Source organism: Ochotona princeps, chromosome 23 (genome assembly GCF_030435755.1).
Source record: "Ochotona princeps isolate mOchPri1 chromosome 23, mOchPri1.hap1, whole genome shotgun sequence".
Lineage (NCBI taxonomy): Eukaryota > Metazoa > Chordata > Mammalia > Lagomorpha > Ochotonidae > Ochotona > Ochotona princeps.
Window position 1 is genome coordinate 12,822,911 of NC_080854.1, and position 144,179 is coordinate 12,967,089.

General features: G+C 43.0%; 1 pseudogene; it reads left to right on the forward strand.

The window, feature by feature from the left end:
• The first annotated feature begins 37,155 nt into the window (after positions 1-37,155).
• Positions 37,156-77,779, forward strand: LOC118758212 (chondroitin sulfate proteoglycan 4-like; annotated as a pseudogene).
• The last annotated feature ends 66,400 nt before the right edge of the window (positions 77,780-144,179 follow it).

Sequence of the window (144,179 nt, forward strand, 5' to 3'; positions counted from 1 at the left end):
GGGTCTTCAGGAGAAGCCTCTAGGGGCCGACTTGTCTGTGACTGAGCTGTGGGCAGGGCACTGTCCTCATACGCGACCCCCATGCACATGGGTGCTCTTGCAGGGGGCCCCGCTGTTGGCGTGGGTGCCAGCACTCTGAAGGCCAGGCTGTGGCCCAGCCAGCCAGCCTTGGACTCCTGGGCTCTCAGTTGATGTTCTTTGGCTCATTTTTTTGTTCATTTTTACTGTATATTTATAGTAATAAAACCATACAGCAATACCACCTGCTGCTTCTTTGAAACTCAGAAAAATAAAAGAAACTGGACTGATTATCATCAATTTATATGGAAATTGACTACCAATAAGACTTTTCTAGTGAGATAAACTATCATTCAAAGTAACCACCAATTATTGCCGCTTGAAGACATGCAAGCCTAATAGTTTCTTAGCACAAGAACGGTTATTGTATCTACTTCAATAAAAGGGAAAGCCAAAGAAGATGCATGGAATTAAAGACACAGCTGGAAAGATATGACATAATATTTAAAATTTTGATAAACTTGGTAAAAATGGTATGTATATGCAGCAATATTACAGGAGATGAATTTTTTTCAAAGATTTGTTTATTTTTATTGGAAAGGTGGATATACAGAGAGGAGGAGAGACAGAGAGGAAGATGTTCCATCCGATGGTTCACTCTCCAAGTGGCTGCAATGGTTGGAGCTGAGCCAATCCGAAGCCTGGATCCCGGAGCTTCTTGTGGGTCTCCCATGTGGGTGCAGGGTCCCAAGGCTTTGGGCTGTCCTCGACTGCTTTCCCAGGCCACCAGCAGGGAGCTGGATGGGAAGCAGGGCTGCCGGGATTAGAACTGGCGCCCATATGGGATCCCGGGCGTGCAAGGCGAGTACTTTAACCATTACACTATCGCGCCTGGCCCAGGAGATGAATTTTAAAGAGTGAAGTACGTTCAGATCTTCCATTGGTTCAGAAGAGTAGACTTAGCCTTCTTAAGAATAACTTACTGGGCCCGGCACAGTAGCCTAGTGGCTAACGTCCTTGCCTTGCATGCACCAGGATGTCACCAGTTCATATCCTGCCTGCTCCATTTCCCACCCAGCTCTCTGCTTGAGGCTAGAAAAGCAGTAGAGGATGGGCTAAAACCTTGAATTCCTGCAGCTATGTGGCAGATGCAGAACAAACTCCTGGCTTCTGACTTCAGATTGACTCAGCTCTGGCAATTGTGGCCACTGAGGGAGTGAACCAGCAGATGGAAAATCTTCCTTTCTCCTTTCTGTAAATTTGACTTTCCAATAAAAATAGACAAGTCTTTAAAAAGAATAACTTATTAAGCAAAATAGAGAATAAGATAAACTTTTATCACTTTTTATTATTTTGTATTTTCTGAGTAGAATTTACAAAAAAGATGATAATGGGATAAAAAATTCACATATGTCAGTCATTATATAAATGTAAATGGATTTCTCTTTCCATTAAAAAAAAAAAAAGGTTGTCATATTGGAAGAAAACAAAACAAATCTGTTTCCAAAGATCATATCCTAAAACAAAATAATATAAAAGGGGTTGAGAAGAAAAAGAAAAAGAAAAAGATACCTTAGGCAAATTTGGAAAGTAATCCTTGCATATTCATATCCTTTAGGATTATTTTACATATGTATTGTGAAAATGAAAGTACTGCTGTAATGCCCTGTCTCCACACCACTGACAATAGTGTTATCAATAAGACAATATGTTCTTCAGTTCACAGAAAAATAAAGAGCAAACAATTCATGAACATAGGAGCAGAAATGCAGTTTGTTCCTATTGTTTCTGAATCATGCCTTTTAATCGACCATTCTCAGCAGCTTAGATTTTGTAGGCTAAGTTGGCAGCAGTAATGAGCATTGATTCCTAAGAATAAACAGAGTGCTACCATATGCCCAATCATTGAGGATAACAGCTTGTATATTAAATCTTAATCGTAGGGAAGGTAAAATTCTCATCCTCAAACAATGAGAATTGAATATAGTGTTTTGCCTTATAATCGATGTTGCAGCCTGCATCCTTCCTTCTCACCCTCACTCTCCCCACCAGAGTCTGAGATAAACTCTCACATGCAAGGATTTACTTGGAAGGTGATGCCACAGAATAGGAGGAAAATGAGCAGGAAAAAACAGGCAAACAGGAAACGCAATATTGAAGCATGTCATCAGATCAGCGACAGGTTGGGACGCCTGGTGCTCCATTCCATGGACTTCATAGAAGCCTCAGGAACTGTATCTCATGAACTGTTTTTCAGAACAGTACTTTTGCAAGGTTTCTTTGCTTGTTTCTTTGTACCTTCAACTTCACAGCGAAGGAGAAAGCCCATCATGTAAGTTAAAAGTCTTTGAACAACTCGTGTGGCTAGATATTGCAAAATTGTATTAAAATTGATTTAAGAACACTCACTTGTTGATTTTAGCACTTAATTTCCCAAAAGAGGATTTGATGGTTGCTATAGCTTGAATCTAGTGTCTCCCCAAATTTTTATATACTGGAACTCAAGCCTCACTGCGATAATGTTAAGATATGTGTGTGGGGAGCAACAGGGGGCGGGTTTTATGAAGTGGTTAAGTTATGAACAACCTGACTGTTGTGAACACTTTGGGGGTAAAAAAAGCAGATGGAGGATCTCTCTGTGTGTCTTACCCTCTTTCAAATAAGATGAGGATAAATAAGCAATATTTTAGATTACTTAGTCTCTGATATTTCATGATAGCACAAACATGTTTGGGCAGTGTGCTGCCTTTTGCTATGGGAGTTCCCAATGCCCAGAGCTCGTGCATGTCACAGCCCAGAAAACTGGCTTCCCCTCCAGCCCATGCCATCCACACTTGCTTTCTGTTAACACAGAATCTGGCCCCTTGCCAAACTAACCATGGTAACAGTAATGAGCTTAGCTTCACTCAATGTGAATGGTAAAAGTTACAGCAACTTGGGCAGATAAATGCTGTTTGGAGTCTCTCTTAAACAGACAGTATAGCAGACTGGTAAAAAGGCTTATGATTTTTCTGGTATGTTCTGAGTGTAATTTAATTGCCTGCACTGGAGGATTATCCCATCTTCTCTGTTCTATCAGATTTGATATAAACCTGACATTCATTACAAAGTGGCAAGAGGCAGAAATGGTATAGAACAAAATGTAACCCTTTAACGTATGTCTGACACCAGGATTTCTCTTTGGGAAGAGTCACTTAGTGCAGAAAGTTGGAACCCTTGTAACCTGAAATTGCTGAAATAGGCTTCAGGGAAGAGAGAGGAATTTCTCTGCCTGAGGAAGGAAAGGGATTTATTTCTCTAAGGGAGAGAGTGGAGGTCACTTGATCTCATCCAAGTGATGTTGAGTGACCTTTCCAGTTGTCTGTGAAGTCAGCTGCTTTCCACCTGCTATTCTTCAAACACACAGTCCCTACTTGCATTATTTCCTCAAGGCAGCAATGACCAAGTTGAAGAGAGGCTGGGTCCAGGCAAAGTGAACCACATGCAGCTCCACCTACTCTCTGCTGGGTTAGCTGGGGGCGTGTCACATGATGGCTATGATTTAATTTGCAGTCATTTTTGCTTCTTCATGGTAAATGGCACTCTTGCTCACCTTCAAACAAGATCAAAACTTTCAACCAAGTCTACCTAACTCTCAGACTCCTAGAGCCAATAATGTCTGAGTGAATTCAGTGCAACCAGAAGCAATAGCCCCCAAAGCACTGGACACCATGCAAACATAAGCTACTTGCAAAATCACAGACAACTGAGAAATGGAAGGATTTTTGCCACCTCTGCATTTTCACAATCTGGAGGAGTCCTCTTTAGCTGGTGGAAATGTTGGCTTCATGTTATTCTATCTTGCCACTCTCTTTGTGCTGGTTCCAGTCTCCAGCTCTCTTCCCTCATTCCCAGGTGACTTGGACTCTTGGTTCACAGACTTCCTGTTAAGTTCTTCCTTATTAGTCATGTGCACAGGCACTCAACAGCAAGGCCTCTTATCTCTGTCCCCTTATCATCTGTGATGCCTTCTTTTCCTTCTCTTTACTTGGTATGTCCAGTCTATCTTGGACCATAAGTCCTCCTGACTGTGCTACCTCATAAGTCACTTACTTAGATACTTTCTTCTCTGACTTTAGCCTGCTCTCCTTCCAAGGTTCCCCCAGTGACTCACTCTAGCAACACTCTAGAGTCGTTTTGTGAACTCCAGTCCCAAATCCACCAGCTTTTCAAGGTCTTCCTTCGTTAAGTCTCATGGTACAAATTTAAAAAACAATAAGAGAGAATGATTCTTGCTGACCCCCACACTTGTCTGTATCTATGACTTTTTGCTTCATTCATCTGACAAAATTATAACAGAGCAAATACCTAAATTGTCTGTCCCTCCAAACCATCAATGGTGGAACAAACTCCTACTGGAGAGCTTTGTGTGCAAAGACTTAGGTGTCATTGGTTTCAACTGATACAGTGTTGAGGACAATTTCTGCAACTCATGGGATCTAAGCATCCCCAAGATAATAATACCTGAGCCAGTCTTTTTATTTTTTTTCGTTTATTGTTTAAAAGTAACCTATTTTGAAGCTTTATTTGTTTATTTATTTTGGGGAAGTCAGATTTACAGAGAGGAGAGAAGGAGGGAAAGATCTTCTCTCTGCTGATTCACTCCCCAAGTGATGGTCACAACAACTGGAATGAGCCAATCTTCTAATGTCTCTTTCCACACAGTCATCTTATATTCTTTGCCACCTCTCCTACTTTTTCACATTTCTCTTTCTCCCTCTATCCACATTAAATTGGTTAGCCAATCTTGTTGATTCTAAGTCTAAAATCACTCTCTACTTGTGCCCTTCTTACCACCTCCCTCACTTCCCCACCAGCTTTCACCACGGCTCATCTGCCTTCCTTGACATGGATCGTGGAAATATCTCTCAAATGCCTTGGGTTCCTGCACTCTCATGGCAGACTTGGAGGAAGTTCCTGGCTCCTGGCTTCAGATTGGCACAGCACCGGCCATTGTGGTCACTTGGGGAGTGAATCATCAGATGGGAGATCTTCCTGTCTCTCCTCATCTCTGCATATCTGACTTTGCAATAAGAAAAATATAAATCTTTAAAAAATAAATATAAATCTTTTAAAAAAAGAAAGATAATGATTCTCTTGACCTTTAGAAAGAGACAGCTCCAGGTTATGGGCTGTGGCCAGAAGTCCTCTCAGCCATGTACCCCATAGACTGCTTAAACATGCCTATTTCTGCGTGCTATTAGAGACAAAAGGTAGAGAAGCTGTGGACCTAGTTAGAAATCTACTGACTTTGTACTGACTTCTAGTCTGACCACTCACACACACCCTTGTGCACCGCCCTTGTCCGAGCTCTAGAACCATCCCCTATTTCCCAAAATCCTTCACTTTGACATTACATGGTATTGTTCTTTCTACTTCATCCACTTAGATGACCCTTCTTTCTCATGTGCATCCTGATATCTTACGAGTTTTTAAATGATAGAATCAGGCAGCATTTGATGCATCAGTTAAGATGCTGCTTGGGATGCCTGAATCCCATATCAGAACGCCTTGGTTCAAGTCCAGCTCTGCTTCTGATTCAAGCTTATGTATATCCTGGAAGACAGCAAGTGATAATTCAAGTGCTTGGGTTCCTGATAACTATTTGGGACACCTAAATTGAGTTCCAGGCTTCTGACATCAGTTTGGCTCAGTTCTGTCTATTATGGGTATTTGGAGAATATTTTTGTCTGTTTTGTGTCTCTCTGACTCTCAAGTAAAAACTCAATAAATTGATTAATTAGATGATAGAACCAGGATCGTTGTCATGGCATGGTGGGTAAAACCACCTCTTGGGATGCTGGCTGCTCTACTTCTGATCAAGTTCCCTGGTAATGTATCTGGAAAAATCAGTGGAAAATTATCCAAATTTTTGGGCCCTTACCACCCACATAAGAGACTTGGGTGAAGCTACTGGCTCCTGGTTTCAGCCTGGTCCAGTCCTGGTCTTTGCGGCCATATGGGGAGTGAAAGAGCAAATGGAAGATCTCTTTCCCTGTATTTTCCTGTGTCTCTTCCTCTAAGTAACTTCACCTTTTGAATAAATGAGTAAATCTGAAAACAACAACAACAACAACAACAAAACTAATGCCAACTTCTCCATGAAATTTTCAGATATCACCCCAGCCCCGGGCACGTTCCCCTCACTCTGTGCTTTCATTGAGCTTTGATTTGTTATCCTCTGAGGCACTTATTGCATTCTGTCTGGGTTTACAACTATTTGTGTGTCTATAATAGCTCAAAAGTAGAGGCCTTTTTAGTGATGATCATTGCCCTCTCGGAACTAGCTCAGTCTTGCACATTGAATAAGTGTATGTTATACCTAATTGACTATGCAAATAAAGAGAGAAATGAAGGCCTGCTTGTTGTATTCATTGAATATCTACCATATGCCAGACACTGTGACTGCATGTCAAAATGGATCATGTATGCTGCCTTCACAGTGTCCCTTTTAAGAAAGGCAGTTTGTAGGTGACAAAGCAGGAATGGCAAAGTCATTAGCTCCACACGATAAAATTTACATTGCAAGAGAGAAACTGCCATGGCTAGACATCCAGCAGAGACCTTGGCTGGGCAAAGGCGTCAGGGTTTAAACACCATCTTGACATGTAAATGTCCAAAAGGTGGGAAAAAACCATAGGGGCTTCCTGGAGCAGTGAGTGCTTCCCTGGCTGGTAGAGTCCTGGCAAGAGGTCCATTTCATAAACATGAAAATAAATTATTCTTTCATTAACAGGGAACAAAATTGGAGGTGGTGAGATGCAAAAGGGATAGGAGAAAGTTATTTTTCTCTTTTCTTGGCAAAGAATCTTCCAGTGAGGCTTGAGCGTAGACAGAACAAATGTCTATAAATCATAAATAGTCCATGTGGATAAATGTGTTCCTACCATTCTTTCTTGATTTTGTTTACTCTGTTATATTTACATTTATATTGCTTCTTCCTGAAAAGAGTTTTGAAAACAATACCCAGATCAGATGACTTAGATTACATTCGTTTCTTAATAGGGAACTTCAATGTGCAGTGTTCAGTGGACGTGTGGCTTCTACAAGTATTTTCTTTTTAGTTTGAGAGGGAGAGGGAAGGAGACAGAGTGAAAGAGAAGACGGAAGAGTGAGAGAGAGGGAGAGGAAGGGAGAGAGTGCTCCCATCTACCAAATAACTCCCCGGCTTTACAAATAACTCCCCGGCTTTTGGCTAGAGCAAAGTTGGAACCAGGGCCACAATGCAGGTCTTCCACGTGGTGGCAGGAATCCAAGTGCTTGAAGGGTCATTCCCCTTACCTCCCAGGGTATATGTGGGCAGAATACTGGATGCAAGTACTCATTTTTTTTTTTTTTCATTTCCCAAACAAGGTGGAAATGCTAACAGAGCGTCCACAAGTTGTTGATGAACAGACAATTTTGTTTTTCCTTGGGTTTTTCACACATTGTGAAGATCAATGATCCACTGTCTTGAGCCATGTGATTCCCAGGTAAAATGGCCCTCAGAGATCTGTATGTAGCACCCAACATAGAGTAAGTTAATGAGGGTTGCTAGCCACCTGTGTTTGTGTCATCGTCTACAACTTACATCATTTAGTGATAGCCATCACTCTATTTGGTCCTCACCTTGAGAACAAGATATTCTTATGTTTTGTAGGAGAGCTTGTTGCTCAAAAAGATGAAGTAGCTTGGTGGTGAGTGGCAGATTTCTAACGCACAACCTGTGCTGGGGAATGTTTCCCAGTCCTTTGGGAAGGAAGGTAATAAACGGTAAGAAATACAGAAGGAAGAGGCTTGATGACAAAGGAAAACATCATACAGGGAGTTTTCAAGCAACTGACTGCTCACATCCTTACATGTTATTATGTCCACCTAATCCTGCTCTTGTTTGATATTTGAAATGGCAACGAATAATGAATAAGAATCAAGTGAATCATTAAATGGCCACAGGGAGCACTGTGCCTGCAAAATGCATTCTGACTTCATAGAAAATTTTGACATTCCTTTTGACATCCAGGCAGCTCCACTTCCCATCCAGCTCCCGGCTTGTGGCCTGGGAAAGCAGTAGAGAATGACCTAAAAAGCCTTGGGACCCTACACCTGCATGGGAGACCCAGAAGAAGCTCCTGGCTCCTGGCTCCTGGCTCCTGGCTTTGGATCAGCTCAGCTCTGGTCATTGCAGTCATTTGGGGAGTGAACCAACAGATGAGAGATCTTTTTCTGTATCTCTTTTTTCTCTGTAAATCTACCTTTCCAAAAATAAATAAATAAATTAGTAAATAAGAGAAGATTTGTAAAAACAGCTAAGTTTTCCAGAGTGTCTTTGTGCTTAAGTATTTTTATTTTTCAGTTAAAAGCAGATATTGAAAGTCACAATGAACGTGTATTGAGTCATGCTAAAAACTGAACAGCTCAGAGACATTTCATATCTTTAGAAATTTTATAGTCTCTCAATTTGGTAACTGAGTAATACAGTTTTCTTCCTTAGTTGGCACGCATTAAACTCATGAGAGATCTAATCAATATAGTTATTTGTCAGAAAAATGAATCAACTCTTGCATCCTGTATCTCAAAGCTTTAAAAAAAAAAAGCCATGTCTTGTTGACAAATCCTTTGTATTTGTTTTCTTGTTTTTCTATTTTAAGATAAGTTTTTTGAGACTGAAATTTCTCCTACCGAATACAATACACATTCACTGTGACAGCTATGGGAGACACGTGGGGAAATGCAGTGAACACATGAATGATAACCAATTGTCTGTCTATACAATTCCCCAGGGTTTGTCCTTGCCACCGGGCTCTGTCCTGATGAAAACATATTTGTGAGGTCCCCTGATGAGATCTCATGACTGTGGTCATTGTCACGTGCCTGTATATTTTTCCCTTGAGAAACTGAATGAGTGAGAAAAAAAAAAGATCACCACTAAACAAAAGCATATCAGTAACAGGAAACTGGTGGTGAGAAATACCCTGATGTTCCTGTAAATTCACGTCACCAGATTCCCTAGGGACAAAGGTGCATGAACTGCATGGGTAAATAATTATGATTTAATACAGAGACCTTGCAATGCTGTTTACAGTAAAGCAACAAAAACGAATTGTTTCTGGGGGCACAAATAAGCAAATAATAGAAACACATATCAATATAATCAGGAAGTGGTGATGTTATGTCTAGGTCAGCTACCAAAAACAAGTTGTAATCTATCAGAGTGTCTCCCTTGCAGTGCAAGTAGTTCAGCGGTGTGACCCCAGAAGGAAGAGAATCTTCCAGTCACGGGGTGATGAGCAGTGATGGAGAATGGGATATTCATCCTGGAGCATATCTGAAAAGGTTCTGCATCATAACACCTGTTGGTTTACACAGTTTTATTCCTGTGGATGATGAAAAGAACAGGTTTCTCCTTTCTTCTTTCAAAGGATTTCCAACAGAAAGATGATCAGTATCAGCCTTGGGACTCTACCTAATCTCCCACCCCCTGCCCCACCACCACCACTCAAAAACAAATTGCTGTGATTCAGCATATTTAAGGATTTTCTTTCCTCTCGTTATAAATGATTTTCTTGTATACGAGTGGGAACCCAGGGCTTTCTGTGTTTTTTTTTCTCCCAGAACCCTCTTACTGTGAAGAGCATGAAGGCTTTTGTTATATAGGGTACAGGGATTGCTAACACTCTATAGGTGTGGAACTCGGGTGGGAGGATTTGGAGATGGGAAGTGAGGTGGCAGTGAGAGTCAACACGGACTTCTTTCTTTTAAATAGTAAATTCATTATTTTTAAATTTTATGATACAGTTCCATAGACTCTGGGATTTCCCTTACCTCCCCTCCCCACCGACTGACTTCCCTTATATCATTACAATAGTATTGTCCTTCATAACCAGTTGTGAGTCTGTCAGTCTGCTATTTAAGTGTATCATGACATTGTAGGTATGGGCAATGGCAGAAAGTCCAGCATCCTATTGTCAAGATATATTTAACAGTTTCATTGGGAGTCCATCTTTGATCTGGGAGTCTAGATGCATACTGCGTTGTATCTTCACATCTGGATATTATAGTCTCTATTACACAGTTACTATACATCCCCTTAAATAAAAAGCCATAAACAAAATCAACAACAGGAAGAAAAACAGAAAACTAACAACAAGTTACATAAATGTTATTTAAGTGAAGTTAAATAACATACTACTGACTGACCAATGTGTTGCTGGAAAAATGAAAAGCAAAAACCTTCTTTAAGCAAACAATGCTACTGTGTGATCTATGAGCCAGTGAGGAAATTAATACAAAGAAAAAACTTTTTGAATGAATGAAAATAAAAAGAAAAATATCAAAGCCTTGAGATGTAGCAGAAACAGTATTGAAAGGGCTTTTGATCTTGTATTTTGCATGAAGATTGCCTTGTATCAGAGAGAACATATGATATTTGTCCTTTTGGGATTGACTTATTTCACTGAGCATAATGATTTCTAGTTGGGACCATTTGGTTGCAAATAGTAGAATTTGATTCTTTTTTATGGCTGAGTAGTATTCCATGAAGTAGACAAACCACAGTTTCTTTATCCACTCCTGTTTTGATGGGTATCTGGGTTGTGTCCATGTCTTTGCTATTGTAGATTGTGTTGCTGTGAATATAGGACCATAGATCTCATTTTCACATGCAGGTTTTATCTTCTTCGGATGTATTGCCAGAGGTAGGTTAGTTGGGTCATATGGAAGATCAATTTTCAGTTCTCTTAGTATTCTCCATAATGACTTCCATAGTGATTGTACTAGCCTACACTTCCACCAACAGTGAAGGAAGGTACCTTTCTCCCCACATCCATGCTAGCAGGTGTTGTTGGTAGATTTCTGAATGTCGGCCAATCTCACCAACACAGGTTTCTTGTCAGAAATCTTGGTTGTTGATTTTTCCAAGTGTTGAGATGAAACTCTGGAAGCCCAGCTCTCAGTCTAAGTTGTTGTTGAAACTTCCCCAGTAATGCAGCCACAGATGCTCTGTCTTGGATTGTTCTTAACACCATTTCCCTAGTTCTAAAGAGATCCCATGAACAGTGGACTTGCAATATGCAAGCACCCTAATCCTGGCAGCCTGTGCATGTTACCCTACATGACAAGCGGGTTTTTTTCAGAGGCAATTAAATTAAGGACTTCAGCAGGAGCAATTAGCTTATTATAGCCCAATGTCATTGCAAAGATTCTGATGAAGGTCTCAGAATGAAATAAGAAAACGGAAGCAAAGAGAAAAGAAGTGTGAAGCTGCTATGCTACTGACTTTGGTAACCTTGAGCCAAGGAATACAGGTGACCAGATTCTCCTTGTCCCAAGCAGGATGTTAGTCTAGAAAAATCTACTTCAGACCTGTGATATACTGAACTGTAAAATCCATATGTGTTGTTGTTCTTAAAGATTTATTCTAAAGCAAATAATAAGAGAGAGAGATGGAGAGAGAGAATCTTTTAGCCATTGGTTTATTCCCCAAATGGTCAGGACTAGGACAGGCTGAAGCCAGAAGCCTAGATCTCCATCTGGGTCTCCTGTGTAAGTGTCAAGCATCCAAGTGCTTGGGTCGTCATCAGCTGCTGCTTTCCAAGATGCACTGATAGGGAGCTACACTGGAAGCAGAGCAGCCAGGGCTCAAACCAGTGCTCTGATACAGGATGCCAGCATCATGCTGCTGTGCTGCAACCCTGACCCCACATGTGTTGTTTTAAGTGACTAAATTTACAATAATTTGTTATGGTGGCAAGGGAAAGTAATACAAGAGACATTCAAAAACTTTGTGGAAAGTGGAATTAGAAGAGTATATTTTGGTGCAAGGAAAATCAGAAATTCATGCATAATATGCACTTTCCAAAAACTTTTGGCAAAGTGCTCATATGCATAGCAAATTTTTTTTACATCGAAATAGACTCTTCTTTTAGTTTTATTTTACACGCATTTTTGGAAGCTCCCTGATATAGATTCGAAATGTTCATTTGTGTAAATGGCAAGGTCAGGTCCATAAAATTACTTGTCAATTTTGTAGCCTTAATTTTAGACTATTAGGGTGGATGGTAGTGTTGGCTGAAGGTTTGTGAGGCCAGGGTTGCATCTCCAGTGATTTAGAGTTAATAAGTCTGAGGTGGAGGCAGTGGGCTGGTGGCTTACACAGCTGCCAGCTGTGTTCAGCTGGGCATGGGAACCTCCTAGTTAGGGAACTAAATCCGCTTCTCACTGTCTTCATTGTTTAATATCAGAGAGTATGGCTTAGACCAATGTGAATGAAAGGGACATTTCCCCATTGCCAGGGTCAATCTGAAAGTGTAGTCTCACTGCTTTGGCATTTCACCTTGCAACAGATTTTTGTCTCCATCTGAACAGAGTCCATTTCCTCGGAGTTGAAACCTGGCAAACAAAGCCTTTTGTGTTCACTTCTCCTATGCAGCCAAGAATGACTCTTCCAGCTGGAAGCCATGCAACAGCAGACTGACACTCATGTAAAAGGAGCATTGAGTTATATCCAGTACTCAGCAGGGATGGCATCTGGGGATCAAGGCATTGATGTACAAAAAACACCCCCAGGGTCCCTTGAGCCTGTGTAGTCATCAAGAGAAGGATGAAATCCCTGCTTCTGTATTTCTGCTGGCCCTGTTTCTAATGAATACTACAGCAACAAGAGACTTGAACTTAGTGCAGAGTGAACTGTTCCAATTCTGGTTCTGCCAGTTATTTGAATAATAACTGCTTCTCTTCATTGTCTGTAAGCAACAGGTTGAATATTTCATATCTAATGGTCTCATTTACCATGGGGAAAGGGTACCATTACTAACTTCATACTGATGCATTTTAGATTTTACCGATGCAAAAACTGATGTCCAATGACTGCCAGTTCATGTCCCAGCTTTTCCATTTCTGATCCAGCTCCCTGCTTATGGCCTGGGAAACCAGCAGAGGATAGCCCAAAGCTTTAGGATCCTGCACTAGTGTGGAACACCCAGAAGATGCTCCTGATTTAAATTAGTTTAGCTCTGGCCATTGTGGCTATTTGTGGAGTGAACCAACAGATGGAAGATCTTCTTTTCTGTTTTTCCTCTACTCTGTAAATCTGCTTTTCTAATAAAAATAAATAAATCTTTAAAAAAGAAAGCCCTGAAGGCCAGAAAGGCGAAGGAACTTAACTCAAGGCAACACAACTAGAAGATGGTGAAGCCAATGGTTGAATCTTTTTTTGTTCTTTCATCTAATTTTTAATTTTATGGTACAATTCCATATGCATAAGCCAATAGAAGCGATAGACTGTGTTGGACCCTGTACTGGTATGCACACAGAAGAATCAGGTCTGGGATCACCTCAGAGGAAGTTTCTTTGGGGAGCCCTCCAACTGAACTGCTGATCTCAGAACCTCAACCATGAAGAGAATTGCAGGTTTCATGGCCTGACCATGGAGTGCATGTGTCAAAGCTGAGCCTCCTAAGAGGCTCAGATGGAGCAGTGGAGAGCATATCCAGGTGCACATGGAGGATATGGCAGTCCATCAGAACCTGCAGAGGACATTGGCACCACAACAGAGGACAGAGGAAAGAACAAATCAATTAGCTATCCCAGCCACGTGTTGGCAGTGAAAATCTGGGCAAATGGAGACTCTAAGGTGGACTATGTCAGCCGCCCAATGAAATTGTGGTTTTTCATTTAAGGGGATGTATAGTAACTATAATGGAGGCTATCATATCTAGTAACATGTTAATTAACTTCATGGTGTTGTAAATTTATATTTTTCTTCCTGTTGTTGATTTTAAATTGTGGCTTTTCATTTAAAGGGATGTATGGTAACTGTGTAATGGAGACTATCATGTCCAGATGTGAGGATACAATGCAGTATGCATGTCTTTTTCCAGACAAAGATGGACTCCCAATGAAACTGTTAACTGTATCTTGACAATAGAATGTTGGACTTTCTGCCATTTATGCCGGCAGTGATGAACATATGATCTTTTATGAAGAACCATACTATCGTAATAATATAGGGGAACTCAGTGGTGGGGGAGAAGGAACTTATGGAGGTGGGAAGGGAAATCCAAGGGCCTATTGAACTGTATCATAAGATGAAAACAATAATAGTAATAAAAAAGAATGTCAAAGCAATTGATACATTCCTTTCAAATAATATCTCCTACTTTTATAACTTCTCTCCCTATATTTGATCAGTTCAGAGTCTCTAATCATAGACACAACTGGTCTCTAGGACTTCCCCAGAAGCTCTTTTCTTTTTTTAAAGATTTATTTATTTTTATTAATAAGTCAGATATACAGAGAGGAAGACTTCCATCCAACAATTCATGCCCCAAGTGACTGTAATGGAGCTGAGGTCAATCTGAAGCTAGGAGCTTCTTCTGGATCTCCCATGTGGTACAGGGTCCCAAGGCTTTGGGCTTTCTTCAATTGCTTCCCCAGGCCATAGACAGAAAACTGGATGGGAAGCAGGACTGCCGGGGATCCAGAGTGGGCAATGTGAGGACTTTAGCCACCAGGCCACCGCACCAGGCCGACAGTTCTTGTTATGGATAGAATTCAAGAAATGCATGTTAAAAACAAAAATAAGAACAAAAAAATCACTGCGTGTTGAACTCCCACAACAGTGCCATTTCCTCTGCTCAGCCATGTTCTGAATCCTACACCAACCACCCCTGACTCAATCATTGATTTCCCTCTGTTCTTATGTATGTTTGGGTATATGTCCTGACTCACTGGGGAGGAGGAGCTGAAGAAGCTGGCCTATGGCCCATTTTCTCTTCCCATTCCTGGGGGCTCCTCCCAAGAAAAAGAGAAGGCAGAGTACTAGGTTGAATTTCCATGTCAACTTGATGCCTAGATCTGGAAATAGACCAATGATGTTTCTTAGGAGGAGAGTAAATTTTTGTGCCCCTTTACTAGAAAACTATTTGTTTGCTTAGGGAAACACACCTAAGATCTGTGGTTGGGAAAACTTAGTTGCCTGGAGAATGCCCTGTGACGTGGGGCTGTAGCCTAACTTCTGTGCTTTCTGCTGTCAGGTCGCCTGAGACACACACCAGTCCAACCCTACTGCATCAGGCTGGAAAGCAAGAAGGACATGGAGAGTCACCCAGGATGACCTAAGCTTTCTTCTACTTTGTTTGTGCTTCCTGCATGTTTGTATCCTGGAATCATTACAACAGCTTGATGTTAAATAAGATCTCTTATCCATTTGAGTTTGGTTTGAAAAAGTAGTCTTTATATGATTAGCTCACTATCCTATGAGATCATAGATTCCCAGACAGATAAAACCCTACACAATTTATCTCTGCTCTCAGTGGGATTGGCACTGTGACTATTATGGGATAGCTGCTCAATAAATAAACACAACACAAACATTAAAGGACTGATGGAATAAAAGAAGTCCATAGATGGATCACTGATGGAAAGTGTAGAAAAACAAATTCATGCAAAGAGAAGCAATGTACTTGCTAATATTCTGACCATTTCTCTAATGATTCACCTACTCTAGAAATAATGCATTTCAAGTATTAGTGTGGTTTATCTGCACATTAAGTTTGACATTTCTTTATATGTGAGCAATGAAAACTCAAAATGGTTTTGGCTTTTAAAAGTTTTCCATCTTAAATTTAATTACAAGGCTCATAGACACATTTTGAATACTGCTTAACTAATTTAATTCACAGCAGACCATCAATCAATGGATGTATCTAATAGTGCCAATTTTGATTTTCCCCAGCCTTTACTGCATTCTCACTTGAAGTTCAAATTGATCTTCATGGAGAAAAGGAGGCTTGTGCTTCCCCTGATGAACAAAGCAGCTTTCCAGGCATGGAAACTCAATTTCAACTTGTTCCATTGTGGTCATTAGTCTAAATATGGTAAGCTATTTTCCAAAATTTACACAGAGCAAAACCCCATAGGTATGACTATAGGTGGTGTGTTTTAGGGTTATTTATAGGTGTTGTGTGTCACAAAATATCTACTCTATTGGTCTAAAATGGTGTCCCAAATCACCAACTGAGGGGATACAAGGAAAGATACCACATCCAGCCTCCCAACCACCTCAGTACCTAGGGATGGGGAATGGCCATCTGATGTCATCCCAGAATCCCTATTGTGGATGGAGCCTGTTGTGAGTGTTCTGCTTAAATTGTTTCGATAGTTCTGAGATGCTGTTGATATCACCATTCTAAGGATGAGGAAATCCTTCCAAGGTCAATTGGTTGACACAGTCCACCTCAGAGTCTCCATTCTCCATTTGCCCCGAAGTTGCTGTCAAGCTTCACTAGTATAGTTGATCAATTTGTTCTGCCTTTTCTCCTCTACAAACGAATGGATGCTGTGGTCCAGCCCAGCCCACCACTCAGTTGGCCCTCACATATAATAGGGGGAGCTGCAGCCAGTCAGTAACCCCCACTGAACTGGCCCTCAGCTCTGGTTCCTGTGCCTGCCAGCATGCGCAGTGGACTGATCCAGTCTCTCAATTTATATCTCTCTCTCAAAAACAAAAAAATTATTTGTATCATATACTAGCAGGACAACGAGATACACAGTTGAGCAGGAGTTAGGGCATACAAAGAGCTGGATGGCAAGATCCTTTAGGAGCTTAATGCATTACATGAATAGCTGACATGAGTGGGTTGCAGAATGGACATGCTGGAGTCTCATGGTAGTCCAAAAGTGGGAGGTAATATTCACACCCAGCTGCACATAACTATCAGCGATCACTGGCTAAAGAATGGTTGGCTGAACTTAAGAGCAAGGAAAGAGCTGCAGAGGAGTTAGATATCTGCTGTGCAATGATAGGGTGGTGGAGAACTATGAGTCTTCATTCTGGATTCTCTCCTCCACACTTGTCTTCTTTTTAACTAATACACATCAGAACTAAACCTGGAAATGCCAGGTTACATGTCCCAATAGCAAGCCATCCAAGCTTTTCAATATCTAGAAAATGAGAAGCAGGATATGGAGCTATTTAGAAATGAGCTGTTTAGTTAAGGTCACTGGTATGTTGGTGAGATTGTAAACTCCTGCAACCATTAGGGAAGACAGCATAGATTCCTCAGAAATCTGAAAATTGATCTACCATAGGATTCAGCCATTCCATTGCTGGAAATTTGTACGAAGAAAATTAAATAAACAGATGGAAGTGGTAATTGATCTGTTTCCTCATGTTTATAGCAACTCAATTCAGAGTAGCAAAAATAAGAAATCAATATAGACATCCATTTACTGCTGACTGGATTAAGAAAATATGGTATATATGCAGGCTGAAATACCACTTACACATAAAAAAGAGAAATTCTGTCTTTTCCAACAAAATGGACATATGATTGGAGACCATTGTTCATCATGAAATACACCTCAGAAGGGAATATCATGTTTTCTCTGATTAGTGGTAGCAAACATATGGAGCACAAAAATTATAATGTATATGAATGAAGTTCATATTGTGGGATTATTGCAGTAACCCTTGTCTATACTCCTAAGGGACAATGGTCTTTCTATTACTTGTTGAATTCTTCACTTAGTGATGGATGAAACTGGTGATTTATAAAGGCAATTGAAGGTATGTTATCACAAAAAAATAAAAGAAAAGTAAGAAAGGAAGGTGGATGGGAGAGGGTGAAAATATTATAAGATATTTAAAATGGTATATACAAACTAGCTTAAATCTGTTCTATTTCAATAAATAATACATTACTGTGAAAAATACTGCTGTGAGAGCCAAGAATGAACTTATTTGGACTGTTTGCCATAATAAGTAGACTCAATCTCTTTGAGATCAGAGCGATCAAATATAGACTCTATCACATACCCAAGAAGATGAATCTGTAAGTCACACATCTGATCTTGAGATTCAGTTGTGTCATTTATAAACTGGAAAAAGGAATAGCTTCCCATCCAAAGGTTGGTGGAAGATAAACTGGTTGATACTCAGGAGAATACTATTCAAATGCAGAGCTTATTGTTCTTCCTAGTTAGAGGTTCCAGAGTAGTCTGTGTCAGACACCAGCGTGAATCATGATATTGAAAGGCTTAAACCAACAGCTGGTTTAAGCTGGTTTCTGTGAGTGCCAGCCTCAACCTTAGCCAGTGGTTGTGACTTAGGAAGTGAGCATCTAATGACAGGGGTTACTGGACAGGGTCCCTGCTTAGCAGTTGGGACAGTGGGTACCCAGACCGTGGGAGGTTAAGGAGCACTTTTTGTTTCTGAGGATGCTGATGAAGGTGGTGAAGATGAGGATGGTCTTCAAGGGTTCTCTGTTTCATCAGGATCAGCTGTTGAAGATCACAAGGCTTTGGTAATTTTCCTAATGATGCTCTAAGGAGGTTTGGCTTTGCTGAAAAGTGAGCAGTTATTTTCCACTGATCTGGCTGTCCTCTATGACTTTCCAATTGATTGCCTGACTGCAGAGCTGATCAGCAGATAATCTCACTGGCTGGCTGAACACTGTGTGGAGAGTATCATAGGTCATTAACCACCAGTCTCTCTTTCAATGAACTAGTTTTCCAGGAACTCAATGACAGGCTGATATCTTGTGAAATGCTCTTGTGGGTTTGGCCAGAAGACAATGGACCACATTTCGTGACTCCAGACACATGGCCACCTTGAGTGCAAAGTCGAATTTCCAGGCAAAGAACCAGATTCGTCTTAGGGAAAATCCAGGTGAAACAGGATAGTCACTGCATCATCAAGCAATATCAACTTGTGGTCTGCTAGACATCCTTGATGACAGCAGACGTTTTGGGAGAAGGCATTCTTGGATTTTCTGCTGCCAAAATGTAACTTCATAAATTATTAGCATGTTCCCATAAATTAACCAATGTTCTGATTGCAATTCACAGGGGGACAACAGTTTGCTCCTTGCCTTATTTTAAAGTAGCCTTTGTTTGCTTAGGAAATATAACAGGGTTACAATAGAGATTAAATAACAATCTCCTTAGCAATGTCTATTGCTACAGACTGAAAAACTATGCTCTACTTTTTCTCAAAGCCATCAAGGGCCTCCCATGGCTCCACTGGTGGTTAAGGCTGTTCTCTCCTGCCTCCACCGCCAAGCTTGGGCTCCCAGGTCTAGCAGATGAGACCATTTCATGTCTTGACCAAACACTGGCTGAAGACTCAGAGGATGGTTTTATCTTCACTTAGCTATGTGACCCTGGGTGAAATACTCACACAGTTTCTGTCTGCCTAAGAAGAGGTTCATGGTCCCTTTTTCTTTAGTTTACATTCTTGCCCTTGACTATTTAGCAGCCATGGCTGTTAGTCTGCATAAGTGAAAGAATGCGTTCAGCAAGTGTTTGCTAACTGTCTGCAATGTGCTAGGCACCATTTGTGATATTTTCTGAAACACACACAGGTACACAAATACTCCTGTCTTCATGCAGCTTCTGTTGACAGAAGGTGGACTGTATACAATTAAAAAAAAAAAAGAAGCATGTCAAATGGTGCTAAGGGTGGGAAGAAAAATAAATCAGAGGAAAGACAGTGAGGGTTGAGGTCATTGTCATTAAAAAAAGATTTTATTTTTGCTTGTTTATATTTATGTATGTATGTATTTGAAAAGTAGAGCTATGGGGGCATGGGAGAGACACAGAGCAAGCAATACCTTCCATTTGTTGGTTTACTTCCCAAATGGTAATAATGGCCAGGGATGGGTCAGTGTGAAACCAAGATCAGGATCCAAGAACTTCTTCCAGGTCTCCCACATGGGTGTAGGAGCCCAAGCACTTGGGGCGTCTTCTGCTATTTTCCCAGGTGCATTAACAGGGAGCTGGATGGGAAGTGGTGCATCCAGGATTCAAGCCTTCACCTATTTGGGATGCCAGCATCACTGATTCTGGCTTTACCCACAAGGCCATACCACCAGCCACCACTGTCATTTTAGAGAGAGACATTAAAGAAAACTCCAAGGAGAAAATAGCATTAAGCGTTGTCACAAAGGGAGGAGAGGAGAGGGGAGGACTCCTTGACAGAGGACACAAGCAGGGTAAGGTGAGGCACAGCCAGGAGGCTGAAGTTAGTGGAGGTGAGTGGGCAGGGTAGAGGGCGGCAGATGAGGGTGGCATAGAGGTGGGGCTGCTGCCCACCAAGCAAGGCCACACAGCTTTTGTTGGAGATGTTGCCTTTCACTGGGAGTGAGAAGGGAGGCCAGCACAGGGTTTCAGCTATAGATTTTTAGAGTATTCCAAATTTGTCAATGCCCTGGTCCTCATTCCAAGACCCCACTCCCAAACATAGTAAACTACATTTTGGTGTGAGGAATATAATGTGTATGTATTAATAAACTTTAATGCAGTTAAAAACCAAATTTTAATATCATCAGGTCTTTTACTAATATAAATCATCTTTTCCTTTTTAAAGACAAAAAGAAAAAAACAGAAAAAAAGCAAAGAGAGAGAGAGAGATGAATTTTCTACTTTCTTATCTCTCTTTAGATAAAACAGACTTGGAAAGTCTTTGCATTGTACCTGATATGTCCCTAGCCAGGGCCACAGGGGATAATATTGCAAGTCTTATGGTTGAATGGAGAAGGCAGGATTCACACATGAAATTATAAGGCAATATAACAAGAGAAACTCTAAATAGTGAAATGATCATTGGGAAAACAAAAAAGGTGTAATGGAAACCACAAACCTCCCAGTGAGGAGCAACAAGCCGATATAGACAGATGCAGGAGAAGCTGGAAGAGGGAATTCCCTTTGGGATCCCTGGTGCTCTATCCTGTTCTCTAACTCACTGTCAGTCTTTCCCTTAAACTCTGCGACTGCTTCCCTGCTCAATAGCTCATTCAGCAAATTTTGCATCACTGCCCAGGAAGGCCTTGCTTTCTCCCTCAATCATAGAGTTACAAAATTCACTCTAGGGCTTCCACAAACCCCGTTCCACAGCAGCCCTCTGTAGTAGTTGGGGATTTCAACCCTCCCTGTCATTATCTGCTCTCTCTTGCTGAAAGCAGGAGTTGTGTTGAACCAAACAAAGTCCGATACGGAAACTGAGGTCGAATTTCAACCTTTCTTTTGCTGTGGACTTTCAAACACCCAACTAAAGCAAAAGTTTCCCCACAGGACCCAGACAGCTTAAATTTCCAGTTTTAAGTTGGAAGGTTCCTATTATGCAATTTGTTCCCACTGTTTTTCTCATTTCACACTGGAATGTTGATCTTAAGCAACTGTCTCTTCTACAAAAACACACAGAGCATCTTTTCACACAATATCCCTTTTTATTTCGTTTGGCTAGGGAAAGGCAGCTGTGTCAACGGAATCTTGTTAATCTCACTTGAACTTAAAGAGCCTAGAGTCCCGTTTTGCTTCCTTTTCCTAGAAGTGTGTTCTACGTGGTTTTATTTCCTGGCGCTTCTTGGACATAGGACTGGGACCAGCCCTGCCAAGTTAGTAACTGGAAGCTATTTTCTTAAACCTAATGGCGCCCTCAAGTGGCAAAAGTCTGAATTTCATGACAGTCCTTTCAGGAACTTGGTTTCTTGGAAGTGGGAGAAATTTGTTTTTTGAATAAGAGCTATCAGTTGAGTCCATTTGTTTGTAGTATGATTATGTAAACTACCTGCCTTGTAGCCTCTGGCTCTTGGAGCACTTGAACTTTTTCTTGCTATCTGGTGACATGAGAACAAAACTTTGGAGTTCTGATGCTACAGATCATGGCACCTGGACAATTCCAAAAAAGTACTTTTTGTGGCAAGGGATGAGGCCGTGCATAGAATCAATGACTCCTGCTGAGCTGATGTTTGAGCAAGAGAGGGGATCTGAGAAAGTGGGGAAATACTTTGAAACTAAACACATCTGGCCTTCCTGCTCCCACACAGGCACTTTACAAGCAGGCTACTGGGATTTATACATAACAAGGTAGTAAACTGTGGAATTCTCTAGTTGCTCCTGAAGTATCAGAGGTCAAGTTATGGGTGGGATCTTGATCCACTTGGGTTTTATTTTTCAAGGCTGACTACAAATGCTTCAAAATCCTTGAAGCATTCCAAGTAGTTGGATTCAGAGCTGCCCACAGGCTGGTAAAGCAGCTACCAGACCCCCTCCTGTTCCCTTGTACAGCAGTAGTTAGTGGCTGAAGTGAGAGATGGGCTCACTGTGGCTAGGTAATCCAGAGTCTGTTGCATGGGTGTTTTAGTTGCGGAAGAATCAGCTTTCCCAAGAGGCTAGGAGGCATTGCAACTCCTTTCTTTAACTCGGCTGAGTGATCTGATTAAAATCTAGTGTTGGTAGAACCCTAGAACCTACGTCTGTTGGCTCAATGCATAGCAAGTCAATCAATGACACTGGGGCGGCAGAGAAATGGGAGCATTTCTTGCAAAGTATTGAGCAAGGAGTTGGGTCTTTGTGGGGGGGTTAAGGGTGGGAAATGTTGTAGATTGAAGTTGAGGTTGAAAGGTCAACGCTCAGCTGTTAAGTAAGTGTCTGTTTGATGTGCGGTGTTCCTGGGTCTGCTTTAATTGGTCAGCAATATCACGTGCTTTGGGGAAGCTTGATGATGGCAAAGTGGGCTCTAGTCAGTCAGATGACAGATACTTCTGTGAACCTGAGGTTCCTGCAAAGATCATTAAGACGAGCCCAAGCCTCCAGAGGTGATACACAACGTACTGAATTCTATCGGGATGCTATGGAGTTGGCTGCACACCCCCCTACTTTGCTGAGTAAATTGATTAGTTAAAGACACTTGAAGTGCAGGCACAGTGTGGATATCTAGGGTCTGATAGGATCTAGCATCTCTTTCTAAGATGCTGAAGAGAGACTCAGTTTCATCTGCAATGTTCTAACTTGGCAAATGCAGGCACTTTCTGGGGTCTGGGTGGGCTTCACATCATATCAGTCAGGGGAGGAAGCAGGAATGGATTTCTTGCTTGCATTTTTCCATTAATCCTGGTATCTTAGCAGATTCCACAGAAGATCAAAGCATTTAAGCAAAGATGTTAAAAACTCCAAACAATGCGAAGGAAAAGTTTTAGTGAAATGTCTCTTCATTATTTAAGTAATAGGGGATGAGTTTCAGTGGGGTGTGATGGAGACATCTGCCTAAGGAAGGAGACGCACTGCCTGGGCAGAGATCAGGAAGATTTTGCTGTGGTTTTAAGCTCACCAATATTCCCAAGAGAGTGATGAAGACACACTCCTCTGCTGGCTATGGCTATGCAAATGGCTTCACTGACTTGGAAGAGAAAAGGAAACGGAAAGATTCAAGAATGAGAAAGTACAAAAATCATGTGTACTTAAGAGAAAGACACTAGAGAGAAGGACTTCCTTGATTTTTGTATTCCTATCTCAGGGAAGGAAGCTATGCACCTTGACTTTATAAAGTCGAAATGAACTAGAAGGTGGAAGGATTCATCATGCAGGCTCCAGGCTTTCATCGTTATGTTGTGTTGGGAGTGAAAGAAGAGGGTACCATCTGGTGAAGAAGACACCTCTGCTAACTTTTCCCTGGAATGCTGTGCAGACAGTGTGGATACAGGCTGAGAAACTAATCAGGAGAGTCCCATCAGCCACTGGAGTGCCCCTGAAAGCAGACATTGCTGCCTGGAAGCCCATACTAATGCCAGTCAAACAGATAGAACTTTGCAGGGCTTTGCGTGGACAGCATTGCAGGGTTTCTTTAATGGCAGCATGGCTGGATATTTTTAGGATAGATTATCTTTGTGCACAGGGCACTGCCCTGTGGACAGTGTTCAGCAGCATTATCGGGCCCCTAACCCGATAATAATCATAAATATCTCAGCATTGCTAAGTGCCCTCTGAGCAAAGGGAGAAAAATAAAATCATTTTTAATTGGCAAGCGCTGTGAATTGCATGTCATATATTGGATCAAGGCATCGGTCAGTCCATCACTCTAATGGTCAGATGCCAAGTCCCTGAAGACTCTTTTAGGGCCCAGAGTGACAGCTCATTGGCTAAATACATGCATTGTGTGTGCTGGGATTCCATATAGGTGCTGGTTTGTGTCCCGGATGCTCCACCTCCCTTCTAGCTCCCTGCTGTTGCCTGGGAAAGCAGTGGAAGACGGACCAAAGCCTTGGAATCCTGCAGCTATGTGAGAGACCTAGAAGAAGCTCCTGGCTTCTGGCTTCGGATTGGCTCAGCTCTGGCTGTTGTGGCTTCTTAGGGAGTGAAGTACAGAGAAAAGATCTTTCTCTCTGTAAATCTGCTTTTCCAATAAAAATAAATGGATCTTTAAAAAACAACAGCAACTAATAAGGATTCTTGTAAAGCTCAGGGTAGTTATACTAACAAAACACCAGAGTCCCTCTGATTGGTGGACTTCAGTTACTTTGCAGTAAAATCTGAGATCCAGAGTGCTGGTTGAAGTGGCTTTGATCAAGCTAGTCTGATAAAATGTATCGGGTTTATCTGTTACCTGAATTACTGCAGTGCATCATTGTGCGGGGGAGACACATGTTTGATAGGAGAGACTGTCCAGAAGTAGCATGGTGTGCAAGCCTCTTGAATGAATCTCTAAGAGCAGAACTCTGGCACTAGGAAGTCTGTGAAATGGAGTGGAGGGTGATCATGGTGCTCACCTCTTAAAGTTAGTATGTGGGTACAATGAGTAATTGTACTTACAGTCAGGCACTTACAACAGGGCCTGCAAAAGAACAAACACTCTTGAAATGGTACAATCCTGTTCTTGTTATCCTTATAACTATTATTTTTCCTTGTCTAAGAATCATATTTGGGAAGAAGTAGGATAGCTTTATAGGCCTGAAGCAATTTCCCCTAGAGCCTTCCATGTCCAGGGACCTGAAAGAAAAGCACTTGCTGAGCAGCGCTCAGTGCCACCAGCAACAAGTCACCTTGAAATCCACCCCTTTGAATATTCTAACAACATTGAGTGAGTAGAATGGAACCAATATTTTCTAAGCATCTACATTATTCAAGGTGCCACCAGGCTATCCATACATCACTAGGCATGAATCTATCATCAACAAAATGCAGGCATTCAAATTGCCAGGATGCCCAGCAGGGTGTGCAGAGAGGAGAGAGCAGGGGAGGGAAGGAGAGGAGGGAAGGAAGGGCAGAGATGGAAAGAGGAGAGGAGGGAAGTGGAGCAGAGGGAAAGAGGGGGAAGAAAGGAAGCCTGGGGAGGCGAGGCTGGGGGAGCACAGGAGGGCAAGGAGGGCGAGGTTTGTGACACAGCAGTGTGATGGGAGGGCACAGGGCAGTGGAGGGGTGGGGCCGTGTATCCCGAGCCTTTCTCTGGGACCCTTGAGTTTTGCTGCATTACCAGGAAGCAGCTGCTCCTCAATTACAGAGACCAGACTCAGTGAGGTGTCAATTTCCCCTGTGCCATCTTGAGGGTCTGCAACCACAAGCTGCTATAGCCACAGTGGCGCACTTGCTGTGTCTCCCAGTCACGCTTCCTGCATTCACGCCCTGAGTGATTTCTGAGAAATGCTCCACCGACAGCAGATGAAATAAACCCCAAGTTTGCTGGAGCCACGGAAGCGGGAGCCCTCTGGAAAGTGCACAGCTGTTGCCTAATTTCTCAGTCCATTTCAATTTAAACAGATGAGTGCATTGAAAATCTGTGTGTGTGTGTGTGTGTACGCACATGTGCACACACATTGATCCCTACCTTTTGCTGTGCCTTTTACATAAGTAAATTTATTTTTTTTAAATCAGGATATAGTTATTCTCATAGAATATCTCCCTATTTGATCATGAAGACTCATCAAAATTCCACAAGAGCAGATACTGAATTAGTATTCTCACTCACTCATCCAACAACTAGTACTTAAAAATCCCTTCGAGCTCAGGCACTGGGATGCCTGCAGTGATCAATCCAACTGCCTGCCATCTGGAATTCGTCTTGCAGTGCAAGAAGGTGGACAATACGTAAGTTTTAGGTCTACCACGTGGTGATAGGATTCCATACAGGTGAAGCTGGAGAAAGGAGTCAATTTCTACAGGTGGCTCACCAGTAGGAGTGCATGTCAGCAGAGACCGGAGGGCAGAAAAGAAGGAGCCACCGGAGTGTGGGGGGTCTGCTAGGCAAGGGCAGGGCCAGTGTAGAGGCAATGTATGGTGGTCATTGTCTTGTGCAGAGCTGACTCTTACTCTGCCCTCCGCCCCCATGCGCTTATCATCATACTGTTCCTCAAAGCTTCCATCCTCACAAAACAGTAGGTAGAGAGAAGAATCAAACTCTAGGAAAATGGCAGGTTGCTAATGTTTGACTAGCAAAAGTCACTCCTATGTTACCCTTTGAAGTGTGCTAATCTAGGATGACAATATTCCCCATCTTCTGGCGGTTTCTCTACTCCTCCTTTCCTGACTACCACGCTGCTCTCCACCTCCACCTGTGCATTGCAAAAGTCCTACATCCTGCTTGACACAGAAGGCAGTTCTCAGGCAGTGGAGGAGAGAGGTGTCTCAGATAGGATGGCATGTAAAGGAAAATCTGCAGGGAGGCAACTTGTGGTGCAAGAGTGAAGAGGCCACTTGAGATGTTAACATCCTATAATAGGGTGCCTGGTTCAAGTCCCAGATCCTCCGTTTAGAATCTGGCATTCTTTGAAAGTGTACCCTAGGAGACAGGAGATGATGCCTCGACTCCTTGGGCCCCTACTATCCCTGTGGGGTTCCTGAGTTGCCAAATGCCTGACTCATTTCCCCCTCCTCGCCTGTTCAGGGCAAACTTCCATTTCCATCCAAACCCCAGACCCTTTTACTTCTCTGAGGACCCACTGCTAGCACCTCCTCTCTCCTGTCATCTTCAATGTTTCTTTTTCTATTTTTCCCAAGCTAGAAGCAAGTACTAATCCAGAAATCCTTTTCTGATTGTATGATCCCCTCACTGTTTAGCCCAACTCCACCCCTACTCACGTATCCCAAGCTCCTTGAAGCAACATCTGGGCAATGTCTCCTCTTCTTTGCATCCTATCATTCCGAGCAATAGAATTTCTATCTCCTGCTGAACCAGTTAAGCTGCCATTATCGAGGTTAGTTCTAGTCTCCAAATGGTCAAAACCACTGGACAATTTGGGGCTTTTTTTGTTTGACTTCTCCGGAGGCCTTAAGCATTGCCAAATATTCCTAGCCAGCACCTTTGGGCTCCTCATCCTCTGTGGAACCAGTCTTCCCAGTTCTCCCAGTGCCACTTTGAGGCAACACACCTGTCATTTTCACCACCATCCCTTACTGCTGATAATTTTCCTGGAACATGTGCTATTTCTGCTTCCTGCAGATGGCACTAGAGATACATGAGAGCCTCTGCAGGTGGGCAGAGAAGTGCTGTGGAAAAGCCAGGGTTGCTTTCTTTCTGACTTTGATCCTGAGCAGCCATGTGGCCGCTGGATCTTTTGTGCACCCATTTCTTTTCAAGTCTCACGCAGTTGTGGAGTGAAGATAGAGGCTGAGTCGTATGCGTAAATTGCATAGGGGACGGGGGAGTTGGCAAATAGCAGTAAATGGTTCTTTGGAAAGCAGAGTTCAACAATTTTGAATCAATTTTCTAGTGCTCAGATCGCCAAAAATAGTTTTGTGCGGCTTCTGCTGTGCCTTAACCAGGGTTGCCAGAAAGCAGCTCTGCGCTAGATGTGTAAGATCAGCAGAAACAGCTCTTTCCCTGATGAAGCCCTGTTGGGTTTATCTTTGACCCCTGAGGGCTGCTCCGTGTGGGAGGGTGGCTGTCCTGGTTGCTGTCAAGTTCACATTTCAATGGCCATAAATGACCCTGGTGCTCTGGGACTCAGTAGAAGACATCTCTGTGGACCCTGACTCTGTACCGACCCCACTGGTGGGTTTGTGGGGAGCATCTAGCCACACAGAGCTGGCTGTGTGGACTTTCTTGTCACTCAGTGGGTGGCTTCACATCACAGTCTGGGGCTTGTTGGAGACTTGATTTTGAACAAAGCTAAGCGTGAACCGGGGCAGTCGGAGTGGAGCCTTCGCCAGCTGTGGGAAGGCTGTGGGACAAAAGCCCTCCTTGTGTGCTTTGCCTTCTGGAAAGGGAGGGCTCAGGGCAAGTTCACTGCCCATGATCCCCGGGTAACAAGGCGCCACCCTGGAGCTTAGAGTCCCACTAGCCCAGTCTTGGCATTTTTGCTGAATAAAACTCTCAAAATACACATGGTAGTGTTTGACCCCACCCTCGCGTCAAGTCATCTGAAATCAAAATGCCTTTCATTCCTTAGATGTGAAGAGATCACCAGGTGAAACAGGAAGGTTACTAAGTTAAATTTCTCAAATGTGTAACATACCACTGGCACCTGGACCTCTCTACTCCCTTATCAGCCCATTGCCACATGAGTGATGCCCTCCAGGCGTTATCGGAGGCCACTGCACTAGGTTCTGCCCCCAGATCATCTAGGAGCAGTCTTCTCTTTAACATTCCAGGCTCTGCTCCTTCCAGGCTTCTCCTCCTGCCTTTGACTGCAAGATAGCTACCTGCCAAGTATAGGTTCCAAGAACCAGTCCCTGGAGAGGCAGATAGCAAAGTTCAGGATTCTTGTAAATGGGCATGCTTTGGGCTGGCACAGTGGCACAGCAAGCTAATCCTCCACTCGCAAGTGCCCACTTCCCTTACGGTTCCTATTGGTTCATGTCCCAGCTAGTCTACTTCCAATATAGCTCTCTGCTTATGGTCTGAGAAAACAGTGAAGAATGGTCCAAGTCTTTGAGCTCCTGCACCTGCATGGGAGACCTGGAAGAGATTCCTGGGTCCTGGCTCCAGATTGGCTCAACTCCAGCTGTTGTTTGGGAAGTAAGCCAGAGAATAGAAGATCTATTCTCTCTGTGTTTCTGCTTTACTCTGTAAATCTGCCTTTCAAGTAAAAATAAAATCGTTTTTAAAAAATAAATAGATGTGCATGTTTTAGCTCAGGATTCAAAGAATGAAGAGAGGAGGGGCCAGTCAGCTTTCTCTGCAGTATTGTTCTGAGTCCAGAAGGGGCCTGAAATAATGCCTTGAGACACTAGTTTGCAGTTGCGCTCTTTGTGAGAGCCCTTTCAGTCACCATTCCAACAGATGGTTATCTTACTGCCGATGAATCCCCTTCCCATGAGGGATTGGGTACTTGGAGCACAAAAGCTACAATCATTCGGAGACTTGGTCTGCATTCTCCTCTGTCAGACAAAGATTCAAGCAGTCAAAAGGCAGAGGGAGCAAGTGAATTGCTCTCAACATTAAAAGAGGTTATTCTGCACTAGGGACGGAGCAGGGGAGGAGGACACAATGAAAGATGCCAATTCCCCCAAGAGCTGACCCTGAGAAAGCTGGCCAAGACAGAAAGACTCTGCTGCCAGCTATAGTAGGCATGGCCAAAGAGGAAGAAGCTGCCTGGACCCCATCAGAGGGAAGGCACCTGTACCTGAGCACTGGGATGAAGCTCACCCTTCCTTCAGTTGGTGTCAAGGGGAGGACTCCTGCTGCAGAATCACCAGAGTCGATGAATCAAGGGTCTGGTCTGGCCCAGAGCTCCGTTCGTTTCCATGTGGATATCAAGCTCAGGAAAAAGTGGAGAACTTAGGAGGGTGACGCTGATGGTGGCGAGGCCACTACGTGTGTATTTGATGGGGCTGAATTAGACAAAGCTGAGACATCACAGCTCCCGACACCCCAGGGTGCTGTCCTTCTCACAGTGGGAGGAGCTAGATGGGCAAATAGGCAGTTATGTCAGGTCTCAGTTGCAATGAGAAAGGGGTGAGTCTCACTAACAATGGGTGAAGTGCTTGCTTCTCCCCAGAAGCTGCCCTTCAGCAAGATGAAAATGTTGATCCCACTCATATAATAGAAAATAGCAAGGGAGTAGTGATCCCACCCTCCTGAGTTGCTGGTTTCATGGTGAATCTAGAAAGAGAGGTTGCCTACCCATCCTTCTGATCGGTTTTTGGTTTATCATGAATAGGCCAGGCAGGATTACAGCTCCAGCCCTCTGATGGGTTTTGGCCCCACCCTTGGTATTGATTGTCAGCTGTTCGCCTTCTCCCTACCTTGACAAGTTTCTTGCGGTTTCTTCTCTCAGCCCTCCCCTCCTGATTCGGGGGCAGGAGACTTCTGACTTAAAGAACAGCAGAACCAGAATTATTTCTGGGACCAATGGACAAGAATGGCCAAGAGTCAGTTCCATGGCCTCCTGCTCCTAGCCCCTCTCCCACCCTCTGCACTGACCTACCCTCCAGTCCCCTCCTCCTGTTTGCTCATCATTTATGGTCTTCAGTTCTGGTGTATGCCCTTGGGATGAGATTCTTGTCCTTACAACCAAACCAGTGTGGTGTGTTGGGATTTTTAAAGTAAATTAAGTCTTGCCTCTTCCTAACTCCTCTTCTTTTGTGCTTGACCGTTGCAGGTTTTTGAACAGGATTCTGAACAAAAGGAATTTTGTGCTTTGCTTAAAGGCAGCAGACTAATAGAAGTCAAACTTCTGTGACCACCATGGGTTGGGCATGTTATGGGAGCAGCCTGCTCCTGTAGCAGGAGTTACAGAGCCTTCCTAAAGAACTGCTTCCCTAAATAATAGAGCTTTTAGCCAGCTGCTCTTTTGTTACATTGGTTCCCTCCTCCTTGTGTTTATTAGACTTGACCTTAGGGGGCTTTCTGGCCTTGAAGGAGACTAGGGAGTTGAATGAGTCAGATGGTCCCCTCTCTGGTCCTCCATCAGATTTGCCTTAGCTTCCACACTGCTAGCTCTGGGTTCTTATTGGGGAAAGAGTCTCCAGTAAAGTGTTTATCTTTCTACAAACTGAGAAAGAGTGTGACACATTTCCACTGTCCATTTGGAGGGCCTTTCTCTTTGTTTCTACTCAGAGCACATATCTTTGTGCAAGGTGTTAAATGGACTAATGGGCACAAAGGGCCAGGTCCCTGGTAGAATGAGAATGAGGCTGAGTATGCAAGATGCTTGCTTCTGCTCAGAAGGTACTTTCACAGGATCCGAGTGACATTCTACCCTTCAGAGTTTCTAGTTTTATCATAAGAAGTTACCAGTCACATCCCACCCTTATGATGACTTTGTTTAATCAGGATCTCATGGGCTCTGCCCCCACCCTCTTGAGGATTGCTAGTTACTCTGCTCGCCCTCATTGTGCTCAAAGGGCATCACTTGCACGACTCCTAAGGTTTTTCTGTCTTGGAGCACCCTGTCTCGGTCCAGTCTTCTGATGCTGTGACAGGAGACTTCTGACTTCAAACAAATCTTGGCTTTTGCTCACTGCATTGTCAGAGTGAAAGTTCCTCTTTCATGTGGGACAAGAAGCGGAGTTGCCTCCGAGCTTTGTGCTGACTTTCCTGCTAACGTTTGGATTCCCCTGGGGGCTGCACAGAGCTTTCTTTCCAGGCTAGAAATTCCTGCATGGGGTTCAGGCACAGAGTTTATGTCCCATGAAGGTACTGTTTGGGCTCTGCAGGCTGATAAGGGGCCCCCTGTCATGACTTAGCTGGAATTGCTTTGTGCTTTGGTAAATCCAGATCCTAGATACAGGCCCTGCAGAAATCCTTGCCTGACCGTAGACAGCTTCCCTAGAACCCAGAAATTTAATCTCTGCAGTGAACTCTAAGAGAATTTCGTAGGCCACACACATACCCCTCCCCACCTTTTTTTCTTTTCCCCTTCTGTTCATTTCTCAGGATAGTGAAGGTATCCACCGGTACTCTTTCAAAGCCTGGTATTTCTGAAACAAGCAATGAATTCTGGAAATCCACCCCACTCACATATCAGTGCTTATCAAGGACACGGCCGTTGCCTCAAGGAAACTGGCTTAAACTCAAATATTTGTTAACCAGTCTGGGAGTCGAGTCACTTCCATGGGAATTTTTAGGATTCTTGGGCAGACCCCTCAATGTGGCTAACACAAGTCCCAGCCAACAGCTCATATCTGCATGAATCATAACTTTCTTTTTAATAATCAAACTCACGATTTCATATTCTATTCTGCTGAAGAAATAAGACTCTATGCTTGCTGTTCAGTGTTTCTTCTTTCCACCACTCAGCAGGCTAAGGGGAAGAGGACTTTCTGGGCTGGTAAATAGGACAGCCAGGGGGAGGCAGTGACAGCAATGACACAGGTGGATCCCCAAGTCAGTGTGAGCTCCATGAAACAGTCCAGCTCTCCATATCTGGAGATGATAAGGTACCATGAGAAAGAATGTGTGAGTATCGATATCCAAAATTCTTCCCTGAGTCCATGGCCCTGGGTCATTCCACAGCATTTGAATTAGCTTGGAAGGAGGAGAAAGGAAACAACGCTAGATGGAACCATTCCAGTGGAAATGAGACTGTGTCCTGAAGCCTGCGTGCATTGCACTTGAGAATCATAGGGCACGTGATGACAGTGTGCAAGGAGCAGAGTGGTGCAGCACATGGACACACTCCTCCTCTAGCCCCTCTGATGTCCTGGCATTGCATAAGTTCCATGGACTTCAACACAACTGGAACCCCCTTGGAGAGAAGAGATGCTTCAATAGACTGAAATCTTATTTGTGCATTCACAGCAGGTTGGGAGGACAAAACAAATCCAGATGAGCACTGGAAAAACAAGAGGATGTTCTAGTGTGTCCTCATCTGAATCGGTAAAACTAGAGTTGCATGTGGACTCGAGTAGAGTGCTGCTTTATTGAAAGAACCCAGAAGAATCCTAACAGAAGCCCAATTCATGGGACCAGTCAGCCAACAGGCAGTCACAGTGTGCAGCTCTGTCTGTCCCATGGAATGAGTTCTCTGCTGGTATCCTCTCGGTGAAGGCTGACACAGAGACAAGTAGCATTCCCTACCCATTGTGGTCCCAATTCCGTCACCTGGATGGACATGGGATTTCACAAAGGTGTCATCTCCACCTGACTCACTGGCCCTGGGACTGCCACCAAATCATGACATTCTTTGTTTTCATTGTGGAAATTCTAGACAAGAGATCATCTTGGATAGTCTTATTCCACAGGATCATGCCCCTCACTCTTTGGTTAATCAGGTGGCTTCAGAGAGGAAGGGGTCTTACAAATCTGACGTCACTGCTCACATTGGGCATGTCGTGAATGGTTTATGGGTGGACACTTCTAAACAGGAGAGTTTGGGGCCTGGATGTTTGACCCAGTTAACAATTATCCTTCATAAAGATCACCCCTCTGCAAGTCCGATACTCCTCTTTATATTGTACTTCCTTGAAAGCATCAGCTGTAGTTGATCTCTCCATACCTGATGACATCTCTTTTGCATTTGAAAGAGTCCAGTGAATCTTTGCTGCATGAATGTGTGTCTCCATATTTTTCTCTCCTCTCTATGCCTCAGTTCCAGAGAGAGGAGTGTTTAGGCCAAGAAAACTGTTCTTATGGATTGGATGGAGCAGAAGAGCCCCAATCAAAATGATAAAATGAGGGTGCAATGCTCATGTGGATGAATTTCTGAACAGACACTATAAAGCAGCACCCTGGAACCAGAGCTGTGGTGGGCACTGTGGGACAATCTGCTTCCTGTACCACTGCCATTCCTAATGGGTGCCAGTTCAAATCCTGGATGCTCCACTTTTGATCTATTTCCTTGCTGATGCTCCTGGGATAGCAGTGGAAGATGGCCCAAATGCTTGGGGCCCTGCGCTCATGTGTGGGAAACCTAAGTAAAGCTCCTGGCTCCTGGCTTCTAGCTCTGCCTTGGTCCAGCCCTGGCTGTTGCAAGCATTTGGAAAAATAAACCAGTAGATGGAAGCCTCCCATTTCCTCTGTAATTATGACTTTGAAATAAATAAATAAACCTTTAAAAATAAGAAATATCCTTAGAATCACCATATACAATGTATATAGACAGTGAATAAATACAACCGGGCATCTTAATTTCTTGTTACTCTAGACTCAGCTTCACTGCCATGGAAATTGCCTGGAAATCACACTTAATCCTGAAAGCATTTACTTGATAACTTAGAACTAATATAAAGAACAGCAACAGCAAATGATGTTCTACAGGGAGAAATGTTCCAGTTTTCTCTTTTAGACAATTTTAGCAACTTTCCTAAAATTAAAAGCTCCAGGTCTATAAGCAACCATTATCTTGGTTTATGTAAAGAAATTTAAACATCTCATGCTTCTCTGTGTGTCGGTTACAAGAGCTCTGTGTAAATGGTGGTGCTGTCTAGATAACACTGATAATGACTTAGGCCTGTAAGACGTTGGACCTGAAGGGAGTTTATTGATCACTTAATCACCCTTTCAAACTGTGGGTAAGAAACTGAGGCTGGCACAGAATTTGATTTTTGTTTTTCACATCCAGGACCAGAACTATGCACCTGGCCCGGGATTCTTCAGTTCTCCAAAATACAGCACTCCTGTGGGCAGCTGAAGGATGATGTTCATTTCTATGATAACATGAGCAGTCTCGAGTGGTATACATGGTTAAGACCATGGAAAGAAAAGAAAACACTCCTCCATCCTGGAGGAAAGATAAGAGCTGTCTTATTTTCAGCAATGTGAACCTAGGAAGGAGTACTCAGAGGGTGGCTGAGAAACCCCGGGCCCAGTGGCTTCCAGTACCCAGTGCGTTCTTACTGTGAGCCAGATACCAAGTTCAACATCCTGTTCTCATAGGTCTGCTAAATGACTCAGCCTGGCTATGGGAGTAGCAATGATGACCTTCATTTTCACAGAGAAGGAAATAACGGAGACACTTGAATGACTTGGTCAAGGTCACATATCCATGTCACTCACTGGTGATGTGACGTAGAACTTGTATTAGATCCTTCAAGTCATTAAGCCAGTATTTTTAGCTAACGATGACATTTGAGTAGAGGGCCCTTTGGGAGACATGGGTGACAATACAGGCCTCTCTGGGGATTTTGTGTGGCTTGTGATTTCAGATTTATGTGAATGCCCAAGTCGTCCAGGAAAAATTGTGTGTGCCTGGATTAGCCGGCGCTGAACTGGCCTTTCTGCTTTGTCAAGGCTGCCCTTCTAGCATGTTGATGGGACAGAATCAGCTCAGCGTGGGGCCAGTTTTGCTTATTAGCTCACATTCCTCAGGGAGATACTTTCCATTTAGCTGGAAATGAACTAGAATGCTAAAACTGGAACTTCTATGGTGATGTGAGGTGAGCTCCTCAGTTTTAAAGAAACAGCCAAAAATGGTGGAAAATCAATGTGGCCAAGAATGATAGATTTATACAGAACCTGGAAAATGGAATTTTATTTGGCTGTTTCCTCTGTTCAGTGCTTGTCAGGCAGTTGATTTTTTAAAATGAAATTTTAAAAGTTTTTAAAATTGGTTTATTTGAAAGGCAGGGTTATAGGGACGGACACACACACACAGAAAGAGAGAGAAAGAAAGAGAAAGAGAGAGAGAGAGAGAGAGAGAGAGATGTTGATTCTAACTTTTGCTTTAGCCTTCAAGTGCCTGCAACAGCTAGTTCCGGGCTAGAATTAAGCCAGGAGCCAGAAACTCCACGTGGTTCTCCCATGTAGGTACAGAAGCCCCAAGAATTTGGGTCATCTTTACTATCCTCCCAGGTGCATTAACAGGAAGCTGAAATTGATGCTTTGATATGGGATGTTGGCACTGCAAGCATTGGCTTAGCCAGCTGCACTAGAACACTACACCCAACCCCTCCCCCCACTGCCCTCCCAATCCCTCACTTCTTGTTCATTGGTGAGACAGATAACCTGCAAAGTGTTTTATGAGGTAGGGAGAGTGAAAAGGACACAAAAGAACTGAAAGACAAGTACAGCCAGGCCTCAGTGGGACTCTATCTGCCCAGAGGCTTTACAAATTCTTGCCCACAGGGCGCAATAGCCTAGTGGCGAAATTCTTACTTTGCATGCCCAGGATCCCATATGGGCACTGGTTTGTGTCCTGGCTGCTCCACTTCTCATCCAGCTCCCTGTGTGTGGCCTGGGGAAGCAGTAGAGGATAGTCTAAAGCCTTGAGACCTTGCACTCTCTGTATATCTGCCTTTCCAATAAAAATAAATTAATCTTAAAAAAAAAAAAAAAGAATTCTTGCTAGGGGCCTGAGCTACTCTTCAATCCTGCCTTAATTCAGTTAAAGAAAAACAAAACAAAACAAAAACTGTGGAGACAGTCCTTACAACCTAGACAGGAAAGAATTGTATAAATGAGTGAAGGGGATTCATCTACATTAGAATAAATCCATCACTGATGTATTATGGGCTCTCTCTGCTTGGCAAGAAATCTTAGTCAATCCTCAGAACAACTGACTGAGGTAGGCACTATCATCAATGCAGCAGGCATGTCATCAGTGTCCAGAGTTTGCCCTAGGACACTGAGCTGTCTGGGATGCGAAGCCATTGGCCCGGCTGCTTCTACGTCATTCTCACTCTCTCCTTCTAATCCCAACATGGTTTTGGTTTTATGACCGGCTATGGAGAAGAGGGTTCCACAAGGATCCACATGAATGAGCAGATTACAGCTATGGGAAACCTGACTTCCATTCTCTTGGGAGCTGTTTAAAATTCACCTGGAAGTTGTCCAACCCTGGAGTGGGGAAGCTTGATTATTCATTGCATGGATGGTTGAGGGCTGCTCCTGCAAGCAGATCTGGCTGGAGAAAGTCAAAATGGGTAAGACAGTCAGGAGTGCCAAGGGCATATCAGTCCTCGACACTCATGCCAGGGCCTATCAACAACCAGCTGAACCTCTGTGCCTCACCTTGGGGCTTGCAAATGACAAAGCATAAAGAAAGGCAAAATGTGCACAAAACGATTTCAATGTGTGTTAATCAGGCCATTCTAACACTCTGGCCTGCAGCTTTGGTGGGATAGGATATGCTAGAACCCAGGGATCCTGTGGTTTTCATAGCAGTCTTGGGTAGATTGAAAATTTGAGCTGTGATTCATTCTTTGTGGGAGCCTCTTGTGAGTTTTAAAGGGGGAATACCTTGCAGAGCTGACCTTCATGGGGGTATGAGTACTCTGAGCCTTACACACTCATGCTGGATTGGTGGGCCAACCTGGGAAGTTCGGGCAAGGCAGCTCTCTTCAGCTGGATCAGTCTCTGAAGGGGGTAATATGAAGCAGAAGCTATTGTGTACTAAAACATACTAATTTAAACCCCTTTCTTATTTCCCCCCAGCTTCTTTTTATGGTGAAAGCTATATGTGGAGCTCAACATCCCAGAAAGTTCCTCTGAATTATCGTTGCAGTTAAAATTTCAAACCAGCAAACCACATGGACTGCTTTTCCTTGCAGTTGGGAAAAGTGACTATTGGGTGTTTAAGAGGCTTGGAAGTCAACTCAGAAAAGACAGCATTAAGGGATGCTTTTGTTTCCAAAGATATTTTGGCTGGGTGTAAAAATAGCATAGAGCCTTTTATAACAACAAAGAAAAACTGCCACAATCAGGAGTTTCCCTTTCCACTGTCATCCCCGTGACCATCAAATCTTTCCTTCAAGATGAAAGAAGCCATTTCTTGGTTTTGAATAACTTGGAGGTCCAGGAAGGCAGGCAAGCCTTAATGGAACAAAAACATATCAAGTTGAAAGGGGAGTTTAAGGATTTGGGTGTCCTTCATTCACAAATACTCTTTAAGATGGAGGAAATGCCTATTCAAGTGTTCCTTCAATTAGATGTTTCACCTGAACAGAAAATTCAGCAGGTTTTTACTATGTTAGATTTGCAGCAAGGAAAATTAGGTATGTCCATGATGGCTCAGAAGAATCTACCAATTATTTCATATTTTCAGTCTCCTCTTAAAGCAAGAAGGAAATGCCATTATATCTCCAAGATCATGCTTCACATGTGTTTCATATTACTGTCATTCCAGTAAATGATCCCCCATACCTTAAGCTCCTGGAAGGCAACTTGCTTCTCCTGTTTGGAAATTGTAAGAAAAGAATGACCCCTCGTATAATACAGGTGTCAGACCCTGACACAGACTCTTTGAATCTTAGTTTTTCGGTTCTTGGCAACTTGAATTCAGATTTTGGGTTTTTAGAAAATGCCAGGGATTGTGGGAAAGCCATTAATGGCTTTACACAGAAGGATTTAAGAGGTGGCAACATTTTCTGTGTGTACAGAGTTCATCGGAACTCTCGGGTTGTTTTGAGAGCTGGTTAGCAATACAGTCGTGTTGCGGGTGATGGCTGTGCCTTGGGACTTTGAAATGGTCAACAAAACTGTAGTTGTTGTCCAATAGGGTGGCACTGTCTTGATTACCCAGAACAACTTGTCTGTGACAGTTAATGGTCAACCGCCTGAGATGCAGACCCGCTATGAGATTACCCACCTCAGTTTGGCCAGATTCAGAGGCAGGGGTCAAGTGGGGAATGAAAACATGTTCGTACCTTTTCTCAGCATGCCATTGATCAGAATCGGGTCCGGTAATATAACACAGCCAAAGAACTGCAGCTTGAAAACAAAGAGCTGGTGTTTCCTGTCACCATTCAGTGGCTGAAGTTTGTGCTTCTGAAAAATATTCCTCTAGAGGTCAGTCAAACAAATAAGCAAGTGTTGAATTCTGGTCATTTGCAGACTGCCACAGAGGGTGTGGAAGTAGCAGAGGGGGAACTACATTTTAAATTACTAACCCCACCTACAAAAGGGAAATTGCTACTTGGCAATAAAGCTCTAAAAACAAACCCGCTCTTCAGCCAAAGAAATAATACAGACTCTAAGCTAAGTTATCAACCTTGGGAGATGCCAAAGGAAAACTCACAAGACATATTTAGGTTTTTGATGGTTGTAAAACACATAGAATCAACAGATTATACTTTCAGGATAAACTTTAAAGCAGATATGGTGGACATCATTGTAACCAACAGAGGATTACGTGTAAAAGAAGGAGAAGAGAAAGTCATTACAAAATTGGAATTATTTGTTCAAACTTCTGACCATCAGATCTTTTAATATAAAGTCACCAAGAGTCCTCAACATGGGAAGTTGAAGCAAATTAGCTTTTCAGATTTTCTGTGAGTGAGCGACAACATCACTGAGTTCACTGATCAAGACATCATGGATGAATGGCTGATGTATGTTCACGATGACGCTGAGACACAGAGGGATGAATTCTTCATTGTAGCATCCAGTAAAGGTCCAGACCAAGAGAAAGCGGTCTGGGATCTTGACTCAGAGTCTTTGTCTACAGAAATCCAAGTCACCATTTCTGTTGAGTTAAAGAATGATGAGAAGCCAGTGCGTGTTGTGGATAAAGTTTTCCATGTTGTGCAGAATGGCCAGTGCTTCTTGACCCTGGCAGATCTCTGTCACCATGACCCTGACTTAAATTTTGATGATGATCAGCTGCTCTACACCCGACAGGGCATCCCAAATGGGGACTTGGTGCGAGCCAGTGACCCCTCTCAGATACTCTATCAGTTCAGGCAAGAGGACCTGAGGGAAGGACACATGCTCTTCAGACATCAGGGGCCAGACTCAGCCCGCTTCATGCTCTTTGTGACAAATGGTGTCCATCATATCTCGTCCCTTCTCGAGGTCAGTGCAACAAAGCCTTATGTCATGATTGCCAACAACACAGGGCTGTGTGTGCAGAGAGGACACGAGGGTAGGATCACAGCAGCCAACCTGAGTGTTATCACCAACCAGGATGTCAGAACGGATCTCAAGATTGAATTTCACCTTGTGTGGCCTCCAAAGCATGGCAGAGTCCTGGTCAACAACTCTGTGTCCCATTCATTTTCCCAGCATGACTTGAAACAAAGCTATGTGGTGTATAGGCATGACAGCAGTGGTGATTCAGATGTATTCAATCTGAAAGTGCAAGTTGAAGATGCACATTTAGAAGTGGGAGTCCATGTTCAAGTGTGGTGTCACACCCAGAATCTGCACAGCAAGACCCTTGTAGTTGAGGAAGGAAAACCAGTGAAGTTGAGCAGAAGACGACTCCAGGTGGGTATTTGTCCTGAGTGCTACGTGCTCTGTCTCCCAGAACTGTCAGGTGCTGATAAGCTAGGGGTGTCCTTTTTTGAAAACTATTGAGAGAATATCGTTACACTGTTGATGGCAAGAGTTACTTCAAATATATGTGTTTATTTTTATATATTTATATAAAAGCATGATCTTCTCGATGGCATTTATACGTTATATATAAAATATACATACAAATAGGTTCTCAATAGCTTTTCTATATTATAAAATTAGTATTTTATAATATGTAATATTATATGTTTTATAATTATAATATACATATGTAGATGCCATCGGGAAGATAATGATTTTGACACCACCAGTTTTCTTACAGTTGTGAATGGAATTTAAGCAAATGCTCGATCTTACATAAAGCCGTTTGTGGCTGTACGTTGTTGTGCCTATGTTGTGGTAGGAAATGGGAATGAGAAAGAGAGGTATATGCAAGGTGTCTTCAGAATGTTTATGGAAAAATATATGTTATCTTTTAATTCTGTCCTCTATGAATTTTTTGAAACAACCTCTTATGGTAAATTAAGAGGTCATTACTTGTATTTAATACTCATAACAACAATGCCTGTATTTCATTTGAGTTTACATTCATAACGTAATGAGGCAGGGTATAAATATTCAGAATAATTTAACAAACCAAAAAAGTGATTTCTGAAACAGCAAAGGGTATGGTGCTATACAGTTTACTTCCCGAGTTCTGATTATGGTTTTGCTTGAACTTGATGGATAGAATGAATAGAATGCCAGAGATGAGCCTGAGCTGCCTGGTTTCCCAGGGTTCCTGCCGACAGTCACCGCCCTGCAATTAGAACTAGCAGAGGTAATTCTCTACGATATTGTGTGTGTAACCTCTCATTTTTGAGAACTGGCCACAAATGCAGACCGTTCCGAATCCGCTATCAGGACCTCAAAGAATTTTACTTGTTTACTAAATGCAACCAGTAAAATCTACTGGAAAGGAATTCACCAGAGAGTGTTTACTAAATAGTGAGTTCTGATTGGAGGAATATGGAGCCCACCAGCTTTTTTCAGTTGCTTCAAGAGCTTAGAGTTTATAATTTAGTTTTCACCACCAGGGGGCGTGTATGGTTCAGTGACTATGAAGTGGAATCCATAAAGTAAGTATGTATGGAAAATGCTGAGCTAGTTGAAATTGAAGAGGAAAAAACCCTTCTCTGAGAATTCGCCTTTTTAATAATCCTAATGCTGCTTCTTCTACTATCTTTTCTTTTCCTTTTACCATTTAATTTCTTTCACTTCTATTTTCTGAGTGTTGGATATTTTGCTGCTCTGAATTATGCCTGGTTCATGCCTTAGAAGTTACTCCAATGTTGTTGACTATTATTTTTCTCTGTGTTGACAATCCTGGAATGGACACCAGAAGAGACTACAACCTTAACTGCCCATCAGTCCCTAAGTCACTTGTGAACATTACTAGGAAACAACTAGGTTCGTCTACAGTAATGGCTCTTACATTTATGAATATGTTTCTCTTTTTGTGTCTCTGTGTTATGTGCATGGACTGAAGGCTGGAAATGGAGACAGCTTTCCTTCAGAAGCAGTGTTCATCGTGAGAACCCCACCGGTGCATGGCTTGCTTCCTCCATAGGTTCATCCCTGAGGCAGGCAGTTCCTGTGCAGAAGAGAGGTCCCCTTCGGTTTCCACACAGCAGGATATCGATGCTGGCCACATCCTTTATGTACAGTCAGTGCCTGGCCAACAACGACATTGCTTTTCCCTGGATGTGACAGCTGCTTCCCAAGCTGTGAGTGCGGTGGAATTCCTGGTGGATATTGTCCCAAAGTGGCTTCCCCTGGAGGTGCAGAACTTCACCGTTTGGGAAGGCAGTTCCAAAGCACTTCTGCAAGATGACCTCAACATTCTGAACAAATATTTTGAGGGACTTGACTGTAAATTTGTTCTACTGGAACCACCAAAACATGGTTATTTTGAAAATTCTAAATTACGAAGAGTAAAGCTAAGGAAATTTACCAAGAAGCAGGTAATCATGTTCAATGAATGTAGCGGGGGGTATTTTAGATAAGAGAAAGAAAAGCTAGCTCCTTAGGATTTAGGCTTAAGGGTTTGGGGAAGTGGTGGACCTGGAAAGTGTGTAGTTGAATGATTTGTCAGATGCTTTATGCTATAGTACCCATACAGAGAGCTTGGCCAACTAGTGCTTGGGCGTCTTCGGTGGTGGGGAACCTGACTTTTTTAGAGACGAGCACTTGTGGTGTAAGAGCACTGATGGTTAGAACACTGACAGTTAGAAATCTTTCTTAGACTGAGCTGGCATCTGCCACTTAGAAACTTCTCCTAGATCTGGCTGTGCTAACCCACAGAACAAATCATACCTTTCATTTAAAAATAAAATATATTTAAACATTCCATTAAAATATTACCTTTAAAAATTTGGAAGGAAAGGCTATGGAAGATCCTGGGTTCTTAATCTTCTTCAGATTAAATTTCCCTAGTCCATCTGTTTAAAGGCCGTGGGTTTCCGCCAATATTTTGGCTACTAACTTCTGGATGAGTGCTGTATCATCAGTACCCCTCTTAGCCTAGCGCCCAGATCCTTAACCCACTTTATGTTCATTTTATTTATTAAATTTTTTTTTCATTTGTTTCCTTGTTCAACTTAAAGATACCAGCAAACTTTGTGCCATTTCCTGCGCTAAGCATGGGGATTTTAGCAGCCAAGAATGTCTAGTTCCTATAGCCAGGGAGCTGAGCACCTGCCAGATTGGGTGTCCAGTTGGCACAATGTTAACTCTGAAATGCTGGCAGATTGCTTTGCCCTGAGTTAGGATGCTATGCTCATCAGACTGCTTTCTTTTGAATAAAAGAACACTCTTTTTTTTTTTTTTTGAAAAGTAGCATACAGATTCTAATGCCTTCTTTCATAAGCCCTATGAGTACACACGCCTCAGGCTGGAAACCATTAAGCACCACTGGTCATCTTTACAGTGTCTTTGCCTAGTTAGTTAAGGACACACACGCAGCCTGCATCATTTCACACACACACACACACACACACACACACACACACACACACACATTTACAGAGAGAAAGAGATACAGAAAGAAAGATCCTCCATCCACTTGTTCACTCCCCAAGTGACCACAGTGCTGGAGCTGAGCTGATCTGAAGCCAGGAGCCAGAAGCTTCTTCTAGGTCTTTCACGCGAGAGCAGAGACCCAAGGCTTTGGACCATCCTCCACTGCTTTCCCAGGCCACAAGCAGGGAGCTGGATGGGGAGAGGAGCAGGCGGGACATGAACCATTGCGCATATGGGATCCCAGTGGATACCAAGGTGTGGATTTAGCTACTAGGTTATTGCACTGGGCCTGCCTCATTTTGTTTCTCAGAATTTCAGTGCATCCACTGATTTGAACCAACTTATTAAAAATAAGTATTATAAAAATAGTCTTGGAGTTCCTGGATGGAGTTAACATGGTAAGTTGACTTTTCTTACCCTCAAGAAATACTGTGGAGGGAGCAGGATCACCAGCTTTAATATAAGACACAATCCTGTTTCTCAGATGGCATCTCCACAGTGGTGTCCTGGATGGACACGGATGTATGTGATTGTGATTAAAGAGCAGAGGGCAGCCTTCCTAGGGTGAGTAATATTTAAGCCAGACTTTGAGGGGAGAGAAAGAACAGAGAGATGCCAGGAGGAAAAAACAGAAAAAAGCATTGCCAACAAGGGCAACAGCATGGCTAAGGGCGTAGGAGCTTGGAGCTATGCTGTGGAGGCATCCTCACTGTATCCTCAGAGAGGTATCCTGGCTGACCTGTCATGAGGCTGGACATAACCCGAGGACATTAGGGAATGGAGGAGAAACAGAATGCTTGAGATTAGGAATGTCCTTCAGGCATCAACACGTCTCAAACCTGGCCGTAGGAAATGCAATCCTTTAGTGACCCCATGTGGGCAATCTCTCAACCAAGGCTTTTTATGCAAAGGTTGATCAGACTACCCAAAGTAATCACCTACTTTGGTATAAGTTGGGTAGGTTTACACTTGCACGCTGGGTGAGAGCTTCAGTACTAAATTGTGTTCCTGTGTCCTCAACATTTCACTTTGGTCTTAGTCAATTTGGTTATTGTAAGAGCTGTATATGGCTGATTGAAATCTGTGTTCTGAGATATCCTTGTGCCCTGTGGCATCCATAGGATAGACGTAGCCAGCTCATGGCAGGGTAAGTATGACATCCATATGATAGAGTTAGTCAGATATGATAGATTTAGCCAAGAGTCAACGGCATTGTTCCATATCCCCCAGATGACGACCCCCCAGAGCCTCCTTCTCTGTGACTCCTGAGGTCTCCAGGTTTGGGTACATTGCCATTTTCACTGATAGTAACACTGAGCCCTAGAATTTAAAGGCCGTAGTCTTGAGCGACTTGGAGAAGCAAATCCCTGGTCACACTTACTCTTCATCCCTTTAGCAATAGTTTTGGAGAATGTGTAATGTGTGACGAATGCCCGTCTTGGCAGAGGAAATAAGAGAGTGAACTAAACCAGAAATCATCTCTTCGCTTTGGAGCTTTTGTGGTGGTGGTGTGTGAGAAGGGCAGCAAGTAACAGAAATGTGCGAAATAAGTGGCATGTTGAAGGAAGAATAGTGCTATGGAGAAAAATAAAAAGATGCAGGAAGTGTTAGGGCTTGTGTGTGTGTTCATGGGAGTTGTGTAATAGAGAGGTCGGAAAGGCTCCCAGGAAGGTGAGCAGACACCTGTCGGAGGTGATGGATGAATGATGGATGGAGTCCAGATGGGAAAGAGCATCCAGCAGGGGAAGGGGCAAGACAGCAGCTCCACCTGGGGAGCACGCCTGGTGTGTCGGAGCAGCAGCACATTGGACTGTGGGGAGGTGCTCCCACGTGGCTGGGAGAGGAGCAGAGGAAGTTAAGTCAGGTAAGGGAGGACTTCTTCACCTTTGTCACAGGGAAAGGAGTTAAGATAGGGAGCAGTGGGGAATTAGAGGGAGTGATTAGAGTAGGGCAACAGCAAATGCCCCCAAACACTATTGGAGACAGTGACCAAATGCTTTCTAACCTAGCAAGCTTTTCTCAAAGTTTGTTGGATTCTTGCGTGTTAGCTAAGCAGATCTTTTTGTAGTTTTAGAAGTGTAGGAATAGGCAGACCCTCCCCGTACTCTGTCTGGTCCTTCAGATGCACGCCGTTAAGGGTCAGTGATTTGGGAAAGTACCACTCCAGTGAGGAAAAATGTATTTCTTTAGGAAGAATTCTCCAGAGGCAACTGTTGCTGAACGTCTCAGTCCCAAACTATGCAGTTAGAACTGTCTCTGTACTCCGATCAACACCATCTTCCCTATTTCCAAACAGCTTAATGTAGCATGTTCCAAGAACACGTGTCCAGGCCTATGGCCAGGACTCCTTCTGTCCTTGGAACTCCGAAAGAATCTGTTAGAACACCTGTGTGGAGTGGCCACAGCTCTCCCCTGAGACCCCTCCTGAACTTTTCAACTCTGGTCAGAAACACCTCTGAGAGATCAAAAGGCTTTGCTCAGAGGAAGTGCGCCACAGGAATGGGCGAAGTTGAACTGTTAGAATGTTTGGCTGTATTTTATGAAAACAAACACAACCCCAGAGACTTTTTTTTTTTAGAAGTTCAGCGACTGCTTTTAGGGTTTGCAAGTTCTCTGCCATTGTACATTTGGGTCATTACTGAAGCTGAGTTCCCTGCCAATTTTTGTAAACTTCCCTGATCTCTGATTTGGTTCCCAATGTCATTAGGATTCCTGTCAGAATCTGAAAGATGTGAGAGATATTCTGATCAAATTTGTGGTTAGGACAGGTCCAAAGGGAATCCCTAACTTATTGAACAATTGCTTTAGAATTAAAATGAAAAAGATAAACTGTAACTGGGATAGAAAATAAACATTCGCATACGGATTCTTACAGGGAAAGGGATCTGCTAGGAAACAGAAATTTGATTCCACCATATTTCATGATTGTCTTTCCATAGGAGATCTGTGTTAGCTATGGATAACATCCCTTAAGAGTTCCAAAAAGAAAAAAAAATCTATTGTATTCTGAAGGGGAGAAAAGAGACATCTGCTAGAATTTAATAGTTGCCCGTGTGTGTGTGTGTGTCTTAAAAGAGGAGAAGTTCAAATCTTACATAGAAATTTCAGTCTAAATTGGTTGAATTGCCCAAAAAGGAAATCCAACCATTGGGTAGAAATTTTAGAGTCTGACAGTTTGAAATGCCCAACATAAGCAACCAGCCACGTGAAAACTTGAAAACTCTAAGTGAACAAATGGAGTCTGAATTTTATTGGATATTATTTCAATGGAAGAGTCTGAATTATGTCATTTCACAGACATTTGGTTTTAGAAATAGTATTTGAACAATTGAGGTTTCTGCTGCCACCACAAAGGTGATTTCATGCAGGGAAATTCCTGGCTCGGAGGGTACCCTCTCTGCCATGCAGCTTTCATGCCTGTTGGTGCCTAAAGATGTCATGGTGTAGATTTTACAAATTTTGACTTACGTATTCGTGTGTTGTGTGTGTGTGTGTGTGTGTGTGTTTCTGAGGACTTGAGAGTGAATCTACTAGGCTGGCTTGGAGAAGAACTGTAATAATCCCTAGGAAGTGCTCGAGGGATGTAATACTTTATGCCAGCCAGGCACTGTCCTAAGGGCTCCAGGCCGCTAAGCTATATGCTGCCACTTTCTCATTGGGGAAATGAAGGAGTTGTATGACAGCCAAGTGACAGACTCAGGGTAGAATGGTGGCTGGAAGCCTGATGTCTTCTCACAGCTCCAGTAGTGCTTGACACCAGAAAAATAGGAAATGGTTGTTGAAGGGATGAGTAACATATGCTGGGCCCAGTGTGATAGCCTAGTGGCTAAATCTTTACCTTGAATGCACCGCGATCCCATATGGGTGCCAGCTTACCTTGAATGCACTGGGATCCCATATGGGTGCCAGCTTATATTGCAGTTGCTCCACTTACCATCTAGCTCCCTGTTTGTGGCCTGGGAAAGCAGTGGAGAATGGCCCAAAGCCAGCACCCCCAAGGGAAATCTAGAATAAGCTCCTGTCTCCTGGCTTCAGATCAGCTCAGCTCTGACCATTGCAGCTACTTGGGGAGTGACCCAGTGGATGGAGGATCTTTCTTTCTGTATCTCCTCTATGTAAATCTGCCTTTCCAATTAAAAAATTGCCTCCCCCAATCTCTGAGGTTCATTATAATCATGACTAATAAATAAGGAATCTAAGAAATAGTTTCTGATTGACTCCTTGGCTGAATTTAATGGTTAACTACCTCATACCAGTTTTTCCTGAGCATTGGCAATGTTGTCTCATAAACAATTAGTGTTCATCAACTGATTTAAAATCCACTTTATGTATTGCATTTTTTTGTGGTCTGTAGGCTTACATATATATGCCTACAAGTAGGTGTGCATACAAACATGATTTTTTGTATGTAATATCAAAATTTAAAACAGGATCAAATTATATCCTGAATCTTGTATTGTAGAAGAGGGAATTAAAGCCTTAGATGAGGGCCTAAGCTACTGTAACTGGTAGACCATGGGGCCTCTTCATGTCTGTTTTGACTATTTTTCAACCCAGATTTTGTCCTCAAGTTTTGTGTGTGTCGGGGGGAGGGGGAGAGGTAGGAGGAGGAATTTGACAGCAAACCATTTTAACGAACAAAATGATGGTTAAAGCTAACATTTTGGTGTTTTTCTAACCCAGAAGTTTCTTTTTCTTTCTTTCTTTCTTTCTTTCCTTCTTTCTTCCTTCCTTCCTCCCTTCCTTCCTTCCTTCCTTCCTTCCTTCCTTCCTTCCTTTCTTTCTTTCTTTCTTTCTTTCTTTCTTTCTTTCTTTCTTTCTTTCTTTCTTTCTTTCTTTCTCTTTCTTCACGTATCTACATTTTCTTGAAAGGCAGAGAGAGAGACAGAGAGCTCTTCCATCCTGTGATTCATCTCCCAAATGCCCACAACAACCAGGGTTAGACTAGACCAAAGCCAGTAGCCCAGAATTCAACCTGAGTGTTTCACATGGGTGGCATGGACCCAAGTATTTGAGTTATTATCTGCTGCCTCCCTAGGGGTGCATTAGTAGGAAGCCAGATCAGAGGTGGGGTAGCTGGGACTCAAACCAAGTACTCTGAAATGGAACGTAGTTATTAAAAATAGCTTTTTAATGGCTATTCCAAAAGCCTTCCCCCACTCAATAGATCTTGAAGGGTATTTTTTATGTCTCCTTTTAAATATCTTTTTAATTGAAGGATTTTTTTTTTAATCGGATGGTAGAGCCACAGAGAAAGGGAAAGTCGCAGAGAGATACTCCATCTGTTGGTTCACTCTCTAGTGACAGTAATAGTAAAAGTTGGGCTGATCCAAAGCCAGGAGCTTCCTCCAGGACTGCACCTAAGTATAGGGGCCCAAGCCCTTGGGGCATTCTCTGCTGTTTTCCAACGTGACTATCAGGGATCTAGATAGGAATTAAAGAAGCTGGGACATGAACTGGCACCCATACAGGATGCTGGCACTGCAGTGTTGAGGGTGATGGAACCTTTACGAGGTTGGGATGTTGGGAAGTCCTTGGGTCCCTGGCAGTGTGCCCTTAGCAGGTGATTATTGGGCCTGGTGGCTAAATTCTCACCCTGCACGTGCCAGGATCACATATGTGTGCTGGTTCATGTCCTGACTGCTCCACTTCCCATCCAGCTCCCTACCTCTGGCCTGGGAAAGCAGTCAAGGACCCTTGCATCTGTGTGGGAGATCCAGACTAAGCTCCAAGCTCCTGGCTTAAGGATGATTCAGCTCCAGCCATTGTGGCCACTTGGTAAGTGAACCAGTGGATGGAGGATCTTTGTCTCTATCTTCTTCTCTCTGTAAATCTGCTTTTCCAAATAAAACAAACAAATCTTCTTTTTTTAAAGGAGGCGATTCTTGAGCAAGCATTGTTATATGAAACCTTTGGCCCCATCCAGGCTCTCTCTGTCTTCCCACTTACCAAGTGATCTTTCTTCTGTGTATACTTTCAGTCCCCCAAACCATGAGTCTAACCAATTTCTCTATCCTTCACAAGTAGCTTGTCCTGAGTACTTTGTTATGTATGCAAAGTTAATGAATGGACCCAGAGCTGGTGTGTTCACCACCAGCTGCTCAGACTTGGACTCTTTGACCTGTGTTCCCTCCTGCAATGCCCCCTGCTCCCCACAGGTACTCCTGTTGGAGCAATGCCCTCTGAGCTCATTTTACAAAGTGACCTGTTGGCTAGTGAAGATTTTTCACTGTTGAGTCTTATTAAACACAGCTATAAAAGTTTAATACATTTTAAAAGATTTATTTATTTGAAAAGCCAACGGGAGAGAGAGAGATAGGTTGTCCATCTGTTGGCTCACTCTCCAAATGATCACAATGAACAGGTTGATCAAGGCTGAAGCTAGGAGCCAGGAGTTTCATCTGGGTTTCCCACATAGGTGCAAAGGCCCAAGCACTTGGATCATCTTCCACTGCTTTGCCAGGCACATTAGCAGGGAACTTGATTGGAAATGGAGCACCAGGACTTCGGCCAATGCCAATATAGATGCTCGTGCCACAAGTGGAGGCTTAGACCACTATGCATGGCATTGGGCCTTGGAGTAGTTCTCATGGGAGCCAGTCAAAGTTGGTTGTTTTAGCACGTGGGCTTATGAATGAGCCTCAAGAGAAGGTTTGGGCATTTTGCGATGTGCTGCAGAATTGCAGGCTGAGAAAGATCCAGGGAAGAGAATCAGGAGGTCAAAATGTATGAAGGTATGGGACAAGAACTGGAATTGACCAAGGAAAGCAGAAGGCAAGAGGAAGGCAGTCATGTTAGGACTCCTTAACGAAAGGAATCAAAGCCTCATTTGGGGTTTGGCTTTCAGTTCTGAGCTGCCCACAATGGCAAGAGGCGGCATCAAGTTAATAACCACTTTGCTATATTAAATGGATCTATCAGCTTAGGATGTCCAGAAAATATTGTAATGTGAAAAAGAAACAAAAAACATATCCTAGACTGTATCTCTCTGCTTTATCTCTCTTTTGAAGATTTGTTTATTTTTATGAAAGGCAGAGTAACAGAGAGAGAAAGAAGAAGGAGAGATGGGGAGATCTTCCATTTGTTGATTTACTTCCCAAGTGGCCACAATGGCTGGGTTTGGGACCAGCCTGAAGCCGGGAGCTAGGAGCTTCATTTGGGACTCTCACATGGATAGAAGGGGTCTAAGCACTTGGGATATTTTCTGCTGCTATCCCAGGCCGTTAGCAGAGAACTGGCTGGGAAATGGAGCAAGTAGTAATTGAACTGGCGCTCACATGAGATGTGCGTGCTGTGGATGGTGCATATAGTGTCAGCTGTCTGGCCTCTCTTAAATCTAAGGTTCTACAATCTCCTTCAGACACTGTGGCATTGCTTTGGTGGTCCGCCCTGACTGCCTTCTCCCAGCCTTGATGTAAGTGTTTTCCTTCAAGATAAAAGGCAAGAGTAGCTGGGGCAATAGCCATTTCCTGTCCCCCTACCTCAATCCCTACAGAGTCTGGATATAGGCCGGGAAGGGACAATGGTCCAGTTTTGATGGGTGGGTGTGTCACTTGATACTGGTTCTTTTTTGGCTTATTCATCTGTTTATCTGGTAATCACTTTGTCTACTTGAAGGCTTTGGGTTAAAATGAGGAAAGCAGAGTTTGAGACTTGCAGGCTTCCCCCATGACCTTCAGCAGAGTTAATCTGGGCTTCATGCTTCTTAACACCAAAACCATCAGGAGGGGAGTTGTTTTATTTGGCTGTCTATCAGTCCCTCCCTGTTCTAATGCCTCATGGTTTATGGCTTATGGAACTGGCTTTTTCCTCCCTGGTTGAAGCTGGACTTGAACAGAAAGGCCGTAGAGCTGTGTTTTGTCTTGGATAGATTTAGTCCAGTCTAGACGAGCTGAAATTTTTTTTAAAGAGTGAACTATTTGTGTTCTTTTGTTGGAGAAGCATGCGTAGTTTTGGCTTTCAAATCAGTCTGTCTAAACACTGAGGCTGAGTAGATACTGGTGTGACACATGCCAACTAATTATGTAAAGACATACAAATAATTTTGGTAGAACTTGGTATTTTGAAAGGGCAGGAATCCCAGAATCTCTTTCTTCTTTTTTAGGCAATGGTCACTATGCAATAGTCAAATGCGAAGCTTTTCATGCCAGGGTGTTTAGGCTCATTTGCTCAGCCTATTATTATTATTATTATTATTATTATTATTATTATTATTATTTTAACCTTTGCTCAAATGATGATCAGTATGACTGATGCCTCCAAGGATTTATTGATTTCCAGTCATATGGGACAGAATTACTTAGAGGATTAGCTTTGAGTGAGCATGTGTGTGAAGACGGCTCCTGTGGGAAGTCTACTGGACTATGGCTACCTTGCTTTCTAAATGTGATGTTCTCATTGACCACGCCCACAAGAAATAGTACTGTCCAGTCCTCTCCCATCTTTTTTTGTCTCCTTGATAGTAAAGAAATCAGAGAATCTTTTGTGTGCTTCCTCCCAGAAATGCAAGCTCCTCTCAGAAGGGGGGGCAGTTATTTCTCTTTTCCCTGGGTGGTCTTCTATGCCTGGCAGAGTGTCTAGCACATTATAGCACTTCATCAGTATCGAGTAGCTAAATGCCTCATGAGGATTAGGCTTGGAAGGGAGAGCTTTACAATGACCCAATAGGCAGAGCGATGACTTGCTGTGCTTTTCTGCAAAGGTCATCAGAGGATAGAGAATGATTAACATTAGAGACTGCTGATACTGCAGAGGAAGTGATGGTGGAAAGTTTCTCCATGGAAGGGTCATCTACAAGGAGTCTTATTATCAGGGGTTGCCACGACCTTCACAGTTTTCAAGGACTCCTAAGACTCAGCACAGCCATGGCTAAGATGTACTGTGGCAAAGAAGTGAAACGAAAGCAGCAAAGGAAAAAGGCTCATGGGATAAGGTCCAGAGGAAACGAGGTCAGGCTCTAAGAGTTCTTTCTCAATGAAGTCACATAGGACACCGTTAATTCCTCCAGCAACGAGTTGTGACAACACATGCAAAGTGATGTATGCCAGGGCAACTCATTAGGCAACGAGTGCTCTGGATTTTTCTTGGGGATTGGCAACACAGGCTCCCTCACTCTGGCAGGTGCAAAATCTCAGACTCCCATAAGGAAAGCAGATACCCAGTGTAAACCATCTTGTTTGTACCAATAGATTAGACACAGCAAACCTCCCTTATCATTTAGGCAGGTTCTAAGTATGTGTAAAAGCTGCCTCACAGTTATGTTCTTGCTGAGGGCCAGCCTTGTGAGCAGGCCTTTCTAAGACAGGCAGTCTTAAGCCAGCACTGTTAACTCTTTTCTGAATAAAGATTAGATTGAGGGGTGATGAGGTGACTCAGTGATTCATTCAAATAAATATTGAAGGAGTATTGCCAAGAACAAATAATCAACAGTGAAGTGAGTGAGGGTGATGTAGCTAGCGGCCTGAAAGCTCTGATTGGCTTCAGCAGATGAAAGGAGGAGAGTGATGGATATTGGGTTCCATGGTGAGAATTGATTTCTGGGCATAAGAACCTCCCAGCATCGGGTATTTTGTTCCATTGACTTTCCAATAATACTCCTAGGGAAGCAGCCAGCATTTGTTGAGCACCTGCTATGAGTCAGGCTCAGTTTTAAAGTACCCCATAAATGATTGCATGGTTTCTCATTTAATTCTCTTCCTTGAAATGAAAATTGTAATAAGCTTGGGGCATAGAAAAGTTAATTCACTAGAGCAAGATCAAGTAGACAATGAAAGAAAAATAGGATGTGAGCCCAGGTAGCCTGAGCCCATCATCCACATTGTTTCCCACAGTGGGAATGATCTGGAACTGTGTTTTAAAACTGCAGTTTGCAACCTGCTGGTCAAGACCAATGCTTTAAAGACAAATAGAATTTAAAAGGGAGTAAAAGAAAGTACTGTGAATAATAAGGTATGGTTCAAGTATAACTTTTGCTTCAGTTACAAATTTGTTGGATTTTCAACACATATAACATTGGTATACTGGGATTCTATGTAAAATGCATACCTTACTTTGGGCATTAATCAAAACACTGTGGGTCATTGTGCTAGACACATTTATGGGAACAAGCCACTTAGGTTTTCCATTGCTGCTCCTGTTTCAGAGAAGTTTATGCTGTCATAGGCTGAGTCAGTATCAGGAGTTTTTAAGTTGAAAGTTCTTTCCCGCAGGTCACAGGTGTGGACGTAAGTGCCTCCATTTTTATTCCAAGTTCTTGCCTGCCTCGGAGAGAAGGCCTTCAAAATCAAGCCACCAATGCAGTACACAGTGAGAGCAGCATTTATTTCAAAAAGAGTGAGTGTACATCCCTGGGAATGTAGAAAACCCCATATGGAGAGATACCTGTGGGTCTGAAAGTTGCATGTCGGGAGAGTGGGAAAAGCTTTAAGCAAGGACATAAGGGGCAGGTCCACAAGCTTCCAACATCTTTGGGAGGTAGCAGGTGGTGCCTTCACTGAACACGTAAATACAGTGGAGTTCAGTGTGTATGAGCTGTCTGGGAGTTCCATGGCGCCTCCATGTGGAACTTGACTTCCATGTGACCATCACAGTAACTCCTGCATGAGATACAAGTGCATCATGGGAAAACCAACATGCTGGATTGACAAGAAAAGGGTTGAGTTACAGTTCAGGGATACACAATAATTGCGGGACGTTTTCCAGCTCAACTCTTCCTACCTAATCTTCCTGCCTATTCCCCCACATCAGTATTATAGAGTTACAACACAGCCGCTCACAACCCCATGAAGGTCCTTTGGCAGCATGCATTGATCTAGGAGGGATCTCTGTGTTTTCAGCAGAGTCATGTGACTGTGACTGGTTTGGAAGCTCATCCTGCAGCTGCTCATCATCAGAGCCTTGCCTGCCCATGATCCTGCCCAATGGCATTGTTCCTTTCAGCAGGAAAGGGGACTGGGATAGAAAGATCAAGAACATTGCCCGAAGACCTGTATGATCCCTTTTATGCACTGTGTTTGTGGCACAGAATTGTGATGATGGAGGAAAAAAATAGCAAGTTACAAAAATGTAAATATTCCAGGAAAAGAGGAGGCAGATGAAGTCATGTAGTCAAAAATTTTTTTTTCCTATTATATACAGTATAATGTGAATGGAACTGCTTTAAGGATTTCAAAATAATGGAATCCTGTGCACTGTAAGTTTATGATTCAATCTTGATGTCTATTATTAGTCTCATCCTCATTTGGACTTAATGAAAAAGGGCCAAAAAGGCAAAAATTGGTCTTGTTAATTCTGAAGGTTGTGTAGGTTGTTTATGATAAATCAGCTCTGCTGGTACTTTCTGCCCCTTTTTTATTATTAGATTGTAATGTCTTTATCTTTTCTACTGTAATAACAGTGACAAGTGGACAAACTTTCTGAAAAACTGTATATTAGTTATATCCCAGGGTGTTCTCATAGATTGATTACCTTTAGTATTTTTGAACACTATTGCACATTGACTCTTTTTCTGCTTTTTCTGATTTTTAATATTTATGTATTTGAAAGGTAGAATGCCAGAGAGAGAGAGAGAGAGAGAGAAATGAATTCCTTCATCCTCTGGTTCACTCTCAAATAGCTACAATAGTTAGGTTTGGGTCAGGCCAAAATTAGCAACCACTATTCCATCTGGGTCTCCCACATGGTAACAGAAGCCAAAGTCCCTGGGCCATTATTTTGCTGCCTTCCCACGTCCATTAACAGGAAGCTGGAGCAGAAGCAGAGCAGCCAGGACTACTGAACTGGCACTCTGGGTATGAAATGTCATTCATGACCACTACAGAACTTGTCATCAGGGCCAGGAGAAAGCAACAATAGTGTCTCTTTGCAATCTACATGGAAGAAAGGTGGGAGTGTGAGGGATGCAGCCCTTAGTGGCTTCTTAGACTCTGCATGGGCATTCAAAGCCAGCAGCCTGAATGTTAACTTCCCTGCCCTGTTTTAATTGTGTGTATGTTTCTTAAGCCATGATATGCACACCTGATACCTAAGGTTAATCAGTGGTAGGGGAGATCATTTGTATTCTCACAAACTGGATTTAGGAATTAAGTTAGACCATCCTGGGTGATTTCTTTGTATTTTATGAAATATATGCCACTGAGTACATTTGTTTCCAAGCATGCTGAGTGATTTCTATCATACTGATGTATTCATGAGATTTTGTTACTTTAAACTAGAAGACATAAGAGGAACCTTTTGGAAGAGTCACAGTTGAAGATTGGGCAGCATCAGTAGTTTAGCATCTGCTGGGGGCTGGCACTGGCAGAGTGTGCATGGAGGAGTGATCCCATGGTAAATCAGGGAACCACCATGATTAGATCATGGAGCCCCCAGCCCAGCAACCTAATCCAATCCATTCACTTCCCATCCATCTTCAGATGACATAATTAGATCAAACCTCCACCCTAACCCATCGACCGGTGGCATCAATCCATTAACTGTTAACCTATCACTCTCAAGGTTGAATGCATGATTTTGAGGAACCAAATCCTCTTCAGTCTATAACAATATGCCTGTGTCCACAAGGGGGCTTCATTTTGCCATTCTTTTTTTTCAAGTTTCTCTTTGATTGAATCTGTGTATTCTGTTGTTTTTATACTGGAGATGGAAGCCTTTGTTTTTGGTAATTGCTTGTCATCACTACAAAGAGCTTTGAGAGCTAGGGACAATAGAGGAGTCAGGGCGGTAAAGGGTAAAATGTAAGGATGAGGATGGGTCATGCAGGGAGACAGTGAGTCCATGAGCTCTTCACATCCCTTGTGAAACTCAAAACAAAGATGTGTGTTTTTACATGTAAGGACCCAAAATTGGATTAAATTGGACCACATTATATTTATAATCCCAGTAACCTCTTGAAGATAAGTGTGTGTGTGTGTAATTCTGAGAGTGACTATTTAACTTAGTGGTTGGGATATTTCTGTGCAGTATCAGATCCAGCTCCTGATTCCAGGATCTGCCAAGGTGGGCATTGGGAAGCAGCAGTAGTGGCTCAAGTAGTTGGGTTCTTGCCACTCATGTGGGAGACTTGGATAAGTTCCAAGCTTCTTTCACCCTGTGCTGGAAAGTAAACCAGTACAAGAGTTATATCTCCCTGTCTCTTTCTTTCTCAAATGAACAACAACAGAAAAAATTATAAGTGGAAAACAGAGGCTGGAATTGTAACACAGTGGGTAAAACTGCTACCTGCAGTGCCAGCATCCCATATAGTCACTGGTCCGAGTTTTTGCTGCTCCACTGACAATCCAGCTTATTGTCAATGTTCCTAGGAAATGAGCAAAGATAGTTCAAGTGTTTGAGCCTCTAAAACCATGTGGGAGACCTGGATAAAGATCCTGGCTCCTGATGTTGGCCTGGCCAGTTGTTGGCTGTTGTAGCCATTTGGGTGTGAACTGGTAGATGGAAGATATCTCTCTGTGTCTCTGTCTCTCTTGTAGCTCTGCTTTTTAAATAATAATGGTAAGAAAAGGAAAGACCAACAAATAGGGGTCAGTATCAGCCATCACTTGTGAAGTCAGCATCCCATATCAAGATGCCAGTTTGAGTTCCAGCTGCTCCACTTCCGATCCAGTTTCTGCTGTTGTGCCTGAGAAAGCAGTAGAAGATTGTTCAAATAATTTGATCACTGCCACCCATGTGGAATATCCACATGAAGTTCTGAGCTCCTGGTTTCAGACTTCCCAGTCCCGGTCATGTGGCTATTTGGGAAGTGAACCAATAGAAAGATTTCTCTCTTTCTCTGTCACTCTGCCTTTCAAATAAATAAAATTAATCTTAAAAATGTAAAAAATAGAATATTCCAGATCAAAAGTTGTTTTTTTCAGATATCGATTCTTATTTTTAAAAAAGATTTATTTCTTTTTATTGCAAAGTCAGATTTACAGGGAGAAGGAGAGGCAGAGAGAAAGTTCTCTTGTCTGTTGGTTCACTCCCCAAATGACTGCGATGACCAGAGCTGAGCTGAGCTGAAGCCAGGAGACTGGAGCTTCTTTTGAATCTCCCAAGTGGGTTCAGGGTCCCAAGGCTTTGGGCCATTCTGTACTACTTTTCCAGGCCACAAGCAGCGAGCTGGAAGATAAGTGGAGCAGCCAGGATACGAGCTGGCGCCCATATGGGATCCTGGTGGATGTAAGGCAAGGACCTTAGCCACTAGGCTACCATGCCGGGCCCTCAGATATTAATTCTTTGGACCCTTATTTCTTGAACTTTGGGTTACTTTAAGATCGGAATTCTAGTTTGAAGTCATCATGTTTTTTTTTTTTCTTCACCTATCTGGAGTAGCTCTTACCAATCACTGGACACTGACCAAAACAATGGGGCTGTTAATTGAACTACACATTTACGTTGAGTGGCAATGAGGACCTGGGGTTAACAGCTTTTGTTTTGAGTGGCAGGATTGCTGTGGGTTTTGGAAAATGGCATATTCCAAAGGCAAGAAGGAGAAAGGCAGTGTTCCATTGTAGAGTATCTGCAGTGGAAAAAAGACTTCATCTGGCTTTTGTGTATGTAGCGTTGGAAAAAATGAGTGTGGACAAGTCATGAGAACCGAGATGGCAGTGTGTTGCCAAATCTGTTTCAATTCCTGAAGAGATGTGAATAAGACATATGGGTGGATTTTAAAATGTAAAATGTGAAAAGCTTGAATGGCTTGGCATTTTGTTGAACTGAAAAATGTATATTTTACAGAAACTACAGCCTTTCCTTAGATTTGAACCTGAGCTTGGTTAACATTACTGGGATCTATTAAAAGGTTGATATTTTTTAAAGCTTAGTGTTGGAAAATCTTCAATGAGCATATTCTAAATGGCAAGATAAAGGGGCATTCATGGACAATATATTATTAAACAGAAAAACTACTCACCTCATATTCTGGAGCAATGTTGTGGGATTAAACAAAACCAGCAGCTTGTTTTATAAATTAGCCTCAAAAGCGGAAATGGATGCATTCTGAATGACTTAAAGGCAACATCTAAAAACCATATCCAGAAGCTGATATTGCGGTGTGGCTTATGAAACTGCTGCTCATGACACTAGCATTTCGTTTGAGTGTGGGTTCCTGTCCAGCCTAGTTCACGTTCTTTTTTTTTTTTTTTTAAGATTTATTTATTTTTATTGGAAAGGCAGATATACAGAGGGGAGGAGAGACAGAGAGGAAGATCTTCTGTCCAATGATTCACTCCTCAAGTGGCCGCAATGGCCGGTACTGCGCCAATCCGGAGCCAGGAGCCAGGAACCTCTTCCGGGTCTCCCACACAGGTGCAGGGTCCCAATGCTCTGGGCCGTCCTCGACTGCTTTCCCAGGGCATAAGCAGGGAGCTGGATGGGAAGTGGAGCTCCTGTGATTAGAGCCGGTGCCCATATGGGATCCCGATGCGTTCAAGGTGAGGACTTTAGCCGCTAGGCCACGCCGCCGGGCCCAAGCCTGGTCCACTTTCAATCCAGTTCCCTGCTAATAGCCTAGGAAAGCAGTAGAAGATGGCCCACATGTGTGAGCCCTGGCCACCCACATGGGAGTCCAGGCTGAAGACCCTCATTCCTGGCTTTGGCTTGTCCCAGTCCTGGCCATTGTTGCCGTCTGGGGGAATGAAGTAGTAGATGAATACCATCTCTTTTTCTCTGTCTCTCTCTCTCTGTAACTCTGCCTTTCAAATAGATAATAAATAAACCTTTAAAAAAATCCATCTTCAGAGCCACATCTGGTGAAGATGAATAACAGAAAGCTAATATTTACTGAAGGTTTACTGTGCTGGGAGGAACTGTTGTAAGTACTATACATATATTAAGTCACCCAGGAGAGGTAATAACACTGTCATTAAGACTCAGAGAGGTTAAAAAAACGTGCTCATGCCCAAAGCAGTGGCTTGAATCCAGGCAGTCTTAATTGGACAAAACCAAAATCAAATATAATGGAACAACTGAAAATAATTTCAAAAGCTGTACTTTGGTCAGCAATATTGTTATTGCCCCGTGTTCTTCAAGGTAGTCGCCTTGAAGACACAGACCATCCAAATCTGCTAAAATCTTGGCAACAACTTTAAGAATTGCCTAGACATTTCCTAACTGATTAAGAGCCCACCAATGGGGAATGTCAAGGGGAAAAAAATGTTACCAGAAAAGCTCAGTGGGTTCTTTCCTCACCTTAATGTAGAAATAAAAAGGCCAGGAATTAGTTACAGACAGAGAAGTTTTATTTGCAAAGTGATTGGGTGACCGTAGAAAGAAGAGAGGAAGGGAAAGCACCTCCTGAGAGAGAGCCGGGAAATGGGGTGCCTCTTGAAAAGAGAGAGCGACACCAAAGGTGTGAGGAAGGATCTTGGGATTTTAAGCGTTCTCTGACACCTCCTAGTTAGGCGGGAACTGAAAGAATTAAGGATGTGTGTGTGTGTGTGTGTGTGTGTGTGTATTTTTAAAGATTTACTTATTTTTATTGGAAAGTCAGATTTACAGAGGAGAGGAGAGACAGAGAGAAAGATCATCCATCTGTTGGTCCATTTCCCAAGTAGCAGCAATGACTGGAGCTGAGCTGATCTGAAGCCAGGAGCCAGGAGCTTCTCAGTCTTCCCCATGGGTACAAACTCCAAGGTTTTGGGCTGTCTCTAATGCTTTTCCAGGCCACAGACAGGGATCTGGAAGAGAGGTGGAGCAGCCAAAATATGAACTGGCACCCATGTGGGATCCTGCCATACACAGGGCAAGGATTTAGCCACTAGGCTACCGTGCTCAACTCTCAGGATGGATTTTTTATCTTCTGGTCCCACTTCCTTGTCTCCCTGTGTTAAACTATAAACAGTGATTAGATGGTGAGCAATCATGGGTTAAGTGATTTCATAAAGGTTTTATTCTATGGAGGGAAATGCTCCCCTACCCCCATTGTAGTTGAGACCAGCTCTACTTATTTTATCTATTTTTGTTGTTGTTTATTTGAGAGGGAGCAGAGGAAAGGGTGAAAGAGAGAAGGAGTGAAAGAGTCATTTGCTGCTTTACTCACCAAACGGCCACATTGACTAAGGCAGGAGCCAGGAGCCAGGAATGTGATCCAGGTGTCCCGCTGAGTGGCAGAAACTCAACCACTTGGCTCCCAGGATCTGCAAAGGTGGGAAGGTGGAAACTAGAGTCAGAGTTGGCAAACCAAGGCCCTCCAGTACGGGATGTCGGCCCACCCCTTGTTCCCTTTCACTGGAGAACTTATCTAACTTGCTTAGGGTTGAATCTTTAAACAAGTTGGTAAAAGCTTTAGAAGATGATAAAGTTGTAGTCAAAGAGTCAAAGAATGACCCAGGAATGTGCACATAGTGTTTCTGTGGGTAAGTGAAAAAAATATAAATGTAGACAGAAATGTGAAAATTGAGTTAGTGATAAAACCACTTATTTTTAGTGCAAGAGAAATCATGTGACTGCATGATTATAGAAACCCAGAACAGTTTAATTCCCTCAGATATGAGTCAGAATCCAAATCAGCATTTTAAGCTCTAGCATGTTCAAAATGGAACCTCTGATCTTACTCCTCCAAACTTCTCCACCTGCCGCTTTCCTTACTTTTTTTTAAGTTTTAATTGTCTATTTGAAAGGCAGAGTTACAGAGGGAGAGCCAGAGAACAGCATCTTGCATCTGTTGGTTCATCACAATGACGAGGGCTGGACCACGCCAAAGCCAGGATCCTGAAAGTCCAACCAGGACTGTCTCATGGGCAGCAGGCTATCCTCTCCTGCCTTCCCTGGTATATTTTAGCAGCAACTGGATTGGAAGTCGAGCAGATGGGACTTCCAGTATCATAGGAAGTGACTTAACCCACTTGTGCCACAAAAACAGCCCCTACTTTGCTTATTTGAATGAGTGGGAACCCATCCTTCTGGTGGCTGAAGATCAAACCATGGCACCATCCCTTCCACCCTTCCTTGCTCCACATCTCACCACATCAAGTTCACAGACACTGTTGGCCTGACATTCAATGGAAACCGAGGATGACCCATTTCCCACCACCTGGGTGATTTTCAACCACTCTTATTTGTCTCCAGGAATGTGGTAATTTCCCCTGTTTCCACTCAGGGTTTCCCATATCCCACATTCTGGTTATGACACAGAACTGAGCCAGACCAGGTCACACCTCCCCCAAAGGTCCACCTTGATTTCCACCTGCACTCAAGGAAAAACCTGTCCCAGTTCTTGCCATGGTATCCCAGGCTGAGGTGAGCTGCAGATCTGGGGTTGACTCATCTGCTTTAACTCTTCATCTTACTTGTTCTCTCACCTTAGGGCTGTCTCCTTTGCCTCGAGTTACTGCTAGACAGTCACACATTCACGACATAGGCACATGTGCAAGGCTTCTCCTCTATCATCTTTCAGCCTTTCTGCCAACAAGTCTCCTGTTCAGCTTTCTGCCAACAAGTCTCCTGTTCAGCTTTCTGCCAACAAGTCTCCTGTTCAGCTTTCTCCTACTCCTGGATCTTTCTCATCTTGCCTTACTTCTTGACTTTTTTTTTTCCCAGCATGCTGTGACTTTCCTACACTGCTATGTGATTTATTTCTTTAATATGCCTGTTTTTTTCTTCTTTTTGTCTGTTCCTGCTGGAATGTAGGCTGCATAAGAAATTGGTTCTTTGATGGGATGAACTGGTGATGAACTGTTAAATGAAGTTATTTAGGCAATGTAACCAAAGCTTATGATTTTTTAAAGATTTATTTAGTTTTATTTGAAAGGCAGATTTGCAGAGAGGAAGAGCGATGAAGAGAGGTCTTCCATTCACTGCTTTACTCCCCAAATGGCCTCAATGACTGAAGCTAAGCTAAGCTGATCTGAAGCCAGGAGCCAGGAGCTTCGTCCAGGGGCCCAAGGACTTGGGCCATTCTCTGCTGCTTTCCCAGGTCATAAGCAGAGAGCTGGATGGGAAGTGGAGTAGTCAGGACACAAGCTAGTGGTTGACATTGCAGGGGAGGATTAGCCTGTTGAGCCACTGCGCTGGCCCCAGTGTAAGCAGATTTTAAATGCAATTGCAAAAACGGAATATTATCCAGATACAATTATAGATGAAAGCTACAAAAGCATCAAAATGATAAAGGCCATAGGAGCCCCAAATTGATTGCCTTCAAGATACAGGGGAAATAACAACAACAAAAAGTAGGTTTTTTTTTTCCCTCCTTAACTAGTTAAAAGCTGATGAAATCACCTGCTTCCTATAGCCATGGAAAGAAACCCTTGAATCATCCCTCCTGAGTAGGTTCTGTGTTATCTGAGATTTCATCGGGAGTATTTAGCACACACCAGGCACACAAAAGGTGCCTAATAGCTATCAATTCTTATTGCTACACTTCTTCTGAATGCATATGCCTTTACACTATTATTTTGAGTAAGTAATCATGATTACTATTTAAAAAAATGAAAACTTCATAAACCTATAAATTGAGTTCTGTAACATGCCTTATATTTTATCTGGCATTTAATGTTGTATGTCTTTTGGATTAAGACATTTCATGCTTTAGAAACTGCTGAGTTGGTTTAGTTGTTAAATCTTGGTGCAAGGGACTGAGATGCCATATCTCTCCATGTACCTTGCTGGAATGCATCCTCAAAACCTTATGGGGCTCTTCTTTTAAAGGTGTGGGCCAATTCTGTCACTGATTATCAGTGGGGACCTTTGTGCAGCAGATGGGGACCCTTGGCCACAAGACCTGACCTACTGGGCCACTCCACCCAGCAACAGGCATTTGGCGCTCAAGTCCTTTCTTGACCAAAGCATCCAGAACTTTACCCAGGCTCAAATCAATGAGGGCCAGCTGGTGTTTGTTCACACTGGTACGTCACAGAGAAAAAAAGCATAGAGCTAAAACATGTGCCACCAGCGGTTCATGTGGTAGTCATGCCTGATATGACCAACAGAAAACCCTTGGCCATCCACCAACTTCCCAAACTTGGCAGTTTTTTTTAACACAAGTGTCGTGTCTCAGGTTGATAGTAGTGACTAACTAACTGCAACTCTTTGGTGGTTTCGTTACGTTTTCATGAAAGGTCTGCTTCCCCAAACAAAGTTCCCCAAGAGCATTTTCCCTACCACCCGCTAACATTGCTTCCTTGCCATTCTCCTGTCACTTTACGACCCAACTTAGTATAGGCTGATTTTTCTGTGACCTGTCTTCCCTGTTTGGGTAAAAGCACCTTAGAAGGACAGAATTTATTTGATTCACGCTTGTGTCAAGAACCTGTCTAGGACTTAGTAAATGCTTAATAAATAAAAATGTGTTGACACAATGAAATACTATTGAGTAGCTGTAATGTACTAGGTCATGTTTCAGATGTTGGGGGACATATTACTGAACAAACATTTGTCAGAGTCTGAATACACAAATGGATGAATGACTACAGTGTAGTTCTGCGAGATCCTGCACTGGGAGGCATTTTTTTCTTTCTCCTGTCCATCAGTAAATCAGTAGAGCCCAACAGTCCCTGGAAATCTGCAATCGGTGGCCTGGCTTTGTTTCCAGGCTGCTATGTCAGCACACAAAGGGGAAGCAGGCCTCTCCCATCCTGCAGTGGGATTGGGAGGGAACCCAGCCTGGGAGAGCATGATCAGGAAGCTAAGCGTCATATCTTTTCAGTTATTTTTAAACGCCTTCTTTGAAATCATAGTAGAGAATATGCAGAAAATAAAAGGGGAACATCCTCTACTTTCTGAAGCAGTAGTGACCTGATTGTACAGTGACTGCGGTGAATCTGAAGATCATTTGCTTTGTGGATGTTTTCCTCCAGTGTTCTCTGCTGCAGCTCTGACCCCTGATTTGATTAGAACAGGTCCTAAATCTCACCCCCGTATGATTCAGAACCTTATTACTAGCATGGATGGTGCAGCCTACTTGTGTGCATTTGCATTTTTAAAGTGTGTGCAGATGTACTAATTAATAAAATAGCACTCCTTTCAAGATACTGAGTTGAAAGGGTGTTTGGGTCAATTATATGTGATTTTCAATAGTACAAAGTGAAAATCCAGGTGGAGACCTGGCAAGTTTTTTTGTTTTTGCAAAAGAATGATCATATTTTCCAGATATCTAAACTTCTACCATCAACCATGCCAGGGAGTCAGTGACTAACCACTCATAATATCCCAGGAGGTACAGTCACCTCACGCATTTCTCTTCACCCTCAGAAGCCCTGGGAGCTGTCAGGAGGAATGACCCCAGGTTTTTGACATGCAGAAGCTGAGGTTCTGAGAAATGGAGTCAACCTGACCCCTAGGCTGAGCTGTCCCCATCAGCTGCCATTGTGGACAGGCAGAGCAGGTTGAGGAACTGGAGGTACTGTTTGCCATGAAGGATTAAATCAGAAGTTAGCTCTCTGAGCTGATTTATTTATCAACTCCCAGGTCAATATTTGCTCTTGGCGAGTGAGAGAAAATAATTTGTCCCAGGGAAGCAGGAAGTGAAGCTAAAGGCAAGCTCAGCATGCCTTTCATTTTCTAAATGGACATGGAGGTAAGCTAATAACCCTCCTAGTGGCTGGAGCCCAGCTGCAGATGAACTAGAGGCTGAAACCAGCTGGTTCTCCCTTGATGCATCTGTCGATCATTGGCCACAAAACCTCCGTTCTAATGAGGCTCTCTTAGCATCTTATATTTTCAAAGTGCTCTGCCATTAGTGTAATTCGCTATTCCACATAACAACCTATGGAGATTGAGAAAATCAAGATGTGTGAGGCCAAGTGATTTATTTAAGGTCACCACTTCTGAAAGTGCTGCCAGGAAACACTGGAGTTTATACAATGGAAAAACATAGGTCAAGCCTGTTCTTGTGTTTCCACCTTTATCTTTGGTAATAATTTGTCAGGGCACACCCATTACGATATTCTTTATTTGTTTTAATTCCTTTTGATTACATTTCCATTTTGTTTCCGGATTCATAAAATATTGCAAGTGCCTAATGACAGACTACATTCTCTCCTTAATTTCATGTTTCATTAAATACGATGTTCAAAGCGTTCCTTCTAGAAAAACAAGCAAATGAAAAGTAACATTTGTTTTTGGAGCTCTGTTCTGAATTAGGAGGACTCAGATTTCTCTCTCTGTCTCTCTAATGATGGCTTTGGAGTATAGTGGGAGATGTTTGACAGTCTGTAATCTTTGTGGTTTTATTTTTCTTTTGTTAGCTTTTGTTTTGTTTTTGTGAGGAAAGAATCAAAAACTTTGCTTAGATAATAAAGACATGAGGCACTATTACACCATCAACCTACCCTTTATATATTGAGGGGACACACACATGTAATTGCAGTCTGACTATGCCTCTTTTGTTCCTTACCAATGTCCCTGAGGGTAACTAAGATGCATTTCTACCCCTTGCGTGATGCAAAGAGCTGGGGGCCTCTGCATTTACCACTTGGATGGACATATTCAAAGTGTACTAGGCATGTGAACCCTGGCACTCAGTTTGCCAATCCTGCTCAGGGTTTGAAGAGTCAGATTGGTGAAGTCCTCCTGGGATTGGATCAATCAGGGGTATGTGTCAGTTGCAGTTCTGCAGTAAGTTAATTTAAAACCTCACTATACCCCTAGTCCCTGGACAGAGGTGTGGGAGCAGAATTCTGTCATTGTAGAAATTTAACAAGAACAAATGTGATCTTTCCAGTTTTGTAAAATTCAATCAGCTTAAGAAGAATGAATAATGACAAATTCAGGTACCTATTTGGGGACCAGGTATTATAAACTTCCACACTTTTACTAAAGATTTTTTACTTATTTATTTGGAAGAAGTGACAGAGAGAAAGGTCTTTCATCTGCTAGTTTACTCTCCAAATGACCTCAATGGCTGGAGTTGAGCTTGTCCAAAATTAGGAGCCAGGAGCTTCTTCTGGGTCTCCCACATGGGTGCAGGGCCCCTAGGACTTGGGCCATTCTTGTCCGTTTTCCCAACCCATAAGCAAGGAGCTGGATGAGAAGTGGACAGCCAGGACACGAACTGGCACCCATATGGGATTCTGGTGCTTAAAAGGGGAGGATTAGTCAGCTGAGCCATCTCTTAAGACCCTTCCTCCCACTTTTGGTTTTCAGTATTATCAAATCACCATTACGAGTATTTCAGAAGTCATTACTTCACGTGTATGTCTGTGTGCATTACAGGCATGCATTATTTTACTGGTATAATTGGTTCCAAAATAATGAAACGCAAGTCATGATTATATTTAAAAATTCTCTTAACTTTTCCTGGAGATTACATCTTGGCTTTGTTTTATTGTGCCACCGGATGCTGCCTTTTGTGGCCCAGGTGTGTTTTTTCTTCCCTACTATCTCCTTAGACTCCTTGAAGAAACAAGGAGAACCATACTGTGCAATGATTTCCCATTTTAATTTCTTGAATTTGTCATTTATTTATTTATTTATTTGAAAGCCAGGATTGGAGAGAGAGAGAGAGAGAGAGAGAGAGAGAGAGAGAGAGAGAGAGATGTGGGATATCTTCCATCTGCTGGTTTACTCTCCCAAAAGGCTGGTCTGGGCTGTGCTGGGCCAGTCTGATACCAGGAGCCTGGAACTCCCTCCAGGACTCACACATAGGAATGGGGCGCAAGCACTTGGGCCATCTTCTGTGAATTTCTCAGGTGCATTAGCAGGGGACTGGATGGGAAGTGGAGCAGCTAGGACTTGAACTAGCACAGGGGATGTGGATCTGACTTGCTGCACCACTCTGTCAGTCCCTGTTGGGTATGAAGCCCAGTTATAAAACTCCACATCAGGCCACAGCTGGATGCTCACATGAGGTCCTGGGGCTTCTGTTCTCCTGTGAGCAGGGACCTCAGCTTGGCTGATATGGGAAACACTGGGTCTGCCTGGCTCAGCACCTGCATCAGAGGAGGAGAGATGGACCCAATACGAGAATAACATTAAGGGGGAAAAAGAGATTGTATTTGCAATTATGAAAAAAGCTCTCAGGTGAGCCATGCAAGTAATGATACAATTTTCTGAATGTCCTCAATGTTTGAGGAAAATAAAAATGTCCAAAACTCTGTGTACTGTGCCTTGTTTAAATGATATGTATTGCCAATAAAATCTATGGAGAAAGACACTAGTAATAATGATGCCAGCCAGTTGTTCTAACCACTGAGAAGTTTGTAAAAACAGCCATGTTTGGGTCTCATCTTATATTAGTTGAACAGGAGTCTGTGGAAATGGCTTGGCAAAGTTTTCTTAAAATCCCAGATGGTCTGAAAGTGGAGCCAGGATGAGAACCCATGGGGCAAGACTCTGGACTAGCCTTTTAATCCCTGCAGTGCTGTGAGGTAAGTACTCTGCCCAGGAAGTTGGCAGGACTTGAGGCTTACACAGAGAATGCAACTTGGCCAGGTACTCAATAAAGGATGCAGATCCCTCCTTCTTCTATAACAGATGCAGAGAAGTCTAACTTTGTATTGGCATCTATTTTAAAAAGAAAAACTACGTTTAGGAGAAATTTTGGAATTTTTAGTTACCTTAATTTTTGAGTTAATGAAATGCAATGAAACATGTTAACCAAGATTAGTCTTTCCTGAATCTTGTTTGTTCCTTTGCATTCTCTGAGCATAAGTGTGACACTTCCACCATTTTTTTCAAAGCAATTAAGAATATCATTTAGATTTTTTAAAATAAGCAAAGAATATAAGCTTAGTAATATAAGAAACAAGCAGATATATTTGTTTAGAAAGTTCCAAAATCAGGGTTTTTCTGGATAAACAGATTCTGGCTTACTAACTGAGGGAAGTTATATTACTAAAGAGATAAAGCCACTCTAACTTAGCAACTTTTGAGTTTCTGGTGTCTGCTTTTCCAAATAATAGTTTGACAGGAAGAAGATGTTAAGGTGTTCAAATGAACTCATCGCCTTTGAATAACTAGGCAAAAGATACAGTGTTCCCAGTCTTATGTATGGTATTTGGACACTACCTGAGGAATCACTTCCTGAGGACCATGCCCTGCATTGGTCTTGACCTTGTCACCTTGTCCTTGAGCCCACCATTGAAATTGTACAAATCCCAGAGGGAAATGTTTCTTTTCTGCAGCTCCCATAGCAATCAGCTCTTGTGAGCCTCTGAGTTGCTATCACCTTCTGTCCCCACACCATGACTTGCCTCCTGCTCCAGCTCCTGGGCTCAGTGGAAAGGCAGGTGGGCTTTCACATCCATGGCTATAAAGTGGCACTGACATGTGTAACAGTCCCAACCTGAGTGAACGAGGAAATGCAAGCTGTGACATGCTTTTAGAGTTGGGATGGATCTGTTGGGTCCCCTGACCCCGCTGATCATAGTACTTTTTGGTATGCCTCAGTATGGTGAGCACTCTGTTCCATATCAGAATCCCCTGCTGTGAGTGCGCCACCAAGGCCCAGCTGAGTCTGTTCAGCAGAACTTCCATAGCAGCCACCCAAGAATGGTCCTTGCTGGCTGTGTGAAACCAAAGGTGATGACAATAACAGGTGCTCCACCTTTCCTCTTCCCTTAGGACTGAGGACTTATCTCCCCCATTTCCCATCACAGAGCATCAAACCTCTCCTGGAGCAGTGAGGCACACTGTGTCCCCCTTCAGGATGTGACTCATAGAGTCAGTTGGCAACCACAATTCAGAGCCTATGCAAATACATTCTTAAATCTCAAGGAAAATCTACTCCTTTTTTATAAAACTATAGCTTTTTTAGGTCTGTCGTAGGAGTAGAAAATCTATTCCTATTATAGGTTGGCTATTCGATACTGTTGGTACCTTGTGATTTTTTGAAATCTCTTTTTGTATTTTTTAATCTACTGTTTTAGATTGTTACAAGGATTTAGGTGACATAATGCATACAAAATACAAGATAAGAAATGGAGGCTTGGGAAGGTTTGAGGTTCTGTAACTAGCAAAAGTCAAAAGATCCAAAAGTAGATGATTTCTTCGACCCTAATTCTGTGCTCGCATCAAGCTGCAACCCTCCCTTATTGGTAAGCAGTGTTCCAGGGCTGGCTCTATTTTAACATAAAGCACAAGTTGATCATGAGAACATAGCCATCATGGCAGCTGTATACTTGGTTCACTTCTCAATGAAGACATTAAGAGATTTGATCTCCAGAACACAGTCAGTGTCCAAAACATGTTAGGCTAAATGTGAGGGGGCTAGCCTGGGCAAACAGCACAGCTGTTTGAGTTTCAGAGTAGGGGAATGGCTCCCCGGGACTGGAATAACTGGAGAGAGTTTATTGGCCGGGACAGGTCTTGAGCTATCCCAGTAAAAATGGTCTGTATTTGGGCAGGGGGGATGGCACTGAGGAGAGTTGAGGCTACCAGGAAGGGCAGTGTGGCCATGGAAGTGAAGGCCAGGAAAGAGGGGTGTGTTTGGAAGGTGAGGAGCAATTTACTGAATGGTTAATCACATGATTTCTTTACTTGAACATCTTTTACCCTGTAAACTCAAAGTAGGATGACATTGGTGATACAGTGTTAGGTTTAAAAATACTTTTGAATCAGTGTGACTTACATTTGATCATCAGGGAAATCTCTTAACCTCTCTGAGCTTCAGCATCCATGCTTAGTGATGGGGAAGGAAATGTGTATTTCTTAGTGTTGTGATATCTGGAAGCACAGGCAGGGACTGTGTCTGTGTGATTTCAGGGTACGCATTTCCTTCTATTTGTGGAGCTTTTTTTTTTCTTTCACATGTTAAGCAGTTGATGATGTGGAAGAGTGGAGGGGACCTCACAGCATAAGATATTACTTGATGCTTTCCAGAGTGGATGCTCATTAGTAGGAAGCTGGAAACAGCACTACACCCAGTTATGGTGGTCTCCCCATGGGCCATGTTCTTCAAGCACCTAGGCCTTTGTGTTGGCTGTTTTCTTCGCCTGGAGTAGTTTCATTTCCAGTGTGTAGCTCTGAGACCATGCTGAATTATAGCCTCTTAGAATTTTGTTTGCTCCACACTTTGGATTTTTAGAGCTCTTTCAAATACTCTTATACTTTTCTAACTCTGTTGCAATTATTTGTATCCACATTACTACCTACCCATGTGGGTTTTAATATTCTTGAAGGCATCAGTTATGAATTATTTGGGTTTTTTTGTTTTTTTCTATTCATAGTAGATGCTTAACTATGTACAAGATCTTCTTGACTGAGTGAATAAAGGTCTTTCATTTAAAACATGGATTTGGTTTGAAAATCATGAAGATAGTATTCTTTGCTCATGTTGTCTTTTCTATCAAATAATTAAAATTCTGATTGTAATAAATTTTAGCAATGTAAACATAATGAAAAAGAATGTTATTTAGAAAGCTTGGTTGGTTGACTAAAGTTCACGAACAATTTATCAAGTACCTGCTCAGAGGCTCTAGGAAGGTCTAATGCTTAAAACTATTTAGCAAAAACTTCCACTGGAGAGATGAACTCAGATTCTGGGCCAGGTGAATGATGCACTTATGTTTCACCTGCCATCCCACAAGGTTGGGTATGTTGCCCAAATCCGTGAACAGAAAATGGATGTGTCCTCTGACCTTGGACTCCTCCAGTATGGTCTATGGGGCTGCTAGTCCATGAGCTGATAAGAAACGAAAGCAAGAAGGAGTGTTTAGAAAGTTAGAAATTTTTATAGCAACTTGACATCTCTGTGACATGGTTATTATATTTTATAAAATTATTGGTCTATAGTAGAGGAGGGAGGAGCATTTTATCACAAAGCATTTAAGAAGCACTGCTTTCCTCTTGCTGTCCATAAGCTTCTCTAGCCCTTGATCACAAATGAGGTCACCTCAGCCAGCCCGTGTGTCACAGGTTCTTTCCTCTATGGCATTCCCATGGATCTTCATTCTCTATAATGTACCTCTGAGGATTCTGAAAAGGTGTGTCACATTTGCTGAAACGTCACTCTGCCCACCTCAGGTATCATCTGATGGACATTCCACTGAGGATCAGCAGCGACCATCAGGCCAGGATAGCTCCATGGCATTAGGGACAGATTCTACTTGCTGTGTGCTCAGTGCTGTACAAACTTCCCACATTTTCACATCCAACTAACCAAGGCAGGGGCCATTCATACTCTACAATCTCCTTCTTTCTCTAAGGACCATAAAGCACCTAGGCCAGGGCTGGAATTGAGGGGTATGGTCAAAAATTGGTTTCTATGGGGCCATAGTAACAAATAGACATCCCGGGGATCCTTGGCCCCTCAAATCTGCTTTCATGGTAGAGCTAGCCTCTATCCCCCATTTGTCACCAGCTGTTCCCAAAGCATTTCCAGAGGGGTCGATCAAGAGTATTTCACTTGAATGTCTTCTGGTGCTTTAGACCTAAGATGAACATTTTTATCTTCCTGTAGGGTCCACAAGCCCCTTTCTTCTCAAGATCTGAGAGCTGTGACCAACGATGCAGAGAGTGCAAGAAACAGAACTGTGACTTTCACCGTCATCAGTTCACCTACACACGGGAGGCTGCTGAGAATGAACTCTGACAACCTCATGGAGGATGTTTCCATTTTTATGCAGCATCTGGTGAGTCTCAGGGTCGTGCTATTGAGCAGGGCAGTCCTCTCATTTGTCTTCCTCCTGTTAGCTAGAATAGACATGCCCCTTTGCCCAGGCCATTGCTCATTCCGTTGTGTGGGGCCTACAACCAGACACTTGGCAGGGGACACAAGATGAGATGTGACTGTCAGAAAACACTGAGCAGATGTGAGCTCTGTGTCTAAAAGACGCAAACTAAAGACTGACAAGGAAATCTCAAGCATAATTGTGGGAGTCAGTGCTGCAGGGTCTAGCTGTGTATGCATTCATAATCAGCATTTAAAACTATATTGGCCAATTAATATAGTATAGTTACATGTACCTATGTATATGTAAATGTACACGTACATTTAATCTGTAACCAGAGACATCTGTTTCAATCTTCAGTGGTATTTTGCCACCACCATCTTTACACAGCTTAATTAAATGAGCTAACATTTTTTTTTTTTTGCATTCTAGCCAGGAATCTGACTGACGAGACATGTTCATTTTATCTGATTTCATTTTCTAGAAGTCTGTTTCCAAATACACTACGTGAATATAACCATTTTTCTCGTTTTCCATTCAACTTCCTTTTTCAAGTCTGAAGCTGTGTACGTGGATCTGAAAGTTGACTTGGCTGTGGCCTTAGATGGCTCAGAAATTTAAAAAAATCTGAAGTCAAGTTCAGAGGAAATCACGAGAGTAAATTGTGTGTCTGCCGTTAACCTTTGAGCCATTTCTCTGCAGTGTGATGTGGCAGGATTGAATTTGGCTTTTGCTTAACAATCGTCTTTGTCTGGGATGCTTTTAAGGGAACGGTCATGTGGCCAGAAAACTGAAAAGAGGAAGTACAGATTCTGTAGTTCACAGATGACTCCAGCCAAAAGGAAAAAAAAATGATTCACAAGAAAACTACATTGTATGGGGGAGTTGATGTACCCACCGAGCTCAAAACATACCCAGCGTCGGGCTGAATACTGACTGGAATATCATAGAGAGATGTCACACAGATTCCTTAGCTCCAACTCTAAGTTCTTTTTTCTTTGCGTAATTTTCAACTTCTGGTTGCAAATATATAATGGTTTTAAATCAAGGGGGAGTAGCCTTCCTTTCTGCCAAGGGCCATCTGGATATTTATAATATCATTCACTGGCTGTTCAAAATCGTCAACTTAAAACCTAGCCTGCTATCCCTGTACTGGATTTCGAGTCTGCTTGTAGTTGCCTTAGCAGGGCTGGACCTGCTGGGCCTTGTGTGGGCAGCCAGTGGATGTTCCTTAGCAGTGGCTTAGATAAAAATGGTCTCAATGAACTTTGGTGGATAGAGTTGCCAGGATTCATCAAGTTATGGTAACAAACTCCCAACTCAGCAACTTAAAGTTGCCAACATGCATTTGTTACTGGAGTTGCACCTGAGCTGTGGTTTGGCTGTGGTTTTGCTTCTTGCAGCTTATCATAGGATATATACATATATATAAATGTGATTCTTGCAGAATCATAGGATGACTCTTACGGTTCATGTTCAGCAGTACCATGCAGCATGTGTGCTCACATTTCATTGACCAAAGAAACCAAAAGCAAGTTCAATGATGCCAATGGGGTGGGGAGGTAGAATCTTCCAGGGAGGAGGCACACAATATGTGGAGCAATAGTACAGTCTACTCCAATGGGCTAACATGGTCCTCTGAATGCTGCTTCTGATTTTGAAAATCAGGGATGGGTCCAGTTTCATCTGAAAGCAAGCTACCTGTAGAAGACAAAACACTGGTATACAGGAATAACCATAATAGGTAGCAGTCCTAGAGCAAGCAAAGACTTGATCAATGAGAACCTAGTATGATAAAATTCCATTTTTTCCCCTTCATAATTCCTTTGGCTTTTGTGAACAAAGAAGCAAGTATCCATTGGCAGGTGTCAGCCAAGGTAATGAGGTATTTTAACAGGCTTGGGCTCTGTAGGGCTGTCTGGGATGAAGGCGTTGTGTCTGTGGGTTCCTAGGAGACAGGAGCAGGCTCTACTGTGGAAGCACAATTGAGGCACTCTACAGTTTGGAATGGTGAGAGGGCACTCCATAGTTCAAGGTGGTGACAGGGGAGTTTCCTTTCCTTCATGAACAGACCAGGGTGTGTAGTTCTTGCTGCACAACCCTTTCCTCTTCAGAGCAGACACCTGCCACACCAGTGGTCTGAACTAGTGCTTTAACTCAAACAACAGAGGTGAGACTGCATTACTGTGCACAAGGTATTAGACTGCATCAAACTGTTATTATCCAGTCTGCCCCTGGATGTATAATCTCTTTTCCTCTAAAACAACATCTCAGCTCTGTGTAGGGTTCATAAAAATGTATCATGGCAGCCCACACTTTCTGCATCTTTGGTCTGCAATGTGCAGAGAGAGGGTTTTCAATGCAAGAATCAGATACCCTATTGCTCTTTCATCTTGTGCTATCTACTCAGGATTGAATGCAAGTACATTGCACTGTAAAGTTAGAAGACCTAGATTAACTCTGGAGGGCAAGTTACATGTCTTTTTCACCTTAGTTTCCTTATCCATAAAATGGAAGGAGGGAATTAGTGATCTGTCATGAACATTCACCATGTTTCAAGAATTCTTCTAGCTTTCTATTGTATTATTCATTATCTCATGTAAAGCCCTGGAGCCCAGAGCCTAGGAAGGTTGAAGAACTTGTACACAGGTACACAGCATACGAGTAGCTGAGCCAGGGTTTGCACTCACAGCCTCTGGTTCTAGGTCACACTGCTGTTGACTACGTTTCCTTCCTCCTCAGGTTTAACCATTGCACTAGACAGAGTTACTGCTTTTTTATTTTTGGAAAGTTAAAAAGTACTTATCGTCTCCTGTTAAAACACAAGCTTCCTCCAGAAGGCACTTTGCTGGGGCATTGGAATTAGCTGCTGTGTTTACCTTCACTTACTATGGCAATTCTCTGAAAGGGAACCCATGGTATCCCTCTGGGCAGAGTCCCTGGCATCCTCCAGTACATGTCTCTGAGTGATAATGAGAGGAGAGGACTGAGGGGTCTTGGGGTAGGAAGGAGAGGTCCATTCTGAGAGCGCAGGCTGGAGGAGAGCTGAGGGCTGAGCATGGGGAGCCCCAGGAACCTCTCTCCATGCCATCAGAAGCAAAGACACCGGATGGGACTTGCCATCAGAACAGCTGAGAGTTGCCACTGTCAGGTTGGGATGTCTGTACAGGACACGCTTGGCTATGTCACCTTGTGTATCATTACAATGAGGCATCTCCTTTCCTCTTCAGCAGTAATAGATGACGTTGGTGATCTAGGCAGGGGAGGGAGTCTGCAGAAGAAACTCCTTGTTGATGTAAAGCAAAACCCAAACTCTGCTGTTTTGAAGGAGTAGCTTGTTTTGATGTTTCAGTATGTGGATGTGATTTTCTGAAGACATGCACACACGTTTTCTGTAAAAATACGATTAAAAAAAAACATGAAAACCCTGTGCTTATATTGAGGAAGAGCAGGGTGTCACCTGTAAATTCAGGACACTAGTGTTTGAAAGCACTCAGATCCCAAGGTGCACACATATTCCAAAAATGCACTTGTATCTGTGATTTGGGAAGAGGAAGAGCTTCCTTTTTCATTTTCCTGGCTTTCTCTTTTCCAGATCCCGCCTCATTTTCCACATGCAAATGGAATGTGAATCCTTTCCTAAAGTCTGCAGTTTTATGGCCCTCTGCCCAACAAGGCTTGGTCAGCTCTCAGTAGTTGCAGAATGCGTTGGGGAGTAGAGGGGATGGTGGGGGCAGGCTGTGGAAGCTGTCAGGCTATCAGAGTCCCTTACCTGGAGCAGTCCCATGAACATCCCCATGTCCATGGGGCAGTTAAAATCAGTCCTTTGCAGTCTGGTTGGTGACAAAGGACACTCCTCAGAAAACAGATTTCCAGAGCCATGTTCCGCTGGGGCTCAGACCAGTGTCTGTTCAGGAGAGTGTCTCAGGCAGCAGGTGTTTGCTTCTGCATACATGAAAGGACTCACTTGTTCCTGATCCTCTGTCCCCAAATGTCGCTGTGTCATTTGCACACGAAGCTCACATGCTTTCTTGCTTTGCAAGGAGAAATTTAAGTTTCCATGTTAATCCACGGCTCTAGGTAAACACAGTTTTTGAAAAGCAATCTCAACTGTCTCTTCATTATGCTTCACATCATGTTTTGACAAAATAATTGTGAGGAAAATATTAGTTGCGTCATCTCTTCAAAATATTTTATTACAGAATACATTCACTAGTTTCTAAAACACACCCTGTCAGCCTACCACAAGATAAGCAAAATTCTTGTCACTCACCATCATAGTGGATCTGCCTGAAGAGGAAATGTTAAATCACAAGAAGCTTTGCTGAAAACCTGGGATTCTAAAGAATTAAGCATGTGAATATACATGGGAGAAAATCATTATTTTTGTAATTAAATGAAGGTTTCTCTTAACAATGGGAGAAATGACTTTATTTCAAAGACTTCATGAGCAAAGTAAAAATAGAATTCTCAAAAGTGCATTCTCTTCCAAGTAGAGCACAGAGCTAACTGAGGGATTTTCATTACTTGTGGTGGTAATGGAGTCATTAAAAAGCAAAGTGTTCTGTGACACCAAGCTGCCTGTCCTCTTTCCTCTCCCCTCAAGCCCAGGCTGGCATTCTGTTTCTGGTGCTGCTCTACCTGGGAAAGCATTCATCTTAGCCTCCATCTGTTCTTGCAATACTGGTTTTCTGGGCCATACTTAGAGAATGACGCCATCAATTCAGGATTCTGAATGTTGTCTAGTTAGTCCTGAAAGTGGAAGATATTGACAATTCTCCAGATGAGATCAGATACACAGTCATCCGTAATCCTTCCAATGGCTTTTTGGCTGTGGCTCACCACCCAGATTCACCTGTTTACCACTTTACACAAGCTGATATTGATAACTCTCAGGTGTGGTTCATCCAAGATGGAAGCCCATCTACTTCAGTGTAACTGATGGTGAACATCGTCCTCTTTATAAGCTTTTCCACTTGGATGTCATTCCCATTTCCATCATCCTTATCAACCTCACTGACCTATTTCTCCCATAAGGTCACACAAGTGTCCCCATTACCAATACTCACTTGTCAGCAATGACCAACAGAAGAAACACCCAAATAACTTACAGGATAACACAGCCCCTCCAATATGGGTGCGTGCTGATTGAAAACCAGATAGTCACCAGCTTTGGACAGGAGGATTTGGATTCAGGAGAACTGTCTTTCACCATATGACAACTCTCACTGCCACCAAGGACCAGCTGAAGTTTTCACTGTTTACATCAGAAAGGCAACCTCACTGGACAAACATTGGGCGTCAAAATGCAGCCTTTTCTGCAGGCAACATCCCACCTGACAATTGCCAACAAAGAGGCTCATCAACTGAGAAGAAAGGACCTTGATGCCAGCAAGCTTGCTAACATGACGAACAGTGATCCCAGATTTGAAGTGATAGAGTCCCCTGCCCATGGAAGAAGGTTACGAGGGTGGCTCGCAGCACTGTAATGGAAGATGCTACTCCATTCACTCAGAGGGACATTGACCAAGGGCTTTTGGTTCTTGATCCACATGCTAATCTAACAGGCGTCACTATGCTGAATGACTCCTTTACTTTCTTACTCAGGGCAGACCATGTGCAGCCAGCAATGAGCTATTTCCCATTCACCATCGTGCCACCTGACCCCTTACTCTTGCAAACTTTTACACCTGATGTTCCTTTAGTAGTCACTGAAGATAGCCTTGTGACCTCAGTTCTTGCCCAGGAAAACTCCATGATTTCCTTAGGTCCAATGGCACAGAAAGACTCTCTGGAGAAGCCAACCCACACTAGATGGCTGGGGACAGAGTCTGGGGATCAAGAGAGTGATGAAAAGCTCCATGCACATGGCAAGACTTCTCCCACCAGGGTTGGATGGCCACCAAGTGCCACCAGAGGCAGCCATGGAACATCCACTCGACCCAGAGAGAGTAGTTACCCTCTGATGGTCATCATACCCTTGGTATTCTTCCTGCTGCACGTGACTGTGTTAGCCTTGTGTGTCTTGTTGCTTGTCCAGAAGACAGACAAGGCAAAACCCCTTATCCCACCCCAGCCCAGTTGGGAACTCACAACTCCAACGCATAGTTCAGAAAGCAGCAGCACTGTCCCCACTGTCACAGTGACTCCCCTTCTGTAAAGCTACAGCAGCCTTCTAGCCAGTGTGTTCAGAGCCCACTACTGTGTGCAGATGCCTTCTGCAGTGACTGAGCCAGTGGAAAAATGTGCTTCCTGGCAGACATGGCTAAACTTGGTCAAGCTCTGCCAACAAAGCAACCCAGCACTGAAGCATGACCAGTACTGGGTCTAGGCTGGGGCTTCTTGTTACTTATTGACCAACTACTGTGTACAAGATACTAAGATGGGCATTGCGATATAATAACAAAGAAATGTTGGTTGAATCAAGCAAGAAAAGCCTGGCCTTGTTGATCATTCAGTGCTTAGTCATAGTCCCATGGTTAACTGGTGGTTTTTTATGACTTCTGTATACCACTCTTGAGACCTCCATGATGGGTTCTGTGTGTCTCCTTCTGGACCTGACTTTCTCAGTATGCATCAGCTCTTGTCAGTATTTAAATCCTTTACCAAGGTGCTACAGCACATGTTGGCCCCTCTGAAAGCAGCAACATTAACTGGAGACATAAAGTTGGAAGAGAAAGACTTTGAATATTTTTCATTGAGGATTTATTCTCTCCCAGTGAGTCAGCAGGAAATGCAAGAACTATTTCAGCATGTAGGGGAGGTAATTTATCAAATCAGTGATTTTGTTTATGTCATGTTTTTCTGTGATGTTTTCCTCTTTACAGTGTTCAAACTTCATTTCCGAATGCCGGAAATGCCAAGATGTTCCCGATAGTGGGACAGTCTGGCCCCCTATGAAGGTGTACACTGAGTATTTATGTTTTTTTTTCTTTTAAAAATATTTATTTATTTGAAAGTTAGAATTGCAGAAAGAGAAGAAAAAAGAGAGAGAGAGGGAGAGAGAGGAGAGATCCATCAGTTCATTTCCCAGAAGGCTGCAATGACCAAGACTGACCCTAAAACTTCTTCCAGGTCTCCCATGTGCGTCACAGAGGCCCAAGCAGTTGGGCCATGTTCAGGTACCTTCCAAGGCCATTCATAGGGAGCTGGATCAGAAGTAGAGCAGCCAGGACACAAATCAGAACTGGCATTGCAGGTGGTGGTTTTACACTGCTGTGCAACAACTTCTGTCTACATTAGATCTCATGAAGAGTTTTTGTTTATTTTGATATGTAAAATCAAGTCTAGAAGTGCTATAATTAGAAGTATTATAAATATAAATATTATAATTTGTTAAATGCTTTTGTGATGTCTCAATTTGGTTTAACTTTTTTCCCCTCTATCTTATTTTTAATTTTATGGTACATTCCATAGGTTCTGGGATTTCCCTTACCCCCTCCCCAGATTCCCTCCCCCCAACTTATTTCCCCATATTATTATAGTAGTATAGTCTTTCATAAACAGGCCTAAGTCCATCTCTATTTAAGTGTATCCTGACATTTTGGGTACAGACAATGGCAGACAGTCCAGCATGCTATTGTCAAGATAAATCCAACAGTTTCACTGGGAGTCCATCTTTGATTTGGAAGCAGAGATGCATGCTACACCATATCTTCACATCTGGATATGATTATCTCTACTACATAGTTACCATACATTCCTTTAAATGATAAACCATAAAACAAACCCAACAACATGAATAAAGGTAAAATTATTATAGCACCATGGAATTAACTTTACAATGAATTGATAAAATGACAAATGTGCATTTGAATTATCTGAGCCCACCATCGGTCCACTCAAGCTCCAGTTTTTATAGCTATAAGAAGGAGATACTAGCACTTGCCTTAGGATAGAATGGACATTAGCCAGTCACAGAAGAAATATTTTTAAGTTTCATGGATCACTTGTGAGGCAACTTCAAAAGTTTGTGAAAATGGAATTAAAAGATAAGTTTATTGTTTTGTTGCAGAACATTTTGAGCTCTGTGCACATGAGGGATATTCAAACATTTCAGAAAACTATGTATTATGAAAAACTAGATAAGAACTTCAAAAATTTTAACCAAAATTAGCTTATTTTTAAATTCCATTTTCTGTGACTCTTCTGAAGGACCCTGCTATAGTCTGTGTTGTATAATCTTTTTTAACGACTTTTTTTAACATGTAAAAAGTTCTTAGCTCTTAGATTTGGCCCATAGACCATAATTGGCTAATCAATGATTTAGGCAGCAAAAGTGTTTAATTATCTCACTTAATGGGTGCTCTAGAGGAGGGCATCTCATGACTGGTTTATCGGTTTAAAAATATCATCAAGGGGCCCAGTACAATGGCTCAGTGGCTAAATCCTCACCTTACATGTGCCAGGATCTCATATGGGTGCGGTTCGTGTCCTGGCTACTCCATTTCCCATCCAGCTCCCTGATTGTGGCCTGGGAAAGCGATAAAGGATGGCCTAAAGCCTTAGGATCCTGCTCTCAAATGGAAGGCCCAGAAGAGGCTTCTGGCTCCTGGCTTTGGATCAGCTCAGATTCATTTGTTGTAACCACTTGGGGGGTGCAAACCAGTGGATGGAGGATCTTTGTCTCTCCTTCTGTCTGTAAATCTGCCTATTCAAAAAAATCTTTTTAAAAAGAATGTCATCAAGAGCTGAAACTCTGTGATTCTGTCTGCTTTCCCATTGCTTAGTTGTTAGCATCTCATTCTTTGAGTTATTCTGTGTGATTATAATACAACTGCTGAAGCTACAAGCAATACAATCACATTCAAAATTCAAAATCACAGTGAATATTTTCTGAAAGGAACTCTTGCTTTATTATTTTTAATAATTTTTTTTTTTTGCCATTTTGTATCTTGTCCAGAACGGGGCAACAAGATTTCCATCCCTTAAGCAGTCACTAGCAAAGAGAAGTGGGATTATCCTGGCTGACAATCTCTCCTGGACTTGAGAGAGGAATCAATCGTGTGAGGCAATGAAGAGTGTCTACTAAAGTGTTCTTCAAGGATTGAGATACTTGGAAAAGACTTTGAGCTTTCAAATTGGTATCTTCTTCATTATCTCCTTTTTATATTTTCATGGTTTTCTCAAAGCCAGAGATCATTGTTGCTCTACAACATGAGTGTGGATTTGGGCAAGCTGTGAAAGGGAGTGTGAGAGGACAGTCCTTCTGCCCGTCTCCAAGGTACATTTGGCAATAGCTGGGGATAGTTACCAAACAGTGTACCAGGCAGCCCAACACAACACAGGCTTGTTCAGCCCCGCATGTCAGAGGTGCTGAGATGGGGGTACCATGCCTTAAGCCATCATTCCCTGGACACTTGAAGAAGAATTACTAAACTCAGAATCATGTCTAGACAAAAGCCATTTCTGTGAGTACAATGTGGCCAGGAGCAGGGATGAAATCTCATAGTAATTTGTAACTTTCATTGACTAATGGTACACATGAAAATCTTATCAAATTTAAAAGGGTTATGAAAAACCAAACAAAATCTCACTGAAGTTTCATTTCTTCCTGTACTTTGTCCAAACGAAAGAGTTGCCTATGTTAACAGGCGGGACACATCAGGAGAAAAAAATGAGGTAGGACATTTACAAAAGTTAAGATGAGGTCAAAGTGTCCCCAAAAGTCTGATGTCTCTGATATATTTCTAACTGGAAAAAAATAAACTTTTTGTTCACTCCCTCTCCTTTCCTGTTCTCCCAGCCCACTTTGAATTGCTCTTGGTGAGGCAGCTTTCATGATTTGCAGAATAAATGGGAGCATAGCATATTTGGGTCTGCTGGCAGCCACCCATGGCTTAGGTCCTTGGATCCAATACCATGGGCAGCTGTTGCCTGCCATTCCCGGCTGTGGATAACTGTTGCCAAAGAAAACTGTACTCTTCTTCCAAGAGTGCTTCTTTCCAGCCTCTCTGAATTTCTGAATCACAGGCAGCCCCTTTCAAGTGCTTTTGTTGTAGGGGGAGAAATGAGCGCCTTAACCCATAGTCAATTTGCTCACTATGCCACTTGGATGTGTTCTCAGTCCTAGTCCAACACAGGCATTGAGAAGGGACAGAAGGAGTGTGTGCTGGTTTTCCACACAAAAGAGAAAGGTCAAGGAGCATCTGTGCCTCCAGTAAGTGAGTCCTGCTCTCACTCAGAGGCAAGAAGGATGCCCGTTCTTTGTGAAAGAGCCACATGTACTTGGTTCAGTGAGCATGTTGGCTTCTGCCTAGGATTACCAACGTGGCCAAGCAAGAAAAGTGTGCTTTCCCCTCCCCACCATCCTGTTAGCTTTGCAATGCCAAGCAGATAAAATCAGTGTTTGTATTGGAAGAAGACCCACCCAGACACTTCAGAATAATCACTCATATTGTTGCTTCTGAGTGTGCCTGGTAGAGCAGGAGGGTCAGTGTCAAATCCAGATGCGCAAGCTCTGTGAGTCAGCAAGGAATTCGTATAGAGTTTGCAAAGCTTTTTTCCAGAGGCTCTGGGATAGTCTACCAACTTGCAGATGGATTCCATTAAAAGGAAACAATGCCTACCATTTGGTGCTGGCTCAAATAAAGCATCATATAAAGTGTTTGGCAAAGCCCTTGTTAGGATTGAAAGTTGAAGCTTTGGAAATTGAAAAGTTAGTTTGAATGCCTTCTCCCATATGCTATAACTAGGACTGAATATTTTCAACTCTTTGTCATAATGAATTTACTGCTTCTTAACAAATGACTGGTAAATTATTAAGTGCATTTCAGGGATTTATTTTAGTAGGGTAATTGATTTTTGCTTTAGAGAAGATATACTCTGGAGCTGGCTTGGGAGGAAAGTCTCTAATTTTTCTACTTCCCACAAAGATTTTTTTTTCCTATCAAGAAGAGCGTGGGAAACTGGAATCTTTAGTGGTCCCTTCTCAAACACCTGTGAGCATTTTTTTTCAAGTTATTTTAGGTGGGATGGGGGTGAGCAGAGCTTCCCTTATCCTCTGCTTCTAGGATATTTTCAGTCCATTAGGGCTATACTAATTGCTGCAAAGGGATTTTCTTACCTAGGCTTCTAATACACTTAAAAGAACCACCACATGAAATTACAGAGTTTCATTTTCTACACAAAGCCAAACATTATTGATGGTGGAATTCCAAGTGAGTGACTAAGGAGCAAATTAAGTGGTTTTAGGAGGGGGACTTGCAAATACTCTAACTCCAGTGGCCTCAGGGTCCTTTGTTTAGATGTAGACTTGGAGAGGAAAATAAATGAAGGAGTGAGTTAACTAAGAGGCAGGTTCACAGGAGTGGAAAGAGTTGACTCCTCCCTGGAACTACCAGGAGCCTGTGGGTCAGCCCTTCCCCATGGTATCCTGAGGGGAGGGAGGAACAGTTCCGAACCACAGCCTGTAGGACATCTCAGAGCATCCTGAAGGTTGGGCTCAGTCCTTCAGTGTGCAGGCTCCATGTCCTGCACTCCTGCACCTCCTACTCACAGGCTAGTCTTTGCTTCGGATGAAACCTAAGCTAGGACCACAGTTCACATCTTCCCTGTGTCGTGCTTGCTATGGGTCCTGTGTTGGCAGGTCCCTTGCTTCATGGTTCTTCACAGTGACACTCTAAGCAGCTTTGCTCCTAAAATAACATTAGAGATCAGGTATTCATATGGGCTCTTCTAAATGGCACATACTGCTTTCCAGCAACCATCCCCATTCTCTGATATTTCGTAGTTTCTACCTAAAATTTATTTGAAGCACTGCTGGGGAAGCATTTCGGGCCTCTCCATTTCCTCTGCAGTGGCTGCCATAATCTACTTTACCATACAGCTTGAGAGAGGTGGACCAGGCAAATGGTTTGCTTCTTTGGGCCTCAGTTCTGAAGTCTTTGTTTTCATGCATCACTCTCCTCCATAAGGTCGCACTATGGGTCTGTGGGAGACCCAGAGGCCCTAGCACTAAGACTATCATAAAGATGAGCGTGGCTGTGCATCCCACAGGGTTGCAACAGGAAACTCAAGAAGGCACACCCAGGCTGGGTCATTGAGAAGCAGTTAGTACTTGACTCTGTAGTGACATGGACAGGATTCAGGAAAAACAAGCAGGGCTTATTCCCAGAACTAACAACAGCAGGGAGCCATTAGTACCTTTTAGTTGGAAAGGGCAAGAGCAAAGATGGTTCCTAGAACTTGCGTGGGCTGTGGGAACAAATGGCAACCATGGCCTTCAGCGGGCAGTCAACCTTGGAGAGCAGAAGCGTGGGACCCGTGGGAACCAATCCTCCTAGCTTGCCCTCCTCCTTTCTCTTTCCTGCCTGGGCCTTCCATTGACTGATCCAACCAGAATGCCCAGGCTGAGCTACATGCGATTCAGTGCATACAGAGCAGCTTCCTGGAGCTGACAGCAAGCTGGAAGATGGGCAGAACGGTGTATAAGACAGACAGCTAGGCTGGGCTGAGCCAGCCTCAAGGCCCACTTTGCTGACTGAGCAAGCGTACCAGCTCCTCATTTTCTTCTCCTTGAGATCGCCCTAAAGTTCTTCTGATGCCACAAAGGAGCAGCTGAGTTTTGCAAATTGTGAGGGACCTGTTTTGGCTTGCATTTTATACACACGACAGTAGGAAAAAACTTGAATATTTTCTCATGTTTTTCTTGGGTTTCCTCCCAGCTCTGGCAGCCAGAACTCTATCTTGTGGCCCATCCATCCTGACCCCTGGTGGCCCTGCTTCTAGAAAGAGGGCTCTGCTAACCAGCTCCCCACATGAGCACAGGAAAGCTCCCATTAATTTGGGGGCAATGGAAAAAGCAGCCTCAAATTGCTTTCTGAGTAAATGAGGTTTACATTCTTCCTGGAAAGAGTTCTCTTCTCTGAGGCTGCTGTTGCCACAGTCAATTGAAGACTGGGAAGCTGCTTCCAGAAATTCCCTCCTATGCTTTGGAATATAATTGAAAACAACTGTTGTGCTTCTACTAAAACATTCAGGGAGTTGAAACCAGCATTGGCCACTGAGCTGGGAGTGGGTGGGATGGAATGATTTGGGTGAAGGGATGAGAAATTAGGGGTGAGGCTGAGGAAAGGTGAGAAGAAAAGAAAATAGTTTAAAGTTTCCATATAGAAGGAATTTTCATCACACCTTCTCTAATGGCAAAATAGGTTGTAGACCAGAAAGCCTGGGTGATTTTTTAGAGTGATAACATTTTCTCAGGTCCAAACAGTAATGGAGTTAGTCCAGAGCAACAAGACTGAATTGTAGGGTGTTCCAAGAGTAGAATAGCTAGAGAAAAACATTGCCATCTCAATTTATGTTTTATGTATTGAGGATGAGAAATCTTCCATCCACCATTCCACTCTCTAAACCGAGTCAAAGCCAGGAGTCTGGAACTCCAGGGAGTTGGAGAGCAAGGAAGTGAATCAACTGGGACATGAACTGGCACTCCATTTCAAGATGCTGGTATCACAGGGGGCAGCTTCACTTGCTGCAGAAGGCCAGCCCCACCACCCCTGGTTGAAAGGAAAGATGAGGGAGGCTAGTTTCCAGAGCTTTTAGGAACACACAGGGGACAGGCTTTTGGTTTTAGGAAGGAACATCTCCATTGACATTCTACCAGTCACCAAGCTCATTTCAGTGAAGAATACACTTCTCATCTCAGCATCCCTTTTGCCCTTTGTTCTTGGCAGACCCCTATTCCCCAGACTTAGACTATCTTCATGAATCATAGTTTTATTCTAAGCAAACGGTTGAGGTCAAATGCAGATGCTGGTGAGTCTCTGCCAGCTAGGTCTACACTGGGAGTGTGTATCTTCCTGAGCGAGGCACCTCTTGGCCCTGCAAACACAGGGCTTGGGGCACCTTCTGGAATATTTGGCATGCAGTCCCTGGATCCCTACAGAACACAGGACATGTGGGGGCTAATTTCAGAAGATGGGGCTCTTAAAGGCTCTTCTTTCTAAGACAAAGAACATTCTCTCATCCCCTTGGTGAGAATTGACCACGATTAGAAATATGAAAGAGGACATTTTAGGTACAATGACAGCGGTTTCTTCCTAGAAGTTTCTGTGGTTGTAATGTTCAAAATGAAGGTAGTCTGCTACAAATCCCTTCAGCCAAAGCATTTGGGCTGGAAATCTGGGCCTCTGAGGAATAAACTTGAGCCACAGACACACAGGTCCTGAACACTCATAAGCTTCCATAGTCCTCACTAATCCCCAAATGTGAGCATCCCGGTTCTTGCAGGGCTTAGGAAATGCATAGAATAATGAAAGCTTAGAACAGTGCCAGGCATTCAGTAAGCACTACATTGATGTTTTACATCTGCAAACACTCTGTAAGATAGTACTTTGAGTCCCTCTGTTTTTCTCACAGATTAAAAGCCTAAGTGACTTACTCAAGGTCACATAAATAGGAAGCACATAGGAAGAGTGTGATATGCTGCTCAGATCCCCTGTTTGGGATGAAGGATTTACACCTCCAGCGACTGAGAGTGTGGCTGGCAGATGGACCAGCACTGACAGCCCTCTATGGAAATGGCCTTGGCTGGAGAGGATCAGTGAGCCCATGGCTGTGTTTATTTCACAGGGCAGTCCACATCCAGGGGCTCCCATGGTTCACCATTATCTTCCCAGCTGAGGCTGGTTCTGAAGGCTGCACCTCACCTACGGCATCCCCGAGGTCTTAGCGCAGGCCTTTACAAAGCTTCTCAGCCCTGCTTCTGCCTTTGCTCCATGCTGCTTCTTTCCAGGATTCTCCAGGGGATCACAGGAACCCTCCCTCTAAGAGGCCTGCTCTGTAAACCTTCACTCACAGGCCTGGCCCTCTAAGCCCGTGCCATGAGAAAACATGAGGTGTCCTTTAGACTTTGGACTGGCTCTCCTGGCTACGCTCTTAACCAACACTCTTAATCAAGAGAGGGGTAATTCTTTAATCTGGAAGGAACCTTAAATGTCATACACTCATGTGAGTGCCTTAAAATCAAAGCAATGCTACTGAGTTCCTCTGATTTTCCAAAGAGTGCCTGGCAATGGCAGCTCAGTGGAAGTGATAGTCCTGAGAACTGGAGGACCTCTGGGATGATCCCACAAGGAGCAGGCTCTCGAAGAGGGGCAGAAGCCGTTCATTCGTTCTCCAGTGAAGATTCTCAGAGAAGTGCTGGGAGTTCATCTATGTGCCATTTCCATACTCCTTCCTGTAGAACCATGTCTTGACTTTAAAAACAACAACAGCAATAAAACTCTTTGCAGGTGATGCAGCCCCATTTTGTCTTGGAAGAGCAGGGGCTTCCCCAGCTGATCAACAACGGAAGTCACTCTGACAGCCTGTGATGGACAGCTGCCACTCAGAGGCTCTTTCTGCTATTTTAAAAGTACATGAACTTCTCCTCACATTGTGATGGGGCACAGTGATTATGCCATATGCTTCTCTAATGCAGCCCGGCTTCCTCTGAATCATGACCAGCCTGCCAGGGGACCATGAGTGGAGGTGCTATCCATGCATTAACTAGGCTGTCAAGTTCTAACTCACATCCTGCATATTCCCTGAGGTGCAGACCTTGGAGTTCAGGAGAAACGTGTGGTAAAGCCACAAGGCAGAGGAAGGTCTTCCAACCCATATGATAGTTGAAGTGGAAAGAAAATAAGTCATTGATCTTTTGAGAGGCAGAGTGTGACCTTGGGACAGCAGCTATTCACTGTCCAACTGCATCAATAGGCTTCTACTTGTTTGAGTCAGCTTGCCTAAATAGGACATAATGAGCAAGGGTTGGCAATGACAGCCCGCCATTTGGAAAAAGTCACCAGGGATGTGACACTCATCTCTTGGTTGCTTGTTACTCAACTCAGAGGCAGAAGATCTGAGCGAATGCAGGAGTTCCAAGGCCTGAGTGAAGGTGGCTGGTGGGAGAGTACCCTGTCACTCTTGTTTTCTAGCAGTTGTGGTTCCATGGATGTAGACAAAACTGGCTTAGGCAGCTCTTGTGTGGTCTATGTCCGTTGTCCTTCTCCAACCCAGGATGGGTGGTAGCCACATTGCCTTTTCAGCCTGAGCCCAGCTGTATCGCCTCCAGTGAGTATGTAGGCACCTGAAAGGAGGAACTGACCCAGGATCACTTCTCTGTGAAACCTCTGCTCAGCATCCCACTTCAAACCCCATCTGCAGCAAGTCTCTCCGATCCTGAGTCTGAACCAAGAAGCCACAACTCTTTCCCCTAAGGGCTACAGCTGTGGCTCCACTCAGTGCTGAACATCCTCTTTGCAGAGCTGTTTGCATTTTGTGGCTATCACTGGACCACTTTTGACTCTGGGGCCTCAAAAAAATACGTAATTGCTGGCCCCCGAGGTTGAGTTGTGGCCAGTTGATCTTATTTTCTTTGCATTTCTTGGTACGGAGCCTGTGGTCTCATCAACAGAGTTCCTCCTTTTGCTGCTGGTGCTGGATTTCACAGAGAATGTCCTTGGAATGGTCCTGGGCACACACCCTCTGTGTCATGCTTGCACCTCACATAACTTCAGTAAAAGACTACTAAAGGTCGTGCTTAGTAGCTTGAGTACAGGTACACTGGCTTCAGAGGACAGGAAATGAGACAGCTGGATGGTGGTTCTGTGGTTGTTGATGATATAGATAGTGTGACTAATTCCGATAACACGCTGATCTCTTCACAAGTAACAACACAGTCTCCACTGTGATCTCTTAGATGTCATGATGCATACTGATTTTAGCAAATCTAGTAAAAGCCCAGCTTTTCACCTCTAAAACAAACACACACTGCGGGAAGTATTTCACTTCCCTGACATTTTTCTTTTCCAAAAATTTAACAATTTGATTGTAAAAGATTAAAGCTCTAGAATATGAAGTGTTGAGTCATTTTTTAACCCTAGACCTCTCTGATAGATACATTCACAGATTAGTGTACACTCTTCTACATTTTATGCTTACATGTGGATTAAAAAAACCGTAAAGGGAATAATATTGCATATTGTTTCATAATGTTAATTTTTATTTCATCATGGCCTATTAGGACATTTTTTTTGTGTCAGTGGGATATACTTTATCTTTTTAAAAACCAGTGTTTTTTATGTTCTAGCCTATCCAGTGTTTAATGATGAAAATGATCCACGAATTACTTCTTAACACTCCACAGATACACACTAGGTTATTTTCTTTTGCTTTTTATTATTAGCAGTGCTGCAATGAGCATCTTTACACTACAATTCTTTACTTCCTTCCTATTATTTCTGTAGGATAAATAACTGGAATTAGAAATATTATCTCCATGGGGCCAGTGCATTGGATCAATGGGCTAATAGTCCACCTCCAAGCACTGGCATTTCATATGGGCTCTGGTTTGTGTCCTTGCTGCACCACTTCCCATCCAGCTCCCTGCTTGTGGCCTGGGAAAGCAGCAGAGGACGGCCCAAAGCCTTGGGATACTGCACTCACGTGGGAGACCTGGAAGCTCCCAGTTCCTGGCTTTGAATTGGTTCAACTCCAGCTATTTTGGCCATTTGAGGAATGAATGTAAATGGAAGACCTTTTTTTTTAGTTTCTCCTTTTTCTGTAAACCTGCCTTTCTGTAAAAATAAATAAATAATAAAATATGTTAGCTCAAAACACCAATATAGTGGGCATTTCAAATTGTGAATCATTGATTACTTTCTAGAAGTGTCACAAGAATTTAAATTACTATCAACTAGTGTGAGATTGCCTTTTTTAGACACAACCTTATCAGTTCTAGCACAATTCTTATTTTTTTTTACACAAAAAGATTTATTTTGCTTGAAACTCAAGGTTACATACAGAGAAAAAAAGAAATCGAAAGAGGTTTTTCATCTGCTGATTCACTCCCTAAATGGTAACAACAGCTAGATCTGAGCCGATCTGAAGCCAGGAGCTTCTTTGGGATCTCCCAAGTGGGTGCAGGGGCCAAGGCCTTGGGCCATTCTCTGCTGCTTTCCCAAAACATTAGCAGGAAACTGGACCAGAAATAGAGCAACCTGAACTTGAAGCGGTGCCCATATGGGTTTTTAGCACTGCAGGCAGAGAAATAGTTTGCTATGCCACTGCACCAGCTTCCATTCCTATTATTTTAATAGAACTACTAACTTGCCTTTCAAACTTTATGTTTCTTTGTTATTGAGTCTGTGTAACATCTTTTCAAGTACTAATGGCCATTTGTATTTTAACTGCCTAATGATTGAGTTTTGTATGATTTTCTTTCACTTATATATTTCTAATTATAAAGTTTTTATACATGGTAAATATTAATTCTTTGTGACATAAGCTGAAAATGTTCTATGACTTTTTCACCAATCCTCTCAGTGACAGATTTTTATTGAAAGTGCTGTATGCTTCTGTGGCAACTAAGTCTCAGTGTTCAGTTTTCCCTTCACTGCTTCTGGTTCTACAGCATGCTTGGAACAGACGACTCTAGCTCAAGAGCATAAACTCCTTGACATTTTCTTCTAGTGTCTTTAAATGCAAAGAGAAAAAGGACCTAAGAATATTTTCTCTTTCGTCTCATACAAAAATAAATTCCCCTCAAATAGATTTGCTCCTGTCTGACAGCCAGTTGTTTCAGTCCCACGTGTTGAAACAGGAAACACTCCATGTTGTTGCATATGGACATATTCCAGGTATTTGAAAATGTCCACCTTTATTTTTCACACTGAAAGCAAATTGCACATATGTGCCTTTTCATCTAGAGCCTACATTTTTTTCCATCCATTTCTTTTTCCGAGTGTATTTCGAATTGAAGGCATTTTGATTCAAAGAAGTTTGGATAGCCACAATGGCATGTTGCCACCTAGGAATCTTCCCATGTGTTTCTTTTCTTTTTTAAAAAAAATCTGACTATTTTATTTTATTTTTGATATGAAAACAAAGTTGAGAAGGATGCATGCCTATGTGTGTCTCCAATTAGGATGGGAACATAAAAGTATAGAGGAAGGTGGGTGAGACACATGCCTCAAGATTTTCTTTCTCCTGTGTCCACAGGGAGGTAAGAGGAGGGGGCTGCTCCTTGTTGCCAAACTATATCAGCAACTGAGGAGGCCCAGTGCTGACATATGCACTCCAAGTTCAAACCACATATATTGTGATTTTTTTTCCTGTGGCCGGGTTTGAATTCAGCCATCCAGTTAGGGAATCCCCCAAGAAATCTCGCCTGGGGTGATTTCAGACTTGACTCTTGTGTGTGCCAGCCAGTGTAGAGTCAGAGTTGGTCTGTGACCTGCACCAGCTAACACACATATAGGTGGATGCAGTTGCCCGGTCAGTTATACTCTCAGCCCCAACTCTCATGCAAACTGATGGGTGCTGCAGCCCAGCCCAGCCCAGTCCAGCCCAGCCCAGCTTGCCACAAACCCAGTCTTCATGCACACCATTGGGTGCCATGGCTCAGTTGGGGCAACCGCCAGTAACCCCCACCAGGTAGCTTTTGTGTGTGCTGGTAGTGCTACAGCCTAGCTTGATCTGTCCTGTGTCCCATCTGGTTCTCATGTACACTCATGGGTGCTGCAGCTTAGCTCAACCCAACCCACCTCCAGACACAGCCCACACACATGTCAACAAGTGCTGTTGCCATGACCAGCCTGGCCTGACCCAAGCCCTGGCTCTCACGGTCACCAGTAGGAGCTGGAGTCTAGTAGGGGAATCCCAAAGTTTTCCTTACCAGGCCCGCTCCCAGCCCCAGATCACACATGTGCCTGCGGATGCCACAGCCCAGCTGGCCCTCAGCCCTGTCACTCATTAGTGGTTACTGCATCCCAGCCTGACTGTCCTGCACCCATTCTGCTCTTGCTGGTGGGTGCTACAGCCTAGCCCAGCCTGGTCCATCCCCAGACCTAGCTTTCATGTGAACCAGCAGGTGCCACAGCCTAACATGGCCTATCCCACACCAATTCTGACTCTAACGAGTGCCAGCAAGTGCTGGAGCCTAGCCCAGTCAGGCCCACCCCCTAGTCCAGCTCACAAACACTCCAAAATGGGTGCTGCAGCCTTGCACAGCCTTGTCTGCCCCTCAACCATGGCTCTCATGCTCACCGGTGAGAGCTGCAGCCTAGCAGGGGAGCCCCCAAAGTTCCCCCACCATGACCATTCCCAGCCACAGATCTGGCATATGATGATGGTGTGTCAGTCCAGCACGGCATGGCCCATCCACAGTCTCAGCTCTTGCTGGTGGATGTTGCAGCCTAGCCCAGCCAGGTATGTTCCACACTCTATCCTGGCTCTTGTGATTGCCAGCAGGAGTTGAGGTCTAGTCCAATTTGGCCTTCCCCTAGCTTGGCTCACACAAATGCTGACAAGTGCTGCAGTGTTGCCTGGCCTGGTCTGTCCCCGACCCCAGCCCTAGTCATTGTGCTCCCCAATGGAAGCTGTGGCCCAGCGGGGGAATTCTCCAAGTTCCTCTAATAGGCCTGCATCCAGCCTCAGATCTGATGCATACCCTGCTTGGCATGCTCTGCCCTCAGTCCTGGCCTTTGCATACACTGGAGTGTTCTTCAGCCTGATCCTACCAATGTTAAAGAAAAGAGAGAAAGAATAGCATGCTGGTACGATGGCTCAACTGGCTGATTCTCCACCTCAGAGTGCCAGCATCCTATAATGGTTCCAGTTCGTGTCCTGGATACTGCACTACCCTGTTTGTGGTCTGGTCTGGGAAAGCAGAGGAGTCTTTCAATGAGTGTTGCTTGGGGAGTCTCATGGCACAGTGTTCACTTCCCCCTGGATAAGCAACCCAAGAGAGTAAGACCACCATTCCTGTTACAGCCTGCTCTCAGATGTCACCGCGACTCTGCTGGTCACATTCTCCCACCTCCATGATTTAGTGTGGGAGATGATAGCACAGGTTGTGATTAGCTGGAGGAATAAATCGCTGAGGGACCATCGTGGACGCCACTCACCACACTCCCATCTCTCCTCTCTCAAATCCTCTCTCAAATCAGTAAAACACCATCTGTTGAGACCATTGGAACTGAACCTTTACAAATAATATGATCTTCAGCATGGCATTGGAATGATTATGCATGTGTACACACACACACACACACACACACACACACACAGTCCTCATTACAGAGGCCGAGTTCTGCATGGTGAATGCAGAGTGCTGTTTGTAAAGACTTTGACACACACACTTTATAAGGACTTGTTCAGGAATTACTTGAAAGTATGGTTTGGAAAGGTTGATGTATCTGGTGAGAGGGGATTTCTTTCTAGATTCTTCTCCACTATTGTGTTGTCTCTCTCAAAGGAACACAGAGTGAAGCATCAAACCTGGAACTCCTTCAGGAATGCGTCAATTCAGGTCAGCTCTGTGTAATGCTGGAAATTTCCCCGTGGACACTTCAATTCAGAACACAGATGGCAAGAAGAGAAGCATTCACTCCGGGGACGGGAGCAGGTGTTGTGCTATTTTACTTGAACCCTTTCCTGCTGTTCTCTGAGGAGCTCACAGCATAAAACATTGTGATGTGATGACGATATTTTTTTAATTTATTTTATTTTTATTGGAAAGTCAGATATACAGAGAGAAGGAGAGACAGAGAGGAAGATCTTTCATTCATTGATTCTTTCCCCAAGTGGCTGCAACAGCTACAACTGTGCCAGTCTGAAGCCAGTCTGAAGCCCAGAGCCTCTTCTGGGTCTCCTACGGGGGGTGCAGGGTCCCAGGGTTTTGGGCCGTCCTCAATTGCTTTCCCAGGCCACAAGAACAGAGCTGCAAGGGAAGCAGGACCACTGGGATCAGAACCGGCACCCATATGGGATCCCGGCATGTTCAAGGCGGGGACTTTAGCTGCTAGGCTACCGCACCGGGCCCGATATTTGATGAGGCTTTTTCTTCTTCCCATTTTTAGTTTCCTTATATGTATTTTGCCTTACAATTCATCTGAGTTTGTAAAGGTTTTTCTGAACTAAATAGATTTTTAAACTAGTTCAATGAATGTTTATTTTCAATGATTTACTTTCTTCCAAGCCTTTCATTAGATATTGTTGTTTCATATCTCCATTCTATCCTGCTTCCCAATAACTCCTTCTGGATTTTTGTTTTGTTTTGTTTTTCTTTTCTTCTCTCCCTTTTTTTAAAATTTAAGATTTATTATTATTTTGAAAGGCAGATCACAAAGAGAAACAGAGAGGTCCTTCATCTGCAAAAATGGCCACAATGGCTGGAGCTGAGCTGTCCAAAGCCAAGAAACAGAAACTTCTTTCAAGTCTTCCAAATGCATGCAGGGTCGCAAGGTTTTGGGCCATCCTCCACTGCTACACAGGGTACAAACAGGGAGTGGCAGAGAGGGATTGTCTGCAGCTTCCTGGGGCCATGTCCCTGGTCATCTTGTTCAACCTTTCTTAATCTACCCTCTCAGGTAGCTGGGAGTCAGAACTTTTCTGCAGGACCAGCATCTCCCAGACTACATCCAGGCAGCAAGGCTCACATGCCAGGCTCTGGCACCCTCCTACCTAACTCCTGTTTCTTCCCACACCATCACTGTCAGAGTTTTGTCTTGGGGAACTCCACCACGAGCCAGTGCTCTGCTCCCCCTAATCTAGTTCCTGATGTAGCTTATGATAGCCTTTTCAGATGTGGGTGCTTTGTCTCCAAGTCTTCCTGATCATCGTAGTTCTCTAGGGAGGCTATGATAAAGTACTACAAACTGAGTGACTTAAACCACAATAGCATTTTGTAGTCTGGAGAGTGGGGGGTCTGGACTTTAGGTGCCAGCAGGGTTGATTGCACCTAAGGCTTGTGAGGAAGCACCTGTTGCAAGTTGCAAGCTTCTCCCCCAGGTTCCAAAGGTGGCTGGGCAAGGTCTTTGGGTTTCTTCGGCTTTGATGACTGATCCAGTCTCTCCTACCTCTTCATCTGGGGTTTGCCCTGTGTGTGTGTCTATACTCACATCTCAGGAGCTATTTATTTATTTATTTATTTATTTATTTATTTATTTATTTAGAGCCAAGGGCTCCAGTCTGAACTTAGTTCTTTCTTAACTAATAACTCTGGCACCAATCTCATTTCCCATAGCATTCTGTGGTAGCAGAATTTAGGACTTTGCCATAGGAATGTGAGGGGGGACACAATTCAACCCAGAGCAGTAGCTCGGGTACCAGACAGGAGCCTAAAGGAGTCTTCGAGTGCCTGCAGTCCACCAGGCACGGGGTCTCCACCTGCCATTGCGTTTTCACAGCTGAGACTCCAGACATCATGGAGGACAGTCCCCCTTGTTGTTAGTTTCCTAGAGCATAGCCTGGGGCCTGGAGCCATAGGAACTTAGTTCCTCACAATTTCCCTAATGCGATAGTTGTTACCACGAACTGCCCTTGCCACATAAACTCGTAGTCTTCCTTTGTTTATCTTTGACAGCAGTTAAGCCTAAACTAGATGAGGACTCTCCAGAGCCACTGGACAGAATTATTTTAGCTGATGTGCAGCTACATACAGCATGAGTGCTTGTTCATATAAAGCAGGAGGCCCGGTACACACTGGGCCATTCACAAAGCCCATCTGACCCCCTTGGCCCTGACATGGACAAGAAGCTGCTGACTCACTGAAAACAAAGCATGTTTATAAACAGGATGCTGAGTATGTGACCACAGACATTCAGCATCCTACAGCAATTGGCCCTCTCTCCCTGAAAATGGTTTGCATTGAAAATAAAATCTGTATCCCTAAGTAAGAATTATCCAGCTCATAGAAATATAATCATACTATTGATTATTGTATACTTAAATTCCTTAAATAAGGGAAGCTATTCTTTCCTCAATCCAAACTGGTGAATTAGACAGGCAGCAGGCATGCAGAACTCCTGGGCCTTTATGGTTTTCTCTCTTATTCCTTTCTACTCTCTCCCTCAAGCAGAGAAAAAAGATGCCACGCTGACTTCTGAGATCTACACAGCAGAGATCTGTCTGCCCTGTGAGCTCTGACCATCTGCCTGCTCCACTCTGCAGCCCTAGGCAAGAACGAGCCCCACCAGGAGGGCCCCCAGAAAGAGGCTACAGACACTGCTGATTTAACACCCCAACACACAGCCATTCTCCCAAAGCATCCTCTGGCAGGTGTTTAAGCTGAAATGGAGACTTGCATAGTTCAAGCATGATGAAGAACGTGGAAGAGGACTCGCTGTCCCTGCTTTCAGTAGCAGCAGAGGCAGCACTTCCTTTCCAGTGATGGGCCGTGGTCTCTGTGGGGGTGGTGTTGTGCAACTGGACACCACGAGGTTGGATTCAATCGTCCAGGCAAGAACGAGATGATCATCTTCTAAAAGATTAGCTTCTGCATTTGTCCTTAAAGCAAAGATATATTGGGTGCTACTCAGAATCTCTCTTGTTTTCCGTGGAATCAGGTTGTGGACAATCAATGACTGGTGCTTGGGATACAGTGTGTTCTTAACAAGAAGTGGCCAAGACCTTTGTATGCATGGTTTTGTTGGCTTTCCACAATAAGGCAAGCGTTGTCAAGGTAAATCCATAGAAGCCATGCCTACATAGATCCCAAAAGCAGTCTATCTGGGGACTACAGTGCACAGGGACCATTTACCTAATTTATTGTGAAATTTTAGAATACAATGTGTCCCTTGCTTTACATTGGTACTAAGTGTACTGATATTCAAATATTAGCCACAAAGCAGAAAGCCTTCTTAGGTGGGGCATCCGCTTTGTGCACAGCAGACAATAGCACTTTTCTATTATTTTCAAAGAGAATGCTGTGTTTGGAGTTTACAAGCAGCAAAGAATCATGCCCAGGTGCAGTGGACAATATATTAATATGAATGGCCTGAATGAATAATAGCTTCTCTAGAGTGTTTATTGTGTGTCGGACAGTACGAATGCACTCTGATAGGCCCTCCATACCTGTGGCGCAGGTGTTGTTAGTAGTTCCATTTCACAGCTGAGGAGTCTGGAAGCATGCAGAGACTAACTTGAACTTGAGCAGGATGGTGCTGACTCCAGAATTTTGGCTCAACTAGTGTGCTACACTGTGAAGGGATAACATGGGACCTGGGTTCTGTCCGCAGAAAGCGCCGGCTGCTACTTCTGCTTCTTTTGGGCCTCAAGGAGGGGGTCTTTGAGTGATAACAGATGATGAACTTGGAGGAGGTTCGCAGAGTGGTGACTCAGCTCCCTACCTCAGAGACTCACAGATGAAGTACTCCCTGGGGGAGTACAGAGTAGAGAAACTAGACAGGAAGGGAGAAGCAGCTAAACCTGGGGCTCAGAGGGAAAATCCAGAGGGGGAGCACTTCCACCTGACCCTGCAGGGGAGCTCTGGAGAAAAAATTCTGAAAGAGTGTGAATAGCGGCCACAGTGGTGGCACAGAGTTAAGCCGCCACTTGTGAAGCCACCATCCCATATCACCTACCAGTTCCTGTCCCTGTTGCACTGCTTCCAGCCCAGCTCTCTGCTAATATGCCTGGGAAGACAGAGGTGGATCATCCAAATGTTTGAGTCCCTGTCTCCCATGTGGGAGATTACAATAACTTTTGTACACAAGTTCATGTGTGGAAACTAGAATATTTCCCAAAAAAGGTGAGCTTTTCAAGTAGTGATAACCCAAGTATAAAGAAAAATTTTCATTCACAAATTAAAATCTAGCATTAAAAGATTTTATTTTATAAGATTTATTTGTTTTTATTGGAAAGGCAGGTTTACAGAGAGTAGGAGAGACAGAAAGATCTATCTGCTGGTTCACCCCCCCAAGTGATCACAACAGCCAGAGCTAAGTTGGTCAAAGCCAGGAGCCAGGCGCTCTTTCTGGGTCTCCCGCTTGGGTGCAAGGTCCCAAGCCTTTGGGTCATCCTCTCCTGCTTTCCTAGTCCAAGGAAGGGAGCTGAATGGGAACTGGAGCAGCTGGGACATGAAACAGTGCCCATATTGGATGCCTGGGCCACAGGAATAGCATGCTAGGCTACCAGACCCCTATGTTAAAAGCATTCAAAAGCAGTGAGCTAACACACAAATTAATACATAACATGGATGAGAATGTGGGAAAGAAGAGATCACACAGGGCTAATGGGACCACTTTGGAAAACAACTTTTTAGCACCTGCTAATACTGTAAACAAACCTATTCCTACCAGCCAAGAAATTCCACCTGCACATCTCTTGCCTCAGAGGCTGCAACACATAGGCACAAGGAGAGATGCACAAGATTCTTGCAGCTCAGCTTATTTTTATTTTCTGCTACTAAGAAAAAAATACTATTCTCAGTAAACTAGTAAGTAAATAAACTGTGGTTTATTTATGTGATTAAATACCATGGGATGTTAAAACAAGAACATTTGAGATCTGCATGTATTGACACAAATAAATATCAGACATTAAAAAAATCAAGTTATGAAAGAAAATGTATCACATAACTTTTAATATGTATGTAACTAAAGACATATAAAGCAATATTATGTGTCATTTATGAATATGTCTATATAATAAAAATGTGTATATGAAAGGAAATATGCCCAGCCCAGGGTAGTGATTACCATGTGGGGATGAGGTAGGCATGGAAGGTGGGTGTTTTAGCCATACTGAATGCTTTCTATTTCCCTAAAGAGAGAATATTGATTCTAAAGCAAATACAGCAAAATGTAAACATCTGTTACTATGGGAGGCTGTACATGAGTGTCTGTTACTAGTTTTGACATTGACTATGTATTTGAAATGTCATCAATCTACATTTCAGCCATTTAAAAAAATAATATCAAATTCCACAAAAACAAAGAAAAACGTTTTCATTTAGTTACATTGTTTTGCATTCACTGGGAGTGTGTAATGCAGATAATACAATAGCAATTATTTCATTCCACAGTATTTCGTGTGTCTGTTTTGGTGTGTGTCTCTAATTATGACTGTTCTCATTACCTTCCCTCAAGATTGCTTTTCAGAAGCAGCTGCAGCTGCTTATTTAATTGCAGACTTTGGGTTTTCAGTATGCGTGCTCACTAGGCTTCTAAATGGCTGAGTTACAGTTATAGTGACTGACAAAGCCAACGGACGCTGCTTCCTTGTTTCAGTAAATGTGGCTGTGCCAGCCCACAGTGAGGGGCGCTACAGGGGAGGCCCAGCCAGGGGTTTGAATAGTCCTAGGAACCCTTGCCCAGAGACAGGGCTGCCACAGGCTGCCAACTGCCAATGAAGGCCCTGGTCTCTGCAGTTTCTGAACAACGGAGCCAGGCTGTGAACAGATCCAAACCCTGCTTCCAGCATTCACAATTCTGTCTTCAGTTTTGGAATGACTTTTCTTGATTGTTTATCTTAGGCATAGGGGTAAAAGTGATGGTTATAAGCATAGCCATAAAGATATAGCAGATGAGCCTTTCCCCTGGTGCAAGCTGGTAAGTGTGTCATTTTACCTAAAATGCCTGAAAGGAGCTGCTGGAACAGGAAGGTTGATTCCAGCTCACAGTTTTGGAGATTCACAGTTCAAGATCAGGCCCAGTTAGTCTGACGTGTGATGAAGGTGGTAGATGGAAGAATGCATGCAGAGGAAGCATCCCAGCATCAGGTGGGAAGCAGAGAGCCCAACTAGCCCCAAATCAGCTTGTCAGCTGTCCTGTGAGAACCAGCTTCTGAGGGCATGTCCCAGTGACCTAAAGTCCTCCTGCAGGTGCCACCTCCTAGCACTGTGATTAGATCAAGAATCCACCCTTACTCCATTATTAATCATTAATATAAAGCTTTGGAGACCAGCTGCCAAAATGTGGGAGCACTGAGGGATACTCAAACTTATCCAAATCATGGCATGGTACAATGCTTCAAAGTAAAACAATATTCTACAAGTTGGAGGGTCTCTAACGCTTCATGCACCCTATTCACTCTGCTTGCACAGATAGAATTCTCCAGTCAAACAAGCCTGGTTATCATGAGGATTAAGCACAGTGCCTGCTTACTTCTAAGCTGCCAAGTTCAGTTCCCTGAAAACCCTCAGATTGATTCAAAGACATCGGTCATGTTCTCCACTCTCTAGTTACTACCATATCTGTCCTCCATAAGCCTACACTTGTTCTCAAGCAAGAATTTCCATTCTTTCCTCAGTGCAGTGTCCTTCTTGTCCCCTAGCCGAAAAACTGCTATCAGTCTCATCTCTGCAGTGTCAGGTGTCATATGCTTGGCATCTCCCATGAATGTAGTATGAAATCCTGTTATCACCAATGAGATGAAGAGACAATCAAGACATCTGGGACTGTTGTGGTTTTGCAGGTGAAGCCACAACCTGAGATCCCCAACATCTCCTGTGGATTTTGGTTTGTACCCCAGCTGCTCTAATTCCAAACCAGCTCCCTGCCAATGACCTTGGAAAAACAGAAGAGGACAGCCCAAATGTTTGGGTCCCTGTACCCACAGGGGAGACCCAGACAAAATTCCTGACTTTTGTCTTCCCTGACTCAACGCCACCTGTTGCAGCCATCTGGGGAGTGAATCAGTGGGTAGGAGATCTCTCCCTCTCTCTTGTGTAATTGACTTTCCAATTATATATAAATATTATATACATATATATGTATGTATATATGTATATACACATGTATACACACATATATGTCTTTTAAAGAGAAATCAGAGGTTTTCACTTTCTTGTTCAGGCCAATCACTACAACTCTATGAGATGTTTCAAACATCCTTCAATGCTGGCAAATCTCTCGTTAGAAAAAGCACACTTGGAACAAGTGCTTTAGGATCTCTTGTTAGTTGAAAACTCAGAAGCTTTTTCTCTGAAATATTTACAAGTTACAGATAAAATGAGGGGAGAGGGAGTGAAGAGGGTGGCTTGACAAAGAATAGAAAACCCCAGTTGGCCAAGATTTCATCAAGGCTATCACCCAAAATATCCAGAATGACAAAAATATTTCCATGTGATGTGCAGTTAGATAGCAGCAAGTCAATACATGTAAGTAGCCTGACATATAACTTATCCTATCACAGGCATTACCAGTGATACAGCCATGATGGCACCGTGGTTCTCTAGTAGGATATTTGGCCAAAGGGACATCCCTGAACGTACAATAGGGCCACATGTTGTGGCAACTAATCCCTAACTTATTCTTATGTGATTTTTTTTAAACAGTGAATTACAAAAAATAGTGTGGCTAGAATGTTAATGTTTTGAGGTGTTTCTAGTAGTTAGAATTCTTGATAGGTATGAATGTTCCTTTGATTTTCTTCTAGTAATTTCTTTTTTGACGTTGGGGATTGCAGTTGGGGTTTATGCTTCCAAAGAGCTTTCATGTTTATGTAATTTATTCTCACATCATAAATGAGTCTGAACTGTTAGTTTATTCATACTTGAAATAGTATTAGCAATAAAACCTACAGAGGAGAAAGTGATTTCCCTCCAAGGTACACAGTCAGATGTATACATTCATGACTCAAATATTAGAATTCATAAATCCAGCGTTCTTCCTACTCCCCAAATTCTCTCAAAATTTGCCTCTTTATAGTTCAGCTTCACATCAGTTATTCAATGAGTAAATGCCGGGAAAAAATAGAGTGTTGAGGTTTGAAAGGATTTTGGAGAGTATCTCAAGTGCCAACACACACAAAAGTGGGGAGAAATTAAATTCCTGGGATAAGAACTATAAAGAATGGTCATAAAGGCACACTGTTGATTTCTTAGGATTCTGTCTTATCCATTCCTATGTTATTAAGTACATTCTGAAACTATACTTTGTTCTATCCAAAATATGCTTGAAATATTTTTCATATAATGCTCTAATTTGAAATGTTCTGATTAAATAAGAATTAGAGTTTAGGATGCCTTTCTGGATAAGAAAGTCAATAGGGCCTGGCATTGTGGCATAGCAGGTGAAGCTGTTGCTTGTGATATCAGCATTCCATGTGGGCACAGATTTGAGACCCAGTCACTCCATTTCTGCTCCAGCTCCCTGCTAGTGGCCTGGAAAAGCAGCAGAGGACACGAGAGTCAGATTAGGAACAGACATTTGAATTGGCTTCATTTGTCAAAGAGATTTGGTTTGAAAGGCAGAGTGACAGAGAGAGAAAAATTTTTTTTCCTCTGCTGGTTCACCACCCAGATGACTGCAAAACTGGGATTGGACCAGCAAAAGCCAGAAGCCAGACACTCCACCAGTGTCTCCCACATGGATAGGAGGGCCCCCAAAATTTCAGCCATTACCTGCTGGCTTGCAAGGTGCATTAGCAGAAAGCTGGATTGGAAGCAGGGTAACTAGACTGTAACCATCATTCTAATGTGGGGTACAGGTGTTCCATCACGACTACATGGGTAAGTCTAAAGCTATTTTCTAATTATTTAAATGTCTTAGAGAGTTTACCCACATTTCAAAATAAAAATAACAAGCATGTATTAGGAAGCATTGTTTCTACTTTAATAACAGCACACTGTGGGTTTAGATTGTTGTAGGTAAATTGTTGCAGTAGTTTAGAGTTGGTTCTTCATCTCCCTGCAATGAAGAATTACAGTATGGACAATAAAGGGGCATGAGCAAAGAAAATGTAAGTAGCTATTACTGAGAAGCAGAGACTCCTGCTTGCCAGGAGGGGTGCCCAAGGTCAGGCTTCATCAAGACCTGGGTACTGAGACCGTCATTAGGGAATACATAGTAACTGATTGATTCTCCTACAGAGCTTCAGTACTTCAGAGATCTGCTCTGTTCGTCCTGTGTCTCCTGTGTAGTGATCATGGTGCCTGACCAACCACCTAGGAGAGATGACAGTTGAGAAGTATTGTTGGTCTGACTAGTTAAGGTAGGTGATGCTACTTGACTGGTTTCTAAGTGCTTGAGATATGCTGCTTTGTGCTCAGATGGTCACCTCACTGTGATCCTATCAATGGCACTCACTGTGTCCCTTATTGATCTCATCATTTTCTTGGGGGTAATGTCTTTTTTCTAATCCGCTGATACCAGTTATCATGCAAACACCTGGTACTTTATTCCTACAGAGGCCTTTCCTAATTGCCTACTAACTCCTTTCATATCAATAAAGAAAATGCATGACTCTCCTGGTATAAAGCTGGGAGGGGAGAAATGGAAATGCAATTTTGTTAGGTTCTTATTATATAATGAATGAGTGTGCTGTCATTTGAAATTCTTGACAAAAAATATGTAATGCAGGAGCCAATACCATGGTTCAATAGGTTAATCCTCTGCCTTGAAGCACAGGCATCCCATATGGGCACCAGTTTATGTCCCAGTTGCTCCATTTCCTTGAGAGCTTGTTTGGAGGTTCTAGCAGGAGAGCGCAGCTACTCATATACGATTGACCCAAGACCAGTCCTCCTCTAGCGGGGATGGTTGTCCTCTTCGACCGAGCGCACAGCTTCGGGAGGGACACATTTGGAGCAGTGAGGGAGGAAGGGGACATCCGCCTAGACAGCCACATCAGCCGAATCAACCTTGGCGATCAGTGGGGAGACAGATGTCGCAGCCAGATCGCCCTCACATCCAGTTGCTCCGTTTTCAATTAGGCTTTCTGATTGTGGCCTGAGAAAGCAGCAGAGGATGGCCCAAGTCCTTGGAACTCACATGGGAGACCTGGAAGAAGTTCCTGGCTTCAGATCTTGCCTCCTGGATTTGCAGCCATTTGGGAAGCAGAACAGCAGGTGGAAGATTTTCCTCTCTATCTATTCTTCTCTCTATAAATCTGCCTTTTTAATAAAAATAAATAAATCTTTTTCAAAAATCTAATGTAGCTACAGCAAAGAATTATATATCATGGATCAAAAATAAGGTAAAATGATACTACCAAAAATATACAAATTGAAAAAAGGTAGAAAAGGAAGAAAATGGAAAAAGAAATTGATGAGACAAAGAAAGATGGTGAATTTAGGTTCAATCATATCAATAATAGTATTCATTGTAACTTACCTGAACACTTCAATTAAAATAATGGAGATTATCAAGGTCTATTGAAAAGCAAGATCCAACTATAGTGCACATACAAACCTACCTATCCTCTTTAAATGTAAAGACACAAATTGGAAATGAAACAATTTGCTGGCATAGATCAGCAAAAAGCTGGATTAGCTACATCAAAGTTGCAAGGCCCATTATCAGAGATGATGTGGGCCTATGGCGACATGATCACTTTATCAAAGTCAAATTGCAACACTTAAAATTCATACACCTAAACTGGTCTTTTTAGCTAAATATTAACAAGAAAGTTAGTAGCCAGCAGGAAGTCCTGGGCAAATGGTTGGCAAGATTTTTATGCCCAAAGCCTAGTTCCTGAAACCCAAAATGGGTTTCTGTTTCTGGAACTTCCAAGTATCTTTAGATGGCTTTATGGTAGTATTGAGTATATTGTACACTAATTAGTTGTTGTGAGTTAATTTATCCTTGCCACCAGATGGTGACCTTAAAGGCAGGGAACTATGTATGACTTCATTTTGCATTTCTTGAATGTAGCAGAGTGCTAGACAGGAGGAGCTAAGTGGTTGCTGATAATACCGGTGATATGATAGCATTCATCTGCTCATGCTTCACTTAAAGCTCTCACCAATCTCTAGGATTAAAATCCATTTTATAAGCATGAGACAGACTAATCAACTGGTAAATTAAAAAATTGTACTGTTGCATTATTTATTCAATTATTTGTACTCAATTTTAATAGTAATTTGGAGATGATTCAATTTCCCACTGTTAAGGTACTTGATGAAGCAGATGGCGTTTCTTATACAAGCATATAGCTTCTAATTTTAGGTGTGAGAAGTCTGAATACATTTCTAGGTAAATTTCTGTAAGTGTCAAGAGTTTTAAGATGAGGAATCACACATTGGCATAAACTCTTGGGTCTGAAAGTATTCTAAGCATTTAACATTTTTTTCCACTGTTCCATGTGACCAAGCATTTGCATCTCATTGCTCCAGACCCCCTGAACCATTAATGATGACACTCCCTGGTTAGCAAATATAATGATGAGAGCGTTATATAATAGCATTAAAAACCATTGAACCTGGTCCTAGGGTTGTGGCATAGCAGTAAAGCTGTCACCTGGGGTGCTGGCATCTGATGTGGGCACTGTTTCTAGTCCTGGCTGCTCCATTTCAGATCCAGCTTTCTGTTAATGTGTCTGGAAAGACAGTGGAGGACAGCCCAAGTACTTGGGCCCATAACCAAGTGGGAGACTTGGAAGATGCACCTGGCTCCTGGTTTCAGACCAGCCCAGCTCTGGCTGATGTGGCTTTTGGGGAATAAAGCAGAGAATGGAAGACTTTTCTGTCTTTCCTTTTACCTCTCTGCAAACTTTGCCTTTCAAATAATAGATTAAAAAACCTTAAAACCAAACAATCATTGACCTCCTCCTCAATACTAGGCTGAAATGCTATAATCAAGATATTTCTTTCCTATGAAATGATGATGTATATTTTTTTTCTCTGAGATTATATGCTGAGGGAAAATAATCTCCACATCTCTTCACGTGATTCCTGGTGTGGAGTGCAGTGACCAAGTTTCTTATGTCTGAGAATTGGGAAAATTATATATTTTTAAAAAATATTTTATTTATTTTTATTGGAAAGTCAGACTTACAGGAGGAGATACGGAAAAATCTTCCATCCACTAGTTCACTCTCAAGTAGCCACAATGGCCACAGTTGAGCCGATCTGAAGCCAGGAGCCAGAAGCTTCTTCCAGGTCTCCCACACAGGTGCAGGGTCCAAAGGCTTTGAGGCATCCTCATCTGTTTGTTTTTTTTTTTTTTTTTTTTTTTTTTTTTTTTTTTTTTTTACATTAAAACCACCTGTATTAATTGTGTCAAGAGAATATATATAAAGACATTTAGTGGGAGTTCTTGGCTCCCATGCATTTTAGGCTATGATCTGCTGTTTGCAAGGTGGAACCTAAAGAGCTGCTCGTCTGGTTTGAAGGCTTCAGAGCTGGATGGCTGACAGCATGGATTCTAGCTTGTCCTGAGAACAGAGGCACCAAGGCAGCCAGTGACTGTCCCAGTTCAAGCAATTGGATGTAGAACAAATTCAAACTTTCTCATCCTCATCTGTTTTACCAGGCCACAAGCAGGAAGCTGGATTGAAAGTGGAGTAGCTGGGATATGAACCGGAACCCATTTGAGATCCTGGTGCATCAAGGTGAGGATTTAGCCGCTAAGCCAATGAGTCAGGCCCAGAAAACTATGCTCTAAATTTTTGATCCTATAATCTGCTCAAAACAAGAATAATATCAATATGTCTTATGAATTCCACCTTGTTCCTGAATGTTCCTTTAGACTCACTTAGATACTCTAATAGCCTGTGGCTACCAACTCTCACTGACATTCATGATGATTTTGAAAGACATGCCCCTGAGAAATGCAAGTCCAGCCAAAAGATTTCTGGCAATGGTGATGGGGTGAGCGAGGGAATATTTATTGTTCTCATCTTTGCTTTAATTTGTATTTCTCTTTAGGTAAAAGAATGCCGAATTGCCGGAGACAAACACTCTTCATCTTCATCAGTAAAAGACTTTTTAAAATAAAAATAAATAAATAAACATGTTACATAAGAGAGGTAGAATTTCTTCATTGTTGTGGAAGTATTGTCACAAGTCATGCACAGAGGTTTGTGGGCGTTTTGCTTTGTAGAAAAAAAACAATAATGGGAATGAAGAGTGAAGACAGGAAGACAAGGCACAGCTTAAAAAAAAAATGCTGAAGCATCTCCCCCACCCTCTGTGGTGCCCCTTCCTCCTCCTTGCTTGAAGTCCCCAGAACCTTATAAGTGTAAGGTCCGAGTTCAGGTCTAGAATGAGACAACCACATAGAATAAAGTCCAGCTCAAAGTAAATGTGATTGGGTGTGCTCTTGGGCGAGATTCACTGGTCCAGCACTGTGAGCCAGAGAAGTAGTGCCTGGGGAAGATGAGGCATCACTTTTATCAAGGGACTGTAACAAGAAGCAGAGGTGGGATTTGCCTCATGAAGTGCTGTGGAGTGCTAATGGTTCCTTTGGGCCTTGGTGAATCCATATGTCACTGCTTAGCTGAAGAAGGGGCTGCATTCTTCGGGTCCAGCCATACCAGCCACCTTTGTCAGCTACCTTTCTCCTTCTGGCAAAGGGTGTTGCCTTTCTCAGGTGGCCCTACTGTAAGCCATCTCCCTCGGCCTCCTCCTTGGTTGTCCCTTACCCACCCCACCTGGGTCTTACAATAAGCACAAACACAAAAAATGACCCACAAGCCCTGAACACTTTCCTCCCTCCAAACCTGTTATGGCGGTCCCAAGCCTTTAAGAAAATCAAGCTCTCTTCATAATTGCATAATTGTTTTCACAGAGGATGCATAAACTGGGCCTTACAAAATGTGAGAGATATGTGAGAGACCAGCTCACATGTTTGGCCTGACAACTGTTATTACAACTAATCCAATTTGCATGTTCTTTCAAATACATTGGCATTCGTTGTCCTGGACTCAGCCTGCTTCTTACTAACTGCCAGGCTGCTGTAGCAAATGGGAATTGTGGTTGTTGAAGTGTGCCTCTGTTAAATAATTGACTTTTCTGATGTGTTTCAACCTTCTGGAAAAGACACCTAAAAAGTCAAGCTGACACTAAAGAGTCTAGGGCACACTGCTAAAAGACTTCGCAAGAAGCAGAATCTCAGATCTGATATAGGAACAAGGCAGAAACAGCTCTGTTCCGAGAAAGCTCAAGCTCATTAACGCACTTTTACATGTGGCTGGTTAAATTTAAGGTGGTTTTATTTGATCAGTTCTAGAACTAAATTAAGCTTCACAAAATGAAGATGCAAGCTAATTAAATTAATAATTAGCTTACATCAAGAAAATGATGAATTAGTACTTGGATGACCAGGAGGGAGTAATGGCTGCTCTGTCCAGGAAAAGTAGAATAAGAAGATAAATGAAAGGACGGGAATAGATGTGGGCTGCCTTGACTGCAGTGAAGGTGACCAGGGCAACCCACTCCCAGTGTTTGAGAGTCCCTCAGAGCCTTTAAAGATAGAAACAGATATCTCTTTTTTCTTCCTCCTCCTCGTCTTGTTTTCAAAAAACTGTCCCATGGTTTTAGCCCAATTAAATCTGTAAGAACTATCACAAATTGTTACATAGGAAAAGGATCAGAACCCAGACAAACTGATTAACACAGAACTGCATTTTCTGTGATCTTTGTTCTTGTATGGTTTCTTTGCTCTTGTATTATTTCTGGCTTGGCAGTACTAGGGAACTCAGCTCATTCCCTATCTTCTCAAAAAAGATTCTGGGAAGACAAGCCTAGGCAGGTGTCTGCTCTGCACACAAATGAGGCAGGTGACCCAGATGAAGCCTCCTAGCAATGCCAGTAGTAAGTTAGCACTGAAACAAAGCAAAATAAGAAAAAAAGAATCCTCTTATTCATTTTTCCCATTAGGCTAAAATCCTGATCATCATAAGCAGATGGCTTAAAGTGATAAGGTAGGTAGGAGGGGGATTACTTTATAGCATGATTTAAATGACTAGGAAGACAATTCCTACACATAATGGAAATCCGTAGAGCATCACCAGCCATTTGGACTGTGGTCTGTTACTATGTCAACAATGGTTTGAAAAAGACACACACACACACACACACACACACACACACACACACACACACATCCTCAGACAGATGGTCTGTGCAGTGAAATGGAGATAGATCTTACAACTCGAGGACTTGAGTTGACTTTCCTTTCTGTTTGTCTTCTCTCCGTGTACCTTGCTGAAACCTCTTCTCCACTCCAAATCTAACATTCTTCATATGCAAGGAGAAATTATAAACATGAGAGCTTCCTGGAGTTGCTGTGCAGATCTCATGTAGGTACTGCAATTTTCCTTAAAGCAAAGTTCTTCCTTGGCTGCATGATTGTAATGAATAAGAGACCATGGCATCTTTGTGACGCTTTCATCTTCTTATCTTTTTTAAAAGATGTCTGCGCTAGATTGCCTCACCAGAATAATTAGGCTTGATTTCATCTTGGTTTGGAAAGGAGAAATGATAAACAAGTCATGTGACCGTTCTGGTTGCCTTTAGTGTAATGATCTCCTAGACTCCTCAGGAGACCCCTGCAACCACCTACCACTTCTTGACTGCTATGATCTGCTTTCATTTCCAAGAAACCCTCTGTCTTAACTTGAGAAGAGGTAAGAGCCAACAGGATTTCGTTGCCAAGAGGATTGAGTATCCTATAGTTTAAGGAAGGGTGGGGGAAAGGTAGCCAAGTGTTAAGCAATAGAAACCTGTTTTGATAAATTCCTTGCTGGTAGATAAGATCATGGTTCTCCCATTCTCTGCTCTCACTATTTTTATAAACCAGTGTTTCAAGCTGTTCCAAGTCCCTCATGGAATTACAGTAATGTGTCCTTTTAACGGAATTTCTTTTTCTAGGGTACACATTTCTTCTCAAAGGATGTGTGTCCAGAGAAGGCTTTAATAATATAGGGAGACTCTATAAAAGAGGAATGCAGAAAACATGTTTAAGATCACCATGACAGCCTTTTTATTTAAATCGTTCTCTTGAGTTGTATCAACATCTTCAGGTTTGTTAATATCTGATATAAAAAACAAAAGCTTTCTATAAGGACTTGAAAGTCATGACAGGGCAACAATTTTTCAAAATCTCTACCTTCTGTTTAACATACCAAGAATCACACCTGGCACATGTATCTGCACATCCAGGAGGGAGCTCTAGTTCAGACAAACTTTGCTGATGGTGGATGGAGCGGAGATGATAATATTCAGCAGTAGAACAGAGAACATATTGGCACCAGAGAAAGCAGGAAAGATAATACTGAAAACAAATTATATATGTATATATATATATATGTATATATATATATACACACACACAAACACACACACATATGAATGACACACTTCAAAAAGTCTGAGAGTCACTTTGAGGGGAGCCTGACAAAGGCTTCATGTCACTGGTCTAAGTGGAGTTTGATTTGTGGACTTACTTAGGCACCACGTTGAAAGACAAAAATGCAGCGCTTAGATACCTTCTCATGTCATCTGTCATCTTAACATCTATCATCTTCATTAAGAAGACGGGGACAAGAAAAACAACTTAGGGGGAATAAAGACAGAGATTTCAAGGTTAGAAAAAGAATTAGGTCAGAGGCTGTGTCTACCTTCCTTTCTTAGATCTTACAATTAAAAACTGGTCTTCAGCAGCATTAACCCTCTCCTCACTCTGTATCAGCTGTGTGCAATACAATAAACAACAACAACAACAAAGCTGTGTGATACAATAGCTCGTCTCTCTGGAACCTGGAAAGAGGGAGCAAATGAGACAGTAAAAGCTAGAGCTAGAATGAGAGTGAGAACAAGCAAGCAAGCGAGAGAATATGAATAGTTAAACAGCAGATATGGGTTCCTTGCATACTTTCTGGGAACAGGTAATTCTTTCTTGGCCTCTGCCATTCATTTTATTTCTGTCCTCACCTTCCTGTCTCTCCATACCTACACTCATTTTCTTTTGGGTCTCACCTCTCACTCATGCTTTAACCTTCTCAATCTATCAAAATGGCTTTCTGTCACTCTAAACTACATTCCTCGGAGTCTTCTAAGTCGTCTGGCCTTTCTGGCATGCCCCATCACTTTGGCATGCATTGTGTCTATTGAACATAAATCCTTGTCTATGGGGACTTCTCAAGTTCATTTCTGACTCCAAGGTACCACTCAGGGTCCTGAGAGTTAAAGATTTGCTTATCTGAGTTGCTAAAACCACATTTTCTTATGTATTTAGGGGCATGTGCCGCCTGTTTTTCCTTCTCTCTCAAGCTTACCAAAAGGAAGAAAAATGGCTTTATTCATTGTAGTTTCCCAAGGGTTTTCAAGAAATTCAAAACATAAACTGCATCCAATTTATGAACTCATCAGTTTAGTATGCACCCAGATGTTTGGAGAGACTGGAAAAAGAAACAATCCAAAATAGAACATCCTTTTTTTCCTCTTGTTTGATTTTTATGGGTGAATTTCTCAATAAGAATGATGTGCTATATATATAATAAGTAAATTGTTATATATAAAATATATAGGTTTCAGCATCATAGTATAATGGATCATGCCACTGCTTACAACACCAGCATCCCATGTCAGGTGGCCAAAACAGGCTGTTCCACTCCTGATCCAACTTTTGACTAATGTGCCTGAGAAGGTAGCAGAAGATGGTCCAAGCACTAAGACTCCTGCTACAGAGGAGTGCAGAGGCCCAAGTAGCTAGACCATCTTCTATTGTTCTCCAAGGCACATTAGCGGGGAGCTGGACTGGAAGTTCAGCAGTCAGAACTTGAACTGGATATCCATATGGGATGCAGATGGTGCAAACGGTGGCTTAATACGCTATGTTAGAAAGCTGCTCTTATCCATGAACACTCAGGTGTGTGTATGGTGGAGGAGGGCAGGGAGGGAATGTGTGTGTGTGTGTGTGTGTGTGTGTGTGTGTGTGTGTGCTTAATGAGGTAGGAATGATTGAAAAAAAAACCTCAAGCCTAGGGCAGCTGTTAAAAGCTACACTGTGGCTGTAAACCTAGCTCTAGTTCTTGTTGTTAATATTCGGTGCAGAGAAAGAAATATCATCAGCCTGGAGATGGTGAAGCTGGTTGTCTGCCTTCAGGGGAGGAGCAGGGGATCTGACTACCCCTGATAGCTGACTGCACAGACAAGATACTTGTCTGTCCACGTGTGCAGTAGAGGGTCTCACCAGAGCTGCTCATGTCCTCATCATTGGGACCCAGAAAGGCACTTGGGGAAGCAGACTTCAGCTTGGCTCAGTTAGGACAGCCCTTGGTAGTCTATTTCATCTCTGGGATAAGACTAGATCACTGTGGTAGGATTCCCTCACCCTCCCCCATGCCAGGATCTGCTGGTAGGGTCTATTGCTCCTCTGTCACCATTCAGCAAGTCCACAACACTTTATTAGGCACTTACTGTATGCACTGCATGCATGGTGCCACAAAGCTGCAGGGTGACACCCACAGCCCAGGTTCTTTAGACACAATAGGCTCAGAACAATGGAAGCTACTTCCTTCCCCCTCCACATTATCCTGGGACACAAAGCTCCACATTTCATCTTGTCCTGACCCTGGCCAAACCTCCAGCCTGGTGATGCCATCACAGGCCTAGAACACAGCTCCCTGTTAAAGCTAAAGTATGAGTAATAATGACCCAGGAATTCACAATAAATTCACAATCACATTTCACTCTTGTGATCTGGAAGCTTGACAAAGTGCAATTGTTTGGATTCTGGAGTAAAGGAAAGAGGAAGGAGATATGAGGATGCCCTTATTGCATGTTTGGACAAAGAGAAAATGAAAAAGAAGGGACTACCCAGACTCCCTGTTTTCTATGTCCTTGGGGCAAGTAAAGGAAGGTTTGACAGAACTGAAAGAACACCCAGCTAGATGGGGGCTCTCACTCCTCGCATTTCCATATCTGGGACCTTTGCCAGGCTGCTAGGATAACAGGGTTCTGGCCTAGCACTTGACAAACAAATCTCCTTGGCCACAAGAAGGCATTGCTCTGCTCTTTGTCTCAGTAAAATGGGACCAAGCCAGGAGGTGGCCGACACTCTCCAGCTGTCTTCTAGTGCCTATCACCTGGGACTTATTCCTTTAGGGCTCACACACCCTCAAACCTGGTGCCCCTGACCCCTTCCTCAACAGCCACCTGGAGCAGTCCCCTCTAGATCCTGAGCAGTAACGGGCAAGGCCAGGCTCTCCATCCATTGTCCTGGGCCAGGAAATGCCCGACGAGAGTTGCAGCCTCAGCTCCTTTCTCTGAGCTGCCCCAGGAAGGAGTACCCTGTGCTTGGCACTCCGCTCAGCACAACAGGCAAGCAGGCTGCCACTCAGCTCACATGCCTGGCAGCACATTGCCTGCATTCCTCGGCCTCTGCAGGACCAGCCAAGAGGGCAGCTCTGACTGGGCTGGAGCTGCTCGGTGCTAGAGCAAACCCCACTGGATGTCCAAGCTGCTCTTCCTCCTTCCTGCTCCAGGAAAACAGGCAGTCCAACTCAGCCAAGTGACCCTGCGACAGGCAGCTGGCCTAGCCCCTGAGAAATCCTGCACCCTTGGTCTGTGCGGAACTCACTTGGGCGTTTGGGATGTGGTTTTGATCCTCTTAAACCTGAGCAAAAAGAAAATCACAAGCTTGCCACCCAAAGTCCTTAACCTTCATGTGTGTGTGTGAGTTTCACAGGATCCATGTTCTCAAATTTTATTACAGAAAGATGCTATGCGCTGGCTTGCTCCCCAGATCCCCACAACAGCTGCTAACTCAGGCTAACACCAGAAGTAACACAATTCAGGTCTCCCATGGGAGTGGCAGGGACCCAAACAGTTGAGCCTTCATCCTTTGCCTTCTAGAATTTATATTTTTATCTTGTGTCTGCATCATTCTTTATTTTCTCAACTGCATGCCGCCTCCCTCTCTAATCCTGTTCATGCTGCTTCAGACAGCAGCACCTACCAAAATTTTCGGTGATGGGACCCAGTGCAGTAGCCTAGTGGCTAAAGTCCTCACCTTGCACGCGCCGGGATCCCATATGAATGCCGGTTAGTGTCCCGATGGCCCCACTTCCCTTCCAACTCCCTGTTTGTGGCCTGGGAAAACAGTCAAGGACAGCCCAAAGCCTTGGGACCCTGCACCCACGTGGGAGACCTGGAAGCAGCTCCTGGTTCCTGGTTTTGAATCAGCTCAGCTCCGGCCACTGTGGTTGCTTGGAGAGTCAATCAGCAGAGATCTGTCAGTCTCTCCTATCTGTATATCTGCCTTTCCAATAAAAATAAACAAATAAAAATTTCAGTGATGATATGCATACTTTATTACTATGTGAAAAATAAGTTGTACTGTAATTTCAGTGTAGCGAAGTGCATATTGATTTTCTCTGCGTCCAGTATGACAGAAAAGTATTTTTGATCTCCAGTGAAGCGACAAAAATAATCACAGGAACTGTTAACGCTGTAGTGTTTACTGCCTGCTGAGCTAGTTATCTCCTGCCTCAAACAGAACTCAGCAACTCAACAAACATTTTCACACTGCTTTCTAGGTGGGGGATCCAGGAGCAGCTGAGTGGGGGAATTTCTGCTTATTTCTCCCAGGAGACTGTAGTCCCCCTCTTGGCCCAGACTACGGACATCTGAAGGCTGGAAGATCCACTTGTCCAAGCTCAGTTATGTGGTTGCTGGCAGCTCTCACTTCCCCACTGGCCCTGGGCCGAAGCTTTGGTTCCTTGTCACATGTCGATACATGGCAGCAGGCCCCCCTCTGAGTGAGTGATGGAAAAAGGGAACAGGAATTTAAGTCAGAAGCCATAGTCTGTCATCACCCTGAAGCAGGAGTTACCCAGGGACACTTCTGTGCTCTGTGCATCACTTGGGACCAAGGAGGGACAGCATGGGAGGGGATGGCAGCGGCCACAGGTCACCTACGAAGCTGATGTGCTACACTCACAATGGAATGGCTTTAAAGCCCCAATAAAAATAGAGAACAAGGTTTTTTCACAGTAAAGAGATTATAATTAATGATAATAAATATACTGTAGATTTTTAAAGAAAAACTAGATTTCAAACATTTTACTGCAAAGAAATGATAAATTGAGACTATAGTTATGTTTACCTTGTTTTGAATGATACATAATATATTGCAAGCATATTTTGAATATTATGCAGTGTATTGTTTGTTATACAGTGTATAGGCATGCATTGGAACATTACTTGGCACCCCCAAATATGTGCAATTTTTATGTCTTCAATTTTTTAAGTGTGTTTATAAATGTTCTGCTTGTTGATATGAGTTAAGACTACACAGATGTGTTGAATTTGTGAAAACTCAACACTGAGTTAAGTGTCAGGATGCTGAAAACTTTCTTGTAAATCAGCAAAATGTCTAAAAACTAAATACACATTGGGGCCATCACTGTGGCGCAGCAGGCTAATCCTCTGCCCAGGGATATTGGCATTCCCTATGGACACTGGTTCATGTCCTGAATGTTCCACTTCACATCCAGCTCTCTACTTGTAGTCTGGCAAAGCAATGGAGGATGATCCAAGTCCTGGGGACCCTGCACCCATGTAGGAAACCCAGAAGAAGCTACTGGCTCCCAGCTTCGGATTAGCTCAACTCTGGCCATTGAAGCCATTTTGGGAGTGAATCAGCAAATGGAAGATCTTCTATCCCTCCTTTGCCCTCTGTAAACTCTGCCTTTCAAATAAAAATAAATAAATCTTTTTTTAAAAAAATTATACACACTGCATGGATACAGAAAAAAGCAAAGATAAAATCTAACAACTAACTGTTCAGTATACATGAATGTGTGCTCATCACATAGTTTCTTTTTAAAAATTGTATTTATTTATTTGAAGTTAGAGTTACAGAAAGAGAGAGAGAGAGAGAGAGAAAATCTTCCGTGTACTGGTTTACTCCTCAAAAGGCCACAATGACCAAAGCTGAGCTAGTCAGAGATCTGGAGTGAGGAGCCTCTTCCAGGTCTCCCACATGGGTGCAGGGGCCCCAGCTTTGACGCATTCTCTGCTGCTTTCCCAGGCCACTAGCAGCGAGCTGGATTACAAGGGAACATGAGCTGATTGCCAGTATGGAATGCCAACACTACAGGGAGAGGATCAGCCTATTATACCACTGCACTGACTCCCATCATACGGTTCTTTCCACAGTTATTTGTGTTTAAAAATCTTCGTGGCAAAAAGTTTATGGATGTTTAAACATAAGTTAATCTTCAGACACACCACTAGCTTTGAGGGAGCAGAAGAACCAGCCTGCCAGCTCTGGGCAGGTGGAGCACTCAGGTGTCTCACATGTCCTTTTTTCTCCTCTCTCTCTTTCTCTCTCTCTTAACATTCTGTCCAGCTAGGAAGCCAGGCCTTCACCAAGGTGACAAAAAAGCGACAAAGGTCCTAGTTCTCTATACCCTTCCCCGAGGGGTCAGAAAGTGTTATCAGTTTCAAACAGACCCACTGCTGATGGGTTTTCCTGAAGCCTCTATAGTCATCATCATGAACAGCAACAAAAGAAGGATGTTTCTTCTGCTCTCACTATCCAGACGATTCACAACAATAGAGATAAGCCTCCCAGAGGAATGCAGTTCACATTGTTAAGAACTGTCGAACATGACTTTTGCCTTTGTCACTTAAAAAAAAAAATTCTCTCCTTGTTTGTGTTTCTGCCTCCTGTTCATCCCAGTCCTCATGTGGCAGCCAAGACCAGACTTTAGTTCTAACATTGAGTTGTGCAACATTGAGTTGCTTGACTTCGCTGAGCCTCACTTGTGTGTAAAAGGGTAAAAGGGACATGACCACAGTGTGCTAAACAGAATGGAGGTACCCAGAAGTGCCATGTTCCAATCCCCAGTGCCTGAGTGGGTCCAACCCGATTAGCCGAGTCCAAGGGAAAGATGCCAAGTTGCAAGGGGACTGGCTGGAAATTCATGGGAGTCTGCCAGAAACCAGCATTTCCTGGTGGCCACATTAAAAAAATAGAAAGGAAAAAAGATAAAATTAACACGATTTTAATAATCAGTTTAACTCAATGTATCCAAACCTATTTTAATACATAATCAATATAAATATTATTATTGAAATAGCTTACATTTTCTATAGAGTTTGAATTTTGTAAAAGATTCATTTATTTTTATTTGAAAGACAGATTTACAGAGAGAAGAGACAGAGAGACAAAGAGATCAAAATCTTCCAATCACTGACTGCTTCACTCCCCAAATGGCTGCCATGTCCAAAACCAGGAGCCTGGAGCTTCTTCTGAGTCTTCCATGTGGACGTGGGGGGCCCAAGAAATTAGGGCCATCTTCTGCTGCTTTTCCTGCATTAGCAGAGGCCACTATGCCATGGCACCAGCCTCTGAAATTTTCTACTGTCCCCAACTCACATCTCATCAAAATATGAAACAGCTCAGGCTAGGGTTCAGTAGCTATGTGTGATTGGCAGCTATTGTATTGAACAGTACAGTTTCCAGGGCACAAAATTTGGGGGTTCTGGACTAAGGCACATTAAGACACCTAACTTAAAAATGGGGCTGAAGTAAACGTTTAAATCTTAAATAATAACGCCAGTTTTCCTGCTGCCTGATCCCCTACTGGTTTCCTTCTTGCACTTGGCTTTCAAAGTCCAGTCTGCCAGGTGTTTACCCTCACTACATGAAGCATGAGAAGCCAGCTGAGGATCACCACGCATTTACGCAAACTGTTTAATGTGAAAGATAAAAGATGAACAAGTTTTGTGAGAATTCTCTTGGGGTTTCACATTGCTGTGTGTCATTCTAGCAGAAATACTGAGAGCTTTTCTAGGTTCTCTTTGCAAGGTTGTTTGCACAGGAAATGACCTTGAAAAATTTACTGCCTCCTTCTGCAGCCTTCTGCAGCCAAGAGCAGGTTTATTCACTGTGGAGTATTCAGTTTTATTCTGGAAGAAATAATGGCAGAAGGGCTAACTGTCCACTATAAAAGATTAAAGTTCCCTATCCTATAACACAACCTCCTATGCCCACAGGCATCATCAAGGCTTCTTTTGTGTTGTGCTGTGGGAACTGACACTCAAGAAAGGCTATAAATGCTTATAATCTGACCTATGATGTTGCTGTGGGCAATATAGTTCTTTGTTTCAGGAATCTTGTGTCTTATGTGAGCTTAAAAACAACTATGACAGAATAACTTGTTTCTTTGGCCCTGAGGAAAAGAAATTATTTTTAAAAGTTATTGCAGCCATGAAACAAGAACAGGATACCATAAAAACAGAATAACCGTAGAATGACAAGGAACTGGGGGGAATTTAAAATTGTGATGGCATTATATAAAATTCATGAGAAGTGCTGGAAATAAAGTTGAAGAAAACAAGAAAGATGCAAAAATTTAAGAATTCATCAGGAGATTATAATCTAAATGATCAGAGTTCCAGGGCTTTCGCATTATAATACATCTGGTTAAGCCAGTGTCTCCTGTGGTTACTGGTTTGAGTCCTGGTTGCTCCAAATCCCTGCTAATGTACCTGGGATAACAGCAGGGGATGGCCCAAGTCTTTTTATTCTCTCTCTGTCTCCTTCTCTCTGTAACTCTGTGTTGCAATTAAATACGTAAATCCTAAATAAATAATAAACAGACCTTCAGAGAAAAATAGAAAAAAAATTTGAGGGAGAGAAGTCAACAAAAAAAGTAATTTAGTTAAGTTTGGAAAAATGTTTCCATATTGGAAGGTTCTTACTCAGCCAAATTAACACTGTAGTATGAGGCTAAAATAAAAAAATATTTTCAAACATGCAAAATTTCAAAAAAGAAGAAAGTCAAAGGCATAGCTGGGAGTAAGGGGAAAAGAGAGCCTCAAGATGCCAATAGTGCACCATGGACAGAGAACAATGTGGAGCAGAACACATAAGAATGTTCCATGTAGGAAAGCAGACATGAACAGACTGCATGACACAGCTGAGAACATGAAGAGAACATTCAGGAACAAGGACAGGCTCCAGTGACACTTTCTGGTGTTACTTTTTCACATTTCTATTCTGATGGAATGACAAGAAATGGTAAGAAAAAACCTCCAGGAAAACAACAACCACAAAAAATGTTAAAAAGAAGAAAGAGAACAAAGCATGGTTTCACAGTGAGCAGTATTTGCATAGCCACAGTTGCTTCTACAACTATACCGGGAAAACAAGGGGATCAGAAGTAGGTTTGTAGGAAGGGGTGATACTGTGAAACAAATTTCAATGTTTTCATTTTAGCCATTTTGGCTAAAGAAGTAGAACTCCATGCATGTTATTTACAAATATGAAAGCACAATATCAAAAGAAAGAGGTATGAGTGGGTGTTGGTATAACGGTTAAGTTGCCACTTGAGGCACCAACACCCCATGTTAGTGTGGGAAGTTTGAAGCCCTGCCTGGCTCCACTCCCAATTCTAGCTTCTTGCTAAGGAACACCCTGGGAGGTAGTAGAAAGTGGTTCAAGGAATTGGGTCTTTGCTGCCCACATGGGTGTTAGGCTGGGAAGAGCAGGATACCCATCCCCTTAAACCCTGAAGCTGAAGCTTCAAAACCATTCCCAGGCCCACGGCCAGGCCCAGGCCCATGCTCAGGCCCAGGCCTTCCTGGAGCGGCTGCCTTATCCCAGTATGTAGATGCCTACCACATACCGTAGTAGCTCTTTCTGCTACTTGCCCAAAGGAATCCCCATGCTGTGGCCAAGATCTTTCTTCCTATGCAGGCTGACACTTGCTGCCTTACTGCGTGCCCTTATTCCCCACATGCAAATTTTTGAGACCACAGAGCTGTGTCCCCTAGGTGGCCATTTCCCTCCTGGGGTCACTACCAGCTCCACTGTGTAAAAGTGATTCTGGGTCATCTCCTGTGGGGGAGCAGTCTAGTCTGTCAGACTCTCTTGACAAGAAAACTCTTGGGCAAAAATAAGAGCCTCTCTCTCTCTCAAGTGCATCCAAATACATCTGAATCAAACAGTTTTGGTAATTAGTCTCCTGGGTTACTGAACTAATAATATTATGTGTAGGTACCACTTTTAAAAAATGAGTGCTAAGCCTACCAAACAGAAATAAACAGAAGAGTCCAGGTGATACTGCAATGTTGTATTCTCATGGCTCAGTGGGCAGGTGATATAAGAGGGATGGTCAGGACACAGAGTTGGTTGGGGGCCAGCAGCAGCCCAGCAACACCCCCGTCCTTTGAGAACCCTCTTCTGGGAGGTTCTGTGGCCATAAATCAAGCTTTCAGAGCATCACTTTCAGGAGGCTCTCACCAGGAAGGATGGCATAAGAGCACAAATAAGGGCTTTGTCTGAGCTGAGCTAACAGTCCCTTGGTAGAAATTGCACTGAAACTGAGTCTCTATCCCCTTAGGTCCCAAGATCCTGGGAAAGAAAAGGTCAACCCCAGCTTTCTGTTGTTGTTGTTCTTTCTCAATTGTTCAAAGTCAGGGTGTTTATTGTCCAAGAAGGGAACACAGTTGTCTTGCGTGGAATCATTGGTGCCATAGTACCTTGGCTTTCCCTCTGCCCCCAACATGTGCTGGTTTCACAGTTCCACCAACCACAGGGCTGGCGAAGCTATTCCAGGTGTTCAGCAAACAAAATGCCTTGTCCCAGATGCAGATGTGGCTTCCAATGTTGGTTTACAGTGAGGAGAAGAATGGGGATAAATGACTCCAAAGCAATACCCCATAGCTAATTAAGCTCTCCTGGTAATACACACACTGCAGGGAGCCCAGGGACTCCTTCCTTTCTGTGTCAATGAGAAAGAAATCTCATGGCTCAGATGATTTAGAGCAAATGGATGATATCCCTAGGCAAGAATGTTGAAAGAACAGTCCAGCCAAAAAGAATAAATTGAATAAAGATACAGACATTTGTTACATCAAAATTACGCTCAAGGGCCAGTTACATGCCACCGTCACTATTAGCCCCATATAACTCTAAAGGTCAACTATGTTCTCTGTGAGTCTGTTTCAGGATCACAGATTTATCTACGGTTTATCCAGGGTTCAAACCCAGATCTACTGAATACAGCATCCATGTTTTTATACTTTGCAATGTTGCCTGCTAGGCAGACATGACAAAGTACAGAGGAATTTAGGAAATGATTTTGGGTTTCTCCCCTCCTCACCCCAAGTCGGAATATAAAAAACTCAAGTGCTTTATTATGAAGTTCATTCCAGGAAACTGTGTAAGGAGATGGGGAAATGGGACAGGGAAGGAAAGAACTGATAAAGAATCCATCATTCAGCAAGCTGTCATTGTAGACAAACAGCAACTGAATCTTGTAGGAAAATTCTGGAGTCCAGTGGATAAACTGCCCCTGGGGCTGTCTGTCTCCCAGAAGGTGAACAGATTGGGGCAACTACATATTCCAGTCACTGACTGAAGGATACTTGGAGAGGAACCTCTGGCCAAAGAAACACAAGTTCTAGAAGTTGGGCAGATATGAATTGAAGTGATGGGAAGGAAGAACTTGGGTAGGGAACCAGTGAAATCTCCCTGAAGGCAAGGACTATGTCTGTTCTATTTACCACTGTGCTCCCCAAAAAAACCTTAAAGAAAAAAGGGGAAAAATACTCAAAAGACAAGTGCATGAAAATTAGGAAAAGAAGAATAAGCAGCAGCTAAAAAACTGTGAAAGTTCAGCCTCACTAGTATCCAAAAAGTACAAGTTAAAACTACTTACTATCACTTTACCCAGCTGGCACCTGTGTAGCAGTAAAACACCATCATTATACCGGAAGTGAATCTAAAACACATAATGTACAAAATGTGAGGGGCTCCTGATTGTGATGGTGGTGAAAGGATCCCAGAAAACCTACTCCCAAATCGCCATTTCTGCAGGGATTTAGTGAACCTGCTGCTGGGAAAGAGGCAGCCCATGCCTTGCTGATCTGGGAAAATCAGCCCCCCTTGTTCAAAGAGCAGCTCAACAGAGTGTGTCAATGACCTTAAGAATTTCCTAACTCAAGACCAGTGATTTTGCATTCAGTAATTTATTCTTTAAAGAATAATCAAAGGTCAGACTAAGATTCATGTCTCAGGAAACTCCAACGTTGCTTAAAACTTGAAGATTCAAAATAGCCCCATATGTCAAGAGTAGAGCTACATTTAAATATCTAATAGTACATTTATTCAATTGATTGAGAGTCTATGAGATTGTTTAACTTAGTTTTCAATGAATATTTAGTGGCATGTGCAAATAGCATTAGATTTAATTATGACCCATCTCTCCATCTATATATTAATATAAAAGTTTTGTTCTAATTTCTATACGTGTGTGCATTTATGCAAGTGTATAGGAGAAAATGTAATGAAATATAATGCAAATTTCTTATAGTTGCAAGGAGTGATGTTATAAAAAAGTTTATATTTTTTCCTATTTTTTATTTCCTCTGATAAGGTATATCACTTTTTATCATTTGAAATAATAAAAAATGCTATGACATAACCTTAAGGATAACAACAACAAAAACCAAATATGCATTCATTGCCATAAAGAGCTTACCATAGTAGGTGCGGCATGGCAAAAACATTGTACCCTAACTACCAAGAAACCAGGAACCTCATTGTTTCAGGAAATATCAATGGTTTTCTAGCAGATTCCTCAGGCAGGGTGCCGACTGAACATCCCGAGGTACCTGCTCCTATACACCCCTGAGTCCGAGCCTCTAAGGCACAGCCCAGGAATCCACCTTTATCATGCATGCACCTCAGATAATTCTGACATACAACAACAATGTTGAAGCAAAGAGAATACAAAACAGGTACTAGGGATAAAGATGGGAAATCACCTTTAGAATGAAGTTCAAAGAAAGCAGGTAGAGAGTCAAGAATGGATCTGAACCTATCAGGTTTTTGATTCCCAAAAAATGGCAGAGCCTTCAAGGACAAGAGAAAGACTCTTTTGTAGGACATATGGCTTCCTAGGGTGGCCTCAGGACTGTGGAGTTTTGTCATAGGGTGACCTTCTGGAGCCTGAAGTCTTCCTTCTGCTCTAGCCATCCTGAATAACAGCCATCAGACCCTCATTACCCTCTTCCCAGAGATCCAGGAAGAGACAGTTCCTGACATAGCATAAGAATCTGTACCTGTGCCGGTATACCATCCCAGTGGGCCTGGATTTAGTCCCAGTTCTACTCCTGATTGCAATGTCTGGCTAATGCTAGGCCCTGGGAGGCAGCCAGTGATGGCTCAGGACTTGGATTCCTGCCACTCAGTGTGGGAGAACCAGACAGTTTCCGGGTCCTAACATTGACCTGCTGCAAGCCCCAATCACTAAAGGTATTTAGGGAGGCAACCAGCAGATGGAAGATCTTTCTGACTTCCAAATAAACCAAAATTGATAATTTTTTGAAGATTTAAATCATCTACACCAGCACACTGTGATTGAAACCATGACCCAGATTTGGGCCCTCACTTGGTTCAGATATCTCACGATGGTAGACAGGGAAATTTGGAGTCCTGTGCAGGTAGAACACAAGATGTTGAAAACAAGATTATACCTGCTTCAGAAAAAAAAAATAAAAAATAAAAGAAAGGATTGTCTTCTTCAATGGTTAGAAATATGGTACCTAAACTCCACACTGTTGTTAGAATTGATCAGTTGGACAAGAGGAATCTTTGAAGAGTGTCCATAAACTAGATGACAGTAATTGTTTCACATGGTATACACATAGATGCCCAAGTCATGAGACTACAGATGCACAGTGTATTATTCAAAATATACCTCAATGAAGGTGTAAAAAATATAAGCAGACAGAATGAGGAAGAAGCATTCCAGATCATTTAAAACAGAGCTGACCAATTACAAAATAGATGTTTGCAAATGCATCCCCAGAACCTGACCAGTAGCAGAGGGAGTTAATGCAGCTGAATTTCTAGCTTTCCTTTCCACTCCCACATCTAAAGGTGTCCAAGACTGCCAAATCCTGAACACCCACCTTATTATCTCTTCACTCTTAACAACCTGATGGAAGTTGCTGAATTCCTGAGTCCTATTTCCCATCGGCAAAATGGGAGTGACCACCAACTGCATGTGGGTGGTGCTGGAGCGTCCCACAGAGGATGTGTAATGAGGCCCTGTGTCTTCTCCAGCTGAACCCTTCAAGGAGGCCCCTTGGGAGACTGCATATGTATGAGCTGTGGTTGCTCAGAGCATTTGAAGACACCTTTCCCTGACACACACACACACACACACACACACACACACACATTTGTTTTCTTATGATCCCTTTCATATTTTTATGTAGGTATATTTCTATGTCACTGAAAGTTTAATCAAATAACACCCCACCCTTATCACATACGATACACTCAAGGATTATTTATTGTATACTTTCCTTGTACTTCATTTTATTGCATGTTTTAGGTATTGCATTTTCTCACAAATGGAAATTTCTGATTGGGGCCATTATTATGGCTCAGCAGGTTAAGTTGCTGCCTGATGTCAGCATCCCAAAAGAGTACCAATTCCAGTTTCAGCTCCAACTTTGACTCAGTTCCTTGTTAATGCTCCTGGACAAATAACAGAAGATGGTTCAAATGCTTGGGCTCATGACAGACATATGGAAGACCAGGATGAAGTACAGCTCCAGAAAATACCTGGAGCAGTTGTTTGGGCTGTGTGTGTGTGTGTGTGTATAACTGCCTTTCAAATAAATAAATAGGGATCCAGACCAGTAGCTTAGTGGCTAAAGTCCTCACCCTACATGCCCGGGATCCCATACGGGTGCTGGTTCATGTCCCGGCTGCTCCACTTTCCTTCCAGCTCCCTGCTTGTGGCCTGGGAAAGCAGTCAAGGAGGGCCCAAAGCCTTGGACCCTGCAGCCATGTGGAAGACCTGGAGAAATCTCCTGGCTTCTGGTTTTGGATCAGCTCAGCTCTAGCTGTTGTGACCACTTTGGGATTGAACCAGCAGAATGGAGGATCTTTCTCGCTGTCTCTCCTTCTCTCTGTAAATCTGACTTTCCAATAAAAATAAATAAATCTTTAAAATAATTATGATAAGTAAATAAACAAATATTCCAAAAAAAGTGTGGCAGTCCTGTGTTGAGCCACCATGTTTTGCAACTGTTTGTGTTCACTTTGGGTCTCTGTGTCACATTTTATTGTATGTATTGTAGTGATCTGTGATCAAAGATTCTGAATGTTACCGTACTACTGTTTCATCATGCAGTTATGTCAAAAAATGAATTTCACAGCCCCTCCAGTAATGGGTGATGAACTGTACTTCAAAACATTAATGCCAAGGGTAAAAGTCATTTAGATACATTCTTCCAATGCAAATTCCTAGGCCTTGACAATAAGTCTTCATTTTAAGAGCTCCTTCAAGAGATTTTGATATGGATGTTGGAGGAGCACACCAAGGAACTCTGTTCTAGAACTTGGGTGTACTGCAGGATCTATGGATTTAGAAATGAGGTCTCCTCATCTCCCCATCCAGCTTGGACTTAGGCTCAGGTTTAGGTACACCTGTATGAGGACTAACAGTTTGAAGTAGGTCATTATCCATACCAGTTCTCCAGGCAAGCTGGGTTAGCAAGGCATTTGGCATTTCTGTTTCTGAACAGGCGAAGACGGTTCAGGGAGTTGAAAGGCAAGAGACACGGGACGCCCACCTTGCTTGTGCGATTGTAGCAGGCATGGCCAATGCTGGCACTAGCTGCAGTTAGGAGGCTTAAGGGCAACAACAATGGCAGTCACTGTATGGCTTGGGAGTGAGAACCATCCCATGGTTAAGAAGGTAGATGCTCCCTGGGAGACCTGATCTTGGGATACAGATTTCACTGTCATGCTCAGAGGTACAAAGTGAAGTTTGTTCTCCAGCTTGTATTTCACAATCTGTAATAGATTGTCTTATTTTAACTAACTAGAGAGGATTCTTCAGCTGAGCCTAAAATGATATCCCAGCCACACAGCCAAACCAACAGCAACCATGGTATAATCCTAGCTCTTTTTTGATTAAAAAATGCTGTCAGCTGCATGACTGCCAGGCTTGGGAGCCATAAAATAAAATAACAAAATTAACCTAAAAAGTCTTTGCTGGAATGTTATTTTCTACCACTGAGTCTATCCAATAAAATTTGATGCAAAGATATTTGAGCAGTGACCTCGTTGTTGAAGCCATTACCTTACCTCCACAAATCATCCCGTTTAAAATAAAAACACTCATCACGGTGCATGCTTCCATTCAATTGGCCAGGATGTCTGTGCACAGCCAGCTGGTAACCTCTGGAGACAGCAGAGATAACACATAAAACACAGTACCTGCTTTCAAGAATATGGACCTACAGGTTGATGTCCCAACTACACTTGGGCTCACTGTGTTTAGCAATCTAATGGAGTTTGCACAAAAGGTCATTTCCTACCCTCTACACAGAGGCCAGGATTTTCACCACTCACATGGCCTGAATCCACAGCCTCAATCCTACAAACCAACACTTAACATTTAGGCATCCATAGTAGTAATATCATAAAGACCCTCAGCACGAAACCTTTTAGGGAGTTGGCAAATAGAGATTGAGAGTTTATATTTTATAAAAGAAATATGTTTAATTGGGAGTCTAAGTACATGAAAACAATTTTTATTAGCCTGATCTTAGAATAAGAAAAAAATCAATGCCTCCTTTTCTTGAAATATTCATGCTTACTAGTAGTTTTTAGTGTGTAGATTTGTGAGATTCAAGGTGGAAGGCATGTCCATCGTATTTTTGACTTAAGAATTAGGTGCTAGATGTTGAAAAATACCACCAATACCAAGTCTAGTTAGGAACTATTACAGCACTAAAAAGGAGAAAATGACTTGGCTGGCAAAAGTTTTGGCAAGAGAAGCCAATAGAAACCAAGAACCTTGGCTATTCTAACTCAATTTGGTTTTGACCTCAGTAGGGTGTGACACTATGCAGGATGCATCATTTCACTTTTTTCTTCCAGAATCACTCTCCATTCTTCATGGGTTATTGATAAAGTGGAGCACATGGAGTGAACTGAAATGAATGATTTCCTTTTATCTCTCCATTCCCCTGACCTCCATGCTCTGTGGGTGGATATCAACAAGCCCCTTTGTCCTCTGACTTCAAAGGACAAAGTCAAGGAGATGTGTAGTCAGAGATTACAATAAGAGAGGAAAGTGAGGTTAGGGCACTGCCATCCTTCGTTTGTGCCTTGCAGAATTCTGAGTCTCACTGACTGTGTTTCTCCATTTAGCAGCACGCAGATCTCCTTTCAGGCTTAAAGACCCTCTCCTCCCCGCCTCAGGACAGTACCAGTTCTCCACAGTTAACTATCACCCTTCCTTGTGGATTCCCTCTCGGCTAACACACCTTTGTAAATCATTCCTTCCCCAAAATCTCCTCAATAGCCACTTATTGCCAATGGAAACCTAACTGGAAGGAAGGAGGTTGTTTAAAGAAAGTTGCTTCTCTGTTTCCTAAGACCCAATGGGAACATGGATCTGCCTCCTTTTGATATATCTCAGTCAGCTCAGCTTTTTAACAGAGAAGAACCTCGCAAAGTTATGCTCTGTATCCTGTCAGGAGGGCCATCTCCACACAAGTTTACTTAGGGTTTGAGACAGTTTGTATGATACCAACTTCAGTTAGGATTGTGGAGTTGACACTGTCTACCAGCAAGGCAGCTCACTTGAGGGCCTCTCTGTGCAAGCTTTCTAAATCAGACAGCTCCCAGCTTTCACCCCTGCTGCAGGGACAAGGTGAGAAAAAAGGCTTCCCTTCTCTCTACGTTGCTTTTTTGCTGAAGCCACAGCCTATGCAGTTAATTAGGACAGTGTCACTCAAAGAGGGGAAAAAAATCACTGCTGGAGTAATTAAAGGGACAGATGTCACGGATTGCTTAAAGACACACTACTTGTGTGAAAGTTGAAAGTAGGACTTGACACTCAAGTTTTCAATTTCTAACATATATACATGTTATTAAGCTACATTGAATCTTTGACTTACAAGGAATCTTAGAGAACAATCCATCTGTCTACTTAGAAAAATAATACTACAGCAGTGTTCACTGAACTGTTCGGCAACATTTAAACCTGTTCAAGAGGTATGATGTTTCAACTTGTTTCTTTACATCATTTTAACACCTGTCTCTTGTTACAGTCAAACAGAGCTTGCTAATATCCAGCCCTTTCACAGTCCCAGAATATGGATTGCATTCTCCATCTGAAGCAAGGCAGAAGGACAAGGATTGAAGGTCACAGACATTGAGTTTTTCTGCTTGTGCACAAAACAGGACATGTGACACTGGGGAGAGAGCAAGGGCACCAGAAATGTATACCCCGTTTCCTTGAGACAAGAAAAGGGGGCATGGAATTTAACAGTACTTGGTTGTTGGTATGACCAACTAAAACAAAAGGAAGTGTATTTGTTTTCGCATTATTTTTAAAAAGAAAGGCCAAGAATTAATTGGGTTGTGGTGTTTAAAAATGGATTTTAGTCTAATGATTCACCCATTCATCATTTTGTCTTTTCACTAAGTAAATTTTCTCTATTTCTTAAAAAGACGTATTTGCTTGAAAGACAGTTACAGAGAGAGAGAGAGAGAGAGAGAGAGAGAGAGAGAGAGAATCTTCTATCTGCAGCTTCACTCCCTAAATTGCTGCAGCAGATGAGACTGGGTTGAGCCAAAACTAGGACCTAGAAACTCCATCTGCATCTCCCATGTGGGTGCAGGGTCTTAAACTTGTATCATCTTTGACTGCTTTCTCAGGCTTATTAGCAGAGAGATGGATTGGAAGTGGAGCAGCTGGGACTCGAACCTACTAGCTGAACTCACTACTCCACAACATTGGCCTCAGTAAACTCTTCTTGTGCTAGATGCTGAGGGAAAAAAAATAAAGGAGATTCATTTCTCACCTGAGTCAAATATCAATTATCAGAACCGTTGAAAATCTCCCTCTGAGCATCTGGGCTTGAAGACACTGACTGGTACTGACCTATATTAAGACGTGCCATGGCAGGGTCCTTCTTTTCGAAGAGCTCAGTGTTCTGAAAGAGAGAACCATGCCCATGAAAGGCAATTAGGCAATGCTAGATGCTAGCTGAGCAGTATGAGATGTGAGTGCAACCAGCTGAGCAGTATGAGATGTGAGTGCAACCAGCGTGTTGGGCACAAGGCTATCACTCTTGGTCCAGGCAGGTGTGGAAACTGTCAGCAATGGCCTAATTGTGGCCCAGGCTAATAATAACTCCATTATAAACCATAGTATTACAAGGGAGATGGAATAATTTACTGCAGAAAACGAAATCTTTTTTATTCAAATTGACCTCATGGAATAAATCTGCTACTTAAGGAGTTTCATTTATACCGTGTGGGTCCATTTGTGGGTAACTAATGTCTGAAACAGGGAATTTATCTTTCTAGGTGGAAGTAACCTTAAAGCATGGCCATGCCCCTTCACAGTTCTCATGAAAACTATTCAACATTTATTACATCTGATATGTTTTTTAAAGATTTATTTCTTTTTATTGGAATGTCAGATATACAGAGAAGAGGATAGACAGAGAAAAGATCTTCCATCCACTGATTCACTCTCCAAGTGGTCGCAGTGTCTGGAGCTGAGCCCATCTGAAGCCAGGAGCCAGGAGCTGCTTCCAGTTCTCCCATGTGGGTGCAGGATCCCAAGGCTTTGGGCTGTCCTTGACTGCTTTCCCAGGCCACAAGCAGGGAGCTGGATGGGAAGCAGGACCACTGGGACACAAACTGGCACCCATATGGGATCCTGGGCATGCAAGGGCATATCAAATATGTGTCCATATTTGATATTTTTAAATAAGAAAAATTACCCTAAACTAGACAATTTAGATTACCCAGTCAGTGAGAAGCCTTTTTTAGGTAACAATTATAAGGATAGGAATCTTCTCCCTATCAATGAAAATCATTGTCTTTCCTTCACTTAAAATATATATATATATGTGTATATATACACACATATACATATGGGCACAGCACAGTAGCCTAGCAGCCAGTCCTCAACTTGCACGTGCCGGGATGTTGCAGGCATCTGGGGAGTCACTAGGGAATGGGGGCTCTCTCTTTCTTCACCTCTCAAAACAATGAATTTTAAAGTATGTGAAAAGTTGATTTCCTTTAAGATAAAGTACTTAAAAATGAAAACGCTACTATTGGTACAAGTCTTTGTACGGTTTTATTACAAACAGGCCAAGTATCATAGTTTTAGAGAAACTAATAATTTGATACAAAATCTTATGTTTATAGGGTTATATTCTAAATGGAAAAATGAGATCCATTTTTAATAGGGTTACAAATTTCATAGAAGGGTTGGCCATGTGCTACAATGGGTAAGATGCCACTTGGCACAACTGCATCCCATGTCAGAGTGCTCAGATTCCTGGTTCTACTCTTTTCCCAGCTTCCTTTTAATGGCTCCCTGGGAAGGCAGCAGGTGATGGCTCAAGTAGGTGTACCCCTGCTCCCATAAGGGGAAACTCAACCTTGGCTCCCAACCTTGGCCGGGCTCAGCCCTGGCAGTTTCAGACACTGGGGCAGTGAATGGGCAGATGGGATCTCTCTTGCTCTTATCTATTTCTGTCTCTCTCTTCTGCTTTTCAAATAAGAAAAATAAGCACTAAAAGTTCTTTAAAAGAGAAAAATGAGAGCTTCCCTACTCCTGCTTCTGGCCTTGAGGTTGCCCTTCAGGAATAGGTTATCTATTTCCCTATTTTTTTCACCTAAACAATGTGGATTTGAATAATAGTTATACATTTTAATCACAGCATTTTAATTGTCTTATTTTTATTTTAATGTACTAGTATTATTACTATGTAAGAAACGATGCCTTCCTCCTGAAGAAGGGTCTTGGAAATGCAGGCAGTGAAGGTACACAGAGCTAACCTGTCCTTGGTTGCATTTACCTCCTGTCTTTACCTAAGTGAGAAACAAAAAATCCTACTGGCTCCCACATGCTTTAATTTCCACATCACTTGCAGAGGCAGATGTTGACAGGTCATGTTCATCTCTCTGCTCAAGAACAAAAGACTTAACTCCTGCAAGGGGGACTGCTGACCAGCTGCCTCCAGCTGCTGGCTCCCACAGAGGGCCTCTGCTGAAGACAGGCCCTGACCAAGGTCATGCTCACTTCCTGGGCTGATCAGAAGCCAATGACTGATCAAGGTCACTTGTACTTCCTGGGGCAATAGGTGGCCACTGACTGATGCATACTGCTTGTAGAGTTCCAGCTACCTCAGGGTCCTAATGGGGATGGGTCTAAAAAATATTACATCTTCAGATTGCCAGTAAAGTCATCCATCTCGGCACTCTAAGCTGTGTCTGCCCTTTGGCACTTTGGCTACACGTATCAAGAGAGAGATAAGCACAGAGAAGAATCACCGTCTTGGCAAGGCTGACTGACTCTCCATATTACCTACTGGAGTACAGTGGAATAGATCTAGTATCCAGGTGATTCACATGTCTTCCTCACACGTACAACTTTTTTTCATGTTGACAATGAGCAGAGAAATCCAACATGGCCTGAGAAAGATGTGGTGACCAGGGACTCGGATCCTTCAGGGACTGGGTCCCAGGGACTTATAAGCCACTGAGGCTGGCGAAACTAGCTGTGCATTAGGAGCATTCAGAACGGGAAGGAAGAGAGGGGCCTGGAGAGTACTAGTGTTGGCCCTGAAACCAACCACAGCTGCTTAGGCTGCCATTCATCGCATTCACCCAAATTCCCTGGGGAAGAGCAGCCCATTAGAATCTTAAGAAAATTGCTTCCCAGAAAAACCAGCAGAGTCTACATGCTTTGGAGGCAGAAAATAATGCCCACCCCTGTTTCCAATGGAAGACACTGAGAGGATTCAAATTATTTGCATTTCTAATAATTACTTGCATTTCTAATAATTGATTTGAAAGGGTGAGAGATAATGAGAAAGGGAGGGAAGGAGAATAAGAAAGAGAATTTTTCACATGCCAGTAAAGGCATGGGCTAGGCAAGGCCAAAGATAAGAGCCAGGAATTCAGCCCAGGTCTCCCTGACGCTGGGCGGAGTCGGCGGGGGTGTTGGGGGGGACCCTATCTGCTACTTCCCAGGGAGCTCATGAGCAGAAAGCTGGAATCCGGGCCCATAACTCAGATGAGCCAGTGATCTGGAATGTGGGCTTCCCCAGCACTGTCTGACTGGTATGCCAGTCACCACCTGTGTGCTTGTATTTTTAACTTTCTCAGGATCCTTGGCTGGTTCACTCATGGACAATGGACCATTCTAATACCAATAGGATCTGTACCTGGATGCAGCTTGTAGGACTAGGCATGGGAGACAAGCTTCACAGATCCGGTGCCTCTGGCGAATGCCACCTGGTGATTAAATTGCTTTAATTAGCAAGGCTCATGAACAGAGGGTCACTTATAAGGGGGAGTTGGCAGAAGCAAATCATCTCTCCTTCCCCATCCCCCCAAACCACTGAGAGCACTCTCATTAAGTTAGCCTGTATGCAGTGACAGGCACACATCCATATCAGTTTGTGGTTAATATAATCAAGCAGAAACCCCAGCTGTGGCTGCTATTTGAATACTAAATGCATTTGTTTGTGTCCTCCTCCAGATCAATGAAAATGAAATTTCTTGGCATTAGATTCTTTGTTGGTTTTGCAAACAAGCTCTATTTTTGGAACAAACATTAGATCCAGGAACATTTATTTTTAACAAGAAAAACAGATATAAACAAAACTTCTTGTTTTTTTTTTTTTTTTTTTTTTTCGTTAGGAATGGAGGTAGAAGCGCATTGCGGAGGCTTAGCCAACCGTGGTCTGTTTTTGCTAGCCTTGTTAGAGCACAGGTGCTTAGGGTTGTGAACTACCTGAGGGCTTTATTGACCTTCAGAAGCTTTCATTGGTCTAGAAGAGGGGTAGGATAAAAGAGACAAGTGGGAACAAGGAAATTTGAAACTTGCTGGGAAAGACAACTGGGTGAAATTTAGGCACCTTGGTGCTGAAATGAAACAAGGAGTCTGTAACATCCTCTGCAAATTAGGTTACTTCGAATTTGTAGCCCTGGGGACAGACAATGCCCCAGGCTAGCAATCAAAAAGCACGCATATCACTCCCCTGCAATTAATGTCCATTAGGGTTTTAAATGAGCCACGTGGCTCATGCAGCCCCTGGGCAGGCCCAAAGCTATAGGATTCTCTCAAATCCAGCCCACAGAGGCTGTGAGGGAAGCAGTGATAGTGGGTAATGGGTTCCTGGGATGCAGCCCACTCACAGGGGCCCATGACTGCCCAGTTCAAGTGCTGAGTGAGCCCAGCTCTCTGGAGCTCCAGCCTGCATGGATCTATAGGCCCAGCACTGGAGAAGGATTTGCCTGTCCCAGTGAGACTCAGAGCTGGTGAGATGTACCAGTTGGGTCATTCACTTGCTGTATTTGGTAGCTGGAGTGGCTGGAGGCAGAAATTTTGCCCAGCGGAAAAGCAAGCATTCGGGAGCTGTTGTGATTTATATGTTAGTACCTTAGGCAAGGTTTTGGCTGATGGGTATTGTGTATCACAAACCTGGGCTGGCAGAACTGAAAGTTAGCTTCTATTTTCTCTTTGCCTTAGCAAACCAAAACCATCCCTTTCTCTTGGTGGAAGACAGCGGTTGGAAGACTTTCTGTCTGGCAGCATTTGTAAACTACTTGGAATCCTTCTGTAAAGGACACAAAACAAAACGTTAGCATCTTGATAGTTGTTTAGAAATGGACTTTAGACCCTGAAGACTGGTATTTGTGGCCCATAAAACTTCAAAGGATAGGGGCTGGTGCCATGGTTCTATAGGCTAATCCTCCACCTATGAGTGTCAGCATCCCATACAGACATTGATTCATGTTCAAGCTGTTCCACTTCTGATACAACTCCCTGCTTGTGGCCTAGGAAAGCAGTGAAGGATGGCCCAAGCACTTGGGATCCTGCACCCACATGGGAAACCCGGTAGGGGTACCTTGTACCTGACTTTGGATCAGTTTAGTTTCTCTATTGAGATCATTTTGGGAGTGAACCAGCAAATGGAAGATCTTCCTCTGTCTCTTTTCTCTTTGTAAATCTGTCTTTCTAATAAAAATAAATAAATCTTTAAAAAATTTTTGTTAAAGTCAATGGATAACACAAAGTTGGGCTGTGCTGTACATGGACTTTTTTGCTTCAGATATGAAAGGAAGAGAAGAGAAGGACAAGGGTTGAGCCCATCCGAAGCCAGGAGCTTCTTCCGGGTCTCCCACGCTGGTGCAGAGTCCCAAGGCTTTGGGCTGTCCTTTACTGCTTTTCCAGGCCACAACAGGGAGTCAGACAGAAAGTGGAGTAGCCAGGACATGAACCAGCACCCATATGGGATCCTGGAGCATACAAGGTGAGGATTTAGCTGCTGAGCCATGGCGCTCAGCCTTGACTTTGGTTTTACAAAAAGCTCCACAACCTCAGGCAAGCCATTACTTTGCAAAGTCTCCATTTCTTCATGTATGCAACGGACTGTTGATGACATTAGGCTCAATGCAAGGTGCTGTGCAATTGGTAAGTCTTCACACCAAAACCGCTCAAGAGTCTTGGGGGCAGAGTCTCAGGCTCATGGTCTACATCGTTCTCTCTGATTCCAACCATTGCAAAGCCTTTCTATGCTCTGCCTCTTGCCCTCAACACTTGAGCTGACTGCTGTCCACTGTCACCGTATGATGTTAGCACCATCATTGCTCCTTTCACTGTGCCTGCACAATCAAGCTGTTAGCTGTGGCATCCCCAGCTGAGAACACCAAGAACATCAGCAGAGGCCAACCCTCAGGGCATCCTCTGGTACCTAGACACATGGATTTGCATGAATTTCCCTCTAAAGCTTTCCTCCACTGCCTCCTCCTGCATAGAAATTTCTCCACTCCATCCAACCACTTGTAATATTCGCTATGTTGTTAGTACCCTTACTGGAGGGAGGTAGTTTTAGAAAGGGCTGGGGAATAGAGATGTGGCCAAACTCCCGAGCTTGCACCACATTTAGAAAGCTCTGCGTGATGAATGGTTGCCGTTGATCTTCCTGTGCTTCAGGCAGGAGCCCCTGTGTTGACTAGACAAGGGATGACGAGCTGCTTGGCACCCCTCCAGCTGGCAGGCACCACCGGCTGCTTCTCATCCCTAATGGGAGCCTGTAGCAACACAGCCCAGGCGCTCTATGCCCAACAGAGTCACTCAGTGCCAAATGGCGAAACCCTCTGACCTGCCTCCTGATTGTTTTTAAATTAAAAGGTACTTTGGGGACGACTGAAATTCCCCCAAGTGCGTGTCTGAGTAATTTTGGCAGCTTCTCCCCAAGTGTTCCGGCTCCCGGCGCAGTCGCCCAGCCTCACACTTTCCACACAGTGTGGGCCACAGGCCCTGCCTACTTTCTGAGCTCATTCTCTGAATGCAGTGCCAGCTCTGGTCTGAGAGTGGCTTCCTCCCACCCAGCAGAGATAAAACTAGTGTTCCAAGTTGATCTATAGAAAGAGCTGCATGGTACACAATCCCCTACGCCCTCATAGTCTGCTTAGCAGAGTACCTCCCTATATCCGAGGGGGCGGGGGATGGCAGCAAACACCCTGTCAGCACTGGGATGGAGAAGCTTCCAGAAACTCTGTATGCTCATCTGCTGGGAAAGACTCCTACTCACCAATGAATACATAGAATCTTTGCGGGTCAGTGCGGTGATACGGCAGGATACTCCTCCACCCTGTGGTGCTGCCATCCCATATGGGGCCAATTTGTGTCCTGGCTGCTCCAGTTGCCATCCACCTCCCTACTCGTGGTCTGGAAAAGCAGTGGAAGATGGCCCAATGCCTTGGGACCCTGCACACACATGGGAGACCCAGAAGAAACTCCTGGCTCTTGCCTTGGATTGGATCAGCTCTGGCCATTACAGCCATTTGGGGAGTAAACCAGCAGATCAAAAACCATCTCTCTTTCCTTCTCTCTAGAAAGTCTGCCTTTCCAATAAAAATAGATACTTTTTTTTTAAAAAATTAAGAATCTTTTAAGAGTTTCCCTCTTATCTTCAGGGATTGGATCCACAGGCAGAGCTAGAAAGAGCACTATAGGCAAATAGTAAAGTATGCAGTGCCAACATGAGGAGTCGAACAAGAAAGGCCAAGGGGGATAGAGTTGATAATGACCATCAACCATGAAAGAAAGACTGGTGGTCTGAAGGGATTTCTGAGTCACTTGGTGACTGCATGGGCACATGTGAGAAACCTCTCATGGGGCTAACAAAGCTAGAGCAAGGCTAGTCTAATGGCAAGCCTCTGGAACGGCACAGGGATTCAATCCCAATTGCCACCCTCTCTAACCCCCACCCATCCTTCTCCTGTATTGCCAACATCTGCTACCTTGCCCTCCAAGGTGGGTATTATTTTGATTCTTCCTTTTCTCTTATTTCTCACATGTAGTGTATATTGATTTTACATTAGGAATATCCTCCATTGCCATTCTTACTCCTTTGCAACAACCTGGGACCTTCACACCACTCACTCATTGTGTTCCTACCCCTTTTTAACCAGGCTGCCTGGTTTTCTCCTTTTGCTTAGACTGAATTTCTCTCCCCAACAGTCTATACATTGTCACTGGAGGGATTTCATTCTCTTATTATTATAAAACATATCAAGCAGTAGTGAACTGTACAGATAATACATAGATAACTTCAGAACTTTTTAAAGACTATAAAATATGAAAAAAGTCCAAAAAAACCCCTGTATTCTTTTTCTTATTGAAATCTCTCATGGTTCTTTTTCTAATTCCATTCCTCTTCCTTTTCTATTGCCGGGATCACCACTATCCTGAATTTGATACTTACATTTTCCAAGTCATTTGCTTAGCATATGTGTGTGTATATATATATATATATATATATATATATATATATATATATATATTCATATTCATAAAATCTAGCATTATTGTGCATGCTTTTTTGATCTTTGCATAAATAATGTTCAAAAATGCATCTGCAACTTTGTTCTCAATCATCTGGATTTTTAGATTTGTACCTGTCGATGTATACCTATAGCTCTGCTTCATTAATTTCCACTGCTATAGAAACTTCCATTGTGTGAATAAACCACAATTCATTTCCAGTTCTTCTGTTGAAGAAGGCTATATGTTTCTAAATTTTTGAAGTTATAAATGTGCCACAAATAGAATTTCGAACAAATGCATCATTTTATATGTATGGTAATTGCCAAAGAATATATATTAACACAATGAAATTGGTGGGTCTAAAAGGTAAACACATCTATATACATTGTCAAACTTGCTGCAACTCTTAGCTCCTTTCACAATACTCTTCCTCCCATGTCAGCATACTCTCTTCCTCCCACAGCCCCAGCACCTCCTACCCTACCATGCACTCTTTATTCTATCTGTCATTACTTGTACTCAGAGTGGTGTCTGGTACCCTGAGAGTCTCAATAAACATGTCCACTATTTGCAAGGAATAAATGAGCAACATCCCTTTTGATGCTACTGTCAGCATCTCCATTTTAGAGATGAGAAAAAAAAAGTTAATGAACCAACGAAGTTCACAGAAATACTGACTAAGAATGGTTGATGCACATCAAGATGGAGCCCACACTCTCAACAACTCTGGCCTCCCAGGCCACACTCTACACTGAAAAGCAACAGAGCAGAACTGGAGTGCCCAAGGGGAAAACCACACTCAGCCAGGGACAAAGTTAGCAGTCCCATTGAATCCCCTTGGTGGTGTACAAACACACACACACACACACACACACACATACACACACATACACACATACATACACACTGGTAAATGAGTGATGATGATGGAAAATCAGAGGGCAGTCAAGACACATAATTCCAAAAGGTAGGCTTTGTAAAGGGAAGTTCTGAACAATAATTTTGGGAAATAATGAGAACAGAAAGACCGTGTCTTCTGTAAGAAGTATGATTTAAAGATCCCCACGATTCAACATAATAACAGATAAGATTAGGAAATAACAATTTATAGAATTTCAGAAAAACCAAGGAAAAGGTTTGGGAAGCAGAAGTCTGCCCCGCGTCTACTGCCTAGCACTACAAGATCTGAGCAACCACCTAGACACTCTCTGCATGGAGGCCCCAGACCACTAATGACAGATGGAACAGTGAGCTGCCCTGAGCCCTTGGTTTCAGATGATGGTCATTGCTGCCAGAAGCCTGCCTATAAATTCTTAAAGGAGAAAGGACCAAAACCCAGCCCCAGCTAGTGACTTCAGGCTCTGGCAGTTGGGAGGGCTGAGAGGAAGTAGATGGCTCTTAAATCCATGCGAAGAGGTTACTTTTGCAGGCAAAGACCACCACAAAGAGGGGAAGAGAGGGGAAGAGAGCTTTGTTTGCTGATTCAGCACTCAAATGCCTCCAATGGTTGAGGCAGGTCATAGGCTACATCTGGGAGCCAGGAACTCAATCCAGGGCTCCCACATGGCTGACAAGATCCCAGTGTCTTGAGTCATTCCTGTAGTCTCCTAAGGTTTTCAAGAACAAGAATCTGCAATCAGGGGTGGAGCTGGCATGTAAAAGTATGTCACTCCAACATGATCACAGTGTTTTAATCACCAAGCCAAGTGTCCATCCCAATACTTCAAAGTTGAAAAATCAGCATTGCGGTTTTGGGCTCCCATTCCAATATGTGAGGAGTTTAGAGGTCACCACTTCGTCTTCATAATAATTAGAGGCTGAAGACATGAAAAATCAATAGCTCTCCTTAGTTCTGGCCAAGAAGAATGATCACCAGGCAAGCCACCACACCCCAAATTAAAGAAACAGACAGCCACCAAGAATCACAGCTTACTGTGCAGGAAACCTACAAGTAGAAACTCCAAGAGAATTAAAGCTCAACAAGTCCAGTTTGGTTGGGAAAGCCAAACTGGACTTGTTGAGTCAGTGTAATGCACGTGTGGACAAAGCTGAAGGTTAAAACTCCAGGAAGACCCAGATACAGGATACCCCCACAACTTTATGAGTTTTATCTCAAGAAGCTCTATCCTGTTTTCATGATGAATTTTAAAAAAAAATCATCCTGGACTGTAGCTGGCAAGAGAAAAGGTGACCATTTTGAAATGTTAGAGCACTCTGTTCTTAACAAATTTGCCAAAGCCTAAATACTGACTCACCTGGTAAAAGGAAAGCATCTCTGTGTTTCACATAGAGGAAGAGAATTACAAAGCTCCAGTCCACAAAAAAATAAACAACAACAACAAACCTGAAAAGCTTGATGAAGCTTAAGATGCAGAACACAGGCAGCTCACATCAAAGAGGTTGATGATCCAAGAAAACACAACAATCTTAAATGTGCATGCGCCTAACAATAAATCAGCGAAGCAATGCACGGAGGCATTTTACAGCACTGAATGTGTGCATGCATTATAGAAGGAGCCTGAAAATTAACAATCTAAGCTTTCACTTTGGGAAACGAGAAAAAAGAAAATGGATTCAATACAAAACAAGTAGAAGTGAAGTGACAAACTTTAGAGTAGAAATCAGTAAGGGAGAATCAAGAAAACCAAAAGCTGCTTCTTTGAGAAGATTGATGGAATTGGTAGTTTTCTGCCCAGGCTAATTAACAGTAAGAGAAAGACATAAATGACTAATATAAGAAATAAAATAGGATGCATAATTACAGAACTGATGATCACTTACAGTATAATAGGTTATGCCCACAAATTTGGTTATCTCAATGAAATAGATCAATTCTTTGAAAGATGCATTTTATCAAAATTTACATGGAAAAAATAAACAATCTGAACAGTATCGCATCTACTCATATTGAATAAATGGAATCAGTCATTAAAAACTTTCCAAAACAGGTGGGTCATATGAGTTCATCTCTGGATTCTACCAAATAGGCAAATATTAAATTATACTAATTCTCTCTACTCTCTTTCAGAAGATAGAAGCAGTGGGAATACATCCTAATATATCCTACAAGTCCAGCATTATCCTAATATCAAAACCAGACAGCATTATAAGAAAACTGCAGACCAATTACTCATGAACATAGATGTAAAATTCTCAGCAAAATCCAACATATTAAATCTAATAATGTCTACAAAGAATTATACACCACAATCAAGGAGGCTATGTCATATGTATGTGCCAAACTGGATTAATATTCAAAAATCAGTGCAATCCACTGCATCGAAAGGCTAAAAATGCAAAGCTACACAATCACATTATTATACATAGAAAAAGCATTTGGTGGATGGCCTAAACCAATAACTATTCTTGATTTTAAAAAAAAACTCAGTATACTACATATAAAGCAGAGTCATCACATTTGCCAAACAACATCCACAAAAACCTACTTAAAATAGTAAACTTAACGGTAAGAAACTAGAATTTTTTCCTGCTAAGGTCTTGAGCAAGATAAAATGTTAGAGCTGTTCAAGAATGAGCTGCTGGGCCCGGCAGCGTGGCCTAGCGGCTGAAGTCCTCGCCTTGAACGCCCCGGGATCCCATATGGTCGCCGGTTCTAATCCCGGCAGCTGCACTTCCTATCCAGCTCCCTGCTTGTGGCCTGGGAAGGCAGTTGAGGATGGCCCAAAGCTTTGGGACCCTGCGCCCGTGTGGGAGACCCGGAAGAGGTTCCAGGTTCCCGGCTTCGGATCGGCGTGCACCAGCCCGTTGCGGCTCACTTGGGGAGTGAATCATTGGATAGAAGATCTTCCTCTCTGTCTCTCCTCCTCTGTGTATATCTGACTTTGCAATGAAAATAAATAAATCTTAAAAAAAAAAAAAGAATGAGCTGCTTTAGGGGGGAAGAGAGATGACCAGAAGGCGAGTCACCCTTTCAAAGAGGAGGATGTCTTCATTCTAACCTTGTGTAGTGATCACACACCACTGATGGTTCACTAGTAGTACATTCTTACCCACTCTGTGAGCTTCCTTGTCGGGCTGACATCAGGACAGCCAGTACATCTCAAGATGACCAATGCTTTTTGATCTCAGCACTAATTTTGTCCTTGAAATCCAGAACATCATCCCCCACCTCTCCGTGTTAGGTTCAGTTCTCTCCAAAGTGCTGGATCTGACTACTTATTCCGGAAGCTAAAAACAACTTTTGAGCAAGTGTTAGTGTGGTAGTCATTAGTACTTTTCATCAATACTTCTAATGTCCTTTCTTCCAAGGCATTGTTAGAATTGTCTTTTCATGCCTTCCTGAGGATAAATACAGCCATATGATTTGCTTGGTCCAATGACATGCAAGTGGATGTCATATGTATCTCTCACAGAAGGAGGTACTTATAAAATTCTAGCAATGATTCATCATGTTGCTCAGCAGTGCCTCCAGTGTGTGGAGACCCTGTTGCTCAAGCTCTCTGCATACACATTGTTATGGATATATAATCTAACCTATGCTATTCAGCTGTTTACAGGAACACCAATAATTAATGCCAAAAAATATGTTTTAATGAATCTAGAAACTTTCCTTCTAGATTTGGAAGTTCTCCCATTTGCTAAGAACCCTAAAATCAACCACTGATTTTAGATAGAAACACAAACAGAGAGAAAGAGAATCGGAGAGAGAAACAGAAAGAGAGAGTTCCCATCTACTGGTTCATTCCCCAAATGCCATCAACAGCTTGGCTGAAATCCAAAATTCAGGATCCAGGTACTCAATCCACATACAATAGGCACAAAACCACTTGAGCCATCAACCCACTGCCTCCACCAGGGCTAACCATCCACCCCTAATATCAACCACTCCTGAAATGTGACTCACCAGCTAGAAACATTATCAGGGTAAATGTTCACAACACCAGTTAGACCTGTGAAATGTTGTATGCAGGCTTAAATACTGCATGTCCATTCTATCCTAAATCTTGTCTGTGGTTTTAAATTTTTTAAAGTGCTCTTCTGATCTTTGACCTTAATTTTATAGTCACTTTAATACAAGAATAACTACTTGTACTTCAATGTGTAAATATGAAATTATGAAAAATAGCCTGGTAGTTTTATTTCAAATGGTTCTGCCTACACTTAATCAGGTCTCTTTAGAAAGATAATTACTATAGATGATTTAGCATGAAGATACTAAAAAGATGAGTGGAATTGTGGAATAGAATAAAAATTCATGCTACTCATTAAATTCCCGGTTGTCTACTTAGAGTCAGCTTAGAATGATATTTCAAGTTTTTAATATTCCATAAAGAACAGGTTTGAATTTGGGAGTTATTATGTCAATGTGGCCTTAACCTTGAACAAATATTTGTCAAGCACAAATTTAAGTTTGGTGAGGTATCATATTTATTTTCATGTTTTTTAACCATGAATTCAGAGGATTGGATCATGTCTTAAAACTCACATTTTAGACCTGCACTTAAGTTTACAAGAAGATTCAGTTCCATCCTTTTTGAAGATTACCCAATTAGCATTTATATTAAATTTAAATTTCAACTGTTTCCTTGTACTCATCTGTAAGCTCCATCTTCCTGAAACCAATATATTATAGCAGCAAATAAGTAAGTTTCGATGATACAGAATTCTTATAAAGCGTCTTTTGAAAGAAATGTTTAAAGAGATAGTTGCTATAGACATTTAGGATTTTTTTTAAAGAGGAAGATAATTATGACAGGCCTCTATGGTTTTGCTTTGGACCTTGCTTAGCTGTGTATTTTTTGAGAACTTTCCAGAACACAGAAGAGCCAGATGACAAGTCCCCCGAGGGCTGGGATGACTCATAGTGTCTCCATATGGATGTCCCAAGATGATTTATACTCCACATGTCCCTGAATGAACTCATCACTTCCTCTCAAAACCATAGCTTTCTGGTCCTGTTCAACTCTCCTCTTGTCTCTCTGATCCAACAATTCACTGACTCCAGGATTTAGAATCAGTGGGTCTTCTGTCGCTGCCCTCACCTCCCTCAAGGCTTCCTACCACTTCTCTCCCCTCCCCACTTTTCTCTCCCTGGCTTGTAAAAGCACAGGTCAGATTGTGCTAGTCGCACCTCAGAAATCTAGTGATTCCTTGCTGGGATAACTTTCGTTTGCTTCTCTAGACCTTCTCTATACCTGTCTTCTCTGTTTCATGTCCCCAAAACCAACGTGTACAGATAACATGTGTGAACTTCCTTCCCCTCTAGAGATGGCTTCAGTTTTTGACAACATGGAGCCCCAGAGGTAAATGAGTTTGGGAGTTTACACAGTCATTCCCTGCTACTCCCCGCCACCTGCTTTAGTGACATAAATCATTCACACCCCTAAACCGAAGGCCGAGATCCTTCCCCAAATTTCCCCAGTTTGAATGTGTAACTCAAGTGTAAGGGTTTGTCTGCTTTAACCTTACCTGAGTCAAATGGGCAAAATTCTGTTGGAGAACCGAAAAAAGAAAAGAAAAAAGGTTTGCTCTTTGCTGAGCCCCTGAGTGGATCTTGAAGGTGAGTCACAAACATGCAGGTGAGGAAGCCGGGGCCATAAGGAGCCTGCAGAAGCTCTCAAAGGGCATGCTTCCCACTGGGTTCGTTGCCTGGACAGGTAGAGAAAGAAAACCAGCAGTTGTGGTGTTTCTGTGCTCACCTAAGTCATCTGACCCAAGTGTCATAATATTCTTTCATGCAAGAGAAAAAACTATTCCCAAAATACAAAAACTGAAAGTAAGCGAGTCCTGCTCATGTTACATGGAGCCCTTCATGAAGGATTGCCACACTCACTGTGCTGTACTTGAGTGACAAGGGAATGAGACAGAACAGCTGACAGAGCAGGACATCCTAAGCATGTGCCCCTGGCATTGTCAAGAAGCAGCACAGGAGGCAAACAGGACATTCTGTTGGAGGTCAGAGTTTACATCTGTAGAGCGAATGAAAGAATCTGTCCCATTCATGGAGTGGTTTCTGTGAGCTACTACTGCACCATAACTGCCTCTGCCTCCCACCTACTGACCCCTACCTCCTTGGAAGTGCAAAGTTCTGGCTGTTTCCTTTGAGATAGGACCATTGCAGCCCAAGAGAAAAGGCTGTTTTCATGTTCCATTCACCACCACCCCACCAACCCCGGGGGGAGGTTCGAGCCCAAATCTCATGGGTTCATTTGTGTGCCTTGTGACTAGCTGTTGATGACAAGCATGGCCAGTTCTTTCCCTCTAGGGAGGGGCTGTCAGTGAATAAAAGTGGAGAGGGATGCTGTGGAAGGGCTTCCTTTGTTAAACTGATTCTGGAATTAGGGAGGGAGGACGGGGTGGAAATTCCAGAAAAAGAGAGGGGCATATCTTTTGAAGTGGCTTGGCTAGGGGAAGCTGCCGGTCAAATTCTGAAAACAAGTGGTGATCTGGAGACACAGCACACACACACACACACACACACACACACACATCTAGGCATTACCTAGAACAGTGGGTCTTGGACAGAACATGTATATTGTGAAAAAGGACATCAGTGGTTTTCAAGTCTTTGAACTCTCCTGGTTGAGTGATGTCTCATGTAACCCTGGGAGATTCTAGGACACAGCTTGAAAATCGCTATGATAAATCAGTCCAAGTGAATACGGCGTGAACCCTACCCAACCAACCAATGGTAATTCATGGGTTTGTTCTTTTCTAGTGCTCTCTTCTAGGCTCTCCTGGCATAACATCAGCTAACCTGAAAGATGCTCTGTTAGTCTGTAGCCCAGTTCTGGAGTCCCTGCTTTTATGGACAACACTCAAGTCCTTACCTTCAATGTTACCCACATCTCCTTGCTTCTGTTCTCACCTCTACTCTATTACTTTCAATGCATGCTCAGTGTAGCAAACAGACTATTTTTCTATAGCATTATTACAATGCTATTCTTTTGTGCAAGAATCTACAGAGGTGGCCTGACAGGATAGCTAAGTGGCTAAAGTCCTTGCCTTGCATTTGCCAGGATCCAATACAGGCACCAGTTCATGTCCCACCAATCCCACTTCCCATCCAGTTCCCTGCTTGTGGCTAGGAAAGCAATAGAGGATGGGCCAAAGCCTTGGGGCCCTGTACCTGCGTGGGAGACCCAGAAGAAATTCCTGGTTCTTGGCTTCAGATTGGCTCAGCTCCAGCCTTTGTGGCCACTGGGTAGTGAACCAGCGGACAGAAGATCTTTCTGTCTCTCCTTCTCTCTGTAAATATGACTTTCCAATAACAAATAAATAGATCTTTTTAAAAAATGAATCTACAGAGGGCCTTTATCATTAGCACTTTATTCAAACTGCCTTCATCCACATCCTATTCTCATGCAATTGCCACAGAAATCTCCCATGACCTCTCATCTTCATCCCTTCACTGGGCTGTTCCTTACAGGCAACAATTTGTTGCACCAACCCCTCCTCCCATCCCCACT